The 134,963-nt window shown below is 37.9% G+C and overlaps 9 protein-coding genes and 1 long non-coding RNA gene across 20 annotated transcripts in view; 4 read left to right on the top strand and 6 right to left on the bottom strand.

The window, feature by feature from the left end:
* Positions 1-11,765: 11,765 nt before the first annotated feature.
* On the bottom strand, positions 11,766-19,693 carry LOC127427664 (cystinosin-like). The gene is made up of 10 exons (XM_051675378.1): positions 19,404-19,693; positions 19,236-19,314; positions 18,063-18,150; positions 17,329-17,432; positions 15,896-16,033; positions 15,709-15,808; positions 15,017-15,136; positions 14,694-14,864; positions 14,155-14,272; positions 11,766-14,065 (listed from the first exon to the last, which is right to left on the bottom strand). The coding sequence occupies exons 1-10, from the start codon at positions 19,465-19,467 to the stop codon at positions 13,923-13,925; spliced, it is 1,125 nt and encodes a 374-aa protein (XP_051531338.1). The 5' UTR covers positions 19,468-19,693; the 3' UTR covers positions 11,766-13,922.
* Positions 19,694-28,790: 9,097 nt separating this feature from the next.
* Positions 28,791-30,578, top strand: LOC127427695 (C-C motif chemokine 21-like). The gene is made up of 4 exons (XM_051675437.1): positions 28,791-29,016; positions 29,158-29,247; positions 29,628-29,745; positions 29,983-30,578. The coding sequence occupies exons 2-4, from the start codon at positions 29,163-29,165 to the stop codon at positions 30,077-30,079; spliced, it is 300 nt and encodes a 99-aa protein (XP_051531397.1). The 5' UTR covers positions 28,791-29,016; positions 29,158-29,162; the 3' UTR covers positions 30,080-30,578.
* Positions 30,579-37,609: 7,031 nt separating this feature from the next.
* LOC127427676 (uncharacterized) lies at positions 37,610-45,297 on the top strand. 7 transcript variants are annotated; one of them, XM_051675406.1, is made up of 4 exons: positions 37,610-37,837; positions 43,280-43,336; positions 43,880-44,127; positions 44,215-45,297. In XM_051675406.1, exons 3-4 carry the CDS (start codon positions 44,115-44,117, stop codon positions 44,925-44,927), a joined length of 726 nt encoding a protein of 241 aa, XP_051531366.1. In that variant the 5' UTR covers positions 37,610-37,837; positions 43,280-43,336; positions 43,880-44,114; the 3' UTR covers positions 44,928-45,297. The 7 variants fall into 7 exon arrangements, with proteins under 7 accessions (XP_051531366.1, XP_051531364.1, XP_051531367.1 ...); XM_051675404.1 differs by having other exon boundaries at positions 43,280-44,127; XM_051675407.1 differs by lacking the exon at positions 43,280-43,336 and having other exon boundaries at positions 37,610-38,555.
* Positions 45,298-47,423: 2,126 nt separating this feature from the next.
* LOC127427655 (serine/threonine-protein kinase NIM1-like) lies at positions 47,424-59,509 on the bottom strand. The gene is made up of 4 exons (XM_051675361.1): positions 59,473-59,509; positions 56,293-56,586; positions 53,584-53,852; positions 47,424-51,558 (listed from the first exon to the last, which is right to left on the bottom strand). Exons 1-4 carry the CDS (start codon positions 59,492-59,494, stop codon positions 50,806-50,808), a joined length of 1,338 nt encoding a protein of 445 aa, XP_051531321.1. The 5' UTR covers positions 59,495-59,509; the 3' UTR covers positions 47,424-50,805.
* Positions 59,510-65,660: 6,151 nt separating this feature from the next.
* Positions 65,661-74,874, top strand: LOC127427689 (DNA polymerase epsilon subunit 4-like). 2 transcript variants are annotated; one of them, XM_051675429.1, is made up of 4 exons: positions 65,661-66,053; positions 70,133-70,217; positions 70,320-70,361; positions 74,631-74,874. In XM_051675429.1, the coding sequence occupies exons 1-4, from the start codon at positions 65,811-65,813 to the stop codon at positions 74,642-74,644; spliced, it is 384 nt and encodes a 127-aa protein (XP_051531389.1). In that variant the 5' UTR covers positions 65,661-65,810; the 3' UTR covers positions 74,645-74,874. The 2 variants fall into 2 exon arrangements, with proteins under 2 accessions (XP_051531389.1, XP_051531390.1); XM_051675430.1 differs by lacking the exon at positions 74,631-74,874 and adding an exon at positions 70,484-73,950 and having other exon boundaries at positions 65,807-66,053.
* Positions 74,875-75,073: 199 nt separating this feature from the next.
* On the top strand, positions 75,074-81,477 carry LOC127427692 (C-C motif chemokine 17-like). The gene is made up of 4 exons (XM_051675432.1): positions 75,074-77,426; positions 77,814-77,943; positions 78,253-78,400; positions 81,109-81,477. The coding sequence occupies exons 1-4, from the start codon at positions 77,366-77,368 to the stop codon at positions 81,115-81,117; spliced, it is 348 nt and encodes a 115-aa protein (XP_051531392.1). The 5' UTR covers positions 75,074-77,365; the 3' UTR covers positions 81,118-81,477.
* Positions 81,478-83,909: 2,432 nt separating this feature from the next.
* On the bottom strand, positions 83,910-94,013 carry LOC127427669 (excitatory amino acid transporter 1-like). 2 transcript variants are annotated; one of them, XM_051675385.1, is made up of 10 exons: positions 93,914-94,001; positions 93,350-93,487; positions 91,917-92,124; positions 88,894-88,936; positions 88,731-88,789; positions 88,476-88,682; positions 88,003-88,236; positions 86,493-86,687; positions 85,900-86,034; positions 83,910-84,432 (listed from the first exon to the last, which is right to left on the bottom strand). In XM_051675385.1, the coding sequence occupies exons 1-10, from the start codon at positions 93,996-93,998 to the stop codon at positions 84,234-84,236; spliced, it is 1,503 nt and encodes a 500-aa protein (XP_051531345.1). In that variant the 5' UTR covers positions 93,999-94,001; the 3' UTR covers positions 83,910-84,233. The 2 variants fall into 2 exon arrangements, with proteins under 2 accessions (XP_051531345.1, XP_051531346.1); XM_051675386.1 differs by lacking the exon at positions 85,900-86,034 and having other exon boundaries at positions 88,476-88,789; positions 93,914-94,013.
* An 8,668-nt stretch (positions 94,014-102,681) lies between these two features.
* On the bottom strand, positions 102,682-106,820 carry LOC127427690 (tax1-binding protein 3). The gene is made up of 4 exons (XM_051675431.1): positions 106,666-106,820; positions 105,731-105,850; positions 105,475-105,552; positions 102,682-103,675 (listed from the first exon to the last, which is right to left on the bottom strand). Exons 1-4 carry the CDS (start codon positions 106,702-106,704, stop codon positions 103,535-103,537), a joined length of 378 nt encoding a protein of 125 aa, XP_051531391.1. The 5' UTR covers positions 106,705-106,820; the 3' UTR covers positions 102,682-103,534.
* Positions 106,821-107,768: 948 nt separating this feature from the next.
* Positions 107,769-118,923, bottom strand: LOC127427659 (nuclear receptor subfamily 2 group F member 6-like). 3 transcript variants are annotated; one of them, XM_051675371.1, is made up of 5 exons: positions 118,680-118,923; positions 116,428-116,791; positions 113,516-113,610; positions 112,272-112,847; positions 107,769-109,539 (listed from the first exon to the last, which is right to left on the bottom strand). In XM_051675371.1, exons 2-5 carry the CDS (start codon positions 116,694-116,696, stop codon positions 109,265-109,267), a joined length of 1,215 nt encoding a protein of 404 aa, XP_051531331.1. In that variant the 5' UTR covers positions 116,697-116,791; positions 118,680-118,923; the 3' UTR covers positions 107,769-109,264. The 3 variants fall into 3 exon arrangements, with proteins under 3 accessions (XP_051531331.1, XP_051531332.1, XP_051531333.1); XM_051675372.1 differs by having other exon boundaries at positions 116,428-116,729; XM_051675373.1 differs by having other exon boundaries at positions 116,428-116,716.
* A 13,149-nt stretch (positions 118,924-132,072) lies between these two features.
* Positions 132,073-134,963, bottom strand: part of LOC127427697 (uncharacterized) — a 7,629-nt gene continuing 4,738 nt past the window's right edge. The window contains exons 4-5 of the long non-coding RNA XR_007894969.1: positions 132,801-132,901; positions 132,073-132,168 (exon numbers count right to left, since the gene is read on the bottom strand). This is a non-coding gene — a long non-coding RNA (uncharacterized LOC127427697). The remainder of the gene's footprint in view (positions 132,169-132,800; positions 132,902-134,963) is intronic.

Below are 134,963 nucleotides of genomic sequence, written 5' to 3'. Positions count from 1 at the left end.
TGACACCGTGTAACATCTAAGCTTGTCTAGAAGTGCTGTTTGTTTGCCTTTTTTTTTTTATATATATATATATATATATATATTAAAAAAACCTGGAAGTGCAGTCTATAGACTGATTTATAAGATGCCTAATGTAAGAAATACTATCAAAACAGCAGCATGACATTAAAAAAAACAATCTTCATAAACAACTATTTAAACTGTATACTTGGCAGCACTAAAACAATCTCTGTAGTGTTTTGGAGGAGAATGATAACATAGTGTACAATCATTGCCTGTATCTTAAGTACAAGAAATATTGTGTGATATGACCGTTTCCATCCAGCTCTGAACAGTATGTCCGCCATATCTGAAGTTTGACTTCAGAGGGGTGTAACAAAGATGACTGAGAAGATAAACTGGTTTATCAGCAGCCTCATTAGTTGGGTGTCAATTCCTTCGATCCTGGAAGCTCCATTCCAGAAATATCCAAAAGCTTCTATCATGGATCACAAAGCACTCTCAGTGTGCCTGATGCCGATAAAGCACCTTGACTGACGGCTACAATTAAGAAAATAAACTATTTGTATATTGTTTTAATTATTAACACACTTTCAATGAGCATTCTAATAAATAAGTTAGTGCCAAGCAAGTGTTAGAGACATCAGAGATATCAGTTTCAAATAAATGTGTATGCTACTATATATTACATCCATTCATGGGTGTTTCTTCAACTTTGGGCACTTTTAGCACTGTGGATTTCTAGACAGTAAAGTCTCGTCAAAACATTTTACACTTTCACTAGTGTTGTTTTTTTGTTCTTTAATTTGTCTACTAACAATGTCCAACAGTGTACATACATGCATCAAGAATATTTTTGTCATTTTTTTCCTTGAAGGCATGTAAATTGCCACCACAGTGTTATTTCCACCATATCTCAATTCTGCATTGGGTTTAGTAGAATTCTGTAGTGGAAATGGCCAACTCCTTTGCCTTGCCAAGGCTAATCTCGTAGCTATTTACTATTATAAACTATAAAATATTTACTTATTTAAGGCACAATCAACAATCGCATTCACTCACTCATTTCATTCACTCCTTACAGATATACAGCATTAACTGCCATTCACTATATAGGAAATAGTGAATGAGTGAACGATTTCGGACACAGCATGTCAGTTAGAGTCAGACTGGTGTTGCAAACCAACCTTGTGTCTCTCTGTGAGGATTATTTAAACCTTGTCACATTATTTTGTAGGTGGTTTTAATCGAGATCATCTGCTTTAAGTAACGACATGCCATTTCCCATATTTTGTTTGTGTTTCATGAAGAACACGTGACAAAACCATATGTTTGTATGTTATTGGGGACAATCATTATCGCTTATTATTTCATGAAACATAAACAGAATATGAAAAATAGCATATCGTTACTTACAGCAAGCCCAAACACAGAGTAACTTGATGGCTAAAAACGCTAGTTTCCCAGATAGCAAACGTACATCTCCGAGATAGCTGTTTTAGATCTTTTCATCTGGAAAGCATCATAATCTAATTAACATCTGCTAAACAACTTAAAAAGATCAGATTTATAAACATTCTTAATCATAAATGTCTAAAAGACATTGCTGAATATCTTTGCTGACATCCGAGAGGAAACGTCTTATAGACGTATTGCAGATGTAAACACACACATCAAATAGTCTGGGTGATGTTCGTGTGCTATCAGGGTATATTAATTTCCAGAAAGATATGAAGACGTATAAGACACAGTTATTTTGTCATAACAGCAGCACTTTTGATGAATTTAAAAGAGCCACATTTATTAGGTCGCTATACGTTTCAGCACTGTGTCACGTCCGTAACATTTTTAGAGGTTAAGTTTATATCACTCAAACAATATTCATTCAAATAAGTTTACACTTTCTGTAAAAAGCTAACCTTTGTCGATGTTCAGTATGATGAACAAATTGTCTCCCTTCCTTTCTTTAAACACTCATTATAATGCGTTATGGACGTGACTGTTTTGGACGCTTCATATCAAATCATGTGGATAATCAATGGGTGAATATCTAACCGAGCTCTGACGCACATTTTTTTTTTTACATGGTGTACTCTAAATTCTTGTGCTAATTGAGAGAGAGAGAGAACATCCAGAGCCTGCAATTGGGAAATCAAAGTTTGCTGAGCTCCGGCCATCCCATGTACTCCTGTGTTCAGACACGCCAAGGAATGTGTGCCTTTGCCAGTACCACGAAAATATCAAATTAGTATCATGTGATACCAAGACAAGTATTTCAAAGCACACAGAATTTTATTGAGGCTGTAGTCTGTAGTCCAGACAGACAGGCCTCAGTGCATGTTAAGCCAGTGTGCTGAGTGCAAAAATAATGAGCTCTTGGAAATGCGTACCCTCTGTCACATCCCTGAGGAAGACAAACAAATTAAGGTCACCTGGTATATATGGGAAGCAACAGGAGGGCTGCCATGTAAGGTACAAAAGAATGGCACACTGGGTGATATTTTTCATTTTCTCAAGGCAGCCTCTTCGAAGTTTTAGCAGCACTGTTTCATCCAAAGAAAACAAAGCGCCTCTTTTCAGACAAAAGAAAAATTCCAATCAAAGTTAAACAATGAAACTGTGATTCTGCAAGTTGACTTAAAACTATACAGCTGCCTACGAAGATCAAATCCAATCTGCACACTGGCATCAGAAACGGATCACAATATTTACATCTGTTCTATGGTCTGATGGAGATCCAGAGTTATGCGCCATTGTGAGTGACAGCTTGGAACATGACAACAGGACTGTGGCAACATTCCTCACCAAGATCACACATGTTCAAGAGAAACATCCTGAGATGGGTCAGCTTCACATATTCAGTGATGGTGCTGCTTCTCAATTTAAAAACAAGAAGAGTTGTTCTCAAATTTAAATGTAGCCACAAACCATGGCAAAACTGCTGTAGATGGTGTGGGGGCAACAGTAAAACGGGCAGATAATACAGATGTCTCAGCAGACAGGCAATCCTTGTTACAGCCATAAATAAGAAATAAAACCGATCACATCCATGGACATCACAGATTTCACAGAGCAGCACAAGCTGGATGACAGGTGGGCCAATACCACAGCTGTTTCGGGCACTCAGTCCATCCATCACATTGAGCCAGTCTCCTAGAGAAAAATCTAACACAGAGGCAGAACAGTCCACACATTTCTGCTCTCAGAGGCCACATCTACTGATGCCGCTGAACACCAGTCTCCTGAGTTCCAGTTAACTGCTCTAAAGAAAATAAAAACTGGAGATTGTGTCTTGATGTGGTTCAAGGCAAAAAAAATCATTCCACCAGTTTGCTGGACTTGTACATAACCAAGACCATGAAGCACTTTAAGTACTTTTCTTGAGAAGAAAAGATGACGCTGGATTGGTGTACATCTTGTCTATGGTGGAGGACAAAGCTTGGGGGACACCAGCCAAGTTATTCAGACTTTGAATCCACAAGTAGACAACAGGGGAAGGTATCACTTTGCAGAGAGAGTTCTGGTAGAGTAGAAAAAAAAAAAAAAAAAAAAAAAAAAGATTAGAGAGAAAAAAAGACGTTAAAGGAATCCTGAATGAAATGTCTGTCACTCACTCACATTTGTTCATATTTCTTTAGGTTAATTGATAGTTATTTCCCTTGTTGTATGATTTACATTAACAATAATACTTCAGCGTTTCTGCACTTTTAATAGGTAATATAATAGTTTAATAGGTTCATCACTACAAAGTGTTGGGAATGTTTTATATGAAATGTATAGTTGTTTACAGTTCAAGTGTGTGAATAAGGTTGCTTTTGTCAACTATTACTTTAAATTGTCATTGGTAAAATTATTTCTGAAGCATGTTCAGGTGAAATGAATATGAATACTTAATATGAAATATTTAGATTTGTACATACGTATGTGTGTGTGTGTGTATATATATACACACACACACACACACACACACACACACACACACACACACACACACGTGGCCAAAAGTTTGGAATAATGTACAGATTTCGCTGTTTCGGAAGGAAATTGGTACTTTAATGACATTACTGATGTAAAAACAGCACCATCACTATTTGAAAAAAGTACATTTTGATCAAATCTAGACAGGCCCCATTTCTTTCAGCCATCACTCCAACATCTTATCCTTGAGTAATCATGCTAATTTGCTAATTTGATACTAGAAAATCACTTGCCATTATATCGAACACAGTTGAAAGGCTATTTGGTTTGTTAAATTAAGCTTAACTTTGTGTTTGTTTTTAAATTGTCACAGTATGCAACTGATTGGCATGTCTTAAGATCAATATTAGGTCAGAAATGGCAAAAAAGAAACCGCTTTCTCTAGAAACTCATCAGTCAATCATTGTTTTGAGGAATGACGGCTATACAATGCTTGAAATTGCCAAAAGACTGAAGATTTCATACAAAGGTGTACACTACAGTCTTCAAAGACAAAGGACAACTGGCTCTAACAAGGACAGAAAGAGATGTGGAAGGCCAGATGTACAACTAAACAAGAGGGTAAGTACATCAGAGTCTCTAGTTTGAGAAATAGACACCTCACATGTCCTCAGCTGACAGCTTCATTTAATTCTACCCGCTCAACACCAGTTTCATGTACAACAGTAAAGGGAAGACTCAGGGATGCAGGCCTTATGGGAAGAATTGCAAAGAAAACATGTATTTCTCCTGAGGTTACCTGTGGGTTTTTCTTTGTATCCTGAACAATTCTTCTGGCAGTTGTGGCTGAAATCTTTCTTGGTCTACCTGACCTTGGCTTGGTATCAAGACATCCCTGAATTTTCCATTTCTTAATAAGTGATTGAACAGTACTGACTGGCATTTTCAAGGCTTTGGATATCTTTTTATATCCTTTTCCATCTTTATGAAGTTCCATTTCCTTGTTACGCAGGTCTTTTAAAAGTTCTTTTCTGCTCCCCATGACTCAGTATCTAGCCTGCTCAGTGCAATCACGTGAGAGCTAACAAACTCATTGACTATTTATACACAGACACTAATTGCAATTTAAAAAGCCACAGGTGTGGGAAATTAACCTTTAATTGCCATTTAAACCTGTGTGTGTCACCTTGTATATCTGTAACAAGGCCAAACATTCAAGGGTATGTAAACTTTTGATCAGGGCCATTTGGGTGACTTCTGTTATCATTATGATTTAAAAAGGAGCCAAACAACTATGTGATAATAAATGGCTTCATATGATCACTATCCTTAAATAAAAGACAGTTTTTTTTTGTTTGTTTGTTTGTTGTTTTTTTTTTGCATGATCAGTCATATTTTCAAAATCAATGCCAAAATTTCACAATTTCTGCCAGGGTATGCAAACTTTTGAGCACAACTGTATATACTTCTATTTTCTATTCACTTTTATTTTTATTCTATTTTTTTTATTATTATTATTATTATTATCTCTGTCTTGATGTTGTATTGTTTGTGTACTGAAGCTTCTGTCACCAAGACAAATTCCTTGTATGTGTAAGCATACTTGGCAATAAAGCTCATTCTGATTCTGAAATGTATGCTGACCTTGTCGTTGACATCTTGATGTTATTTCAGATCGTGTTGCTGCATCTTTTTTCCTCTTCTTAGAATCCAAAGTGCCGAAAGTGACATCTTGCAATGCGAGGGATCATGACTGGAATAATTTGGACACAAAAGCATAGTAGGCTAATGCGATCTTTTTGATGCATGATTGCAATTTAAACTTAGATTAAATATAATAGCGTGATCGTTTTGACACAAAACATAGATGTGATTAGGGCTGCAACTAACGACTATTTTGATAATCGATTAATCTTCGATTATTTCTTCGATTAATCGGATAAAAACTGAAATTTTATTTCCTGTAAAATATTAGTTTTCAAAACACTTATATGATAAAGGGCATAAGGATTTGGTTTGATTTACATTACTGAATTCACGATTCTATACTCTCACAAAACTTTGAACAAAGCCTGAATCATGAAAAGTTACGTTTGTATTTTTTATTATTATTAGAAACAGTTCCTTGTAAAACTTAACAAAAAGTGCTCATCATTAAAGAGTAAAATGATCCACCGGGCATGGAATGGGACAAAAAAATCAGCCCAGCAGAGGGCAATAGTGACACGAGAATAGAAATATTAATATTTCTGCCCAGCTGAAAAATACATAATTATGTTAGATACATATGCTTGTACACTGTCACTGATTACATACATTTACGTATTTTAATATTAAAGTTTTTAAAATAGTATTTTCAGTGATTAAATGTTTCTAAACTAAATGTCTTCTTTAAAAAAAAATAAAAAAAATAAAAAAAAATGTGTATGGCTTATCCAGTAAAATAATGTGTGCCATAGTAAATTTACAGTAAATAAATGTACTAGTGAAATCAGACATTAGATGTGGTATTATCAGGAGGACGTTCAAATATCAGCACACATAGCATTATTATACACTATATTCTCAATTATATATAGTTTAATATAGTACAATCATCTGTAAACCCTGTACAAATTCACTCTCAGGCTGAAAAGGCTCATTCATCCAGGTGCTCACTGTATTACATGCGCTTACATGAGCAGGAGAAAACACTTTAAAAACCGGCACACCTTTACTGCTGAGACTTCAGTCTGATATCAATGAAAGCTGCACAAGTGATTACATTTAAATTGAAATCGTGGCATGATGTTGCACGAGTTTAATCAAAATGTTTGCACTCCCTTTCTCTATTGCGATCGGTTTGATTGACGCGGATGCGCGCGCTCGCTTGCTCGCTCATTAAAGTTTAACGGAGACTCGCTTGTGGTAAGAACAAACAGTTTTGCGAAATACGCAGCTGATTTTTAACTCATAACATTTTTACATTATAAAACAGAAAATAGCAGTACAATTTAAGTGATGCGCTGGAGAAACAACTCTCGCGGATCAAACAGCACAATCACTCTGTAAACGCACCTGATGCAGTAACGCTCCACATTAATCTGTATGATTATGATCTTTAAGGTGTTTATAAAATGCTCTCATGCGCTGGACAACTTGGGTCCTATTTTTTCCGCTTCAACTTGTCTCTGCTATTTTTCAAACAAGTTATCATGCAACACATTTTTCACTTGGTTGTGAAGTGACGTCACTGACGGGGCTTCTCCGTGCTTACTGCAAATATACAACTAATCGATAATGAAATTCGTTGTCGATGATTTCCATTATCAGTTTTATCGATTAGTTGTTGCAGCCCTAGATGTGATCATTCCAACGCACTCGCGATTTGTTCTGTAACATTTAACACACATGTAGCTGTTTAGAACAAAGCAAGCATTAGCCTACTATATGCATACCTTTCGTCACAAGCACACGCAAGAATAGCATGAATATCACATTCTCTACATTCAGTATTATATACAGTACGCAGATCCCTATTGCTGACCCCGTTGGCGTGCGTTGCAGTGGCCTCCTCCTTGGCCGACCGCCTAGTTCCCCTATGCCTAGAAACGGCCCTAGTTACACATATCAGAATCAGCTTTATTGCCAAGTATGCTTACACATACAAGGAATTTGTCTTGGTGACAGGAGCTTCCAGTGTACAACAATACAAAAACAGCAGCAAGACATAGATAATACACACACACACACACACACACACACACACACACATACACATGGGTAGTGCAAATCTAATACAATGTTATGTACAGTGCAAATGTTTTTTGTTTTTGTTTTTCTCAGAGGAATGAAATGGCAGAAGAGGTTGGATGTGTTGGATAAATATAAAAAAGACTAAACTGTGTATTGCACATAGTTATTGCTCAATGGGGCAATTTAGCTGTTCATGAGATGGATAGCCTGAGGGAAAAAAACTGTTCCTGTGCCTGACGGTTCTGGTGCTCAGAGCTCTGAAGCGTCGGCCAGAAGGCAACAGTTCGAAAAGATTGAGGGCATGGTGAGTGGGGTCCAGAGTGATTTTTCCAGCCTTTTTCCTCACTCTGGAAGTGTATAGTTCTTGAAGGGGGAGCAGGGGGCAACTAATAATCCTCTCAGCAGTCCGAACTGTCCTTTGTAGTCTTCTGATGTCTGATTTCGTAGCTGAACCAAACCAGACAGTTATTGAAGTGCAGAGGACAGACTCAATGACCGCTGAGTAGAACTGTATCAGCAGCGCCTGTGGCAGGTTGAATTTCCTCAGCTGGCGAAAGAAGTACAACCTCTGCTGGGCCTTTTTCACAATGGAGGCAATGTGGGTCTCCCACTTCAGGTCCTGTGAGATGGTAGTGCCCAGGAACCTGAATGACTCCACTGATGCCACAGTGCTGTTTAGAATGGTTAGAGGGGTCAATGTTGGGGTGTTTCTCCTAAAGTCCACAATGATCTCCACCGTTTTGAGCGTGTTTAGCTCAAGGTTGTTTTGACTGCACCAGACAGCCAGCTGTTCAACCTCCCTCCTGTATGCAGACTCATCGTCATCTCAGATGAGGCCAATGACAGTGGTGTTGTCTGCAAACTTCAGGAGCTTGACAGAGGGGTCATTGGCGATGCAGTCATTGGTGTAGAGGGAGAAGAGTAGTGGGGAGAGCACACATCCTTGGGGGGCACCAGTACTGATTGTACAGGTGCTAGAAGTGAGTTTACCCTGTCTCACAAGCTGCTGCCTGTCCGTCAGAAAGCTGGTAATCCACTGACAGATAGACGTGGGAACAGAGAGTTGGTGTAATTTATTCTGGAGTATAGCTGGGATGATGGTGTTGAAAGCTGAACTGAAGTCCACAAAAAGGATCCTTGCATATGTCCCTGGTCTGATCAGATGTTGCAGGATATGATGCAATCCTATGCTGACTGCATCATCCACAGACCTGTTTGCTCGATAAGCAAATTGAAGGGGATCTAGAAAGGGTCCAGTGATATTCTTCAGGTGAGCCAACACCAGTCTCTCAAATGACTTCAGGAGGTGTTGGTGTTTGTGTGAAATGAAGGTCAGAGTGGGTGTAGGGTGTGAGATTGGGCCTTTCAAATCAGCCAGTTGTTGGTTCCCTACAGGGTTGGGGGTAAGAGTCCTGTAATTTGTGAGTTGTTTCATGCCACTCCACACTGATGCAGGGTCGTTAGCTGAAAACTTTTCAGCTTCTCAGAGTATCTTCTTTTAGCCACTCTGATTTCCCTGTTCAGTGTGTTCCTGGCCTGATTGTACAAGACTTTGTCCCCACCCCTGTAAGCATCCTCTTTGGCCTGATGAAGCTGCCTGAGCTCTGCTGTAAACCACGGTTTGTCATTGTTGAACTTTAAATAAGTCCTAGTAGGAATGCACATATCATCACAGAAACTGATATTTGATGTAACATTATCACAGTATCTGTGAGCTCGTCCAGGTCTGTGGCTGCAGCCTCAAAAACACTCCAATCTGTGCAATCGAAGCAGGCTTGTAGTTCCCGCTCTGCTTCATTGCTCCATCCTTTACAGTCCTTACTACTGGCTTGGTTGATTTTAATTTCTGCCTGTAGGTTGGAAGAAGATGAACCAGACAATGATCAGAGAGTCCCAAAGCTGCTCTAGGGACAGAGCGATATGCATTCTTTATTGTTGTGTAGCAATGATCCAGTATGTTCCTGTCTCTGGTGGGGCATGTAATGTGCTGTTTGTATTTGGGCAGTTCACGTGTGAGATTTGCTTTGTTAAAATCCCCAAGAATAATCCCCAAGAATAATAATAACTGAGTCTGGGTATTGTTGTTCCATGACTGTGATCTGATCAGCCAGCTGTTGCAGCGCTGTGTTCAAACACGCGTTTGTTGCGATATACACACTCACCAGAATAAACGAGGAAAACTCCCGTGGCGAGTAGAAAGGCTAACAGTTAATAAAGAGCGCTTCCAAATTAGGACAGCACATCCTCTTTAACGTTGTTACATCTGTACACCAACTTTCATTGATATAAAAGCATGTTCCACCGCCTCTCGTTTTCCCCATTATCTCCGCGATGCGATCCGCTCTGAACAGCTGGAAGCCCGGCAGATGTAACGCGCTGTCCAGAATGGCTTCACTCAGCCAGGTTTCTGTGAAGCACAAGGCAGCAGAGGTTGAAAAGTCCTTGTTTGTGCAGGTGAGGAGATGTAGTTCGTCCGTTTTGTTAGGAAGAGAGCAGAGATTCGCTAATTGAATACTCAGCAGCGCTGTTCGAAATCCGCGCCGACGGAGTTTGACCAGCGCACCGGCTCGTCTTCCTCGTCTGCGTCTCCTGAAAAACAAAGCCACGCCTCCAACTAAAATGTCTAGCAAAACGTCTGAATATTCAAAAACTGGGAAAAGATTGTCTGGTACATGCTGTCGAATGTTCAGCAGTTCGTTTCTGTTAAAACTGACTGGAAAAAGATTACTAAACACCAGACAAACAAACAAAAACTATAAAAGAACTGAGGAACTCCACACCGAGGCAGCTATCCGTGGCGCCATCACCATATGAGTGCGTGTCACGTGCTTCGCTTAAATTCAAAACAATCTGCGCCATCTTCAATCGTGCAACACTTTTTTTTTTTTTTTAATTGAACATTATTATACAGCCTTAACCCGATGTCTCAGATCTTATAGCTTAAAGACCCAACAGAGTTCACCGTTAAATTTTTCTCAGCAGTTTCCATGTTTCTCATAGTCATGTAGATGCAGCATTCGGAGCGGACACGTCCGTAACGATGGGTTTTCCCCATTTATGTGAAAACGATGACAATAAATATTTCATGTTCCTATTAGTGCCAACCCTTCTACATTATGAGGCTGGTATTATTTCTGGTTTGTTCGTTTTAATTCAGAGTTTTTACAAAGTGTGTGGTCTCCCAAAAACTCATGTCCATTTTAGTCACGTCCGTAACGCACATTCATTTCCCGATCTAAACGGGAAGAAAACTCGTTCAGAATGAAAATTTGCTGATGTCTGGACTTTATCTGAAGAGATTTATGATTATACTTACAAATGGTTCTATATACTGGTACTGTTCAAGTTCACGTTTTCACTGAATCTGTCACATCCGTAATGCTGGATTGTTCATTTGCATGTGGTTACTATCAGTGAGTACACAATGGGATGCTTCAATAAACTGGTGCAGAAGAAATAACTGTTATTGGTGAACTACATGTCGCGCACCCACAATAATCTTACATTTAGCCTATGCACTTTTGAAGCACTCTGTTTACACTTAAGCACATCACTGAGGTCACAATGCTTATATGGCGTTGTGCCCTAGACTGGAATGACTCTACCTCCTATTTGTGTATTTATCAATTTTCTTATTATAGGGCTCCCTTAGCATCCACATATCCCCCAGAAATACATCCACTTAGAAGTTTAGACAATTGTTATATGCTATGCATTTTTTGCATCAGTGCTGTTACATAATAAGGAAATGTGCAAATAATTGTAAAACCGGTTAACCACGATTTTTTTTCTCAAACAGTAATCTAACTGTCAAAACCTCACACCGCAGCATCCCTACATTGAATATACTTTTTTATTTATCTGTGCATTAATTTGAACTGTTATTATGTATCGTGTAATGTGTTATAATGAAACTTAACACTTCCCAAACCAACACCCCCCCCCCACACCCCCATTTGGTCCCCCTCAATGTTCAAACCAAATCTACACCATTGCTTGTAGGATATACATTCTTATTAGTAGACTAAGTGTGTTTCTCAGGAATCTAACCCATGACCTTTGCCAGTGCACATGCTACAGGATATATGAGCAAAAAATTCACACAAATCTGCTTAGTGTTTCATTCAACAATTTATTTATTTAATTTCAAACAGTATCATCTCCTCACTTACAAAAAAATCTAAACTAGCTACAAATTTGCCTCTCATTATAATCACATGTAAATGAGCTTGTTATTCGCTGCAAATGTTTGCCAGAAGTTTGCAGCCCTTCACCGGTAGTGGTACCTCTGGGAAACCTTTGGCAACAATGGACAATTTGCCGCAAGATTACTGCAAAGCTCATTTGCATGTGAAAATTATCTGTGCCGAATTTGTGGCGTTTGCAGCGAACTCTCAATTTTTGTAAGGGCAATTTATTCAGTTGAGACAGTAGCAATTTATGGCAATAAACCATATAAATGTAAAAATATATATATATATTATCTAGACTAATATAAAACTAGATGTGCATTCAAACGATGAAGGTTCTGGTGTAAGATATACAGGTGCATCTCAATAAATTAGAATGTCGTGGAAAAGTTCATTTATTTCAGTAATTCAACTCAAATTGTGAAACTCGTGTATTAAATAAATTCAATGCACACAGACTGAAGTAGTTTAAGTCTTTGGTTCTTTTAATTGTGATGATTTTGGCTCACATTTAACAAAAACCCACCAATTCACTATCTCAAAAAATTAGAATGTGGTGACATGCCAATCAGCTAATCAACTCAAAACACCTGCAAAGGTTTCCTGAGCCTTCAAAATGGTCTCTCAGTTTGGTTCACTAGGCTACACAATCATGGGGAAGACTGCTGATCTGACAGTTGTCCAGAAGACAATCATTGACACCCTTCACAAGGAGGGTAAGCCACAAACATTCATTGCCAAAGAAGCTGGCTGTTCACAGAGTGCTGTATCCAAGCATGTTAACAGAAAGTTGAGTGGAAGGAAAAAGTGTGGAAGAAAAAGATGCACAACCAACCGAGAGAACCGCAGCCTTATGAGGATTGTCAAGCAAAATCGATTCAAGAATTTGGGTGAACTTCACAAGGAATGGACTGAGGCTGGAGTCAAGGCATCAAAAGCCACCACACACAGACGTGTCAAGGAATTTGGCTACAGTTGTTGTATTCCTCTTGTTAAGCCACTCCTGAACCACAGACAACGTCAAAGGGGTCTTACCTGGGCTAAGGAGAAGAACTGGACTGCTGCCCAGTGGTCCAAAGTCCTCTTTTCAGATGAGAGCAAGTTTTGTATTTCATTTGGAAACCAAGGTCCTAGAGTCTGGAGGAAGGGTGGAGAAGCTCATAGCCCAAGTTGCTTGAAGTCCAGTGTTAAGTTTCCACAGTCTGTGATGATTTGGGGTGCAATGTCATCTGCTGGTGTTGGTCCATTGTGTTTTTTGAAAACCAAAGTCACTGCACCCGTTTACCAAGAAACTTTGGAGCACTTCATGCTTCCTTCTGCTGACCAGCTTTTTAAAGATGCTGATTTCATTTTCCAGCAGGATTTGGCACCTGCCCACACTGCCCAAAAGCACCAAAAGTTGGTTAAATGACCATGGTGTTGGTGTGCTTGACTGGCCAGCAAACTCACCAGACCTGAACCCCATAGAGAATCTATGGGGTATTGTCAAGAGGAAAATGAGAAACAAGAGACCAAAAAAATGCAGATGAGCTGAAGGCCACTGTCAAAGAAACCTGGGCTTCCATACCACCTCAGCAGTGCCACAAACTGATCACCTCCATGCCATGCCGAATTGAGGCAGTAATTAAAGCAAAAGGAGCCCCTACCAAGTATTGAGTACATATACAGTAAATGAACATACTTTCCAGAAGGCCAACAATTCACTAAAAATGTTTTTTTTATTGGTCTTATGATGTATTCTAATTTGTTGAGATAGTGAATTGGTGGGTTTTTGTTAAATGTGAGCCAAAATCATCACAATTAAAAGAACCAAAGACTTCAACTACTTCAGTCTGTGTGCACTGAATTTATTTAATACACGAGTTTCACAATTTGAGTTGAATTACTGAAATAAATGAACTTTTCCACGACATTCTAATTTATTGAGATGCACCTGTACACATTTCCCTTTGATTTATGGTTCACACTTTTAGATCCATCAAACCTTTACTGAGACAATACATGTCGAACCAGAATCTCTATTAACATATTCTGTCATGTTTTAAGGCCAGTGGTGAGGTGATCATTCTCTATTTCTGATCATCTGCTGTCATTCAAGTCATGGTATTGTTCTCTGTTTCTATACAGACAATAATGCTGTATGATGAACACAACATCAAAAAAGATGGAACAGACACCCAATCCAAACTTTGTTGGATCCCCAAATATAAACTTCCATTTATCTGGAGAAAAACACAAACAAATTAAAACAGAGCAAGATTTAGAGCAAAAATCAAAGTATATACTTTAAGAGATATTTGTGTGGTCTCACCATTGTTATAGGCCTGAAAGAACATCTGAAGCAAACTAAAACTGCCCCCTGTGAAGTCCAGCAGCACATTTCCAATGCTCCATCCCTCTGTGCTCTGCCTGCGGTAGTTCATATAAGCCTGCAATGTTTTATAAATGAACATTATACAATTTGCTGCAAAAGCATATTTAAAGCACTTCAGTTTTAATTCTATCCTGTACTCTGTCTGACTCATTGGAAGCTCTTGCTCAAACCTTCCGTTACAAGCCACAAGTACAAGTATCAGTACAAATTTGTTACCACAATATGGGAAATGGCAAATCACTATTTTTAGTATTGCATCAAAGTCAACTGCACTGGTCTATGATAAGCTATCATTCTTAAAAGGAGTAGATCACCAAACAATGAAAATTCTATCCTATATTATATCTAGCTGAAAACCGTTTCATACGGAAACATTTCATGTTATAGAAGTTTAATGCGTTGTGAAAGCCGTTTAATGTTGTCTTTAAATGTAAAATAAAATTGTGCTGTTGCGATTGGAGATGGAAGGGATATACCTGAGGAATGTATTTCACAAGTGTGACTCCCAGTTTAATATAAGAGAAGTAGTACAGATACTCCAGCCAGGAGATCTTCCGCGCCACAGCAACAAACAGGGAGACAAACGCAAAGGTCCAGCCAATCACTAATAACCCAATGGCCACTTTTGAAACCTTTTGCCCACCTCTCTAAAAAATAAAATAAACGTAAGTACAACAATACAATTTGCTTATCTACAAAATAGGGGTTTATTTCTCCCTCAAAACAGGATAATCACTCAAGTTTCAATATTTAGAAGATATTGTTCCACATTCCTAAATCATGACATGTTAATGTTTACCTCATAGACGGCACACTGGTAGATATAGACGAGAGTGAGAACTACAGCATGAAGACTGAAGAAGACGTCATTGGCGTCGACAGGAATGACCCCATTTGGATCTTTAGTCAAAAACTCCTCCTGTAGACACACCATTTATATAGATCTATTCAGAAAACTATCGGCAAACAATGGCAAGTCTTCTACTTCAGTACAGTTGGTACTAAATTAGTCTTTAAGCTAGTAATAAATTGCATTAGTCTCAAGTCTCAACAGTTTTTGAGACCTATTTTAGACCAGTATTGGTTTTTATAAATCATATTAAAGAAAAAAAGGAGGATTTTTAACAAGAAAAAAAAGAAGGACAGGGCTTGATTTTATCCATATGGATTTGATTGGATCATGAAAAGTCTCTAAATGACAGGTGTTTGGAGGGCAAGGTTGAAAAATACAGAAAGAGGGCTTAGTGACACCACCCAAAAAGTTAATTCAAAGGCGTCTGGCATCTGGAACATGCATTACAAAAGTAAATAGAGTCAATCCTGATTTCAAGTTAACACTTGAGATTAAGAAATCATTTTGCAAGATCAATCCATGAATGATCATTGTGACATTTAACAATAGTGCATTTCAATTGTCTTGCAAAAGATAATCAACAGATTTACAACAAATTAATGTGACATTAAAACTGCAGCTGTGTCAAGTGTTCTCACCTGTATATAAGGCACCCAGAACAAACCAACATTGAACACACTGTAAGCAATGAATCCAGTCAGGTTGAGAGCGAGGAAGTCAAAGTTGAGGCCCACAACACTGTATGACACGAAACATGCACGTAATTCATCGAATCAGCATTTCATTCACTAAAAGTACTTGCTTCTCAAGGAAAATAAGCTTTACCTGCGTCGTTTCCAGTTCTCAATTGCTTGTGGGTAGAACGACACAGACCAGGCCAGGAAGTAAATCCAGCCAATGATTTGGTTGATGATAAAAAGGACGTTGCTTCTGACAATCAAGAATCTGATTCGAGTTTCAAAGCTGAAAAAAACAACAAAAAGTTTTTCTACAAAAACTCTACATCTACAAATCAAAGACAGAACTGTTGTTACAAAGTGCAAGAATGCTGTTGAAACAGCACTGTGGCAGCAGTGGAGTCATTCAGGTTCCTGGGCACTACCATCTCACAGGACCTGAAGTGGGAGACCCACATTGACTCCATTGTGAAAAAGGCCCAGCAGAGGTTGTACTTCCTTCGCCAGCTGAGGAAATTCAACCTGCCACAGGCGCTGCTGATACAGTTCTTCTCAGCAGTCATTGAGTCTATACTCTGCACTTCAATAACTGTCTGGTTTGGTCCAGCTACGAAATCGGATATCAGAAGGAAAGGACAGTTCGGACTGCTGAGAGGATTACTGGTTGCCCTCTGCCCTCCCTTCAAGGACTATACACTTCCAGAGTGAGGAAAAAGGCTGGAAAAATCACTCTAGACCCCACTCACCCTGCCCACTACCTTCTTGAACTGTTGCCTTCTGGCCGACGCTTCAGAGCTCTGAGCACCAGAACAGTCAGGCACAGGAACAGTTTTTTCCCCTCAGGCTATCCATCTCATGAACAGTTAAAACTGCCCCTTTGAGCAATAATTAATAAAAACACATAAATAATTAAACACAGCTTAGTTTTTTTATATTATCCAACGCATCCAACCTCTTCTGCCATTACATTCCCTTGCACTGTATATAACAGATTTGTATTTAGATTTGCACTATATATGTGTATGTGTGTATGTATGTGTATGTGTATATATATATATATATATATATATATTTGTATATTCTATATACTTATTTTCTTTTAAATATTTTATTTAGTTTTTATTCAATTTTTAATTTTTCTTTAAAGTCTTGTTGCTGATTTGTATTGTTGTACACTGGAAGCTCCTGTCACCAAGACAAATTCCTTGTATGTGTAAGCATACATGTCATACAGTGATGTCCCCTCTAGGTGTTATTTTTAGGACATTGCATTTTTCTCATCTCTTAACACACATGTGAGACTTACAGTTAATTAAGGAAATAAATAAACAGAACTGGTTTTGCAAGATACTAATGCAAATTTCACCATCTCTATCTGTAATCCATTTACACATGTGGCTTCATGCCATAACTGACAACAAAAAATAACAACACGGAAATGTGAAATAGATGCCACATCTTATTTGCAGTATGAAGAATGCCCAACTAATAGAAACCTACAGGAGAACATCACTTATGCAATATTTATCAAATGTTGTTTTCAAATGGTGACAGATTAACAAAATCTGGTTTACAACACACCTTTTTATGCGAGTGTCATTGCTGTAAAGGTAAGCTGTCACCTGACCGACCCCCACTGCATGCACTTCAAAAGAGACAGATGTGTTTTCTGCTGGCACGACAACCTGTGCAGGAGAGAGAACACATGTAGTTGCTTAATCTTTGCCTAAATAGAAAAATATTAATGGGATTATTCATCCCATTTACATGAACATTCAAATCATTGTGTTTCTTTAAGCTAATCCTTCATATCTAAAACCCCTCAAGTTATCCTCTTGTGGGCCAAGATTTCCTCCTTTGGGCTACTAACAGTTAAAGGTCTTTAGTCTGCAGGCTAAGAATTGTATAGGAGGATTCAGATTTTATGGGTGGAGTCAATATAAAGTAACTCATAGCCTATAATAGGTATATTTTAGACAGTATGCCAAAGTAGAACTTGAAAGTTTCTTCATTAAAATAGTTCATTAAAACCAAATATTATTATACTAGTAGTTACTGAATATTTATGATGAAAATTACTTGACGAAAAATGTTTTTTATGTTAAGGCTGATGATAACAGACATGATGGTCAATGTTATCAAGTGCATCCCTAGTGTAATATGGATATTAGTACTTTTTCCAATTGTATTACAAATTATTCCAACAAGTATCCATAAAGGAATAAACTATTACAGCTCAATGCAAAAATTGGAGATATCTGAGACTATAACAATCAGAATACGTTACAGTCATCCCTGGTGATAAATGTACATACCTCATTAGGAAGTTGAATTACTGCAGAGACATTTCTTGATTTATATGTGATGTTGAAATAGACTGTTATGGATGCGTTCAACGGTGTACTGTGAAAGAAAACAAATAAGATGAATCGCTTTTGTTGTATCCTTCCTCATTTTGTAAGTCGCTTTGGATAAAAGCATCAGTCAAATGAATAAATGTAAATAAAAGACCACATAAATGATTTCTCTATACATATGACCATCAATTAGATTTAATATTTACTTGGTAACCGCCTGGTACACTAGACCATGTTTTTTGTTTTTGTTTTGTTTTTTATTTTCTCCCCAACTTGGAATGTCCAATTCCCAATGCCCTCATGGTGGCGTAGTGACTCGCCTCAATCCGGTTGGCAGAGGACGAATCTCGGTTGCCTCCGCGTCTGAGACCGTCAATTCGCGCATCTTATCACGTGGCACGTTGAGCGCGTTACTGCAGAGACTTAGCACGTGTGGAGGCTTCGCGCACAACTCACCACGCGCCCCACCGAGAGCGAGAACCACACATTATAGCGACCACGAAGAGGTTACCCCATGTGACTCTACCCTCCCTAGCAACCGGGCTAATTTGGTTGCTTAGGAGACCTGGCTGGAGTCACTCAGCACACCCTGGATTCAAACTCGCGACTCCAGGGTTGGTAGTCAGTGTCTTTAATCACTGAGCTACCCAGGCCCCATTAGACCAGGTGGTTTTAAACTTTTTGATGCCAAGGACCCCCAAATATGATGATCCCCTTGCGGGGACCTCCTTCCTTACATTTACAGGCAGCTATATATTTTCATGGATAAAGACCCATTTTTACTGTGTGAGAAAAATAGCAACAGTTATATTACATGGTCTTTGCTGAATTAATTATTAATTGCATTATATTTTGTCATTTTATTAAAGCAAACCCATATTAAATTACATTAAAATGTTATATAGAATATTTTATGATTTTTATTACATTGACAGTGCATTTTTTTATAGATTAACTTTTAACATTGTTGGTAAAACTGTATATTTAATTAATATCTTGAGGCACCTTTGATTAAAAATTAAACTAAAAACTAAAATATCCGTTCTTCTTTCAAATTTCATTCGGACTCCTGCTGTGCCCCCTTACCTGCAATAGACTAAATAATACACAAATCTTGATTTATCGGCATACCTCAGTGTAATGGTGATGTTTTGTGAAGATTTTTCCTGTAGATCAACTGTTGCTGGAGCTTTGATGGACACTTCTGCATCTACAAACATTGAATATGCAATAATAATATCCATTCTTCATCCTCAATTTGTGATATCATATTTTTGTATGTAAAAACATTGAACTCACCACCAAACCCTGTGCGCGCGCAGACAAACAGCGTTATGAGAAACAATAAAATAGTTTCCTTCATCTTGAGGTTCTGCTAATAAATTACATAAGTAATCATTAATGTTTACAGTTAAGCATGAGTTAACAGAGCTGTCATAACAAAAAAAAAAAAAAAAAAGAGTGAAGGCACTTTCCAGCGCGGCAATTATTATTGGAAAATGAACGCAGATTAATGACAAATGGGCAACAGTCAGTCGATTAGTAATTAACACATAAAGTGTCAAACGAGGAGTGTCATCATGTCTATCAAATGAGGAAAGTGATGTTTATCAGTCTGCAGTTCCGCATGCGAGGTTTTCGATCACATGGCACAGGTCAGCTGACTTGAGTATGAAGACATTGGTCGAGCAGTAGACCGATCGGCGCCTGCCTTGATATTATAGCGGGGTAAAGTTGAGTTTAAATTCGATATTCCTTGGATATTCACCTACGGCGAATTAGGGACCGTCTGAAAACTCCACACAATAAAAGTCACCAAAATGTTATTTTCACATTCTAAAGGCTGTAATAACTTCCAGAGGATAGACGGACTTAATACAGGTGAGATTATTACAGTATGATCTTATGAAGTATATGAGTACAGTAATCAATTATTTTAGAAAAAAAAAAGAATTTCACTAAAATTCACCAAAATGATAATTTCATATTCTAAAGGTTGTAGTAATTTACCAGAGGATTGACTGACTGAGAGAGAAGTAAGTTTGGAGCAGAAGAAATAGAAATAAACCTTGAGTAAATTGTCAGCTTTACACTAAGCTAAAATGCTATTTCTAGCCATTTTACATGCACATGTTACCAGGCACGATCATATTTTTTTTTATCAAGAAAATTAATGTTGGATCATAATAAATTTTTTCTAGTAAGACCTTTGATATTAGGGCAAAAATCTTATTCTTGATAATAATTTTTGTATTGTTTTCCTGTAAAAATATCTAAAAATCCTTAAAACAAGATCAATTTATCTTTATCAGCTTTTGAAATTCTAATTACAGATTATACTGCCAGTAAAACCAATATATTGTCCTAATTTTACAAGTAATCAGTTATATTGCATCAAAAAAAAAAAAATTCAAAAAAGTTTTTTTTTGCACGAGAGTGTGTATTTATATAACCTGCAGCAGTGCTAAATGTATCATATCATGAACAAGATGAATGATCTATCAATGTATGAATCAATCTCAGTCAGAATGCTCCACGCATCATTTTTATTAGTCTATATCCATGTATGTGGTTACAGACAAATGGTATAGAACAGTGAAATCGCTCAAAGAAACTTTTAAGTTCTCCGTCTTGCCTACACTCAACTCCAGTATCTCACATACTCACAGCAGACGGGTGATGTGAACTCCGCTGTCTTCACTCTCATTGGTAGTCGCTTGCGAATGTTGCTCGCCATTTGCATAAAGTTGAAATTTTCTCAACTTTGTCTTGTCACTCTCCACAGTGATTGCCAACGGTCTGTCGCCAAAGGTCACTGCTTAAACCATTGGACAGATTCATAAAAACAACTGACTTAAAGAGTGATTCATTCACCGAACAGACATCACATTTGATTGTAAACAGCTGACAGAAAATACAGGGCATGTGCATTTGATTGTTGAAAAACTGTCAGGGAAAATAAATGTAACATTGTGCCATGATAGAATAACACGCCGAATTGGCTAGTTGACAGCTTTACCCATAAGGTTGATTTTCACCTGCATCTGGCAGGAGTTAATTTCAAACCCTGATTATAAGTATGAGAAATTGACAGGGTGGCGCATGTGGTGGCCATGCCTCATTTTGGGGTGGCCAGTACCACCCCTGGCTACCTCCTAGCACTGCCACTGAGCAGACAGGGGAAAAACATTTCACGCTGTTAAGAGCCCTAACAAAAAATGAGAAGGATATAGCTGCAGGCAGAGCTCCACAAAGGGATGGTAGCTCCAAACCGCCAACAAAGATATAGAGAGCCCCTAATCTAAACCTTTCCCTAACCTTAACCATATGTGGAAGTGTCACCCCCTTTTGACATTGGCCTAACCCCCTTCTGGAGTAACCCGCCTCTTCTGGAGTAACCACACCCTCCTTTGTAGATTTCGTACCCATTTGGAGATCTCCAGAGTTCGGAGTGTAGTTACAGCATCTACTAGCAGTGGATAACTGTTGAAACTAACCATTGAAACCTTGACCCCTTGGTTGAGTCTATAAATGTTTCCCTTTTAAAGGGTTAGTTCACCCAAAAATGAAAATTATCTCATCATTTACTCACCCTCATGCCATCCAAGATGTGTACGACTTTCCTTCATTTGCTGAACACAAACGAAGATTTTTGGAAGAATTTCTTAGCTCTGTAGGTCCACACAATGTAAGTCAATGGGTGCCAAAATTTATAAGCTCCAAAATCCAAATTAGGGCAACATAAAAGTAATCCAGATGACACTGGTGGTTAAATCCATATTTTCAGAGGCTAAATTATAGGTGTGTGTGAGAAGCAGCTCAATATTTAAGTCTCTTTTTACTATAAATACTCCTCCCTGCTCAGTTAATCGCCACTTCACTTTCACTTTCCCATCTTTCCTCTTCTGTTTTTGGTGATTCACATTCTTTGTGCATATTGCCGCCTACTGGGCAGGGTGAAGAATTTATGATAAAAAATGACTTAATAATTTGATGTGTTTCTCACCCACACCTGTCTTAATAATTGTCTAAAGATATGGATTTAACCACTGGATTCATATGGATTACTTTCATGACACAGAGTCCCTGGTATTAAATTTAATGGAAAGAACTGGAACGCCCAATATGGCGGATGTAGAAAAAGAAGTTCCAACTTACAGGTAAACGAGCTAATTACCTTTTAGATATAGACATTACAAACAACTTGAGAACATGCATGCACTTTAGCTGGACCAGCCTGAAAAAGTGTCTTTCCCTATTCTAGTATATAGGAACTGTACTTTTATACCACTTCTATCCATAGACAATAGCTGCCCAGTAGCGTTCCCAAGATGGCCACAGAGTGGACTGACTTGCCTTGAAAGGGACTTTGATTTACCCCCAGAAGACAACAATGACAAGTTTTTCATGTTTATTCTGACACTTTCAGTTCTGCTAACTTTTTACAATAAACCACTAGGAACATTACTCTCGGACAATGGAGCTCATACGTGCCAAGCCAACACGCCCACTCATTTTAGCCACTGGGGGCAGTGTTTCACATTTCGGTAAGAACAGACCGATTTTAGCTAAAGAAAAGTCAACCTACTGTTTCCGATTTCACTGTGAGATCAGTCTGCCGGCTTGACGGCTGTCTTTTCAAATCCTCCCTCGACTGCAATGGCAAATCTCACCGATCGGTAAGGCAAGGCACAGTTGAACTCAAACCTAAAATATTTTCAATATTGTGGGAATGTAACTGCACACAAAAAAATACATGTAATTACTCTTCTTTCACTTTTTAACACTTTTATATTTAGCGATATAGCTAGACATTTAGACTATTTTTCACTGAATTGAAAAGTCCAGCAATAGGTCAATACTGTACAACATAGCATTAATAATATGGGCCTATGGTAATATAATATTTAATTCTTAAAGAATCCTATATACAAAAAGCATATTGAGGCCAATGAAGGTTCATCACAGTTAAGATATGTGAGCGTGAAGGGATTACAAATGTGAACATTTTAAACAGAAGGTCTCCTTATGTTGTCTGGGCAAAAGAAATGAGAGGTAAAACCAATGCACATAACTATATTTCAGAATATCTCGTATGAAGTGAATTGCTAAGAATGGCTAGTGATAAGTTAAGAACAATTGAACAAGTTGAGTTAATACTAAAAACATGAACATAATTACAAATAAATGTTTACAAAAATTTTAAATGTAATTATTATTTTTTTTATATTTAAATAAATATATATATATATATATATATATATATATATATATATATATATATATATATATATATATATAAACAGAAAAGACTATTTTGGTTACATTTATAAACTGTGAGTAAAGCAGTAGAATAACATTTGTAATTAAAGAGAAATCACTAGTAGGTAATAAATAATATTTAATTGCCTGAGAGACAGCAACAAAAAAGTTACAAAAGATCTGCTTGATTGAGCAAACAAATTCAAGAGTGGTCCATATGGGACCATTCAACATTCCAACCATCAGTGTTTCTGGGAAACGTGAAGTGCTGCTCCCAGAGGCTGAAGTGTCCTCTATAAATTAAGTTTGAGGGCAACATCCTGCATCACATAAGGCAACAGATTCACTTAGTTTTACATAGCTAGTGGTTCCTTGGATTCTTCAACGAAACCTAACAACCACTTTGTTGCCTTCAAGTCTTTCAAGTCTGAACCTGGTAATCACTCCACGTGACCCAGTAGATATAAGTGGCTGGACTAGAGTGTGTGGCAAGCAAAACAGTGTCTAGTTGCAGAATTCCAGGTTGAAAGGACATATAACAAGTGAGCTGCACCAATCCAAGGATTAGATCACCATGGCCTGGCCAGATGTCTGGGTGCAGGAGAATTTGTAAATATGAAATTCCAGTACATGTAGCAGAATGGAGCTGTTGGCACTGTATGAACTGTTGCCAGTCTAATTGGTAAAAAGTAAGGAATGCCTGGCTGAGCATGATGAGAGAGAAGATCGCTGATTGTTATCTGCCTGTCATCCATGACAAGAGCGAAGACATCTACACCTCCCTTTTGAGAAAACGCCAAAATTCTGCAGTTTAGATGAGATTCGGGTTTGTGAAAACCATAACAACCCAGCTCTTAAGGTTACAAAGAGCAAATTCTGGGAATTTGGCATAGTGGCATTATATTAATAGATTTTAACAGTGTATAGTGACCCAACAGCACTGCATTTATTTTGTTTGATAGTTGAAAAAAACTAATATGAACTCACAATTTTCATGTTTTTCTTGAGAAAATAAGTTTGTCTACACTCTAGTCATTATATTTGTATAGCACTTTTCACAATACACAAAGTTTCAAAGCAGCTTTATAGAAAATCATGCCTTGTTGTTTGAAAGCCCCCTGTGAACAAGCTGAAGTGAATATAGCAAGGAAAAAAAACTCCTTTCGATGTTATTTAGTGGTGGAAAAAAAAAAAAAACTTGTGAGGAACCTGACCTCTGGTTTTACGATATATGTACGTAATCCAATATTATTTAGAGGCTTAAGCAAAAATCGCTCAGCACACGTAATGGTTTTTGCCCTCTTCCCCCTGTTTCACTTTGCATGTCAATTTTACCGCCATTATTACTGGCTCATAATATGTGCACAAGTGATGTTCTCAAAGCTGTTTACATTCTGAAGTCAAAAGCAGATAATTATAAGTTTCATGTAATTGTGGGTTTCTCACATTGTCGGTTGTTTGAATAAGCTGTTTTTTGAAAGTTATGACTCATAACTTATGAGCAGTGTTGTGGGTAATGCGATAAATGTAACGCACATTATGTAATCAGATTACTTTTTTTGAGTAACGAGTAAAGTAACGCAATATTTTTTATTTTAGACCATAATATCTGAGTTACTTTTTAAATAAAGTAACGCGTTGCTTTTGTACACCCCTACTGTCCCTGTATTGTGAGAAATCAGGAGTAAAAGTGTGCAAACTTTGCGGGGGAGACGTAGTGCATGATGGGCATTGTAGTTCTATAGAGTGTGAGGCCAGAGACTATTTAGCAAGACGAGTCCCTTATATTTAAATGAATGGGAGAAATTGGAACACCCAACCAAGAAGCTCTAGCACCCAACAGTCAATAGATGTAGAAAGGAAGTCCCGCCTTGTAGGTAAAAGGGCCAATCACCTTTTAGATACAGACATCGCCTGTCAATCAACTCGCTAACGCATATACGCATTTCGTGTTTTAGAGTAATATGAGGTCAACATTCAAAATGCGGTTGATTCATGTGTTAATACACACTGCATTAAAAAATCAGCAAACGCGTTTAGGCAGAGGGATTATAAGACTAGTCTTCCACTGGCTATGACATGATACACAGGGTAAAATACTCACTAAGTTCACTGACTTATGCAGCTGAACTGCTCCGTGTTACAGCTCCCTGTAACTGGGAGAATGGGATGAGAAAAGCTGACTCTGGATCTGTGGCTCCGAGCAAACTTCTACATCGATTGTGTATGCGGAGAAAATGTCTTAGTTTCTAAAAATATTCTACATTTTTGTTTTATAATAAACAAGTAGTTTGATTAATGAAACAAACTGTTTTTTTGACATTTTGTAGCATTAAAAATGATTCCATTCAAGTTGTATCAAAATGCGCCTTTGTTGTGGAATATGTACGCACCGTGGATCAATTCAAAACAAGTGTGCACTGAGATGACTTAAGTGAAAAATATTTATTTATTCATCAGACTTATTCCTTGAACATGTTAGACTGGCATTCCCCACTGAATTTTATCCTGACTTCTGAAGAACATCTTAAGTTGACTCTGACATTATCGATGGGCACAGCACATGATGACATATATGATGCAGATTCAAGTGTTGGACTTTGCTGCTTTAGGTAAGACAGTGGTTATTCTTCATTATTCATATTGGCTGCCATGTTGTTGGAAAAGCAAATCATGCATATTCATGTTATTGATTCTTTATTATAAATATGACAAGAAGACCTACTTTCTAAATATCTGTTTGTTTACTGTTGTTTGACATAAGTGCTGTACAGTAGCTAGTGTGACCTGTAATGTCTCTTGTATGGAATGCATAGCATAGCAGAAGAGAAAGTGGCTGTAAGAAAAAAGTAACAAAAAAGTAACGCAGACATAAAGTAATGCTTTACTTTCCATAAAAATATGTTTTTAATTAATTAAGTTACTTTTTTTTAAGGAGTAATGCAATATTCTAACGAGTTACTTTTAAAAGTTACGTTATCCAACACTGCTTTTGAGCATCTTGCTGTGCATGTTATACTCTGTGTCGGCTAGGAAAGTTTAAACTTACTGCTGCTTTTTCTGCCTCACAAATCCACCGATTTGCGCATAAATAAAACAACATGTTTGATGTACTATAGCACCAGGACATGACACCGTTGTTTGGCAAATTCGACAAGCTGTACCGCTACAGTACAATCTACTAGGTGCAGGGGCGGACTGGCCGACGGGAGCACCGAGTGATTTCCCAGTGGGCAGCTGGGTAATTTGTCCTAATGGCGATATAGGCAGCCGCCCTGAGCTCCAACATGCTCGCGAGGACCCCACTGCAGATTGAATATTCAAAAACTCTGTAAGGTAAAGCCAATATAATGGCTTTTATTTTGAAAAACTGAAATGACTTTTATTTTTAAATTACTTACACATCATAGTGCATTGCCTTATATGCGCAATAACTCCACACCACACGTGGTCCTCATTATTTGACATACAAATCACAATTATAACCAAAGACAACATATTAAGTATAAGATGAGCTCTGAATAATCACAAAATACAAATAACTGCAAGTTACAACAAATACAATAACTGCAGCGTATATAAAATAGGCAAACTGTAATGCTATAAGCAGTACATAGTCATTTGCATAAATTATTCATACCGCATGGAGCTGAACTGAGGCTTGCTGAATAATGCTCACGCCTGATAAACATGCAGACAAAGCCTAACTCATGAAAAATATTACTTTGTGGCTATTTGAGTCTTTGAGGCATACTTTGTTTAAAGGATAGCAGTAACAGTGCTTGTCAAAGCATTGGGCTTTTCACTTTTTCTCAAGAATAATATGAGGAAGGAGTTAAAACATTGCAGATATAAAAATGCAACAAACTCACATAGAGTGAAAATATGAGCAATTAATCTGCAAAATATCTGCAAAGTTCTACACTTATATATATTATACACACTTATATATTTATATTTGTATATTTATATATGTACATATTCTTGCCAAATTTGTTTTCATTGATTTAAAAAAAAAAAAAAAAAAAAACGTTTACACATGGAAGTAATTGACACGAAATTTTAAGCATTGTCATCAATGTCCTGCTGTGTGACACTTTCTTCATCTAACTATTTTAAACAACATTTTATGATCTTGTATAGCTACTGGTGTATATATACATATATATGTAATATATTATTATTATACTTGTTGTTTCCACAACCTCATATTAACTAAGACAAGTTTATTTCACTTCTAGATAAAAGCTGAAAGGTGATTAAGATTTTTAAAAACTTTGAAGAAATGCTGACTTGTCACAGCACCTAAAATACACATTTTCCCTTGTACGTTCATGTACATTTTAACCTAACATCTGTATGTTGGGAAAAAAAATTTCAGACATGTTATTTGTCTGATCTAAAGTTCTTATTTTTAGTGCTTTCTCTAAAAAGTCCACTCATCACATTTACAGTGTTTTTTTATGTTTTAAAGTTAAGAAAATTTTTGCACTGGTGGGGCCCGTTGACATGGCTAGCAGTCAATATAATTATTATTATTTTTTTTTCAACACAAAAATTTGAAATTGAGCCGGAAAATGAAATCAATGAGCCTGTGCGTTATGGTGTGGTGTGTTGCAGGCCGGGTTTGGTGAGCCGCTCTGGGCCAGAAAGTCCAGGGCCATTTAGTCCCAGTCCGCTCCTGACTAGAAGTTTGCCATCTATCTTCCTGCCTATGTCCTGGAAGTGTGTTGCTCTGTTTTCCTATGAGCACTCAGTGCCACCTCTCCAGGGAGGAGACTGTTCCACAGCTCTCAATATTGCGGTGATTGGTTTTAATTACACTATAATGTGTTTGTTTATGTATTGTAAGATACATATGGTATTCTATAGTGAGCGTTGTATCATATGATACAATACAATACGATATATTTTACACCTCTAATTTCTAAGTGTGGCTAATACGTGTGTCCAAAAACGTTTGATGGTCACTGTATGTACTGTATACTGTAACAGATCAGTTTGATGTTTGTGCGACTGAGTTTTAAATTCTGAAATTTCATCTATTCTGAGGCATCCATAAGAGAAGCAGAGATTTCTTATCACAAACAGATAACATGCACCACTGGACAGTTTAAAAGAATGATCAATGAAGAACTGCTTGAGAACTTTACTGCACAATGATTGATTTTTTTTCTTTCCATTTTTATTGGCACACAGAGCCTAAAAAGTACTAATGCAGATGCTTAGAGGGGAAGAGTATCTGGCAAGGATGTTGTATTGTGCAATAAAGGCGGTCAAGCAGGGGTGAGCAGTGGGGGCTGTAAAAGACTCCAGACCCACTGATTCCATCCCCCATGCAAAAACATCTCCCAGCTGACCAAATGTAGTGGTTTGAGACATTATATGCTACTGCAAGCAACCTGTTTATATTTGTAGTGCAGGAACTCTTAGATGCTATGTGTCAAAACATAACAGTACATCCATCAAAAGGATCCACTTTCATTTTAACATCGTCGAGTGATACCTATTGTAAAATCTAGGCGAAATGTGAGGGGGGCGTGGTGAAGTCTCAGGTTTTGTCACTATAAAAAGTGTTAACGGAACAGAGGAAGGGAAAAGAACAGCTTTCACTGTCAAGAAAGCCATTATTCTTCTGAGCACATCTGAGGTAAAGATCAGACCAGCAGTCAAGCCGCTATTCAGCACAGTCACCATAGCCACCTGTTCTTTTAGTTAGTGGAATACAACTTAATGCATATAATTAAATTAAAATTGCTCATGCTAAACATTTCACACTCTTTTAATGCAGGTTAAATGGAAATGCAACATTCAGCCATGAAGTTTCAAATTCTGTTCTTTCTCCTGCTGTTGTCTTTCATGTATCCAAGTGTGGCACAAGGTAAGAATTTGTTTCTTAAGTGGGAACACTCATTTCATCGCATTGAAATATAAATATTTTTATATTTAAAATTGTAAAATTAAAATTTGGTAATATTAAAGCATCGACATAAACATTTCACAGCTGAGGTCATCACTGATCAAATTCTAGAACATCTCAGCATATTTATTATCCGGTCAAAAGCATTACACTGTAAAGCCTGTTAAAGTGTTTGACGAGTAATGTCATAAATTGATAACTGACTGATGCAGCATGCATGCATGGCGCGGTGATTTGATACATCAAATGACCATACGGCACAACAATACTGAGATAGACAGACAGATAGACACCCTAAATAAATATTCAGATGTTATTTAGATTTTTTTTTTTTTCCTCAGGTTCCTATGAAAACTGCTGTTTAAAGTACATTACGGGAGCGAGGAAGTCCGTTCGAAAAAATATTGTGAGTTACAGAGTGCAGGAAACAGATGGAGGATGTAACATTCCTGCTATTGTGTGAGTATTGCTTAATATACATCAAACATTATATTAAAACACATACTGTAAATGCAATTGTTTGGTAAGCTGGAACTGACGTTCCCAATTTTGTCTTATGCTGTTCCGCCATAATTACAAAATACAGCATAATGTTTTAGTAGTCTTGTTATTATTATTACTTCATGCATTCATGGCACACTTTTAATTTCTAATGTTTCTGTAAACTTTTTTTCCTCTCAATGTTTTTCCATTCAGATTCAAGCTGAAGAGATCAAAGACACTCTGTGCTGATCCTAGACAAACCTGGGTACAACATCTGATGCAGAAAATAGATGACAGAAAAACTACATAGGGAGTGCATTTCAGAGACAGCTTTGTCATTGACTCTAATCTAGTTTGTGCAGAGCTAAAGGATCAAGCCAATACAGACTGAACTGTTGTATATTTTATGCAAAAAAACAACAGTGTATAACAGCAAACAGAACTGTAACAGTGATATGTAGCTTATTCCACTATCAATCCTGCTGATTCATAATTTCTACATCAGTCTATGATTACCTTCATGTAGAGGTCCATAATGAACTGTATTATATGGTTCGCTTGTCTTCTGTTCAGTGTATAAGAACAATGTGAATGTACAAACTGTGAATGTCTATTCTAGATGTCTTCATGTCCCACCATGGATGGGCACATGGTCTTTTATTACATTTTCCCTTTTTTTACTTTTCATTTAGCTATAACCTGTGAACCGCATAGCCTACATACATAAAAGTGTGTGTATGTGTGGGTAAGAGTGCTGTACATAAACATTCAATGAATCTGTTTTACTATAATAAAGTGCTGTAATTGTACATTTAAATTGTTACATCTTCTTTTGTGTGATTTGTTATATCTTTCGGGTGTTAAATTCACTTCAATTTTCACGGCACTAAATGAGCATCCAAAATCCATCCCCTAATGAATACATTTAAAAAAAAAATTTTTTTGGTCGACCCAAAAAAGTAAACACTGCAGATATTAATAGATATACACAGATATTAATATATATTAATTGCTTAATGTTTTAGAAAATGAGAAAAACTTCAGCTCAACAATAAGCTCAACTGTGTAATCTTATCTCATCTCAAGCACAGTTGCTCCCTGTCAGGGCCTCAATGCAATGAAAATATCTGTACATTTTTTCCCATTTGGTTCCATGCCATTGAGCACGAGTTTGTTCTTGCTTGAGTTTTTCACGATTGATTGAGGGGATTCTTATCTTTGCATCTTTCACATGCCAGTATTCACTGTGAGGTGCGACAGGAGATGCCTAAACTTGCTGATGGAAGATGAATAACTAAGTTGTGTTTCTATTCCGATTCATGCCAAATAGCTGTGACGAAAGCTCTGTATTCAAACCTGTCATCACATCCATTTAATCTTGCTGTGTGGGTATAAACCTTACTTGATGAGAGAATATCTAAATATGTGTTTCAAGCATTGGAGGTCTGCTTCAATGGTGACTGAAAGTCAGTTCATACCTGACCGTATCACTGTGTGACAATTATAAATAGAGTTGCCACTTTTGAAGTTTTAAAATAAGGGACACTTAAATGGGGGAGGGGATCAGCAATAAATGCGTTAAGAGTTAATATGCGTTATTAATAAAAATTGTATATCCTTTCTTGTATGCTAAAATGAGAACTTTCCTGACCCATGACTTATACAAAAAAATACATCTTTTATATGTTAAATATATATATATATATATATATATATATATATATATATATATATATATATATATATATATATATATATTTTTTTTTTTTTTTTTTTTTTTTTTTTTAATTCTTATTTATGTATACATTTTGGTAGGTTAATACGTTTTTTATTTTTTATAATTTTTATTTAGTTTATTTGTTTTTTTTTTTCCTTCAACTCTACTTGTCTTTATGTGATTGTATTCATACATTGTTTGATCTTATCCAACATTTATATAGAAAAAAACTCCACAGTTTCAGCACCATTTGTGGACTTTTCAGGCAGTCCCTTACCACACCCTCCACAGTATTAGCACGTTTTAGCACAATGTGTGGACTTTTCAGATGGTCCCTTACCCACCATAGGCAAATGTTCCAATTTATATCAGTTAAATTAGCAATCTGGAACGATTTCACCATGGTGCCATCTGACCAGCTTTATTATGGGACAAATCGCATCCTGTATTGATTCGATACGGGACGCATAATTTTATCTTAAAAAAACGGGATGATCCCGTATTTTACGGGACGGGTGGTAACCCTAATTTTAAATTATGTAGATTTGGTCTTTAAAGAAGTAGTTCACCCAAAAATGAAAATTCACTCATCATTTAAGGGCCGTTTACATGACAACATTTTCAAATAAAAACGGAAAACTACTTATGCGTTTTGGCTGTTCGTTTACACGACAACGGCATTTTGGGGCCGCAAAAGTGCACGTTTTGAAAACACAAAAGTGCATATTTTTGAAAAGGATGCCGTTATAGTCTCCGTGTAAACATACAAAAACGTGAATTTGTGGAAACGATGACGTCATGCGCATGCGTATTACGTGTTCAGTCTATAGGCATGCGCGCAAGTACTTCAAAACAACGCACGAGACATTCATAACTACAATGGCAGACTACAGGACTGTGTTTGTGCTGCTCAAGATTTTGAGTTTATTGACGCTTCTCCAGCAAAGTAATTGTAGTAATAAAGCAACCTCATCATCCGTCCAGACAAAATTGCTCGATGCTTTCGCCATCTTCATTGTTCATATTCAACGCTCTGTGGAAGAATGCTTATGTGCGCAGGCGCGTAGTGTTTCTTTACAAAGTGACATCGCCAACTACTGGCCTGGCATGCATAATACAGCCTTTTTAGTAATTTTCGTGGATCCGTGTGAACGGGGATCGTTTTGACAACGTTGTTGTATGTACGCGAAACTTTTCAAAAACGCAAAGGAAAAACGTTTCCATTTTTAGTACATCATAGTCGTGTAAACGTACTCTCACTCACCCTCATCATGTACTTTCAAACCTGTATGACTTTATCATATGTTGATGCTAGCTTTAGCATGTTAGCAAACTTTAGTCCAACACTTATATCTCAAATAACCTACATATTAATACAACGTGTGTGATGATAATGTATTCAACTCACATTTGTAAGGTACTGTCTTTTCCAAAGAAGTCAGCCGTTATGAATTTCTTTTTTCTTTTTTTTACTGTAAAAAAAAAACAAAAAAATAAATGTTGTCAAGGAACCTAAAAAATGTGCATCTAAATCAGCTGGTTTTGATCAGGTCTAATTGTAATTGAATTTAGATCAACCTGACAAATAAACTTACACCAACAAATGAAATTTTTTAAGGAAAAATCCAGTAGAAATAGATCTTTGAGCTACAATTGCAGGTTACACAGGGTTCCCGTGGATCCTTAAAAAGTCTTAAAATGTCTAAAATTAAGTTTTCCAAAATATAAGGTCATAAAAAGTCTTAAATATCTTAAATAATACAACAAAAGTCTTAATTGTTTTTTGTAAAAGGTCTTAAATTTGGGGGCGGAAAGACAGGAATCGTGATATGACTAATGTGATTATCAAACTTCAAAAGAATACGATTTAATTAAATAAATGCATGCGCTGCATCATTCAGAGTGGAAACACGGCACTGTTGTATTTCTCCAAGCATGTGGGGGCTTGTGAGTGTTTTCAGCTGTTACAGAGCAGTTCACAATCAAGAAGCCATGTGGAAAATTACAAGCAATTACTAAAGATCAACTGTTGATGATGATGATGATGATATAGTGGTGATGAAATATGACAATGTTTACTTTTAATTGTTTATATTATAATACACAGTAGGTAGGGCTGGGCATTTCGTTTCAGATTTTTTCAGATTAATTCGGATTTACATTTGGACAAAATGTTTATTTTATTTTTTAAATCGAGAACTCGAGATTTTGCAAAAAGATATTGCAAACGCTATAGTTAGATATGTTGTAAATCCACCAAAGGCTGAATAAGGAAAAGAGAAAAAGAATTCACAGCGCTTGTCTTGATGCCACTCCCGATCTGATCAGCTGCACGTGTGTGGTGCACTCCAAATGAATGTGACAGGTTAACAACATGGAGACTGATATCCACCTTATTTTTCAGCAGAACCAAGGCACCACCATTAACATCAATTAATGTGGACCACTTCCGTTATAAGCCACTTCCAGCTATTTTAGCTATGCAAAAATACTTCATTATGCTGCTTTATCTTACAGGCTGGCAATAAATGTCGACATATTATTATAATTAATTACGATTTTCATTTAACTAATTGGTTTTGAACGGATATAGTTTTACCGTTTATCGCATTTTGCCATAGTTTAATCACACATTGTTGCAGGGCCTGGAGAGCTAAGCGAGTATTGATGCTGACTACCAAACCTGGAGTTGCGAGTTCAAATCCAGTGCATGCTGAGTGACTCCAGCCAGGTTTCCTAAGCAACCAAATTGGCCCGGTTTCTAGGGAGGGTAGAGTCACATGGGTAACCTTCTTGTGGTCGCGATTAGTGGTTCTTGCTCTCAATGGGGCATGTGGTAATTTGTGCGTGGATCACGGAGAGTAGCATGAGTCTCCACATGCTGTAAGTCTCCATGGTGTCATGCACAACGAGCCATGTGATAAGATGCGTCTCAGAAGCGGAGGCAACTGAGACTTGTCCTCCGCCACCCGGATTGAGGTAACCGTGCCACCATGAGGACCTACTAAGGGAACTGGGCATTCCTAATTGTGAGAAAAAGAGGATAAAAAAAAAAAACCCGAAATCACACACTGTTGCACAGGCAGAATGAATTAAATCAGGCGCTGACATGGACAGTCCTCTGCGCCATCTGACACGCCTCCACAAATTTTACACAACCAGCAGAGAGAAGAAAGATGCCGGGAAAATGCTGCTTTAACTTTCTTTACACCAAAGCTGTATCTTGTTTCATCTTGGCAAAATAATAAATGCATTTTACTCTCCATTCTTGTCAGAGAGCATTCTCTCTTTCTTAGCAGTGTATAGGAAACAGACACGCAGATCTCGCATTCAGCATGGCTTATGAAACATCACCTTTGGAAATAAACAAAGGCATCATTGAACGTTATGCAGGTACATATAAATGGAAGTTTACATGGAGACAAGAAAGACTGCATCGTCACAATCTCGGTAAAGTAAGAAGCAGATTTTATTACTGTCTCTTCAATTCAACACACAGCAACAAATGAATGATTTACTTGCTCTTTAACTATTAATGCTGACATTAGAAAATTATCCGACATTGGAACATAATTCTGCTGTACATCCTGTGGTTGTGTTATAGTTTATAAGCCTAGATCACTAACTCTGGTATTATAACCTTCTAGTTATTTACACTGCAGTCAATGCCAGATGAACTTTATCACATTCGCCGGAAATGCAGCCAGTGCTTACTTCCGCATTGCAAGATAAGGTGGATAAAAGAGCGTTAATATTACCAGTATGATTGTACACAGTGTAATTGTAGCTCAGCTTCGTCCATCATTCAGGTATACACCGACTTAAGACCATAACTGGCCTCGGCGTGCGCATGTTGATGAACTTTTCTTTTTACCCATAAAAAAGCGTTAGTTACGTGACAGTTACGGGCGCTTCATTTCAAATCATATGAGAGAATCAAACATCCGCCGCTCATTTTGCCATGATGATTCAGATAGATTGCTAATTATTTCTTTGTTCTGTGACGTGTTTCAAGTGTACTGCATCTATAGCCAACATTTGGCAAGCGATCATTTTGACAAACTTTGCTAGTTGAATTGTAATGATAAATTATTTCATATTGGTGCGCTTCTCAGCATAAACCGCTAGAGGGCGCGCCTCTATCTGCAGGGGTTTATGAATATACACACAATTTGTTTGATATACAGTGATACTTTCTAGATAAACTTGATAATTTATAGATATTGATTTCTAGATAACTTTCTAGATAGACTTGGTTTGGATAAAATGAATACCTACACTGGCTAATAATTATTTTGCTTATTTTTTCTTATTCTGTTATTTCTGAACATCTGGGTTTATTAGATTTTTATTTGTTTTACATTTACACTCTGTTGACAACTTCCCCATTTGGTGCATTTGTACATTGTTCTTGCACACCTTTGTTTCCTATAATGAAAAGAACTTAGATTTCTCTAACCAGGTTGCCTTGCATTCTAATAAAGAACATACAATTTTAATCATATTGGAGTACATTTAAAAGTTGAAAAAATTTAATTGTGAATCATCCATAAGTTTGATAGAAATCGAGATTACATTTTATTGCCATATCGTCCAGCCCTAGTTGTTGATTATTGTAAGAGTGCATGTTTTATACTCATTATTTGTTTGAATGAGCAGCTGGAAGCAGTGAAGTGCAAGCCCTGGTGTATTTCAAAGTTAAAGTGCCTTTTAAAGTTAAAAGTTCCATGCTATGAATCAAATAACTGACTTACATGAAATAAAAACATTACCGGGAGACTCTGAGAAGTGGTGGTATGCAAGAAAAACTGCTGATTCTCTGTTGACTAAATTAGAGAAGTGCAGGTACTGCATACCGGTGAGTACCTGCCCACTTCGAGCACTGAGTACAATCCTATATCGGTCAACCTCTAATTTGTATCAATTTATATAATGGCACATAAACCAATTTCAGTGTGATATATATATATGGAAAACATGTCTTGAGTATTTTAAACTTGCATATAGCCTACCCTGTTTTACTGATAAGTAATGTTAAGGCCATGTTGAATGTGTGTCCCTGCCTGTTTAAGTAAGAGTCTGTGATACATTATTTATTTTGAGATTGTGTTGGTTTGTTTTGGTGTGGGGATACGATATTAATTGTATTTATTCAGGTCTTGAAAAGTCTTAAATTTTGTCTTAAAAGTCGTTGAACTTTTTGGAGCTTGAAATTCCCTGGTCATGTTTTTTATTTTATTTTATTTTTTTTATTTTATTTTATTTTATTTTTTTTTTGTGGAAAAGAGCAGCATGAACTTTAAAATATCTCCTTTTGTGTTTCACAGAAGAAAGAAAGTCATTTGGGTTTGGATTGACATGAGAAATTTATGGCAAAATATTTCTTTTTGGTGATCAAATCCTGTAGGCCTGATGGGGTTTGTATACTTTTGTTTATTATGAAGTAATTCTGTGATCAAGTAGTGTTTGTCACTAAATTACAAGCGCTGGGACTCAGGTTAGAAAGTGCCTCTCTCACACTCTCATTCAGGACAGCTGCAAGTTTTCAGAACAATATGTCATCAGCAAACTTGTCCTTTGCTTCCTCCTTCATGACTGACTTAAACAATAAAGAACATCTTGTTGGACTGCAGCCATGAGAAACACTCTGTGCTCGGAAATGAATTTTTAATAGATTCAGACAGTTACATCGACTATTTTTTTTGCTTTTTATCTATCTGTTATTCAGATAACAATTGGCTCTGTTATTGCTCAAGTACACTGAAGCATTAATTTTGTTTTATAAGTCTGATCTGTGTTTCATTAGAACAAGCTAACTTTGGCCGTTGCACTTGTAAATTCTTTTGTATACACAGAAGGGAGTTGCACTAAAAACACTCCACCAGCAAGTAACACACACACTGGTGGTGTATTCTGCATCCTTAGTGATTAAGTGGTCTGTGTCACGATTTCGACATTTGTGTCGGCTCATACTGTTGTTTGTTTTTCTCTCTCCCTCGTGTCACACAGGTGGAGCCGGCACGCGTGATCAGCATTTCCATGGGAATGATGAACATTATTGGGGAGGCGCTGATCATGGCAATGATTTACTCGCCCATTCCACCTGATCTGTGTTTCATTAGAACAAGCTAGCTTTGGCCATTGCACTTATAAATTCCTTCAGTAGTTCGTATGTTAATGTAATCTTGTGTTGAAGCAGTAAACGTATTTGGCTTGCTGTCCATATACTGGAGGGCTCGGAGCTCAAGACACGACTCGAGTCCTGATTACCCCCCAGACTTTACTTATTTAGATAATGAATCTAGAGTATAGGTGGAGGTGGGATGTCAGGAGAGTTGTCACAGGAAACAGGTAAGCAGCGGCTTATATACTCCTGCTCGTGGGCTGTGATTTGTCAGATTGAAATTAACATGCTTCTCCCGAACCACTGTTAATTAACTCCATTTCAGTAGTTTGTATATTAATGTAATCTTGTGTTGAAGCAGTAAACGTATTTGGCTTGCTGTCCGTATACTGGAGGGCTCGGAGCTCGAGACTCGACTCGAGTCCTGATTACCCCCAAAAAGGCGTTAAGATGAAAGAACAGTACTATGACTATGGCAGGAAGTATTTAGGACAGCAAGCCAGCAACAATTCTATTTGGTAAATTGGCTTGGCGGATGCTTCTGAATTGTTCTTCCCCCCAAAATCTGTATAGAGGGAGTGCTTTAAGCATTTGAAGGTGCGTTCTTGTTCGATTGGTTGGTCGAGAGGGCTATGCTGCGATTCGAACAAGAGACCACCACTCGATGTAGAAGTGGGTGGGCTCACGGTATGCGAACAGGGAAGGTGAAAATGAGAGTTGGCTCATGCTGCGTTCGAAAGGGAGGGCTCACACTGCGATTCAAACGGGAGACTGCTCTATAGAGAGAGAGCACTCATGGCATTCAAACGGGTAATCCAGCAAGCAGTCAAGTGAGGAGAATGAGAACGAGAGTTGGCTCACTCTGTGTTCGAAAGGGAGGGCTCACACTGCGATTCGAACGGGAGACTGCTCTAGAGAGAGAGAGAGCTCATGGCATTCGAACGGGTAAGTCCAGCAAGCAATCGAACAGGGAAAGTGAGCACTAGTTGGTCGTGCTGCATTCGAAAGGGAGGGCTCACACTGCGATTAAAATGGGAGACTGCTCTATAGAGAGAGAGCACTCACAGCATTCGAACGGGTAAGCCCAGCAAGCAGTCGAACGGGGAGAATGAGGATGAGAGTTGGTCACGCTGTGTTCGAAAGGGAGGGCTCACACTGCAATTTGAAAGGGAGACTGCTCTATAAAGAGAGAGAGCTCACAGCATTCGAACAAGTAAGCCCAGCAAGCAATCGAACTGGGAAAATAAGAGCTAGAGTTGGCTCGTACTGTGTTTGAAAGGGAGGGCTCACACTGCGATTTGAACAGGAGACTGCTCTATAGAGAGAGAGCACTCACGGCATTCGAACGGGTAAGCCCAGCAAGCAATCGAACTGGGAAAATAAGAGCTAGAGTTGGCTTGTACTGTGTTTGAAAGGGAGGGCTCACGCTGCGATTTGAAGAGGAGACTGCTCTATAGAGAGAGCGCTCACGGCATTTGAATGGGAAAGCCCTGCAAGCAATCGAACTGGGAGAATGAGAACGAGAGGAACAGAGCTTGTTTGCAGAGGTAGCCTCACTCAATAGACTACCCATAGATAGGGAAATATGGTGCTTTGAGAAGAGGAGGTGGTGACCGCTATCTCCTGTAATGCTAGCTGCAGCTGCTGAGACGCTGCTGCGGCAGTAGATTAAAGTGGGCCTCCTGTGGGAGCAGAATTAAGGCAGTGCTGTGGCAGTGGAGTAAAGGAGATGGAATGGTAAAAAAAAAGGGGGGGCACAGTGCGTGGGCAGGCACTGCAGCACATTATCTGGTGGGGCACAGTAGCTGCAGTATCAAATAAGGCACACATGGTTTATCACATTTAGGCACACCTTATTGTGTGTCGGGCTCATTTCGACCATGAGCAAAGGAGTAAAGAACCTTGCTGAATTGTTGTTTGTGATGGGTATATATTTATGAGCTGTGCCCCTAGAGTTTTAATAAGAGGAAACATAAGAGGAAACGGGAAACATGATTGCGGTGTTGTGGGAGATTTAGTGGCACGGCCTGAAAGTTTCCGCAGTTGCGGCACCTGGAAAACACATTTGCGGTGTGGTGGGAGTTTGTCGTATGGTCCAAAGGAAACCGCAGTTGCGGCACCTGTACAGCACATTTGCGCTGCTTTGCTGTGTGATGGGAGTTTGTCGCATGCTTCAAAGGACACCGCAGTTGTGGCACCTGTACAGCACGTTTGCGCTGCTTTGCAGTGTGGTGGGAATTTGTCACATGGTCCGAAGGACACCACAGTTGTGGCACCTGTACAGCATGTTTGCGCTGCTTTGCGGTGTGGTGGGAATTTGTCGCATGGTCCAAAGGACACCGCAGTTGTGGCACCTGTACAGCATGTTTGCGCTGCTTTGTGGTGTCGTGGGAGTTTGTTGCATGACCCAAAAGACACCACAGTTGTGGCACGTGGACAGAACATTTGTGCTGCTTAGGGATGTTTTGAGCCGAAGGCAGAAGCACCACAGTTGTGCTTTCTTAACTAAAATGGTTGCCATCTTTGGCTCCTCGGTAGGTAATGGTGAAGTCTTGGAAAGACACCTAGATAGAGAAAGTGAGAGGTAAACCTACATACAATCCAGTGACAGGAATTTACCAGCTGGAAGTAATATTGGTGAGACCTTGTGGAAGGCACAATTTCATGCGTTGCTGTAGAAAAGACAAAATAATCATATTTAGGTGAAACTTTAGAAAAAATGTGCTAGGGAATACAGTACATCTTCATAAACAATGTGGAAAAAATAGCATAAAATGATCTGAGAAAAAAGAGCTTTGACTCTGTAATGCATACAGATATGGATGGACTTGCAATCATCATTGAAGGATTCACTTTAGGCCATTCGCTCCTTAGGAGTATAACTGTCACCTGTAGTACAATATACATCTTGCATAGGAAATGCATCACATAGCAATAGGTGTTAATTATCTAGAAATGCGTTGAGTTGCAGCTCTGCACTGCATACAGAAATGCAGGAGAAATGTTGGGAAATACAGTACCTCTTAATAAACAATGTGAAAAACAGCATCAAATTATCTGAGAAATAAGAGCTTTGGCTCTGTACTGCATGCAGATATGCAGGAGAAATGGACTTGCAGTCATTACTGAAAGATACACTTGTTGTCATCCGCTCCTTAGGAGTATGACTGCCCCCTGCTGTACAATATATACATCAATAATGGTGAGAGCAAGCGAGACGCGTTGCGGGATGTTTATGAATGAGTTGGGACGCGGCGCATGAGCCGAAATCGGCTTGGACAGAGGCCGTGTATAACTGTAGTGTGCTGTGTAATGGTCAGAGCGAGTGGTACGTGGCAGCAAGCTTGCATTAAAATGTCTGCTTTGGTTTGAAAATAATTTGTCATTAGATTATCGGTCGATTGAAGGGAGTTCAGGGTTGCATGATGCCCCTTTGTTCAGAATGAAATAAATCACGCTCCAAAGGGCACTTTGGAGGGAGAAACAATCGTGATATTCTTGTTAGAAGATGAGGAACAATCGCTGAATAAAGCACGCCCCCTAAACAAGCTGCAGCGAAGTAATGAGGCTGACGGGCATCACCTGTGTGGCAGAACCTGATTAAAAATGCTGGGGGTTTAAATGGTGATTGGATTGAATAGTTAATCTTCGTTTATCTCGCTTTCAAAAAATTGAATTCTAATGGCATGAAGCCAGAACGGTGCTCGTTCGCGGAAGCAGCTGGCACTGCTCTCCGGGTGGAAAGTTTAGAGAAGAGAACTTATGAGCAGTGGTAGAGAGCTGTTTCACTTTTTTAAAGTGCAGGAGCAGCAAGTTTGTGGCAGCAACTTCACACTATAAACTGCTTCGTCGAATGGAGCATAGAAAAACAGACAGGGTAAAAAAAAAGAAAAAAAAAAAGAAAAGAAATTATATATATATATATATATATATATATATATATATATATATATATATATATATACACTATATTGCCAAAAGTATTCGCTCACCCATCCAAATAATTGAATTCAGGTGTTCCAATCACTTCCATGGCCACAGGTGTATAAAATGAAGCACCTAGGCATGCAGACTGCTTCTACAAACATTTGTGAAAGAATGGGCCGCTCTCAGGAGCTCAGTGAATTCCAGCGTGGTACTGTGATAGGATGCCACCTGTGCAACAAGTCCAGTCGTGAAATTTCCTCGCTACTAAATATTCCACAGTCAATTGTCAGTGGTATTATAACAAAGTGGAAGCAATCGGGAATGACAGCAACTCGTAAGGCCACGTAAAATGACAGAGCGGGGTCAGCGGCTGCTGAGGCGCATAGTGCGCAGAGGTCGCCAACTTTCTGCAGAGTCAATCGCTACAGACCTCCAAAGTTCATGTGGCCTTCAGATTAGCTCAAGAACAGTGCGTAGAGAGCTTCATGGAATGGGTTTCCATGGCCGAGCAGCTGCATCCAAGCCATACATTACCAAGTGCAATGCAAAGCGTCGGATGCAGTGGTGTAAAGCACGCCGCCACTGGACTCTAGAGCAGTGGAGACACGTTCTCTGGAGTGACGAATCACGCTTCTCCATCGGGCAATCTGATGGACGAGTCTGGGTTTGGCGGTTGCCAGGAGAACGGTACTTGTCTGACTGCATTGTGCCAACTGTGAAGTTTGGTGGAGGGGGGATTATGGTGTGGGGTTGTTTTTCAGGAGCTGGGCTTGGCCCCTTAGTTCCAGTGAAAGGAGATTTTGGACAATTCCATGCTCCCAACTTTGTGGGAACAGTTTGGGGATGGCCCCTTCCTGTTCCAACATGACTGCGCACCAGTGCACAAAGCAAGGTCCATAAAGACATGGATGAGCGAGTTTGGTGTGGAAGAACTTGACTGGCCTGCACAGAGTCCTGACCTCAACCCGATAGAGCACCTTTGGGATGAATTAGAGCGAAGACTGCGAGCCAGGCCTTCTCGTCCAACATCAGTTTCTGACCTCACAAGTGCGCTTCTGGAAGAATGGTCAAAAATTCCCATAAACACACTCCTAAACCTTGTGGAAAGCCTTCCCAGAAGAGTTGAAGCTGTTATAGCTGCAAAGGGTGGGCCGACGTCATATTAAACCCTATGGATTAAGAATGGGATGTCACTTAAGTTCATATGCGTCTAAAGGCAGATGAGCGAATACTTTTGGCAATATAGTGTATATATAACACTTAACGTGGTAGCCGTCAATACTGCTAAAAACAAAGAGCTGCTGTGGCAGCTTCTGTTGAATAACGAGACTGTTTGGATGGAAGAGCTGTTCTGGTGGAGCCGAATGCTTTGCAGGGAAGTTGCATCCTATGATCCGTCTGCCTGGGTCTGTTTGTGGGGAAATGTGTGGGGCCGAATGCCGGAAAGATTCTCATGTCAGGAGAGTTGTCACAGGAAGCAGGTAAGCAGCAGCTTATATACTCCTGCTTGTGGGCTGTGATTTGTCAGATTAAAATAAACATGCTCCTCCCGAACCCCTGTTAATTAACTCCATTTTGTATGCACAGAAGGGAGTTCCACTAAAAAACACTCCACCAGCAAGTAAAGCACACACTGGTGGTATATTTTGCATCCTTAGTGATTAAGTGGTCTGTGTTACGGTTCCGACATTTGTGCCGGCTCATACTGTTGTTTGTTTCTCTCTCTCCCTCGTGTCTCACAGGTGGAGCCGGCGTGCGTGATCAGCGTTTCCATGGGAACGCTGAACGTTATCAGGGAGGTATTGATCACGGCAATGATTTACTCACCCGTTCCACCTGCTTCACACTGATTGCACTCCATACTTATTCCTTGTGTTTCCCCTCTTTCTTTGCCAGTTTATTTTTTGCTGTCCAGTGTTAACCATGCTCTCTTGTTTAGTTGGAGATTGCTCGTGTGTCTGTTGATTGCCTGTCTCTAGAGGCTGTTACCTTTCTGTTCACCACCGCCTTCGCCTTTATTGTCACCCAGTTCCCTTGGAGGAGTATTCCTCAGTCTTTGCCCATGTGTTGGGGGAGAAACTCACATGGGCTTTGCTTCGCATCACACCAGCTTCAACAGATTCTCTTTGGCTCCTGACTTCCACAATGCACGCACTCCTCATACGAACACACTCTTGCCTTAGCCTTCTGAGCAGCTATTGCATCGACTCCTCTCACCACTGCAGCCGGTGCTGGGTGCATCTGATATTATTTGCAGAAATCCTTTGTTATTAATAAATCCTTTTGAACTGTTCACCCACCTCTGTGTTTGGGTCCTTTTGTCTCCCCTCACCCTCTGACAGAATAAACTGACCACCATGGACCCAGCAGAGGAGACAACTCTTCGCTCTGCCCTTTCGTAACATGGAGCTCTGCTTAGATGACACCAAGATCAATCTCTGCCTCTAACCATGCTCTGGAAATGATAGCTTTGCAGCTCACGGAACTCACTGAGATGGTCCAGCAGATCCGCCCTCCTCTTGATCCTAGTCCCGCACAGGACACACCCCCATCTCCTTTGGCAGCTCCTCACACCCCATGGTGACCAGAGGTGCACATCCTTCTTCCAGCTCTGTTCTCAGGTGAGGGTTCTATTAGAATTTTTCTCTCACAATTCTCACTATTCTTCTCCTTGCAGCCTTCCACGTTTTCCTCAGACACAATGAAGATAGCGTGTGTAATCACGCTCCTCTCCGGGAGGGCTGGAGAATGGGGAACGGTGGGATAACCGACATCCCTCGATTCGATGGACCTCCCCCTCGATTCCACGATTTGGTGTACCTGGCCATCCGAGTCGATCAACATCTGACTCAGTGTTGTGATCAGCGTCTGCGCTGCTCTCTGCCCTCTCGGGCAGCTGACCTTCACCCACAACGCGCTCCTTTTACCAGATTGTTTGACTCTCACCCCGACACTGAGCCCATGCAGGTGGGTAGACTTCCAGTGTCACATAAGAAAATGCAGCAGCCTCTTGCGGCCGATCGGGCCACCTCACTGCTTTATGCCCATTTTAAAAGACAACATTCATCAGTAGTTAGGGGGTTACTGGCGAGCGTGACACCTTTGGACAAGGCCCCCGGACATCACACACTTCTCCCGGCCCGGCTACAGAATGGAACGGACAGTCATGTGATTTCGGCTTTGGTGGATTTCGGTGCCAAAGGGATTTCATTGACACAGACTTGGCTTCCAAATGGCGGCTACCCAGGGTCTGATTGGATGAGCCCACCACTGCCCACACGCTTAGTGGCATGCCCTGTCAGTCATCACCCATTTCACGAAACCAGTCACCTTTGTCAAAAAGCCTTTGTTATTGTTAAATTAATTTCAACTGTTCTCCTCTGCGTTTGAGTCCCTTTGTCTCCCCTCACCCTCTGACAGTCTGAGACTGATTAAATGAATTTGTCATTCAAGAGATGTTAATTCTGAAATGAGGGGTATTTCATCACATTTTTAAAACTTGGCCATCCATGTGATACTAAACTGATGATAACATTTTCTTTCATTAAAACCTGAAACAAACCATATCTTCAGTACAATGTCAAAAGCTCAATTTCAGACTTACATGGTACATTGAAAATAATATTTCTGTGTGATCTTTCCATTGTTGGATGTAATGTGAATACATTGTAATTAGTTACTGTCATCACATTACTTTTTAACTTAAAAGTAAATTAAAGAGATAGTTCACCCAAATTTTTTTAATTCTCTCATAATTTACTCAACCGCATGCCATCCTAGATGTGTATGACTTTTTTCTTTTGCAGAACACATATGAAGATTTTTAGAAGAATATGTCAGCTCTGTAGGTCCATACAATGGAAGTGAATGGGTCCCAAAATATTGAAGCTCCAAAATCCACATAAAGGGAGCATAAAAGTAATCCATAAGACTCCAGTGGTTAAATCCAAATGTTCAGAAGCATTATAATAGGTGTAGGTGAGAAACAGATCAATATTTAAGTCATTTTTTGTCATAAATTCTGCTCCCTGCCCAGTAGGGGGTAATATGCATGAAGAATGTGAATCACCAAAAATAGGAGGAGAAAATGAAAGTGAAGGAAAAAGGACATAAATATTTATCTGTTTCTCACCCACACCTATCATATCGCTTCAGAAAATTTGGATTTAATCACCAGAGTCGTCTGGAGTACTTTTATGTTGCCCTTATGTGGATTTTGGAGATTAAAAATTTTGGCACACATTTACTTGCATTGTATGGACCTAAAGCTAAGATATTCTTCTAAAATATTCATTTGTGCTCAGCAGATGAAAGAAAGTCATACACATCTGGGATGGCATGAGAGTGAGTAAATTATGAGAGAATATACATTTTTGGGTGAACTAACCCTTTAATGAGTAGCGTATACACTGAAAAAAAAAAGTTACCTAAAAACTGTGGTAACATCTATATTAACTAGTTTTATTTGAGTCAAAAAAAATATTTAACACCACTGAATCAACTTGGGTACATCAACAAAACTAATTTTGAGGGTTAGATCAGGTAAAGTAATTAGTAATCTGTAGTGGTTTACTTTTTTGAGTAATTCACCCAACACTGGATGTTTCAGTCAACAAGTATGGAATAGAGTAGGCTATTGCCAAATCTATACCTCCTTCAAACTGACAATCACACTGGAAACACCATGAATGCTGCAAGCACAAACTAGTAGCACACAGGAAGAGCACAAGTGTTGTGAAATTGTGGTAAAAGGAAATATTCTCGTGGGTAAGAAAAAAAACTGTGTGTTCTGAGGACAGTAAATCTCTGCCATGCTATGCGCATCTGTGGCGGTGAGGGCGTGGTCGAGCGTTCGTCCGGAGAGAGAGAAAGCGGTAAGGGTTCACACACCTATATATATATATATATATATATATATATGCCGTATGCCTGTAAATCCTCTTGCGATTTGCAATGTCAGTATATTGGTTGGCTTGAAAAGCACAGGACAGTTCATCCCATCTTACAGTCCAGTATTGTTTGTATTGGAAATCCTGTCCAAATTGTACTGATGAATTCTTAGCCTCCAGTAAATAAATAAAAAATTCAAAATACCTCCTTAAATTTGTTATATGGATATTTGGATTGTCCCTTTTATATATATTACTATTTCTATCCAATTTTTTCGTCATTAAAAAGTTTTACTCTTAAAGAAATGAATAGTAATTTTGAAACATATGTATAAAATCATGACCTTTGTGCACCTTTAAACCATTAAGTGCATTAGTGTTTTGCCAAATATAATTACCACCTCGGAGCTTAAGCGACCTGGCATGTATGTCTATCACAAACGGATATACAAAATGGTCAGATAATGTAACCTTTTTAAAGAATTTTCAAAACAGTTTGAAAATAATAGAATAGAACATATTATGATGCTTTATTTTTCATTTGTAAAAGAGATTATGCAATGTATGATAGCACAGGATTCATTACTTCCACGCATGTTATGAAATGCAACTGGCTGTCAAACACAATTGAGCTACACTGTAAGTTACATATATGTATTTTCTCAGGCACTTATTGAGTCTAAATAGACGTGCAACTTACAGCATCTCAACAGAACAGCCATGTCATACTAATCATGTGTTGTACTTGCTATAGTTCATTTCCATGTTGTTTCTTCGTCAAATAGCAATGTCAAATGTAAAACAAGTCAATCACTGAAACAGCAATTGCATGTATAATATGTATGTGTTCACCATGTATATGCAGTGGCGGATTACAAAAAATCTTTATTTTTTTTTTAAGTAAGACACAATTTCTTTGTTTTTCTTTTGCGGTGAAATATGACCCGGTTATTCATGGTAGGTTTCATAACATTCACCCTCAAATGGTCCCTTTCTATTATCGAATTTTCATGCAGCACCTGTGATTTGTGTATGATGGTGTTCCATCAAATATTACATCAACACACAACACAAAACATATGAACAAAACACAATTTATTGTACATGATGTACAAATGTACAAATGTACTTGAGCTTCAACAACAAAGCTGTGATGCTGCTTTGTGGTTAATCATTAACGAAATCTAATGCACCATATAATGCAGTAACATTTAGAGGATAACAGCAATTTGACATCTTCTATGACATGACATTTCTAAGAGAAAGGTTAAACAATAAGAAATGTATCTCTAATTTTTATTTTTTAAGGTTAAAGGCATATGGGTAACATTTTATTTTACAGTGTCCTTATTACACATCTTAAATATTGACTATAGTACTAATAGTCAGTTATGCATAATTACAAGCAACTAACCCTAAACCAAACCCTTACCTTAAACCAATAGTAAGTACATGTTGTTAATCAGTAATAATCAGTAATTATTAGTGTAATTACACTGTAACAAGGACACTGTAAAATAAAGTGTAACTGGCATATGTGTCTACTACTAACCACTATTATGCCTGTAATAAACACAAGTGTCTTGGCAGCTCTTCTCCATTCCCAATATCAACATGCGAAGCTTGTTTTTGAGGTCAAGGAAAATTAAGATGATTACTTTCATAAAATGCGATGTAATCACTGATACCACAAGCTTTTTGTAAAGCTCCGCACTAATTAGGATTAACAGCTAATCACCCATTAATCCTTTGCGTCATACATTCACTGTAAACTCTCTGTCCAAGATTAGAAAATAATCACTAAGTAGCCATTCAGCTAATTTAATGGAGACAGATGGCAGCTCTGTCCATCAAATAATCAACAGACTCAAAGAGATTCAAATGAAGGACATGCAGAGAGATAAGCATCAAATCTTTAGGGCCTTTGAAAAACATGCAGACTTTGTTACATGAGGCAAGAACAGCCAGTAACCAAAGCCTGTTTATAATTACATGATAAATATTCACTGTGCATTTGACAATCAGCCCAACACAAAGCTGTTGCTCAAACTAAACCAAGCATTACTAAACAAACAACATTTTCAAACATTCAACATATCAGTGATACAAAAATGTATCAAATGTTTGCCTAACCATTAAATATTGGCCACAATTCGATTTTCATTGGCAAAAGTGAATGACCACTTAAGGATCGACTGCAAAATAATGTTTCGGTACAAACAGAAACACTCTCCGTTAGAATCACACTGTGATTTCCATGCACCAAAACCAAGCGTGCATGGTAGGTATGTGTATAATACAGGTTGTTAAATGTTATATAAAGCAAATGTACCAATACAGTGGGGTCCAATGGGGCATTTTTATTTAAATAATAATAAAAAGTTTTAAACTTTTAGGATTTTGAAAACAAAGAAATGTTATTGAAAATGTATTGTGGTCTCTGCGTATTAAACAGGGATAGGAGAAAGAAGTTTTAACAAAAACAAAGCCTTGTCTGAAAGTTTAAACTAGTTTTAAAAGTTTAATGTTTGACGGTTATACAGACATTACAGTAAGACAAACCACCAGCTTGCTTGATAGTCAGATAAACTGTCACATATATAGATAGCTGAGAGAGAGAGAGAGAGAGAGAGAGAGAGAGAGAGAGAGAGAGAGAGAGAGAGAGAGAGAGAGACTGCAGAGAAGAGGCATTTTGTGGGTTTGTTTATATTTAAAAATGTAAAGTTGAAGTTTGAATTAACGAGCATTCTATTGGCCGGTTTAAACATTCCATCAATGAGTCTATGGGATTTTTTCAAATTTTTGATCGTCCACTGTGTAAAACTGTACTGTAAGTCTCATCAGTTAGAAAAGACCTAGCACAACATACCAAAATGGTCTGAACGTCTGTGCCGGGTTTGGTGGATATAACTTGAAAGCTCTAGGAGAAGTTAGTGTGAGAAATTTTGTTAGTGTAAGGGATTTAAAAAAAAAAAAAAAAAGCCTGAACCAAGTTTGAAGAATTACACGCTTCACCTTAAAATAAGAAAATAATGCAAAATAGTGGTCTAAAATTCACTAGAGGTCTCAGACATTTGGATCCCCACTGTATATGTATAAATGTTCTCAGTTTGTGAGCTGTCATTTAAATTAATTTGTAAGTCTGATATAAATTGTGTCCACTAATTTTACTTAATTTAAGTGCTTTGTAAACAGAATAAAAAGCCATGCAATACAACTCCTTATTTTGTCAGCAAATAGCACATTTTCATTCATGTAAATTCATTTCTTCTTGATACAGCATTATAGGTAATAATAACCTATGGAATGGGCCACGTATGAACCATTGATAGATGATCACACTAGTCCAGTGGTTCCCGCACTGCGAGGGGGGTGGGATTGGAGGAGAGGGTCCTCGTCGCAGACAGTAGCACGATGACGTAGTGGATCTAATCCTCTGCATAGTGGATTTTGGTGACATAGTGGATGTTTTGGTTTTTATGCGTTACACTGAGTACTTTATTACTTAGTATTAAAGTAATACACTGAGACATTTGTTTAATATAGCTTAGCTTTTAAAAATGGTCATAACCATGGATTCGTAAATTACTTTTCCTTGTTTTTCCTCTTCACCCACAGTAAACAAATATCTAAATTAAGCAATATACTCCTCACAATAATGTGCTCCTCATTTTAACATCTCCTCCGCTGTACATAAATGCCATGGGGTGAATTATTTGTATTTGTATATTAACATGTAGTGGTCAAACATACTTGGGAGTATGCAAAGGTGAAATTAAAGTGAATCTGGAGCGCTTTAAAAATTACGTGCTCAGCACATGGAACCGAATTTAGCACATTTGTTACTCTGAGCACGAGAAGGAGTTGTGGAGCACTGAACCGCTCTGAATACACTGAAATAATGCTTATACACAATACAGACAGGACAGATTAGCGAACATAGACTTTGAACCGAACAGCTTGATTTATCTATTAATTTAATTAAATCATCGTAGCCATAATTGCACAATGTCATACCGCAATATTATTTTAATTAATTGTGCAGCCCTTATATATAAATGTGTGTGTGTGTGTGTGTGTGTTATATGAATATATACTGTATTGATAACCATTAAGTACGCTACATTAATAAAACTAAATATTAAAATGTGAATACACATGCACATAAAAACATCCACTATGTCACTAAATCCCAATACACATGGGATTAGATCCACTACGTCATCGCGCTACAGTCTGCAGTGAAGAGGGGAGAGGAGGAGAAGTCCATTAAAAAACTAGCTATTATTATTATTATTATTATTATTAATATAATATACATTTTTCAATTAGTAAAGCGGGGCTTGACTGAATACGTTTGGGATCCACTGCACTAGTCTTTATAGCACATTGCAGACTGCAGATGGGTTATGTTTGGCCATTGCATTGTTGGCACAGTATTTCTTACTTCCAAAATCCTCCGGGTAGAGGGCGGAGTATCCAATCGCCTCCACAGATCTTCTCTTCTGTATACGGTGCAGCAGAATACGATAAGTTCCTGTAACTGGACTGCGTGAGTCTGTGCAGGTATTGTTCTGCAGATGTGTGGCACTGATTCCAAGCTCACACAGGGCTGATTTGACCTCCTGTTCCTCCAAACACAGATTCCTCACTGGGTCAGCAAGGTGATTGGGCATTGCGTTGAGAGCAGGGTACGGTTTGGGGTACTCAATGCCCCTTTGCCAAGAACAGACCATCAGTTGCAATACTGTGGTGCGGTCCACAGGTACAGGTCGTAGCATGCCTTTGATGGCCAGTTGGCAGGGTTCAGGGACGTAGGTCGGGATACTGTACGCTCCTTGCAGGATGCAGCGTTTTAGTCGCCCAAGGTTGTTGGCATGGAAAGGCATGGTGGCAGTCACCATGAAGTATAGTAAGACGCCCAGTGCCCAGATGTCCACATAACATCCCACGTAGCTTTTCTCTCTGAAAAGCTCAGGTGCTGCATATGGCGGGGAGCCACAAAACGTTGTCAGAGTTTCAGTTGGTTCACTAACAGTGCTGAAACCAAAGTCGCCCACTTTGATACAGTAGCATGTGGTGTAAAATATGTTTTCTGCTTTCAAGTCACGATGGACGATGTTGTTTTCATGCTGAAAATACATAATTAAATGAATCAGTTACATTGTACCATAAACAAACTTGTGTAATGGAACATGTTCCACTCTAAACGCCAAGTCCACATTAATCCATTTAGGTTTTAAACCTATGGAGAGTGTATTCTAAATTCTCCACTCTAGGTGGAGGAAAATGCTGTTCTATTGAGGATGGGATGTGTAAACATAGCAAAATCAATACGTTTTTAAACAAAAAATATTAGTGTGCCCGTGATCTCAGCCTGTATTAGCACTTACACTTATCATTCTTTGCATAACCAATCATTCTCATTAGGAATGTGAAAATGTATTGATGCATCGATGCATCACAAAATGAAAATTCATTGCATTGTTTATAGAATTTAACAATCAATTATCATAATAATGATAACCAATGAATTGCATGATCTTATCCAAAAATACTTCTTGACCAATTTTCAGTAGCAAAAATCCACCAAACCCAGATCTACCTAGATCTTCAAAGAGTGCTGAAATTCAGTATGACAGCACTGGGATGCTTTCCTGTATTTAGCTCTATGCTTGCCTGTGTTCGTGCCATTCTAGACCATATGTGAAAGCAGTGCAGAGTGGATGCAGAGCGAGGGGCATTTTTCTCTTGCAAGTGGACATAGAACAGAGAGTGGACTTATGTGATTTTGCCTGCAGCTGGGAGCAGTTTTTTGCTAGAGTATCAGTTTTTGCAGGGTTTCAGAAAAGGATGTCTGGGTTTCTTTCACCAGTCTGAATGGAGCAGGACATAGAAAACCCAAACGTGGAAGTTAACTATAGCAAGTATAACATATGAACGATATGGCTATTGCCATTTGGGTGTAGGTGTACTAAATTCAAAAAGTTGTACGCCTATTTAGACTCAGTAAATGCCTGAGAAAATGCATCTACAGGTATATCTGTTGCTCCATTCCACTCACCTACCCAGTTCCAGACCCGCTTTTAGTTTGGCTTGGTGACATGCTTGAGACTTTGCCTTCTTTTGAAACGATTTTCATTGGCGAGGAAAAAATACTGGCCAATTTTTTTGTCACTCAATATTATTTACTTTTTTACTTTATTTTTTTATGTTTTTATGTACTCAGTTTATAGAACTGTACACTTCCGCACTATTTTGTGGAATCTTGGACACTTCATAGACTCAGTGCTTATGACTTGCCGTACATAGCTGAAGGGTGGAGTTATCTGGCTGCATTGCTTGTTGGCCTGACATAACAATTGTAAATAGTGGAGAATGTAGCAACTACCGAAACTTAAGTGAAGACAGCACGCTGTGTGAATATGTATGTCGTTTGAGATACAAGTGTTGAACTCAGGTTGGCTAATGTGCTAAAGCTAGCGGTAACACATCAAATGCATTTGAAACGTCACTTCTGTCAGCTGTTAAATGGTAAACTTTTCTGTGTAGTAAAAAAGCATACCACAGCTGGCCAGAAGCTAGTAAAAAAAGTTTTAAATATTAATCTATTTTGTACACACAAGAAGACATTAATTAATCCACTTGAGTTGTATAGATTACTTTTATGATGGGTATATGTGCTATTTGGAACTTCAAAATTTTGGCACCCATTCACTTGCAGTGTATTGACCTACAGAGCTGAAATATTCTTCCAAAAAATCTTCGTTCATGTTCTGCTTTTGAAAGAAAGTCATACACATCTGGGATGGCATGAGGGTGAGTAAATGTTGATAGAATTTACATTTTTGGATGAACTATTCCTTTAAGTGTTCGATTTGGGACGATACTATGAAAATTCATACACTACATGGAGTGCATAATGTATAGTGTACATGCAAAGTGTGCAGTGCATCATTTGAGACAAAGGCAAAGCTAATATCATACACACAATTGTATTGTTGGTCTGAATATCAGCAGACCTGTGATTACATGTGACAATCAGTAATAATGATAGTGAATAGTAAAAGTGATGTTTGCTGTTGCAAAGGCCATTAATAAAACAGAAGTGCTTTCATGTCTGCAGTGAGGTCTACTGTAGGCCCTGCATTTCTCACCATGTGTTTGACAGCTGAGATAATTTGGGCAAAGATGAGCTTGCTTTCCTGGTCTGACAGGCGCCCCCTGGTAGTGATGCGTGAGAACAGATCTCCTCCACTTCCATACTCCATAGCAAGGTACAAATGCTTACTGGTCTCAAGCACCTCATAGAGACGTACAATGTTTGGATGGGAGAGTCTTTCCATACAGGCAATCTCTGAGGCAAATAAAGTCTGTGACTTCTTGTCGAGACGCATCTTATTAAGTATCTTAACAGCAACACGCTCTGTAGAGAGAGATTAAGTGTGTCAAATGATGGGTTATTATTTGAACAAATGAACATGCTTTACAAACTTGGTGTGTGGCCCTTTTATCTTATTAAATTGCTTAACCCTTGTATGACCTTTGGGACATTTTTGTCTTTTTCATTTTTTTTTATCGATAATTTTGGCTAACAGCATAAATTTTGCCAAAGGTGTGTATTTTGGGGGAATTTTGATATTTCGACCCCATTTCCTAAAATATATCTATAATACACTGTGTACACAAAATAGTTACATTCAGGACCTTCAGGACACAAATGTCCCCATTGAAATCCATTAAAACCGCAATATTTGATCCCAGTCTCATTAAAGCATAAAATCATGAATTCTATGGCCATTCCGGATCCCTGGCTTAATATTTTTAATTTTTTAATATTTTCCACCATATGGTGCCATTTTTCTCATGTTTAGCCTATGGAGCAAATACATGCTTTTTTCCTATTTTCTGTTTGCTCTATTATAGAGCACTGCAGGCCAATTGAATAAATTAAAATTGTGTGGGTGTGTTGGTGTGGATGTCAGTGTGTGTTTTGTATGTGTGTATTGAGAAATGTGTGTGTATGTGTGTGTGTGTGTGTGTGTGTGTGGGCAGGTTTAAATGGTTTACGAGGACATTTTTTTAGGTTACAAACTGGTAATTACAAGGGTAATATGCTATAAATATGGTTTATGAGGACATTTCTAGTGTCCCCATAATTCAAATCGCTTAAAAATCATACTAAACATTGTCAAACTCATTGAAAGTGGAAAATAATATGAATATATAATATTATTATGGCAGTTTTTTGACGTGGACATTTTTGTCCTTGAAGGACCTCTGAGTAACTTTTTTTATTGGCGCACTAGGGTTAAAACAAATGTTCCAAAATGCTTGAGAGATCTCTCTGTTCTGCTGTTTTTCTAGTGGCATCTCAACCACACAACTAAAACTACTCAGATTCACAGAGGAGGGTGCTGTAAACCTCACTGACATGTACAGCTACAGATAAACTGTGCCGCCTGCTGTCAGGGGCTGTGTAATGCAAATCTGACTGTGTAGCACAGCAATCCACTGAACTTGAAATGTATGCGGACTCAAACTGTTTTACATTTGGACACCTAGATGGTAAGATAATGGTACTTTGATATATACCATATTATTGAATGATTTCCATAGTCATATACCATGGTGCTCCAAATTACTTCAAATAATTTAAACAACATGGTATTTCCATCACTATAAAAATGTTAGTAATGTTAATAAACAGAAAAAGAGTGCAAAAATGCCACAGTAAAAACCTGTTAATTAGTGAACTGTAAGTTACCAAACCATATACATAAAATATTGTTTTGTTTTTTTTAAGTAAAAAGTATTAATTATTTCATATTTTACAGTTAAAAACAGTAAAAGGAAATTCTTAGAAGTCCCTGTGTGGCACATGAAATTTGATTATATTTTATGTAAATAGTTATGCTTTTTCTGTCATTTTCCATTATATTTATATGCATTATGGTATTTTGTTACATTTTATTTTGTTACTGTTTATTGCATTATTTTACAGTCATGTGTGTTACCTTGATGGTGTTTTGTCCTTGTGGCAACATTGTGCATTGTTGTCTATTTAAGGGAGAGTTCACCCCAAAATGTTCTCTCATCATTTACCATCCCAGATGTCTATGACTTTCTATTTTCTGCAGAACGCAAACGAAGATTTTTAGAAGAATATCTCAGGTCCATACATTGCAAGTGAATAGTGACCAGAACTCAGAAGGTCCAAAAAGGACATAAAGGCAGCATAAAAGTAATCCAGATGACCCCAGTGTTCAAATCCATATCTTTTGAAGTGATATGATAGGTGTGGGTGAGAAATAGGTCAATAGTTATGTCCTTTTTTTACAATCAATCTCCACCTTTGACCAGCCCCAACCATAGACGGTTGAATGTGAGTGTAGTTTAAGTAAAAAAAAAATTTTTTAAAAATGACTTAAATATTGATCTGTTTCTCACCCCACACCTATCATATCGCTTCTGAAGAGTTGGATTTAACCACTGGTGTCTTATGTATTTTATGCCCCTTTTGGACTTTCAAAGTTCTAGTCATTTGTATTGTGAGGACCAACAGAGCTTTTAAAAATCTTTGTTTTTGATTTGCAGAAGATAGAAAGTCATACATATCTGGGATGGAATAAAGGTGAGTAAATGATCAGAGAATTTTAATTTTTGGGTGAACTATCCAAGATAGTGAAAATTTTATGAATGATAAATCATAATTTGTCTCTTCTATGAGATCTGATCTGTACCTATGCAGACACAGAAAAAGGGAGTCCTTCAGTGTCTTCTTATACCTAATTAACTGACTTAAATTGTTGACTGAATTGTGCAACCTACGTAAATTTCATGAGATCAGGCTAGAATTGTCTCACCTTTAGTCAATGCGTGAACAGCAAGTTTAACCTGGGAGAAATTTCCAGTCCCTATTTCTCCTCTGAGTTCATAGAATGCAATCCTGCGACCCAGCATTATGTCATTAATGACGTGGTCATTGTGGGACATGTCATAGACTACCCTCTCAAAGGCAGTCTGCTTCGCCCATTGTTCAGGTGTTAATGCTGGCACTTTCCATGTTTGTTGTTCTGTCTGGGCAGGTTGGAGCGCTGGCTCATTCTTTCCTTTTTTCATTTCTTGTCGTTTTGTCCAGCCATTTAGTGTTTTGGTACCTTAGAAGGGACAAAAAAGAAATAAGAAAAAGAAATGAGAGACAGGCTGAAAATTCCAACCCCCCCCAAAAAAAAAAAAACTAACTTTGGAGGATAAAAACATCCTCAGATGCAAACCTTGTGAACATTTACACTCTATAATAAGAGTGGAGAAGACTTTTTAGGGTCATCCGTCATCAGATTGAATGTTTATGTAAATTTGACACTGATCATAAAGTCATTCACTGCAACAGGATCTACAAGACTTAATTTGATTGGCAGATCTTCACCTCCACACTGCAATCATATTGTAATGCGCTGATCTCTCTATACCAAAGTCTGAACTCCTAAGAGGTAATTCAATTAAGGCCAGAGTGTAACCAATGTGCCAACCAATATACAGTATCAAACAATCACATTCAGTGATTCAGTATTTGCACACTCAAGCAAGATTGAAATATAATTTCAATGTGTAATTGCATTAGATAACAAAATGTGGCACTGGCATTTATTGGAAAGAAAAGTTTCAAGCAAATCATTTAAAAAAGAGAGGCTTGGGTGTTTGCATTCAAAGGACTCCCAGAACCAGGGAGGCAAGAGAGAAAATGTATGATCTCTGAGAAAATCAGCATAGAAACTTTCTCGCAAAGATACCATCTCACACCCAACTGAGCAAGAATTGCCACATTGTTGTCTGTTAAGTGAAATAAATAATTTCACTAAAAGCCCATTGACACCAGTTGGTTAAAAGTCATGTCAAAAAGTCAAAAATAGCTCATAAAAGTTAGTTCTAGCATCATCTATTTGCAGACAACATTTGGTTTGATACTGTGTTATCTGATGCAATGTCATGAAATTGAAAGTGTGGCTTTAGAGTCCAGATACTTTTTGGGGCCACTTTAAGCTTAAATATCACCATCAACATTATCACAATCAGAATTCTATTATTGTGCATTTGTGAGGTATAAATATATGGAATATAAAAGCAATGTTTGTGTCAATGCCCAGAGAACACTTCCTGTCGGTGACCTTCTTTGCTAAAGGAGAGGTTAACAAGGGCTTAACCTTTCAAAGACTGGGTGTACAGGGATCATGACACTGATGTAGGAAATCTGTATGTAATAGTCTGGAGAATCGAACAACGAGGACAGTATGACACAACTATTCTGTGTCATCCGAAAATATTAATTTATTATTAGCTGCACAATTCCCAGTCTCAGTCTATTCCTTAAAACTTCTTTGACAATACAACATTTTTTTATAGAAATCCATTTTTTTGCATTTCTTAAATCTAAGTTTATATATTCAAAAATGTTTATAGCACATATATATATAAGCATGATCCCTTAATCTATTAGCACCAGCATATTGAAATAATTTCTGAGTTTTGGATTGTGTAGAATAGCCTTTGCGATTATCACAGAAAAGAAATGTTATCTTTGCAGAGAAAATTGTTTTTATTACAAATTTATTTATTTTTTTGGATTTTCTCCCCTATTTGAAATGCCCAATTCCCAATGCGCTCTAAGTCCTGGTGGTGGTGTAATGACTCGCCTCAATCTGGGTGGTGGAGGACGAATCTCAGTTGTGTCCATGTCTGAGACCGTCAATCCATGCATTTTATCATGTGGCTTGTTGAGTGTGTCTCCGCAGCATCCACGCACAACTCACCATGCACCCCACCGAGAGCGAGAACCACATTATAGTGACCATGAGGAGGTTAACCCAACGTGACTCTACCTACCCTAGCAACCGGGCCAGTTGTTTGCTTAGGAAGCCTGACTGGAGTCACTCAGCATGCCCTGGATTTGAACTTGTGACTCCAGGTGTGGTAGTCAGCGTCTTTACTTGCCGAGCTACCCAGGCCCCCCTCTGATTACAGATTTAATTTGATTGTCACATTCAGAGTTGCATTTGTGGGGATGTTTTTTTTTTTAATATATATACTTTTATACTTATACGGAGCCATGACTGTACAACCTTACTATTTTAGTCTAAATATACAGTGTCTTGGATTGAAGGCAAGATCAGTCTTGTAAGTCTAAATAGGAAAGGCTTTAAGCAGGTTGGATTAGAAGCGTATTTAAGACCATGCATCACAGGTTGCAGACTCAACACACTTCTAAAAATACATCACAGGATACCCAATGTACTTCTTTCAGTATCAGTAACACAAAAGTTACCGGTCTCAGTCTTGAATGAATACATACTAACTGAATTATATTTGTTTGTTTTTACTTAATTGCAGGGCATTTGCTGTGTTTAACACAGAAATAGTTCACAGTAATAACAAATAACTTAACATTAGCGTTATAAATGCCACTTAAAACTCTACAAACACAATTTCCTTTCTCTGATTCTGTAACCGTTTTCAACCAAATGCAATATTGCATTATTTATTGCACTCATGTGTACAATCACTTGTACTCACTTTGTTTTGAAATGTAAAACAATCTTTAAAAAAATAAAAATAAAAAAATAAATAAAAACAATGTCTGTATGTAACATTGGCATAACAGCAAACATTAAAAATTCAAATGTAGGTTTTCACACTTAACATTACAGATCACTGAATCATTGATAGGCTAAAATTTTAACTTTAAGCTAACTATGTTAATTTCTCTTCTTTCAGAAATCTTTCAGTATCTTTTCTCAGTTGTTAAAATGTTTACACTGTATTCTATGCAAACTGAGAGGTACGCTACTATACATTAACGATACCAAATCCACACAAGTGAATGCAGAGTATTATAAAAATATCACTGAACAATGTTAGACTTTCAAAAAGAAAATTTAAAAAACTCAGTTCACGTATAAGATCCCATATTTGCATTCCCTTGATGTCTGAAAGAGTGTGGATTCCCTTGTGATCTGTGGTATCAGTTTACTCTGTAAAGTAAGCTTTACCTGGTAGCTGAGGATCCTTCATGCTGGTGTCTGTATGAATGAGTGCTGACCGAACAGACGGAAAGCCTCTCGCTTTACAGTCTTTAAACCGTACCAATCACCAACACCTAATCCAATTAGCAGCATCTAATAATATTCAAACTGTGACACACCACAAAAGCTGTGGAAATGCTGTGTAAACCGAATCGTCCCCTTCAAAAATTTACTATGGTGGGACAATGGTGAATTTCACTTTTTAAGGGAATTGTTTTCACATACATTTTGCTTAAAAACTTAATAGGCTGTGAAACATATCAGTAGACATTTCAGAAATGTTCTATAGCTTTAAGGTGTGTGTCTATACAGAAATTGACTTTCAAAAATAAACTAACTCTGAGAGTTTTTCACTGAAGTAATAAGTGTGACATAGGCCGAGTCTCCCCTATACTATGGTACTGAATGATAACCATTTCTGTGTAACATGGTATTTAAATGGTATTCCAGGGTACTTCAAGAATACAATGGTATTAACATGGTACAAGTCCAAAATCCATGGCATTGTTTTTGCTAGTGGAGATGCAGTTTCTCTGTTGAGTCTGCTAACAAATGAAGAACAATGATGAAGGATCAGTGAAGTGAAGGGCATGGAAATAGATTTCAGTGTTAAAATTTGGTCAGTGATATAAGATAATAATTAGTTTATAACCCCCCTCATCAAATCCTCCTTTTACTAACCACGAACAGAGATGAATATATGAAGTTCTAAACTACAGGTCAGGTGACATATGGACTGCCTCTGTGATGAAGTTCATCTCTTACAAATAATCTCTCTCTCTCTCTCTCTCTTGCATGCAGGGAATGAGCGTGGTGCATGAGAGCTGTGTGTGGGAGAGCGTTTGCTGAGCTGTTTTTCAAGATGTTTTTCTTTGATTCTTTGTTTTGTTTTGTTTTATCTACGTTTCCTCTTTTTTTTGTGAGTACTTATAAGGTCTTTTTTAGCTGAGGACTTGATGATAGTTGTTTTTTGGTTTTTGTATGGCGTGTGTTTGTGAGGTAGAATGACGTCTACCCCTTCGGGGGGAGCGTCGCCTCTCTCCCTCCGAAATGGTTTCAGGTGCATGCCGGAGTTAGGCACGACAATTGAGGATGTGCTCCTAGCAGTTGCGGAGCAGGTTGGTCACGAAAACATAAATTCTGCCTCTAAAATGAATAAGGCAGTCATGGTGTTCTTAAAAAGTGAAAAACTAGTAAAGACACTGACTGAAAGCGGAATTTGGGTCAAGGAAACATACATTCATCACAAAAGTTACCGTCTCAAATATACCACCGTTCATTGGTAATGATGTAATTATAAAAGAGCTGACTAGATTCTGTAAAATTGTGGGTGGGGTGAAAACGATTCTGCTTGGATGTAAAAATGCCTCACTCAAACATGTGATGTCTTTTAGAAGACAAGTTTACATGTTTTTGACATCTCCCAACAAAATGCTTGATGTATCTTTTCATGTGTTTCACGGAGAGAGTACATATATGGTGTATGCAAGCACGGAAAGTTTGCGTTGTTTTGAGTGTGGAGACATTGGACATAAATGTTTTATCTGTCCGCACAAAGAGCACACTACTGAGAATCAAGGCTCGTTAGTGGTTGTGGAGAATCATACAGAGCCGGAGGATAATTCGCAAATAGAGACGGTCCATTCTATGGAAGAACCTGATGTGGCAATGATTCAGAAATATATCAACACTGATGTTAGACAAACATTTTCTGTTGTTAATGATAATGAAAAGCCTAGTGGGAGTGGTGTTGGATGTGTTCAGCAGAACATTGATGGTCCGGTTTGTGAAGTACATCTGGATAAGAGAAACGATAAGTAGTGTAGTGATGATGAAATGGACAGGATGTCAGAGGTTACTGTGGGTAGTACAGGAGATGATGAATCATGTTCTGACAGTGATGTAGGTAAGGCCTGTGAAGGTGAGCTTTATACAGTTGAGCAGATCAATGCTTTCTTAGATGAAACAAAAGGAAGGAGTGTTTAACTTTGGCAGTTTTTCCCGGATCTGAATAAATTGATAGAATCAGCGATGAAAATATGTAGAGAGTGTAGTATTGAAGTGCTGTCTCAGCAGAAGAGATTTAGGTTAAAGAAATATATAACAGCAATCAAGCAAGGCTCAAAAACTCTTCGGACTAAAGGTCAGACTACAAGAGGCAAATCTAAATAAGAGCACATGGGTGTTTAACTTGTGTTTCTTTTAACAACACTGGTTTCATTTAATCTCTCACCTTATTTTTTTGTGGATGTCCTAAGATTAGGGTTCTTAAATATAAATGGGGCTTGAGAAAGGAATAAATTGGCTCTGTTAAAAGAATGTATTGATCCTAAAGAAATTAATGTCATGTTTCTGCAACAAACTCATAGTGATGAAAGAAATGAAGTAGACTGGGGTTTGTGGTGGGATGGGGAGTTTATTCTAAGCCATGGCAGTAATTTAAGTGCAGGGGTGGCAATACTCTTCTCATCAAAGACTAAAATTTATATTTTATCTAAATGTGAAGTAGACAAAGGACATCTCCTGGTATTAAGAGCTAAGATAAAGAATAAGGTTTTTGTTTTTATAAATGTTTATTCTCCTACTATAGTGACAGAATAAGACTTTTTCAGAAAATTAAAGATTTTATTTGCACTTGTGCTCATGATGATTTTTTAATTGTGGGAGGGATTTGGAACTGCACTATAGATTTTATTAGTGACAGAAATGGGAAAGAACCCCATCCCTTATCTGCTGCTTGCTTAAAAGCTTTTTTAACACAGTCTGAACTTATTGATATTTGGAGGGAGAAGAATGAAGGACAGAGCAATATACTTGGACAGAGAACAGGATTAGTGCTGCATGCTTAGACAGATTGTATCTGAAGAAAATTATGTGTTATTGGTTAGTGAGAACACAAATAGTTTCAAATGCAATTTCAGATCATCACCTTATTACTGTGCACATATTAGTGTCTCAAACAACTCCCCAGTTGTATTATTGGAAGCTTAACATCAAGCTCCTTCAAGATCATGATTTTTATGATCATTTAAAAAAATTTGGAACTATTGGACTGATCAGAAAGGTGACAATGAAAATCTTCTTCAGTGGTGGGAATTGGGGAAAGTTCAGATTAAACTTTCTTGTCAACAGTTTTTAATGCACACACAAAGTGAATTTAAGCATGCTTTATCTGTTTTAGAACAAAACATTTGTGAAATTCAGTGTAATTTGTTGAATCAAAATGATTCTTGCTTACAAGAAAAATTGATTACTAAAAAACAAGAATTAAGTGAAATGTTACAAAAAAAGGTTAAAGCTGCTTTGGTTAGAGCACAGTTTATGTCTGTGTAAGATATGGATGCTCCCACAATATTTTTCTTTAATTTGGAAAAGAAATGTACTTATCCTAATTTTATCTATTGTCTTAGTAAATTTGATGGGACAATTACCTCAGACCCTCAAGAGATGAGAAGACTTGCGGTGGATTTTTATTCTAATCTATTTGCAAAAGAGAACTCTTATCATCTTTCAAATTATAATGAACTTTTTGTTGACCTGCCAGTGCTGGACAAGCGAGATGAGCAATCTTTAGAATCCGATCTTTCGCTTGAAGAAGTGACTGAAGCTGTAAATCAGCTTTGCTTAAGAAGAGCACCAGGCATTGATGGTCTACTGGCAGAGTTTATAAAGCTTTTTGGGGAGTAATTGGACAAGATTTTTTTCAGTGTTTTAAAAGAAATTATAAATTGAAGATACTCCCTAAAAGATGGCAGCGAGCTGTTCTTTCTTTTATTCCAAAAAAAGGAGATTTATGTATGGTTAAGAACTGGAGGCCTGTGGCTGTTCTTACCGCTGACTATAAGATACTCTCTAAGTGCATTGCTAATAGGCTTAAAAAAGTTTTAGAGAATTTAATGTTTGAAGACCAATCTTACTGTATACCCAAAAGATCTATTTATGACAACTTGTTTTTAATAAGAGATATTTTAAACTATTCAGAAGTGTTCACTGTTGATTTTGGCCTTTTTTCTCAAGATCAAGAGAAAGCTTTTGATCATGTTGATCACTTGTTTTTATTGAGAGGTATTTTAAACTATTCAGAAGTGTTCAGTGTTGATTTTGGCCTTTTTTCTCTAGATCAAGAGAAAGCTTTTGATCATGTTTATCACCAATATCTGTATCATGTTCTTAAGTGTTTTGGTTTTGGAATTATTATTTTTTTTGTCATGGATAAAAATGTTGTATCAAGGTGCTTCATGTTTGATTAAAGTGGGAGGTGGGTTGTCACAGTAAAAATGGGAAAAGGAATTAGGCAAGTTTGCCCAATGTCAGGACAACTTTATAGTTTGGTAATTTAACCATTATTTTGTTTGCTGCAGAAAAAACTGAAGGGTATATTTATAGCTGGAAGTGTGTATGAAAAGGCTTCTTCAGCTAAACTTAACTGGGGAATAACAGAAGCATTATGGTATGGATCTAAGATGAATAATGGTACTAACTCTTTGCCTAAACTTCCTATGAATGTGCAGGGGAACAGAATAGGCTTTAACTATTTAGGGATATATCTAGGTCGAGATGATTTTAAAAAGAAAAATTGGGAGGGGTTAGTGGCGACAGTCCGTGCTAAGTTGTCTAGATGGAAATGGTTGCTACCCTAGTTGTCATATAGGGGAAGAGCACTGATTACCAACAATTTGGCAATTGGCTTGACAATTGTTTGCAATGAAAATGAAAGGAACATTACTTGGTGGTCTTGCACCATTCTACATTGGAATTTTTGAAATATGGCAAATGTTTTCTCTCTTTAGAGAGTAGGAGAGTCCTGATATGTGGACTTTTGAAGAACCCTTATTTTTTAATTATCTTTTTTTCCACTGTGAATATACGCTCTGGCATCAGATCTGCTCTGGTTTTGCTGGAGCATCTAGAATATGTGATCTTAGAAGAGGGTGTACGTGGCTAGAAGCAAAAGAATTGACAGAGAGAGTGGGCTTCAGGTCTGTGCGTATCGCTCAACCATTGCTAGAAGGCTTAGAGGCTGCACTCCCAGTATCAGTGAGAGACTTCCTAAATGCTACTGCTGTTAAACCCTGCACAGAGTTATATTCTTTCCCTGAGCTTAAAATTTGTTTAAAGAAAGAAGATTGGGAGGAAGTTTCTGGGAATTTGCTGTCAATGAATATTCCAGAGTTGGGGTTTCAGTGCTTTAACCAAGAAGGTCCTTTACAGAATATGAGTAAAAAATGTCAGTTATCAGTGTCTTAAGAATTTTAAAGAAAGTAAATGGACTTTAGTGTTGGGGTCAGGCTCTTCCCCGAAAGGAAGCTGGCAGTCCCTGTACAAAAGACCCATTGAGAGACGAGTAAGAGATCTCCAGTGGAGAATTGTACATGGGATATTAGCTACAAACAGACAAATAGCAAGGCTAGATCCTATGGTAGGGGAGGGATGCCCTTTCTGTGGTGAAATTGAGACTATTTTTCATGTATTTATGCAATGTTCTCGTCTAAGAAATATTTTGGAGTTGGTAAAATGTTGGAGTTTGAAGCTAATGGGTCCTTTTCGTCTCAATTTGTTTATTTATGGTCAAAGTATTCAGTTAATAAAAAACAGAAAGTGTTAATTTTACATTATCTGTATGGTATGACTAAATTAGCAATTTGGTGTACTAGAAAAAACAGAGTGGAAGGAAGGGGAGAGGGAATAGACCCTGTCTTAATGGTTAAATGACTTGTAAAGAAAAGACTAACTTTGGAATATGCTTATTATAGCCTTACAAATAATGTGATGTTTTTGTTTTTATTATTATCTTTGGGGAGTTGATGAGTTGAACCTGACGAATTTGGAGGATTCAAAGTAAAAAAAAAAAAAAAAGAAAGAAAAAAAAGAAAACTTGTAAATTATGTGTATTGTACTGGGTTTATTTTTTTATTTTATTTATTTATTTATTTTATTTTATTTTTTTTGTAATCTATTAATTGTTTGTAAAGGTATGTTTTATTGTATAAATAAAGGGCTTTAAATCTCTCTCTCTCTCTCTGTGTGTGTGTGTGTGTGTGTATACAACTCTCAAGTAACGTAGTCTGTTTCCACTTAAAATAAAACATGCAGGGTGTTTATTCTGTCAGTGCCGCGCTCTAATCTGGTGTCCCTTATATGACGTCACACTGTGACGTCTGTTCCGCCATCCCCAGTCTCGAGGTTGTGTTTACGGTCATATTTGGCGGGAGAAGACTTGACGAGCCGCTTTCGGTTTAGAGTACGAGCTGAGCTACTCTACTCTACTCAGAGAGCCGCGCATACAGTAGCACCCGCGTGCGTCAATGGCGGCGGCTGTGCCTGCAGCTCCCGTGGAATCTGTTCCGGACCGAAGCGGAGCTGAAGACGAGCCAAAAGTCACCGAGCCAGACGAGGAGGCAGGGAATGCGCAGGCTGGGCCCACAGCGGGCGCGCAACAGCACCGACTCGCCAAGTTACCGCTGTCCCGCATTAAGGCCCTGATGAAAGCTGATCCGGATGTGAGTCTGGCGAGTCAGGAGTCCGTGTTCATAATAGCCAAAGCTACGGTGAGGTGACACACAAACGCTGAATTCAGTTCCAGCCGCACTGCATAGTGCTCTCTCTCTCTCTCTCTCTCTCTCTCTCTCTCTCTCTCTCTCTCTCTCTCTCTCTCTCTCTCTCTCATTTAGTCTCCAATTATCTATCTGACTGAATAACTAATGACAGTTGCATACCTATTTGTCTGAAGTGATGTATCTATCTCTCTTTCTATTCAAGGCCATAACCATTTTCTTTGTGCTATCTCAAAGAATAGACGAATATAATTAGAATTTCGTTTCATCACTGATATATCTTTCAAATGAGATGAATGTGTCAGCTGGCTTGAAAAAAGAAAGTACCTTAAATTATTTACTGCCCTCAAGTTGTACCTCATTGTGTTTCCCCCCCAAAGTAGAATATTAACACAATATTTCTTCAAGAATCCTAACTGCTCTTTTCCATGCAAAAACAGTTCATATTGACCACTGCTGTCAAGGTCCAAAGAGAAGGAAAAAAGTCATTATTGAAATATCAAAAAGTAGTCCATACAACACATAGCTGATGTTTGGCCCCAGAATGCTTGAATAAAGTGCATATACTGTCATACTGTTGTGTCTTTATACTGAAACTTTACTAGTGCTTTATAGTATTTGTCCTTTTTTAATATTCACAGCTCCTATTTGCTATAAAATGTTATTCTATGGAATAGAGCTGCTTAAAATATATATTTTTAATTTTCAAGAAATAGTAACAGCATATGGGTTTTGAACAACATTAGGGTGATTTGAATGAGTGAGTAAGGGTGTGTTCACACTTGGCAGGTTTGGTTCGATTAAAACAAAATCTGGTGCGATTGCTCTGTTAGTGCGGTTCATTTGAACAAGTGTTAACACTGCCATCCGAACCTTGGTGCGCACCAAACAAGCGGACCAAGACCATCTGAATAGTGGGTCTCGGTCCGCTTCCAAACGAACTCTGGTGCGGTTCGATTGATATATGAACGCAACATGGACCAAAGATGTCTAAATGGACCAAAAACAGGAAGTAATTTGCCTAATACTGACCTCAAGCATACCTGGTTCTTCTCATCATAGGAGCTATGTTGCCCATTACAGTTCGGTACAGGCGTTGTAACCACCGTCAGCCGTCCTTGCAGCATATCTTCGTTTGTGTGTACAACGGAGTAATTCCTGGCACTGTTTTGACTCCTTTACACATTTTATTAGCTCTTCGTTTGTTCTCAGCTGGTAAAAATACCAACATATATACATATATAAATATAACGAGCGCATTTAGCCCAGCAGCCAGCATTGTTTTGGATGATCGGCAAGTTCCGTAAAAAAAATATACGTCATAAAAGCTGTCCAATCAGGTTGTGACTTTTTCCTGATGCCTTTGGTTTTGTATCGTTAGGTTCGGTGTTAAAAATGCCAGTGTGAACGCTAAGCAAACCAGGACTAAATGTATCATTGTCTTTTTTGGTCCGGACCAAGAGAACCGAACTACAAGTGTGAACACACCCTAAAAGTAAATTTTCCATTTTTAGGTGAACTACTCTTTTAACTGCTGGCTAGTTTTTTTGAGCACAGACTTGATAAGGACATACTCAAAATAAGATCTCTTTTAAAGAAGACTCTTAGGAGATGCTGTACAACATTTTTAATTAATTAAAGACATAAAGAAATGATTTGGTACATCTAAAATTTATTGTAAATTATTACCTAATATTTGTATTTTAAAAATATATGACGTTGTCTTTGCCACAATCTAAAAACTAATTTGAAGCCACAAATCACAGGTGTAATGTTCTGGTTCTAATCTGAGGGTGATAATGCTCTAATTTGTGTTTTATGAATCAGTTTCTTAGACAAGGTCAAGTAAATTTTTTAAAAAGCCATCCCGATCTCATGAAACTTTGTACATATTTTACAAGTTGGCTGTTTCATATGATTTCGTTTGTATAAATTCGTACGATTTCTTCACGTGCAAATGCTCGGATGTGTAATATGGAAGTCAGAGTGGGTTCTGTACATGAGGCATTAAGAACATGCTTATTAATATTATGCCCTTACTCAAATCCCTTATCTAAACCTAACCGATGAAGTAGAGTGTGTAAACATGATAGGAAACTGTTGTGTGTGACAGAAGTAACTGTCGCGTATTAGATGGAAACGATGTCCAGTGACGTCATTGGCTGTTGTGAAAGTTGTATGAATTCATAAGAGTGCAGTCGTACAATATCATGCGAATTAGCCAAATTTAGAAAAGTTGTACGAATCCTTACGATTTTGCTGTGAGAGTGTGTTGAAAAAGCTACTTCAAAAGCTTGCCAGATAGCCACATTCATTCAATTCCTTTATAATATACACACATTTGTGCTCTGTCTTAAGCCTGATTCGCAGAAAACTGCTCCAGTCATGTTTTCACATTGACAATTATGAATGACATAAAAATCACGTAGCCTACTGTGCATGACATATTTTCAATTTGAAACGGTGAATTCTACCAAATTGCAAATAAATGACTGTTGGTCGTTACAACATTTCAATCATAAAACAGTGGTCAAATTTTGCATGTTTAGTTAGATACTTACATCTTACATGACACTAACACACTAACCCTGCGTTCCAAACGAGATAAATCCGCCACCGAAGGGCACTTCGAAGGGGGAACGATCGTGGCCACCATGTTGAAGGGTCGTTCCAAACTGAAGGGCTCATACAGTAAATAGCTGCTTCGAAGGGCACTTCAAAATGGGCGTTTCCGTAGGGTACAACTGATGGACACTTCGCTCCCAAGCAGACCAGAACCGGACCATACGTCATAAATCTACAGGTTTGTTGTAAATTAAACCAGCTGCACCTCTAAACACTGTGGTTTATAAAGGCGTTTAATTATTATAATGAACTTTTTAAAACATTTAACACCCTGGCTTTCTGTTTGAAACTGGCTTTTGCTTGTGTTATTTTCCTGTAAATTCGCTTGATATGTTATTCTAATAAAGGAGTTGAAATAAAAGGAATATTTAATAATTGAACATACTGTATAGGCTACTGTACATTTGTATACTGGCTCTTTTTTTTTTTGGTTCATATTTGTAAATAAAACAAATATATAAACATGAATCTTAAATTTCTTCATAAAGTTTAAAAGTTTTAAAACATTTTGTTTCGGTTTGCATTCTGAAAATAGTTAATAGTATGGAAAAATCATGTATAAAGATTTCTGATTAGTTGCAGGTGATGGTCATTAGCATCAGCCTTTGTGCAACGGTAGCGGCTCCTTTGGCTTGGATAGATGACGCTGAAGAGCGTTCCAAATGACTGATAGTTTTGACCCCTACACCCTTCAACTCTCCACAGCTCTCACTCTGGAGCATAAACCCTCTGAAGAGATTGGGAGATAGGGATGAGCCCTTTGGAATGGAATGCCCCTTAAAATGAACTGCTTGCTGATGCGTGGCGCTGGTATAATCCACAAGGTTCCCGCTTGGCTTCTTAAACTTGAGTCCAGAGACTCCAGCCTTCATCGATTTGATTGGCTATCTCAAAATACATTGACGAGTAGCGTTAGACTACTGAGCACGCTAAAAATGATACTTTTTTTTAAACCTTATGTTATTCCTGCAACAACTTAATGACAGTTAGACAGCGGTGCATAATGGAATGCAGCAGAACACCAACAAGGATATCAATAACTGGGGGGGACAATTTGGCCATATCTGATTATTGGGGGTACTTGTCGCCCTCAATGTATATTGTGGTTACGGCCCTGTGTCTGTCTATTATTGTCATTCTGTCTGATGAATAGATTTATATCTCCACTCCAGTCCTTTTTATAATGTTAAAGGATATATATATAGATATATAGATATATATATTGCATGCATAATTATGTTAAAGAATGTTTTGATTTTTGAATTTCTGTATTTTCAATATTAGTGTTTAAGAAGTTATGCTTCAGCGTACCTGATGTAATGTTTGTCTGGAAATTCTGGGTACAAACTAGGGTGTAGCTTTTGATTTCTAAATATCGATAGGGCTGTTTGTGACCATCCACTATATCTCGGTTCACAAGACAACATTCATTCTTTTTCTGCCCGCAGGAGCTTTTTGTAGAAATGATTGCAAAGGATGCTCTTGTTTATGCACAACAAGGAAAGAGAAAAACCCTACAACGAAAAGACTTGGGTGAGTTGAAATATGAATTTCGAAAATAGTTCAAATAGAGTTTTAGCTAGAAACATCAGTGGAATTGATGCAGTTATGATTTGTTATTTTTCTCTCTGGCAGACAATGCTATTGAAGCAATAGATGAATTTGCGTTTTTGGAAGGTAAGCGAGCCATAATTTAATGATATTTCCTTCTGGCAATAGAGTAAAGGAGAGAGTTTTATTGATCTTTCTGATTGCCTTCATTTCTTTCCTTTGTTTCTATTCTAACCTCATCTTCTTAGAATGGAGAAAACTAATCCCAAAGCCCCTTGACTCCTGCCATAGTTAAATGAACACCCAGACCTTTACTTTGTATTTTGTTACCTCATGAAATATATTTTATTTTGAATACAACCAACAGGACATTTACAAGCTCAGACATCATATTTCCCTGAAAGTCCTTTTCTCTCTGGAAGCGAACTGCACAGAGACTAACAGTTGGTAAAAACATGGACAGAAATGATCCTTTAAAGAATGGCAAACATCCATCCAACATACAATGGGATTTTTTTTTTTTTTGCTCTAATTTTTCCAATTTAAATACAGTACTTTCTCCTTTCCCAACTTATAGGGATAGTTCACCCCATAAATGCAAATTCTTTCATTATTTAGTCACACTCATGTTGTTCCAAATTCACATGACATTGTCTCATCTGTGGAACATTAAAGAAGATGTTGGGTATTGTCAGCCACCTTTTTCCATACAATGAAAGTCAAAAGTGACTGAGGCTGTCATTCTGCATAAAATCTGTTCTGTTTAATGCAATAGTTCTCAAATTTTTTGGTCATGACCCCCTTTGAAATGAGAAAAACATTTGTTTTGGGAACCCCCAACCCCCTTCCCATTACTCTGATCAAAAAGATTAACTGCTTTTTCTTTCATCCTCATGTCACAGGGAAAACATTTTCTTTTAAAAAAAACAATGAAAACTGTCACTAGGAATACATTATGCTTTTATTTTTTTATATATATAGTTTCTGTGTTACATAAATATATAAATAACTGTAATTAAAGGTCCAGTATGTAAGATTCAGAAACCCTTGTTATTAATGACATCTGTGGCCGTTAATTGAACTGCAGCCTGTTGCTCGTGATCGCGCGTACACACTCCATATTGACTGAACATGATTCACCGGCATCATGATGACAGATAAGGTAGCATAATTAAAATTACACAGTTATGATTGTTTTACTACAAACTTTGAGACTGTATATTATATTTGACTCTCCAGTGCTGAAACAGGGCTAAAACAAAGTGTGGATATAGGTATGACTATGTGAGACTGTAGTTTGAAGTAATCACTTTTCTTTGCATGATACATAGGCTATCGTATAAATGCAGTCAATATCGGCGATAGCTAGCTAGCCAGCTTTATCAATAGCTGTTAGCTAAATTTGTTGGGTGATGACAGTAGCTGTTTATAAAATAGACTGTACATTATAAATATGTTGACACAATTCAGTATTGATATGATTCCATCACAACTGTCATTTTGATATCGATGCACTATTGTTTTATAATAATAGAATGTATATATTTTCTGTATAACCAAGTTATGTTACACTAAAGAATGGGTCTTTTTGCATTATCTTGAACATTGTCTAGCATTCATTTCATGTGCTATTGTAGTTTACCTTGCTGAATAATTACAGATTAACATTTTGTCAGTTACTGTGAATCAGCATACCTGACTTTTATTATAAAGAGAAGATCGTTGAAATGATTTATAGGTAGCTTGCAATTCGTCAGCGTTAGCAGGCAAGATCAAGTTAGCTAAAATTACACAGATCAATCCTTATGGCACTATATTTCACATGCTTTGCAGTTATGTAAGCTTACCTGTCCAATAAGAAGAATGCCAATTCAGGGTTGGTTTTGATCCCCAAAACCAAACGAAGTTTTCGCTCGACCACGATCACGTTCCCGCTTAGCCAGATGGGATTCAGTAAATGTTTTTTTTTTTTTTTTTTTTTTTTTTTTTTTTGGCTTACTCTTGAGTTTGTGTAGGAGTCAGTGTTGTACTGGGAGCCGGACGTTTGCTGGATTCCATCTCTAATATAACGTTACCTAGTGTTGCAGACTGTCTGTTGACACTGTTAAATAGCGGAAGCACTGAGGCAAGGCTCTCGGAAGCGCGCATAAACGTCACATCCTTTGGATTTTCCTGGCAAAAGCGACCCGCTCCCTTCACATGAAAATCAGTCTACAGGCTTTAATAGGCAACATAGGAAGTCCGGGAAGGGCTCATTTTTTAAGTTGCGTTACAAGCCGTTCACACATTGGCAAAAAAAAAAGGCGAATATTACATGAAAAATGTTACATATTGCACCTTTAAGCTTAAAACATAAAAAGGAATAAATAAGAACTGATATCTGCAAGGATTCAAACCTGTGAATGGAAGTCTGCCTCAGCAGGATAAATAAAAGCGTTTTTATAATTCTCATCCAGTAAAAATAAATGACTGTTAATGGCCCATCTTGGCCTGTGCTAAGAAAAGTAACAGGTACCACATGACAGCGTCGTCTATGCACTGTTTCGGGAGCGGTCCGGAACTTTGGACGATAATTTGCACTTGATTAATGATACTGAAAAACATAACCACAAAAAATAAAAACGGATTTAAGACCATTTAAAAAATACTGTTGCGTGGCCTATATGTTTAATCCGGTCCTGTTTAGGAGCAGTATTAATTTATAATAGCTCACCTAACAATTAAAATTTCTGCCATCATTTACTGACCCTCGTTGTTAGTTTGACTTTCATCGTTGAAACGCAAGATTGAGGAATGAGAGGATTGTGATTTTGGCTGTCCAAGCTCCTAAAGCACATAAAAGCACTATAAAAGTTGCCCATAACACTCATGCCTTTATATTTCAATTCTTTTGAAGCCAGACAATAGTGTTGTGTGAGGAACAGACCGAAATGTATGTGTTAATTAATTTTTTTTAGCTGAAACTGCCACAAATGAGAACGTCTTTGGGTATGTATACTCTTCGAGCGCACCTGACAACACGTGCACGTGTTGGGCTGTTGAGAGCTGCATGTGCAGGACGCTGTGAGGTGCCAGGCAAAAGCTTAAACAAGGCAGGAGAAAAGGCAGAGGAAAAGAAATTGTGACTCTTGTCACTATTTTTGTTAATTGTGTGAAAAAGTTAACTAGATTTGAGAATGGGCAGTCTTACCCCCCCCCACTTACTATACCTCTTGGACACACCCCCACACTTTGAGAACCACTGGTTTAATGGAAGAAAGAACATTTTAAGGATTTGGAACAGCATTAATGTAAGTAAATGATTATAGAATTTTTATTTTTGGGTGAACTATCCGACGACTATTAGTAAACCATTTGTAGATTTCCCTGGAATGTGTAAACAATTTGGATCTGTGTTGCTTTCAAAACTGCTTTTATTTTAGCGTCCAGAGCAGCCCAACAAAGCAACATTGACTTCACCAATGGTGTGACATTGGGGCAGGACTGTCTGTGTGTATCAGCCACTATCAGACAGGGCATGTTAAAGGGTTAGTTCACCCAAAAAGGAAAATTCTCTCATGATTTACTTACCTTTAAGCCATCCCAGATGTGTATGACTTTCCTTCTTCAGCAGAACCAAAATGAAGATTTTTATAAGCAGATCTCAGCTCTTTTTGTCCATATAATTCAAGTAAACAGGTGCCATCAGACTGCTGGCTGTTTGACGGTCCAAAAGGCATATTTAGGCAGCATAAAAGTAATCCACACGACTCCAGTCGATCAATTAATGTCTTCTGTAGCAAACCGATAGGTTGGTGTAAGAAACAAATAGATAATTAACGTTTTTAACTTTAAATCGTTGCTTCCAGCCAGCGCTTGGATGTGAAATGTACCAACTCCTGTGTGATGTTCATTCCTCTGTTGTGTACAAAGCGCGCGCTTCGGACTTCTCGCGTGAACACGCCATTGCGCTTACATCACTGATGCATTGACTGCTGGCAGGAAGCGCCCTTTTTTTTTTTTTTTTTTTTTTGGTTAAAGTTTTAATTTTTTTCTTTTTTACACAAACCTATCAATTTGCTTCAGAAGACATTAATTGATCAACTGGAGTCGTGTGATTTACTTTTATGCTGCCTAAATATGCCTATTGGACCGTCAAACAGCCACTAGCCTGATGGCATCCGTTTATTAGCATTTTATGGACAAACTGAGCTGACATCTTATAAAAATCTTCACTTCGGTTCTGCTGACGAAGGAAATGGGATGGCTTAAAGGTAATATTAATTTTTTGGTGAACTAACCCTTTAAGGAAAACCTTTTTGAAAGCATTATTATTATTTGGTACTGATTGTACGGAAATTAAACACTTCAGCTTTAAATGTATCTGCTTGTTTTCTCTTTGTCACTCTCATATAGGTACTCTGGATTGAACAGACAAGCTCAGATAAAGACTGTTAGCAAGTTCTGAAGGTCCATTATTTTCCTCATCAGTCTGTTTGTGGAAAACAAACAGACAAACATGTTGGTTTCATTGTGATGTTAGACTGTTTGGAAGTTGTGCGGTTGTTATAGTTGCAAAGTGCCAATTGTATTTTTTCAATATTATAAGATTCATATAACTGTGTAATGTTTAAATAAAGTGAGGCTCTTGTATACTTTCCTCAGTTATATTTTCATTTGTCTTGCTGAGCCAAATGTTTTACCATCTGCATATTTGTAGCTTATTTTGGCCAAGAACCACCCATCTAGACATGAAGACACCATCTAACTGACATGTAAAGCGACTAATAAAAGTTTGTTTGTCAGGTAAATCTAATACCCATCATATTATAATAGACTGTGTGGAAAAAGAAACTTATTCAAATAATAGCAACCCAATCTTGTGTGAATGATTGCAGAGAAAACTACAGAAAAGCATGTAGACTTTGTGTAGAATGTATGTCCATTTTAAAAGTAATAAGTAATGATTATTTCAATACAGAAAACAAAGTACAATTATACAGTTCTGCTAGATCTAGTTTACTGGCTAAATGTCTCAAACTGAATATGTGTGAGAGAGTTGAATCCAGTAACCTGGCAAACTTGGGGTCTTTTAAACACAATGTTGGTTTACCGCTGAGCTGATAAAAACCTGTACAGCCTGACTCCTGGTATTTGCGTAGCAGTTGCATCTGATTGGAGATTCCGTAAACAGACTATCGGTCTTCCTCCATGTCCATGGAAGTAGGCATATCTTCACTGTTTACCACTAAATATTGAGGACTTTGTCTTCAGGCAGGGGACTAAAAGACAAAATATAACATGCCATCCTATCCATGGATATCTGTGAATCAACAGGCCACAAAGAATTCAGCAGAAATTCCATGATCATAACAGCATAGCTTATGTCTTTCCTGAGATTTAACTAAAGCGTGTCCCCAGGGAAATCAGTCTTCCCTGAATGGACAGTCCTGGTGGTCTCTCAGTGTGAGAGATGCTGTCGATCCAGCAGAAATAAAAGCGTTGCCAAAAAATTTAAACCAATATTTTGTTTTCGTTATGTTGGTTTTATGTCCTGATCCTGGACATAAAATTCATTAATTCGAGATTAAGCCAAGCAAGTATGTCAGTCATTGCATGGGCAATTTAAGACCATGATAAAAACTGTAGTATGTCATGCTGAAAATTCTTTGCATGGATGGACTTTTATAACATGCTATTTAGGATTAGGGAACCCCTAAGTATTCAACTTTGGTGCATAGCTTATCCTGCACCAAATCATGTGGCTTGTTGAGGAGAGGAAAGAGAGACCCAAGCCATATCTAGGGACCCAAATATCTCTCTGACTTGCATTGGGCTCTTTTGACTTTGGTCAGTAAGTAACCACCCAGCTTCTGCCAAGCACTGCCCTGGCAACACAAGCAGTGCCAGTTGGATTTGTTTCCACCACTTTAATGTTCCATAGAATGCCACCATGTTATGTTACAGGGACAACCCCCTTAAAGAGAACCAGGGTTAAGTGCCTTGTTTATGGATTGCCCCTTGATGGTTGAAATTGTACAGTTATGAGCCCAGATCTTAAACCTCTTGGCCACGCCACTTCAATTCTAGTGAATATCTGCATATACATATGTCTCAGTGTAGTGCCAATAATCTAGGAGCTCTTAAGCAAACAAAACAAACCCCAATTTAAGCCATTGAAGTGTTTTTTTTTTGTTTGTTTGTTTGTTTTTTTGTAAATAATTTGTAAAAGCTGTTCAATTGTCAATAGCCCATGAAGCTGTTCTTCATTCACAAAATGAACAGTGGTTTCTTTGAGCAGCGATTGGCAGGTTTCGTTTGGCATGCTGTGCAGTGCCAAAGAAATATGCTGGAAATACGATTGGCTTGTGCACATGGTGAGGTATGTTTTTGCAGCTGAACCTTTGCATGCCTTTCACACATGCCCTGGGACATGCAGATGGCATATTTTCGATCTAATGATCTCAGGTATGCCAAAACCTTAAAAGTCCCAACAGTCCCTCCACATGACTCAAGAACTTGACATTAGGATGGGCTCTAAATGTCCGCACATGAGTACCCATATTGATTCCTGATGTGTGTTGGTTCAGATGTTTTTCTCACACTCCTCCCTTTGCAAAACAGACCTCAGGACTGCATTTAATCCATTTCCAAAATTTTTGCACTGAAATATAAATCACAAGTTTCCCCAAAAGTTTGTCATTTTAATGTAAGTTGTTGCCTTTCATTCAACTTCAGGCCCATATTTCATTTCAGACTACTGTTGTAAATCATCATTTTTTAAATATTTGCAGAAATTTTCCATAGCTTTCATTTTATTAGTATTATTAATTTATTGCAGTTGTAAATTTGCTTGCATACAACAGTGATGGTCACTAAACTGCAATAATTGTGCCATGCATCGCACCTTCAATTGAATATCTTAACGTGCTAATTGGGGAGAGTTCTGCGTTTCTCAACAGAGAGGGGAGATGCTATGACTGTGAAAACAGCACACGAGGGTGGGAGCGAGGGAGAATGTGGGTGTGTTAGTGCGTGAGAGAATAAGAAAGCGTACTGTATAGGGAAAGGGAGGGAGAGAGGAGAGAAATAAAAACAGCACAAGAGGACAGCAGGCAGCACAGAGGATAAAATCCCTCTGAGGTTCCACCATGTTCCTGCAGACGTTCTCCATCCTCTTCCTCTCTGCCTTGCTCTTCAGCTGCCTGGAAGGTAAGATGAAACTCTCCCCTACATCTGATAATGATGTTGGAATGTGACGGCAGGAACCAGATCTCAGTGGGAGACAGAATCCTATGATGGCTAGACTGGTTTAGAAGCTTGCATGCTGGAGTTTTCATGCATGTTTGAGGATAGAGGTATTTTACAGCTAGATGGGAGGCTCTACGAAGTAACTACAACACTGAAATTCCTAAATAGGATGAAAAGAATCGAAATCGGATTATGGTACCCGATTGCCTCCACAAACTGTTGAACGTGCCAGCCAAATGTATAATTTCATCAGTTACGATGCTTAACTTTGAGGTTTGAACAGGATTTGGGGGCCAAGTGAGAATCTGTGTTGAATTCTGGTGCTGGATTGTGATCTTTTCCCACCAGGGAAGGGTGTGCAAATGCAGCGAGATGTCCAGTGTTGCATGCAGTACTCTCATGGCAAATTCCGGACCAAAGATGTCCTGAGGTTTGAGGTGCAGACGGAGGGGCCAGACTGCAGCATAAAAGCCATCATGCAAGTATTCTAGGCATCCTGAAGCAATCACAGACATGGAAAAAAATGCCCTGTTAAAGCTCACAGACGTTGCTGTCTAAGCAGGTCATATTTTTATTACTGAGAGTGGTAATTGTCAGGCAAGTAGAGCAAAAGAATGCACACAGGCTGGGCTGTCAATGCCCAAACTGTTTCTTCACCAAGACCAATTTGGCCTGCGCTGATTTGAAGCAGAGCAATTAAGAGATTTGGGATTTGCTGAATGTAAAAACAATTGAGTTTTTGAAGGGAGGTTGGTGCTGATGTTCTTGCCTGTTTGAATCATGGCAGATTGTACACCAAAAATGTGGTGAAGTGTGCCGATCCAAGGGACAGGAAGGTGAAGAGGTTACTTCGGAAACTGGTCCAAAGGCAGGGAGCCAAAGACCACAGGACCATGTGGCTACAACCACATATGAATCTGCCTGTGATGTCAGAGGTAAGATACCCACATATTCGTCGAAGTTGTTTTGGTGTCCTAATAAACTTTTTGCCCTGTGGTCCAGAAATTGGATGTCTTGAAGTTTAAGATGCTGTTGTTAATTCCCAAAAGATGAACAAGGTAAATAAGATTTAAATTATGCCTTTTTAATAGTGCTCAAAAGAAGGGTTCCAAAAGTAAAAATCCCATGAATTTTCTCTATGGAGAAATATATTTTATAGGGATAATGTGTGAACCTTTCAAGACAGACATACAGTACCGTGAGCTCAGAGATTAAGTGATGGTATATGCTTCTGTAGAAGCCACAAATCAGTTATCACAACTTTTTTTTTCTTCTAAGTGTTTTTGCCTAATTTCCCAGTGAAGTACTACACTACCCTAAAATCTGAAGGGATATCCACCAATTAGAGAAGTTAACATGAAAATGCGAACCATGGAAAAAGAGATCAGAAGTGACTGCCCCCTACCATAAAGCATTTTGAATGATGTAATCAAGTCAGTCTCACTACACTTTTAAACCACATATTATTGTGTATATTTCAATATTTTGCAATGAACTTCAAGTATATGCTATTTTATACTAACAATCAATGACTAGTAGTCAATAGTTTTATATTGCACTGTTGATTCTGATTACATCATTTGCAAAGCTTCATGGTATGAGAAATTAAAGGGGTCATGAAATGCTATTTTTTATAATTTTATTATCTTCCCTGAGGTCCACCAATAATGTCAGTTAAGTTTTTGCACTGTCATAGTTTAGTAATAAATGATCCTCTGACTGAAATGCTCCTTTGGGCCTCAGCGTCTCCTTTGAACTTCTCGGTTTTGGCCTCAGCATCTCCTTTAAACTTCAATGTAAACGGCCAATGTTCTGATTGGCTAACATCATGTAGCTCCTCAAATTCAACCATATTTGAAACTCAATTGGAAGAGAATAGACAAGCTCTCCACAACGTTATTAAAGTACAGTTCAGGGTTTACACATAATGCACATTCAACACATTGCATCCGAATATTTTAAACTGTTCACTCAAGCACATCAGCATCATAAACTATCAAACAGTCATGACATATGAAATATTATATATGAAACTGTTTACTCATGGTTTTGCTGTCAAGTCCAAGTGTTTTTAACTGGCCCCATCCTTCAATAACAGTTCCTTTGAAAAGCTTGAATCGTATTATGACTGGTTCACAAGCTGTCCACGCTGATATTAGCCACACATACACAGTTCCTAGCATGATGAAACATGACGCACATACATAGGTACACGGAGGCACAGATCGCCAGAAACACATCCAAACGGTCAAAGACGTCCAGCTAGTGCTTGTTTGCATACACCAACAATCAAAAATAGCGCAGATGGGCGCAAGAACAGCAAGATGCAGAGCAGCTGAATGAAGCCGAATGGCATCTCCTTTTCTGAGTTGTAAATGACACTGCATCTTTTAAAAGCAGAGCGATAAACATGACAACGGTCAAAGATGTCTGTCCAATGCATGTTATATGCACAAAAAAACTTGATGGGTCCCTTTTTGGTGTTCAAAAATAGTTGGTCACACTAGGCCTTGTCTCTCTCCCTTTCTGTTTACGATATGAACTGAACAGCAGTGGGTGGGGCCAAGAGTGCGATGAAGCATGTTATGTATGGGGCATGTAAATACAACATCTCATGACGTCACTAACACACAGTTTACAAAACGAGACGTTTCAAAGAGGTGGCAATTGTAAATGTTATTTTTAGACTGGGGAGGAAGTTTTGAGTTCTGAAATCTACATTATGTTAAGTTTTAATAGTACAGTTACCTCTTATACTGTATGTCTAAATATGAAGGAAAACTTGATTTTTCATTTCATGACCACTTTAGCTCCCTAATAAATAAAACAAATGGTCTTGCACCTTTTTTTTTATTTTCAAATACAAATTTGTTTCAAATAAAATGTTGTAATTCATCTCAGAGCTTGATGGTTTGGTTTCAGGCTTAGATTTGTTTATTAAAATATTATTTTTGTAACACTTTACAGCAGTAGTGGTTCTAGCTTGTATGGCGCCCTGGGCGAAACCCGCTTCGACACGCCCCCAAAGTTGTTGACTCATGCTGCCCCCCCGCATGATGCCGCCCTGGGCAACTGCCCATGTTGCACATGCCTAAATCCACCACTGCTTTACAGTAAGGTTCCATTTGTTAACATTAGTTAATAAATTAGGTATCATGAACTAACAATGAACAACATATTTTTGACAGCATTTGTTAATCTTTGTTAATGTTATTTAATAAAAATACAATTGTTCAGTGTTAGTTAATCATAGTTCATAATGCATTAACTAATGTTAACTAATACTTTTAATTTTTAAAATGTATTAGTATATGTTGAAATTAGCATTAACCGAGATTAATAAATGCTGTAAAAGTACTGTTCATTGTTAGTTTATGTTAACTAATGTAGTTAACTAATGCTAACAAATGGAACCTTATTATAAAGTGTTACCATTACTTTAAATGCATGTAGAGAAAATGAATGGGGGAAAATGTAAGAAACCTAGGAACCTAAAAAAGTGGCCAGAGGCTGTTGCGCTCTCTTTTGGTATTATACTTTTTTTTTTTTTTTAATCAGTCAACACTCTGAAGATCTTTAGACCTTAAGTTTTGTTCATTTCTGCATACACTGAAGTGATCCCACTTTTTTTTTTTCCTTTTAGACCAAGTGAAAGGTGAGAGAGGAAAGTTGATTGATGAATCTCCAGCCTTCTTGTGTGTCACTGTTTTCTTATATGTATAAGAAAATGTACGTAGACTCATAACATTCACTACCAAACAGTATGTTATCCAGATATATTGTGTTATTTAGATGTCCTCTCAAATGACTGTTAATCTATATGCCAAAGTATTCTCTGAGACTTGTAAAAGGTTGTTCATAATCTCTGCAGCTATGTATAGTCTCTATAACTCATACAAGCTCTTCTATAGAGTTAAGTAAGCTGGTATGACTGTTCTCAGCCAATTTATAGTGCAATTACAGATTCTTGTGTATGTTAAAACAAAACTGATTTTTATATATAAAAAGATCTAAAAAATTGTCCAAATTGTCTTGTTTTTATTGCAACAGTTAAGGACTCTCTCCCCATCTCTCAGTGGATGACACTTAAGCAGAAGAATTTCCAATAGAACAGATGAGATTGAATTACACTTCATTGCCAAGTGAAGCGTGATTCAATTTATTTATTAATTTCTTCTCTTTTTCTTTTCTTTTTTTTCATTCCAAGTATACTGGTGAACTTCAAGAAAACACATTTCCCATCTCATGACAGCATGTCCCTCCCAATATTCAGACTGGTGGTCAAAATAACCGAGTTCATTCTTATACCATTACTCACCAATAGCTTTTGTGTTTTATGTTATACTGTAAAGTGATAGTTGTTGCTCACTGATAGTGTACTGTGAGTTGTAAGTTGTGGTTTGTTTGGACAAGAGAAACACTGGAAAATAAGTTTAATTCCTGAGACATGTATTCATCTTTACACTTTCCAGACTTTAAAATACCAAGTTATTCGAGCCAAAACATATTTTCACAATACCATAAGAAAACACTCAAGTACAATAAAACTAAAATCTAACATAAATGCTTGTATAAATGCTTTTAAATAATAAATAGTAAACAGTATAATGGCATTTCTACATAGTTTTCATTTAAAAGTAACAATCTCCATGTGATTTATACACTGTCTAGAATATCATCCATTTATACCAGCACTGACAGAAGACTTAACTGGTATGGGACAGTCGGAGACTGGGGTCGAGTGCTTTACCCAGGCACACTGGCTAGATGGGCAGCACAAACATTTATAGAGCTGGCTGATAGATTAGTCTGAAGAACAATAACACAACTAACAATGTAGCTTTACACAAATTGGCTGGCGAAGCAGAACCAGATAACCGGGGTAATCATTTCTAGATTCCATCACAAAATAAAACTGATTCTTCATAAAAAAATGAATCACTTCACAAACTTCTAGCTATTAAAACTGTCTTTACTGGTGCCATTCTACATTTCATCCTGCTGATATGTACTATCAAAAACCAACCAGAGCAAATCATTTCACTAAAAGCTATTTTTAGGGGAGGAATTATACTTTACATACTTCACAGTCACATGGGAAAAAGTAAAAGCACAGAACAGTGAAGGGAAATGCAAAGATCAAAGAATATAATTCAACATCAAATAAACATCTAAAAACTTGACATCTTTACGTCTTAAGTTAAATAATTAAGACGTTGATGACGGCAAACAAAAACCAGAACATAATCATCAAAGTAACTGAAAAAGGTCCCCTTTGTCTCTACATGTGATGTCATCAGTGAGTTTGGTTTTGCGTGTTTGATGCAAGAGGTCATTGTGTAATTATGCTGGTAATAAAATGAATTTCAAAACACTCTTTTATACTTGTTTATCCTTTAAACAATTAGAAAGACCGGTAACACTTTCTATGAAGCCTGTATTTATAATGCATTATAAGGGTATTCTTAATGCATTATAATATATGCATAATGCCTTATAATAAACCTTATATGTTGTATTGTCTCATAAATAATTGTAACAACAGTTCTAATATGATATAATACTTAGCTATTTATGGTTATAACTTGTAAGAGTATACTGCATTATAACACAGTCAACAACACATTTTATCCACATTTATTTTAAGTTATAATGCATTATTGGTCTCATATTATAAGTTTCATAATTTGACATTGTTTATTTAAGATCAAAACATGCACAATATCTTCCTACAACTTATGAGTGGTCTTTTACCAATTTAAGTCAAATGACAAATGCAATGTCTTCTTGTAAACATCCAAAAGGATTTATAATGTGGTCATAATCATTTATAAGTGGTCTTTGTCTGCTTTAAATAAAGTAATAAAAGCTACAGTAGGTATTCTTTTAAACAGCCATAAGATATTATGAAGTGGTTATAAGACACATTTGCTTTGAACATTTTTATAGTAATACTTAGAAAATAAAATATTTAATAAAATCAACAAACCACAACATTATTTCAGATGTAAAAGTGTTATCAGCTTAAACTTGCTTACATTAAAATGAACATTGGCCTCAGAGGAAACACCCAAAAATGAACAAAGTAACAGCTCTAAGTACAGTTACAATATTCAAAGTACTAAAGGCTAGGCACTGGCACTGTAAATTATGGATATTTACTCATTTGCATTCTGAGAATGTACGAAGTCACAAGAACATTTATTATAAGGCATTATGCATACATTATAATGCATTAAGAATACCCTTATAATGCATTATAAATACAGGCTTCATCGTGTGTTATAATGCATCGTAATCTTAAAAGTTATAACCACAAAGAGGTAATTATAATATCATATTATAACTGTTGTTACAATTATTTATGAGACAATACAACATATTATAAGGTTTATTTTAAGGCATTTTGCATGCATTGTAATGCGTTAAGAATCCCTTTAAAATGCATTATAAATACAGGCTTCATAGAAAATGTTACCAAAAGACCTTTTTGTTTAATGTTCATCAGTCCCAAAAAGGCAATTATAAACCTAACATTGTGTTATTTTAATAGGGTGCTACTTTGCCTTTGATGTAATTTCCTTTATACTTACAGATAATAGCACAAACAATACATTTGCATTGGGGTCTCTTTTAGTTACTGTACATTCTGATATGTCTGTTCTCTTTGCAACATTCCATTGAGCATATTTAGATTTTTTGAAAAATGTTCTATTGAACAGTGGTTAAGGTACACTATATTACCAGGTTTGTTTAATACCATGGCTGTTACATGGTGGTTTCACTGTTGCAGAGATTGAAAGGATCATTATCCTGACAGATGAGCTGGTAGTGCTTTTCATTCTCCTCGATAACAGAGTTGATTATTTCTACATCTTGGTTCTGAAGTTCCTGACGTGAAAGATGTTCAACAATTCCAGCGCCAAACGAATCTCCCAAAACGTTGGTGGTGGTCCTAAGTCGATCCCTGAAGAATCACAGAGATAAAATCAAACAAAATCACACTGATTCCACATATCCAGCAAAAATATGTATAAAATATAAAATGCAATATTTTTCAGCTAAATCTTCTTCTTGGATTGGCATATACAGTATATTTTTCAAGCAAGGTTTTTCATTGTCCATGTTTCTTTAGCATGTCGCTATGTGGTTGCTGAGGGTTGCTTACTGGCTCAAGCCAAAAGAGCCAACCTCCAAGTCTATGATGTTCTGGTCCCTAGATATTTTTCAGGTCCCTCCTTTCAATGTAAGTGGAATTTTTGCCTGCTTTATTGTCTAGCAGGTGAAAATCGTAAATCTGATCACCTAGAAAGGTAAAATCTCTCCTCGACCAGTTGAGAACTTTTGAGAACATCGGCCCGTTCTAGGTCTTTTGAGACCAGTTGAGAACATGTCCGCAGCACACAAGATGTGTGACAACTTATGTGCTGCAGTTTTTAGTTCCTTAAAGGAAATGTTCACCCACAAATGAAAATTCTCTCACCTCAATAATACTATTTACTCACCCTCATGCCATCCCAGATGTGTATGACTTTCTTTCTTCTGCTGAACATTTTTAGAAAAATATTTCAGCTCTGTTGGTCCATTCAATGCATGTGAATGGTGGTCAGAACTTTGAAACTCAAAAAAGCACATAAAGGCAGCATAAAGTAATCAATAAGAATCCATGGTTACATCCTTGTCTTCAGAGGCGATATGATAGGTGTGGGTGAGAGACAGATCAATATTTAAGTCCTTTTTTACTATAAATGTCCACTTTTACTTCCACATTCTTCTACTTTTGTTTTTGGTGATTCGCATTCTTTGTGCATATCGTCACCTACTGGACAGGAAGGAGAATATATAGTAAAAAAGGACTTAAATATTGATATATGCTTTTTTGACCTTCAAACTTTTGGTCACCATTCACTTGCATTGTGTAGACCTACAGAGCTGAGATATTTTTCTAAAAATCTTCATTTGTGTTCAGCAGAAGAAAGAAATGTATACATATCTGGGATGGCATGAGGATGAGTGAATGATGAGAGAATTTTCAATTTTGGGTGAACTATCCCTTTAAGTACGATCACTTATAATAGTGATGCCTGCCTTAGCCAGCACCACTTATTACAAATATCGACTATAATTGAAGCCTTAAAGAGCAATATTCTTTTGCAAAGGTTGAACATATACAGTACAAGTGTGGCAGAATAATTTTTCACATAATCTGTTTGAACAAAAATTATGGCACACAACCTTGAGCCAGCCACTCAAGAGGAGTATTCTATGTTTTTTATTCAAAGGTTGGTATTATGGAAGCACAATATGAAAGCAGAATGTGTTAACAGTGCCAAGAGAGCTTCAGATAGCAGCCTGCATTATGTATCAATAACCTTTGGGAGAGTGCTCTCTACTGGAGCCGCATGCTTCAACATGACATTTGAGAAAGACTCACAGGAACCAGTCCACTGCAATGATCAGTGTAATGTCCTCTGTGGGCAGTCCCACCGATGTCAATACTATCACCATGGTAACCAGCCCAGCCTGAGGGATGCCTGCTGCTCCAATGCTGGCAGCAGTCGCCGTGATGCTAAAGGAAAAACGGAGGCTTTTTAATATGGCAAAACTCTGAGTTTAAGGCAAAATAGCCCATTGGCAGTGTAGGGTAGTAATGGACTACATGTAATCCAGATTATGTAATACACGTAAAATGAATACTCTTAAAATTACATTTTCATCAAAACATGCAATAAGTAAACCAAACTTATTTAGATTCGATTCTTAAAAATTGTAATCTAAAAGATTGTGTTACTGAATACAATTTCTTTTTTTCTTTTTTTTCTTTTCTTTTACAATTTTAGTGTTATTTGTAATCAGTACCAGATCACATTTCAGAAGTTGTCTACCCAACACTGCCCATTGGGATATGATTTATAACAAGGGGATAAGTGTGAAATAACGTTTTGAACATGTTTTGAGAAAACTTGTATAGTAGGGGAAGATGGGGGAAAACCCCATCTTACCCTACTTGCGTTTATCATAACCAACCTGATGGTGAGGATTTGCCCAAAATTTAGGTCCATGTCATTGACTTGGGCAATAAAAATGGCTGCCACTGCCTCGTACAGAGCTGTTCCATCCATGTTAATTGTAGCTCCGACTGGCAGCACAAATCGCGTCACTGTTTTGTCCACATGGTTGTTTTCCTCAAGACAACGGAAGGTGATGGGCAGGGTAGCAGAACTGAGGAGCAGAAATACATGAGTGAGTCATAGAATTACAGTGCTGTAGAAACACATTGAGTATAGTTGGTGGAAAAGATCTGAAGCTGTTAGCATTTTTCTAGGCCATTGAGAATGGCAGAGCCCCTTACAGAACAGGGCTGGAATTTTTTTTTTTCTGAAATAGTTTTGCATGCCCTTGCAATAGTTTTGTGGTCCCTCAAAATAAATTTAACAAGGTTTTACTACAGTAGCCATACTTTAACCATGATATTTGTGGTGAAACCATAAAAATAATACAGGAAAACGAAAACTATTGTAATAAAAATCATAATTTCGTGGTTACTATATTTTTACCACAAATATTTGTAGTAAAATCATAGTAAGCACAATATTAACCATGGTTAATCTATGGTAAATCCATGGTTACCGTAAGAATACAATATACTGTATTAAAAACATGGTTTCTGTCAACAAAAACATGGTTACTTTTCATGGTTGTTACAATATTACTATGGTAAAAGGATGGTTTTTGCCAATAAAAAACACAATTAGCCAACTACAATTATGATTACTACAATATTACAGAAGTAAAACCATGATTTCAATCAAAAACTTTGGTAACAACAGTCTACAAAATTACCATAGTTAAACCATAGTTTCTGTCAAAAAACATTGTTACTATAATCATGGTTACTACAGTATTACTATAGTAAAACCATGGTTTGCAACAAAAAACATGGTTACTACATTATTACTATAGTTAAACCATAATAAATTTATTGCAAGGGAATGCAAAACAATTGTGAGGGATAGCAATCTTTTGCAAAAGGGCATGCAAAACTTATTACGAGAGCATGCAAAACTATTTCAGTTAAAAAAATATTTGCCCTGTCCTTCAAGGGGCTCCGTACTTAACCCAAAATTGCTCCAGGGGTGCTGCACATCGTTTTTGGATAATAAATGTCTGTATGATATTTAAGTAACCAACTAACCACAAAAATGCACTATACAGAATGAAGTATGAGCTCATTCTAGAGAAACCTGAATTTGAACCTGAACATTTACCTGTAGTACTTGGGTTCTTCCCAATATTCAGTGGTCAAAAAATACCCAATATGAAATGGGTAATCCTCTTTTGGGGTTTTATGTTACAGGGTTGAAGATCAGTGCAAAAATGTAACAGCCTTATGCCGGCATCACACTAGCAGACACAAAACAGCTCGATTTTTTGCTTTGATAAGAAACGGTTTTCCAAAACATAAAAGTAAAGTAAGCATAAAGTTGTAATGGTGAGTGTCCAATAGGGGGCTCTGTACTGCACCCACTGTGGTTACCTGGACGAGGTGCCGAAAGCAGTGATCAGAGCCTGCAGCAGCCCAGCAGTGAAGGTGTACGGATTCTTCTTGGTCACCACAAAGAAGAGCAGAGGTAGAACAAACAGGCCGTGGATGAGCAACCCGACAATGACAGACACCGTGTACATCCCTAACTGTCCTCCCACCTGCGCAAGATCCTTCATCTCCACAATCTTCCCTGCAATCAGGAAGAGGATGCCCACCGGAGCATACCTGACCGACAAGGTAGAGATGTGACAAGAGGAAGCTATTTTACAGAAAAGATGCTGCCATAATGAAAATTGAGGCATTTGGACAACAGTCATTTTTAACATATAGCCTTTAATATATTGATTTTATATTTGAACATAAGCTTAGCATCATTTAAAGTCAGGAATTTGTGTATCTGTATTCATGATTTTGTAAACATCTGCAGGAGGGTTATTATCAGATTAACATAATCAAACACTAACCAGATAATGATAGCCACCAAGCGCATTATGGCCTCATTCAGACAGTCAAAGAAGTCCCGCAGAGCCTGGCCCTGCTGTTTCATGTTTCCAATCACTAAACCAAAGCACATGGAAAAGACCACCAGCCCCAGGGCATTCACCCCATTAGAAGAACCTGAAACAGGGACAACTTCTTCCAGTGTCTTCTGGACGGTCTGCAAGATTGTGCTGAAATTAGACATCTGGCCAATATCTGTAGAGTTGATGCTGTCTGACGCATTGACCATGATGCTGACATTTTCGATCAGCACAGTCGTCTTGTATAGTGTTTTATACTGAAAGAAAAGATGGATGAATGGTTATTTCTGTTACTTATCCTTGATGAGCGATTGTGGTGCATTGTTCAGATAAATCTGGCTGTCGGATAGGATTTACAAACCTGTTTGAAGCAGGCCTCAACTAAATTTGGTGGAAACATATTTCTGTAAGAGCAATGAGAAAAGTCAGACCCCAAAACATCTAAAATATAAACACTGATTGCATGAGCAAACGTCTCAGGTTACACATGTAACCTCGGTGCCCTGAGATGAAGGGAACGAGACATTGCTGTAAGCACAATGGGGAGTGTCCTTCTACATGACTTTGTTGAAACAGATTCAGGGAGCCAGAATCTGAAAGGAAGGACTTTGAATTGATACACAGTTCCCTCGAACACAAATCTCAAAAACTGCATGTGACGTGGTGCAATTGGTACATGAAATTACGCGTCCTTCAGATTTATTGACGCAAACCAGTACTGAGGATGGAGGTGCGATAAGATCTCTTTCTGTGTGTGATGAGGAGGAGGGCGTGGCTGGGCCGTGACGATGGACGCCTGGCACTGAGTTGCCCCAATCAGCGGAGACACAGCTCTCAAACTGGTGTCCCCGCTGCTCCTTATCTCTCTCCCGCTGATTGGGGCAACTAAGCACCAGGCGTCCATCATCACGGCCTGGCCACGCCCTCCTCCTCATCACACTGAGTTAACATTTTGAATGGGTGCTTCACAAGAGCGCGATTCAAGCATCTCAGATCTAGAACGGGCCGAAGCTCGCTGTCTTTCGCAGTCTGGGATAGTCTCTATCGCGTTTTTTGCGAGGAGAATGAATCTGTGTGCGCAACACCGGCGCATCCTGTGGTCGGACCACAGATTACAAAACGCTGGTGAAGCGAGGTGGCCGGCGTACAAACTGAATCGTATAACTGTGCTTGATTGTTTTTAATACCCAGTCTGACATGCCCGTGAGGGCTTGCTGTGCGTTCGCGCAGAAGAGGAAATGGCCCTTTTTCTGAGAATGTGTGAGTGTCCCATGTTTGTACAATGGCCGCTTTTTTCTCTTTTGTGAAAGCAATATTTGTTTGAGTAATACACACAGAAGCAACATTTTTAACAATGTCCCATTCCCGATGAAAAGTATTGGGGAAGAGGCGAGAAATACTGTGTGCCTTGAATTGAACCTTCTTCGGCTCGGGCCCGTGAATAACGGCGAGCTCTTCACGAGGCTGGGCATGTCAGGAACGTTTCTGCTGCCCGGCCGGGGTTTTCCATCGGCGTGCTGGGAAAGGGGAAGTGCTACTTCTCTTTGGCAGAAAGTGTTTTATCGCTTGAGACTGCTTTTGCGCTGCGATGAATCACTCTGAAAAGTCTTTCAAGGTGTTGCCAAAGAGACCGTCGGGCGACACCGGGGTGTCGAGGAGGGCGGCTTTCTCTGCGCCACGCCAAATTTGCCAGTCCAGAACCACAAGGTTGCTCATTGCTTTGCAGATGGCCTGAGCGGTAGATTTTGTGGCTTGCAGCACCAAATCTGTAGTGTTGCGAAGCTCTTTGAAAAGCTCTGGATCAGGGCCTTGCTCATCCATTTGTTTAAGGAGCTTAGCTTGAAAAATCTGGAGTACTGACATGCTGTGGAGTGCTGAACCAGCTTGGCCCGCTGCTGTATAAGCTCTTCCAGCCAGTGCGAACGTCAGTCGACATGGCTTGAAGGGGTGGGTGGGACGGGATTTCCATCCATGGCATTATGATGGCAGAGGTGAGCTGCAACTGCCTGTTCCACCGGGGGAAATTTGAGTAGACTTTTTCCTCATCGTGGTCCACTTTAGTGAGGACGGCAGCACCTCCGACCTGAATGTGCGAAGAGTAAGGTGCATGCTAGATATTTGTGAGCTCTGCGTGGACCTCAGGGAAGAATGGTGCACTCCTCCGGACTGCGGGTCTGTTGCCGACGGCCGGTTTGCAAAAACCATTCATCCAGGTGAGACCTTTCTGGCTCTTGTGGAGGGGACCACTAAAGACCGAGCTCTTCAACCGCTCTCGCAAGGACGTTTAGAACCTCCTTGTCTATGGCGTGTGCACATTCTTCACCCTTGCTGGGGGAAGGGGCGGCAACATCCTCCGGAGACCACTCGCCTGAAGCTGCCAGTGACACAGCATCATCCCCAACGTCAGTGCCGCCAAACATAATGAGGCCGTGCGCTCCAATAGAGGGCTGGAGATCATCACGTGCATAATGCACAGGCAAGGACGTTAGATCGTAAGTTTGGGGGGCTCGCAGGGCTTGCGCAGACACGAGATCCTCCTCTGATTCTTTCAACTCAACCTCACTGCCCTACCGTGCCTCCTCATGTGGTCCCTCAGGACTTAACACAGAAGAGGCAGGTGGGAGGGCATGAGAGGCTGGAACTTCCCTCAGAACGAGGTCGATCCTAGAGCGCAACATCCAGAGATTCATGCCCAGTGCGCAGTGAGAGCTGCTTGTGTGTGGGAGCAGCTCAGGCAGTGAACACAGCTCTCGTGCTCATCAGGTGGCGGGATGTGCCATTCGCATAGGCACTTGCGGAATGACGTCTTCAAAAAGACACGCATCACGCAAGCAGCTCTTAAGTTAATACTGTATGTATATATATATATATATATATATATATATATATATATATATATATATATAAAGGATAGAGTAACTCCAGCCGGAGTGCTGAGGGAAGCAAGTAGGACATACACTGAAGCACCGCGTTGATCAACGGCGAGCGTCTGAAGCGAAGAACCCATTCACTGAGAACACACAGGGGAGCGGAAAGCCTCTCAATGCAGGCACTGAGCACAGGCAATGAGTTGTCCTGTTCGCGTCTTGCTGAGAAGTTCTGTCCGCTGAAAGTGTATATCAACGATGAAGCAGAAAGGGTTCCAAGACAAAGACGAAGTTCGCAGCCTTGAAGGAAGAAAATTCCAAAGAAATTGTGACTTTGTGCCCGCTTATATAGGCCGACTGCTTACCTACAGTGGCAGAGCTTAGACACTATTGCCAATCAGAGGATTGGCGTGATTATATAAGGGTTTCAACAAGGTCGTGTAGAAGGATACTCCCCATAGTGCTTGCAGCAATGTTGAGTGAACTGAATCGAAAGGGAACTAAACTTTCCCCCCACCTTATCAGGTCCAGAAAGGCATCAGCAGCCTGCACTGGCTCAATGCTGCCACTAGAGGTCATCGGACTGTCCCTGCTCCCTTTCCCTGGCCTGATAAGAATCACAATGACAATACCGATGAAAACAGCTATAAACGTTGTCACCATGTAGTAGATGATGGCCCGAATTCCCATCTTCCCAGATGCCTTGCTGTCTAAGGACGAGATTCCTGCAAAGACAAGCAGCAAAGTCTTGCACCTAGAGACCAAAAGACTATGACTGGAAGTTAAAGAGATAGTTCACCCAAAAATGAATTTACTCACCCTTCAGGCATCCCGGATGCGTATGACTTTCTTTCTTCTGCAGAACACAAATTAAGTTTTTTAGAAGAATATCTCAGCTCTGTAGGTCATCACAATGCATTTGAATGGGTGGGTGCCAAAATGTTGAAGCTCCAAAATCCACATAAAGGGAGCATAAAAGTAATCCATATGACTCCAGTGGTTAAATCCATGTGTTCAGACACGATATGACAGGTGTGTGTTTTGTTTTTGTTTTTTGTTTTTTTTATCATAAATTCTCCTCCCTGCCCAGTAGGGCACAATATGCAGGAAGAATGTGAATCACCAAAAACACAAGAAGAAGACTGTGAAACTAAAGTGGAGATTGACTGAGCAAGGAGACAAATTTGTAGTAAAAAAGGACATAAATATTGATCTGTTTCTCACCCACACCTATCATATCGCTTCAGAAGATATGGATTTAACTACCAGTCATCTGGAGTATTTTTATGTTGCCCTTATTTGGATTTTGGAGCTTCAAAATTTTGGCACCCATTCACTTTCATTGTATGGACCTACAGAGCTATGAAATTCTTCTAAAAATCTTTGTTTGCGTTCAGCAGATGAAAGAAAGTCAGACACATCTGGGATGGTATGAGGGTGAGTAAACGATGAGAGAATTTTAATTTTTGGGTGAACTAACGCTTTAAAGCAATAGTTCACACAGAAATGAAAATTCTATCATCATTTACAAAAGAAGAATTTTTGAAGAATGCCTGGGCTGCTCTTTTCCATATAATGAAAGCAAGTTCCAGTAAGCAGAGACTGTATGGAACCATATAGGTACCATAAAATTAGTCTATAAAACTCATTTGCTGTATTCCAATACTTTTATATACATATATGGTGCTTTTTTTCAGTTTTTGGAGCTTGACAGCCCCTAGTCTCTATATGCTTACACTGTATGGAAAAGAGCTGCAAGAACATTCTTCAAAACATCTCCTTATGAGTTGCATGGATAAAAGGCAATCATACCGGTAGGAACAACATGAGCAAATTATGTTGTAAATATAAATAATAACTGAATTTCATTTTTGGGTGAATTATTTCTTTATGGTGCTTCTTCATGTTGCTTCTGAAGGTGCTATATAGAATAATGTTTTGCTGATATACCTGTGACAAGACTGGAGACGATGAGTGGTAGAACAAGCATCTGAAGCATTCTCATGAGCAGCTCTCCAGGGAAAGAAAAATACTTCACCTCCCTGATGGACAGGTTATGAGGCCTGAGAGCAAAACCCAGCAGCACCCCTGAACAATGCAGTCAAACGAAGTTAACATGAGACTATGTAATAAAATCCCCTAACATTGTCTGTGCTAGATATATCCAAAAAGGAAGTTTTCCACAACCAATGTACATTAAAGCTTTTGGACAACAACATCAATAGATGGCTACAAATGCACAAATAAAATTATATATATATATATATATATATATATTGTAAAATATAGATATTCCATAATATTATAATATATTATATTAGACAGTATTATATTATGTTATATTATATTATAAATAAGATATAAAATAATTTAAATATGCAAGTTTAGTTTGCTAGTTTATTGGTTTGTTTGGTTTTTAAACTTCCCATAACCTTCCCTACTTCTGTCATGATCATAAAAACAACTTTCTCACTACAACTATGTGTATTCCTCCTGGCTGGTAAATTGCTTTACCTAAAGCCACTGCAGCCACAGTGAAGATTACAAATGTGTTCTTCCAAAGGAAGGTCTTGACACTGTCTCGCGTGATGCCGCCCATCTTTCGCCTGCCTCCTGACATCTGCTTCTGTAGAGCTCTGCAGAGACGCTGGAGCCCCTCCTCAGCACGCTGTGGCTTCTAAGAGTCTTCACTCAGAATCAGGCTGGTGTTGTTAGGAGGCTTCTCAATCATAATCAGCTCTAATACATGATCCAGCAGGGTTTCATGGGAAACTGAGGCAGAAAATGGAGAATGTTAGCAGAACTATCGGCCATTGCAGGGTTTGAACCCACAGCGTTTCAGGTACCGGCCCTTGTTATTAACTGCTAACCCACCACTCCCCAGTTGTAAACTATAAGTGAGGGTGATAGCATACAAACATACCCATGCTATTTCTGCAGTTTACTTTGCATAGTACAGGTATGTTAATTTTCTGTATGCATGATATACCAAGATGACCTAATACATTTGCCAATATGTGCATTATATCAGTGATTCCCAACCATGGCAATTGGGAATTTTCAATTGAAAATGTATTAGTTTGGACATGGCGTCAGACTGCTCTAGTTTGAGTGGAAGCTCTAGTTTTAGGCTAGTTTAAATGTGAATAAATGCAGTAATGGCTATTTTAATCATATTAATATTTAATAACATGCAGGATACTATATGTAGGAAAAAGTTTCTGGTTTGAGGCAAAATTGGATTACAAATGCAAAATAATTTTTTATTTAAAGAGATAACTAAATAAAACTTGCTTAATTAAACATCCAACTGAGCACATGTGACAACAAGGTAGCATTCTATTAGTAATTAAAACATTCATCGCAGCATTATGCATTCTGTTTCTCATGCTATTTTTTCAAATAGTAGGCGCTATAAAGTGTGCAGAATGCAGTGTGCTAGTATTGCATTCTGAACATAGTCCAGCCAATTCTTAAAACACCACACAGCTTCATTTTTTTGTTTGTTCTGTACTATATCCCATCAAACTTAATTTGACTGTGCATTAAAGGGACAGTTCACCCAAAAATGAAAATACTCTCATTATTTACTCACCCCCATGATATCCCAGGTATGTATGACTTTCTATCTTCACCAGAGCACATTTTAAGAAAAATAGAAAAATATCTTAGCTCAGTAGGTCCTTAAAATGCAAGTGAATGGAGATTTTTACAAGTGAGAAGGAGGAACGCTGTATAGTAGCTTGGTTGGTTTTGGTTTAGATCTGTATTTATTTGTTTCTTTACACACAATGGGGCATTTGTGTGCATATCCTGGATGTCTCAACCGAGTGGAGAACGTGAGATTACGTCGGTATCATGAAAACGTAAATACGTCACACGAGAGACCGCTTGGACTCCACCCTCTCGCGAAACTTACCCTCACGTTGGATCATAGTTAAGAAGTACTAAAATATTTAGCTTTTTCACACCAAAAGTGATTGTATCGCTTTAGAAGACATTAACTTAACCACTGGAGTTGTATCGATGACGTTTATGCTGACTGTCTGTGATTTTTGGAGCTTCAAAAGAGAAATCTCTATTCACTTGCTAATATATTTTCTATATTTCTTCAAATGTGTTCTGGTGAAGAAAGAAAGTCATACACACCTGGGACATCATATGGGTGAGTAAATAATGAGAGAATTTACTTTTTTGGGTGAACTATCCCTTTAAGAGTATAAATAACTGTTCCTGTAGGGGGCATGGATGACCTGTTAGTACACTTTTGTTTCGGCATCATTAGTGGGTAACTCCTTTAATGACATGCTGACACAAGTAGAAGAAGCTAATGTTATGACATACTCTAATTTATTATGAAAACTGTAAATGCAAAATAAATGTCATAATGAGAAGCTTATCCTCAAGACAACAAACAAATATCACGTGACTTTCAGATAAGCAGTACACAGTGTGTCCATGACGGTCATTGTATATTCTGTTTCAGATGCACAACAGGATGGAATTAAAAGTGTGTAAGCTCACGCCTGTTCTGGAGACAGCTGTGAGTGTGGTGTACTTGCTGAGAGCATAGGCTCACACACCACAGCTGACTGGAGCTCATGAGGGGAGGTGTAATATTATTTTTATAAATTATCATTTAGAAACGTATACATTTTGCCTGGCATCCAACCACACAGTACGCCTTAGCAACCGCATAGCAACACCCTGTCAACTAAACACTAACATGCTAGCAAGTACCACTCACTTCTTCAGAAAATCTAAAAATGTAGTTTTGGATAATAGGCTAATGCATCTTTTATTGCATACACTGCCGAAATGTATTAATCCATTAAATGCATTACCAATATTCCATGAACAATATACTATAAATTATTAACTGTCCAGTAAAAGTTAGATATGCAGAACACTAAAAATGCTCTTAATATTCATCATTTTGCAATGTCAGAACACATCTTAAAAACACACTTACCATGAAGAATAACATTACAACACAGTGCAGGCTTACTAATTTGTTCTGAATAAATAAACTCCTTGTTATCACCGTTCCACATCTCTATGCACATAACTTACATTGTTTAAATAAAGCCTTCATATGGGTCTCAGTTCACTCACCACTCATGCTTACACAGCGCTAAGGTGGGTCTCTTATTGGAGGTCTGTGGGACTCTTCACTCCTGCACTGATTGCTTATCTGGTCGCAGGTAAATCTCAGCTCGTGTGCCAAACATGAAACGGTTTGTCATCTGGCCAGACCTTCAGACCTTCTCTCACCAACAAGTGACCACATACCGTGCAACACTAGTGTCCTTGCTGGCTGATCTAGGGCCAGTCTCCCCTCCACTGATCCCTATTTGATGAACCCGTGACTGATCTCAAAGCAGCGTAAATACTCTAAAATCTACTAACACCCCAGGTGAAAACTGCAAAGATGACACAGACCATAATCTTGCCCCCATCCTTTCCACTTTCCAAAAGTCAACAAATCCCCAAAAGAGCTGCACTTGATCTCACCTGAACCAGAACATCACACACTCATGAGAAAACACTGAGAGGAATAACATTATATTTTTGAATTGAGCAAGTTGTTTTCTAACTATAGCTTTTAAGATAGAGAGTTAACATTTGATCAATGCTCTCTGTGCTCTGTGTTGTAAAAATAATAAGCCCACATTACTGCCTATTTGATGCCTTAATCAGGGTGCAGATGAATATTATAATAGAATAAAAAGTTTTAAAATTAGAGTATAGGTTAAGTAGAGAGAGAGAGAGAGAGAGAGAGAGAGAGAGAGAGAGAGAGAGAGAGAGAGAGAGAGAGAGAGAAAGAAAGAGAGACTTTGCATTTTTGTTAACAACAATATAAGACTGACTCACTAGTAACATGTATTGTAGTGAATCCCTCCTGTGCGTTATGGTAACAGAGCGCGCAGCTGTGGAGCGACTGAAGCGTTATCACAGGATGCTTCCTGTGTAAAGAAAAAGCGACCTCACGTCCGACAGCGCAAAGAATCAACACGTTAATAAAGTCTCATCATTGGAGGAGGCGTTTAAAACTGAGTGGATGCAGTGACAACACCCGTTCTGCGTTTACACTGATAAATTCATTCCTGACTGTTCAATAACAGTATTAAAAGTTATTATATGTGATATATAAATATGCATGTATATATGTGATATAGGCTACATATTATATCGTCTTCATTAAATAATGAATAAAATGGCATGCATGGTGCAAACGCTTTGTTGCACGAGATCAAGAGTCAAATGTCCTGCTTATCTCATTGGCATGACAACGCGCCTGCTTGCACTTGTTGGGGTCCAGTTTTTTGCTCTGTAGTATGTGGGGGATAATGACCTTCTACTCCGATCCACCCACTCGCCCACCTACACAGTGTCTTAGGCCTGTTGTACTGTACAAACTCCTCTCACTCTTTCACTGCAACTTTCCCCTAGGAATCTCTAAGGAACCTGTAAATCCATGCAGGGGTTAAAGGTTTAACTTTGGACATGCATTGTGTTTTTATGTTCATGGATTTTCATGATGATGTGGAACAAAATTTGTTCAGGAACATCAATAATCATGTTACCATTGTGAGAACAAAGAACAATTCACATGCACAATGAGATGAGGATATGTGTTTTTTTTATTATTATTATTATTACTACTGATAGCAATTTACTTTTGAATCAGAGCACAGCAACACAATACGATTTACAAGAAGTTGGACGTGTTTCTTGAAAAACATTGCTGTGTGTTATACCAGCCATTTTAATGCCTCCAGTTCCCCTAGTGGACAATTAAAGGCCTTTTTACTATTTTACACCAAATTAACAAGAAAATAAATAATATAATATAACATCACATCACATAACATAACGTAATATTATATATCACAAAAGTTTGCACACTATTTAACTTAAAGGAATATTCAAGGCTCAATACAAGTTAAAGGGATAGTTCACCCCAAAATGAAAATTCTCTCATCATTTACTCACCCTCATGCCATCCCACATGCGTAAGACTTTCTTTCTTCTGCAGAACACATATGAAGATTTTTAGAAGAATATCCTAGCTCTGTAGGTCCATTTAGTGCAAGTGAATGGGTGCCAAAATTTTGAAGCTCCAAAATCCACATAAGGGCAACATAAAAGTACTCCAGACAACTCTAGTGGATAAATCCATGTCTTCTGAAGTGATACGATAGGTGTGGGTGAGAAACAGATCAATATTTCAGTCATTTTCCTTTCACTTTCACCTTCTGTTTTTGGTGATTCACATTCTAAGTGCATATCGCCCCCTACTGGACAAGGAGGAGAATTTATGACAAAAAATAAAAAATAAAAAATGACTTAAATATTGATCTGTTTCTCCCCTACACCTATCATATCGTACCTGATCACACGGATTTAAGGAGTAGTATGGATTACTTTTATGCTCCCTTTATGTGAATTTTGGAGCTTCGAAATTTTGGCCCCCCATTCACTTGCATTGTGAGGACCTACAGAGCTGAGATGTTCTTCTAAAAATCTTAATTTATGTTCTGCAGAAGAAAGAAAGTCATACACATCTGGGATGCCAGGAGGGTGAGTAAATCATGAGAGAATTTTAATTTATGGGTGAACTATCCCTTTAAGCTCAATCGACAGCATTTGTGGCATAACATTGATTACCAAACATAAAAAAAAGCAAAATTCTGGGTTACTGGGGAACTTACAATGAAAGTTAATGCAACCAATTTTTGGAGGGTTTAAAGGCAGAAATGTGAAGCTTTTAATTTGATAAAATCACTTATATTAATTCTTCTGTTAAAACTCATGTATTATTTGAGCTGTAAAGTTGTTTAAACTGTAATTTTACAGTCATTTTTGGGGTTTAGGGTTTGTTGACATTACATCGCCATGGCAACAATGCTGTAAAATTGGTATAAAATTGTTGTAAAAATCATTTTACACAGAAAAGGTTAGTAATGATTTTATCACACTAAAATCATGTTAACATGCATATTGTTTATGTCTTGTGGCTAAACTTTTGAAACAGTTAGCATTTTAACATTCAAAAATTGGCCCCCATTCACTTACATTGTAAGTGCGTCACTGGAACCAAGATTTTTGATTTTTTTTTTTTTTTTAAGAAAAGAAGGGGCAAGTCAAAATACATTTTTGTGGTAATCAATATTATGCCACAAATGCTGTTGATTGAGCTTAACTTGAATTGAACCTGGAATATTCATATAAAAGAGAAAAGCCTGTTGATTTCAGAGAGAAGCGTCATATAACAGAACTATGTAAAACAATTGTGTTTTTGTGAAATGTGTGTGCGTATCAGTTTTCAGGGGTTTATTAAAAATGGCTTTAATATAAAAACATGGCACAAACATTGCTTTAACATAAAAGAGCGTATTTCACATTTTTGAAAGGTGACAGTAACAGACTGCATCACTATGGAAACACAATGGGTCTGCCAGAGTGTGGGTGGCATGTTGCATACATGTTTTACATTTAGCTACTGTCATTACACTTTCAGCTGCTGAGAAACAGGTATGAAACGCAATGAACTATAAGTGAATTAGACTGCAATTGATGAAATTATAAAAGTTATACTTACTGTAACATACACTGTAAGTGTTCTCTTCATAAATTATCTGCTTAGCAGTGACAAATGCCATGTCATGCAATACATTTATTCTGTTCAAAAACTAAAATCCTAACCTGATAGTAGATACTTGCACTGGCCTTAGAATATTTGTGGTCAGTTATTTTATTCATGTACAGGTGCATCTCAATAAATTAGAATGTCGTGGAAAAGTTCATTTATTTCAGTAATTCAACTCAAATTGTGAAACTCGTGTATTAAATAAATTCAGTGCACACAGACTGAAGTAGTTGAAGTCTTTGGTTCTTTTAATTGTGATGATTTTGGCTCACATTTAACAAAAACCCACCAATTCACTATCTCAAAAAATTAGAATACATCATAAGACCAATAAAAAAAACATTTTTAGTGAATTGTTGGCCTTCTGGAAAGTATGCTCATTTACTGTATATGTACTCAATACTTGGTAGGGGCTCCTTTTGCTTTAATTACTGCCTCAATTCGGCGTGGCATGGAGGTGATCAGTTTGTGGCACTGCTGAGGTGGTATGGAAGCCCAGGTTTCTTTGACAGTGGCCTTCAGCTCATCTGCATTTTTTGGTCTCTTGTTTCTCATTTTCCTCTTGACAATACCCCATAGATTCTCTATGGGGTTCAGGTCTGGTGAGTTTGCTGGCCAGTCAAGCACACCAACACCATGGTCATTTAACCAACTTTTGGTGCTTTTGGCAGTGTGGGCAGGTGCCAAATCCTGCTGGAAAATGAAATCAGCATCTTTAAAAAGCTGGTCAGCAGAAGGAAGCATGAAGTGCTCCAAAGTTTCTTGGTAAACGGGTGCAGTGACTTTGGTTTTCAAAAAACACAATGGACCAACACCAGCAGATGACATTGCACCTCAAATCATCACAGACTGTGGAAACTTAACACTGGACTTCAAGCAACTTGGGCTATGAGCTTCTCCACCCTTCCTTCAGACTCTAGGACCTTGGTTTCCAAATGAAATACAAAACTTGCTCTCATCTGAAAAGAGGACTTTGGAACACTGGGCATCATCACAATTAAAAGAACCAAAGACTTAAACTACTTCAGTCTGTGTGCATTGAATTTATTTAATACACGAGTTTCACAATTTGAGCTGAGTTACTGAAATAAATGAACTTTTCCACGACATTCTAATTTATTGAGATGCACCTGTATATATTTGGAATGTGATGGATATTTTATATTCAGTTTGATGCTGTTCAGATGCAAAACACCAAAAAGAGGATCTACCGTTAGCTCAGACTTGCTGCAAAAATTGTAATGCCATTCTCGTCTTGTATTTTATACAAGATAAGCACACACAGAGATAAATGATTATACATTGTACATGTTAAACTCAAAGAAAGTAATAAAGTTACTATATATATATATATATATATATATATATATATATATATATATATATATAAACAGAGTTTTACTCATTCAGATTGCTTGCTTAAACATTCTGTCTTCCACTGCATTTAAATGCAGTTGAGGACTCATTTGCACTCCAAAATACAACATTCATTCTGTTTAACCTAACACTATTCTTCCTTTGCCAAAATGCTTAACTTCTCTGCTGTTTAATTAATCAATTAATTTAATGTTGTTTGTTAATGTTAAAATGCCCAAATGTTTAACGGTCTCATCTGACCACTGAATTAATTTTCTTAAGAATCAGTCAGTGTAGAGAAAATGACAGTGGAATAACAGAGGCCCAGTTCATAAGAAATCTTTTTCTAACCCTTCCCACTTCCCCCAAATTATGTTCTGCAGTTGAGAATTATGTTACTGAGCAGCTATTGCTGCCTTACTAAGAAAAACTGTAGTGCAGCTTTTAGAGCACTTTGTCATTTTAGAAGCCACTTGCTTGTATGCTGACCTTTGACTGATAGCATTAAAGGAATATTCCAGGCTCAGTACAAGTTAAGCTCAGTTGAAGCATTTGTGGCATAATATTGATAACCACAAAAATAAAATTTCGACATTTCTTTAAAAAACGCAAAAATCAAGGTTACAGTGAGACACTTACAATGGAAGTGAATGGGGGCCAATTTTTGGAGGGTTTAATCAGAAATGTTAAGCTTATTTTATAAAAGCACCTGCATTAATTCTTCTGTTAAAACTTGTATATTATTTGATCTGTAAAGTTGTTTAAATTGTAATTAATCATTTTAGGGTTTGTTGACATTACATCATCATGGTAATGCAATGGTAAAATTGGCTATAACTTTATACAGAAAAGGTTTGTAATTGATTTTATCATACTAAAATCATGTTTGCACACGTCCTTTATGTCTTATGGCTATACTTTTGAAACAGTGAGTATTTTAATGTTCAAAAATTGGACCCCATTCACTTCTATTGTAAGTGCTTCACTGTAAAACATATATATTTTTAAGAAAAGTAGGGACGAGTCGATATTCATTTTTGTGGTAATCAACATTATGCCACAAACGCTGTCAATTGAGCTTAACTTGTACTGAAACCGGAACATTCCTTAAAAGAGATGAAAGTATCTTATAGTCCAAAACTGCCTGACCAAAAGACAAAAAGGTCATAGATTTAATGCTTTGAAATGTCACCTCACTACTTTAAGCTAAATGAGACATCAGACCTGAGACAGTAAGCTGTTCTTAACTCTGCTACTACTACTAAAACTCAAATCAAGTGGTAGAAGATTTTTATTCATTAAAAAATTCATAATACAATCAAATGCCAAAAAAAGTTTGTATCAAAGAAAAAAAAAATCTGAATACAAAATAGCAGTTTTATACAGGAGCCAAATACAGATGAGACTGCTTATCTTCCAAATTCTGATGATCATGCAATGTTTTGCTAGCATCATTAGGCTAATGTTGTTTAAACACACACACACAACATTTTAAAAGAGTTACTAAAAATTCCCACAAAATAGCTAAATTAGTGGTCATATAAGAACAGCTGTGTATTTTGACAGTCATAAACTTACTATTGTTAATCACACTTTTAACAGTTACACAGGCGTACACGTTGGTTTAGGTGTTAGTGAACTGACACATAAGGCAATTATAAATAAGGTGAACACAGATATCTCACTGTAGCCATTGAGATCTGTAAATGAAATGATATGAAGTTTACGCAGTCCACAGTACATTAAGGAGTAGGCTATATATAGTACAGCTCAGAAGTATTCTTATTTGGCATATCGTGTCACTAAATTAACCCGCGGTTTATAAAGCAATGCTTAAAACACCATAGATGAAAATTAGCAATGTCAATTATGGAATGCAAACAACAATCTTTACATTGTCTTATTAAAGTGTTCTCATTCATTAGTCAGTTCAATACATTAAAATGATCTTTAACACAGGTGATTAATGAAGAAGTCCTTGTTAATCTACAATGACTGGTTTCTTGGCATCACTCTTTGGCTGAGGGAGGCTGGTTGTTTATAATTAGTTTAAAAACATGCTTTGAACATGTGATTAACCAATAATGACATGCAATGAGCTCCAATTAGTGTGTTTTAGACCGGCATTAGTGTTGCATCATGGACTGTCTAACTACTTCCTCCAGGGATTTTCTAGTGACGAGAAGTCTGACCACGTCTTCATTCTTCTTGGTGAGTCTTTTTCGTGCCTGATCATGTGTCACCATGGTCATGTCCCAGCCATTTACCTGTCATCAACATTGAGATCACCCGACGGGTATTATAAAATTATCTATATGTACATACAAAGACATCTTGTGTCAATGAATAATCTTTGACACAGTCATGATATGTTAAAGGAACAGTTCACCCTAAAATGATCCCTTATGAACTCATATGCTGTTTCAAACTCACATGACTTTCTTTTGTGGAATGCAAATGTAGATATTTCGATGGAGATATGTGAAACAGGCCAAAATGGAAGCCCTTTGTCACTATAAATCTTTCTATCTGCAGTCTGCTTGGCGCAATCATGACTTAAAGCTTGATTACACTTCCTCACGCTTGACGCATGCGCGAGATTTTTAGTGACAAAGGAGTTACATTTTGGTCTGTTTCTCACCTAAAACCGACTGCATCGCTTCAGAAGACATGGATTAAACCACTGGAATTATATGGATTACATTTTTGCTGTCTTTATGTCTTTTTGCATCTTGAAAGTGTTGGACCCCATTGACTTGCATTGTATGGAGAAATACACTTAATATATACATCAAAATATCTTTGTTTGTGTCCTGCAGAAGAAAGTCATATGAGTTTGAGACGGCATAAATGTGAGCAAATAATGAGAACTCATTTTTGGGTGAACTACTCCTTTAAGAGCAGTTCCTGCAGGTCAGGTGTAGCTGTATTAGTGAAACCGAATCTAGTCTTACAAGAATTAACGTAATGTTCTGGATTTGAAACAAGTTTAACTCTAAAAAAAAAAAAAATAATAATAATAATAACAATAATAATAATATCTCACTCAAGCTGTCGATTATGACAGCATACATATAGAAAAAAAAAATGAATTTCAAATAATGCACTTTCAATGGAAGTCTATTGGGCAAGACATTCTAGAGGGTTCAAAAGCAGAAATGTGCAGCTCATATTTGTATTCTTTTGTATAATTTTATATAGGTACTTTTATTGATTCCTTTTAGCGATTTTACAGAGTTTCTCCCATTTTTCCACCCCACCCTCCTCCCGATTTACAATGTCTCCCGATAAACTCACGATTTTCCGCATCCACACTTTATGAGAATGTATTAGATCTCCAGGTAGTGTTGCCACGGGATCGTCCCGTTTTTAAATATGAAATGATGTGTCCGACATGAATCAATAGCCTACGGGACATGATTTGTCCCATAAGCTGGTCAGATGGCATCACGGCGAAGTCGTTTCAGATTGTTAATTTAACACTGATACCAGTTGGAATTTCTTCATATGGTGAGTAAGGGGCTGTCTGAAATGTCCACACACTGTGCTGAAACGTGCTATTTCTATGGAGGACGTGGTAAGGGACTGCCTAAAAAGTCCACAAATTGTGCTAAATAAAAATGTTTTTATTGAAGAACAGAAGGTTCAATAAAGGTTCAATAAGATGTTCAAAATTACACAGATCCAACAGTATGACTCTAGGTTGTTAAGCGATTTTAGCACACTAGTCTCATGTTAACATACATAATGTCTTAAGTCTTGAGACTGTACTTCCGAAACAGGTGTATTTTAACATGTATTTTAATTTTAATCACAGACTTCCATTAGAATTGTATTACTGTTACACATTTTTGTTTGTTTTTAGAAACTGAGTCGAAATAATATCACAGATGCTGTCTGCAGAGCTTTACTTGTATTGCACCCAGAACTTCCTGTAAGCAAGAATGCAGAATAAATAAAGCTCAATCAATCAATCAAGAGCTTTGTTTTTCAACCTGGACCTAATTCTCCATCACTAAGAGCAATCACAGTTTATACCATTTAACAACATAATTAGATCTCTCACCTGCATAATTTGGTCTCCCATTCTGAGACCAGCCACCTCTGCAGGTCCACCTTTAGACACACGTGTGACATAGATTCCCTGAGACATAAATAAAAGTTAGAGGGTCATCTCTAAAATACACTGAACTCAGCAGCAGTTTATGCCCCAGTTGTTGTGATAATTAACAGCAAAATGTCTGGCTCTAAATTTAAATGAAGTTCGCTAAACAAGATCTTTCATGCTATTGCATGAAGAGGTAAAATCTAATGTGCTTCACCTTGTCTGACTTATCTTCGGAGAATGGATTCTGGCTTGGATCTTGGTCAATTCCCCCTCCAATGCTGAATCCTAATATTAAGTTATCACCATCCCGTAGTTTTTGAATTTCAATTCGTTGCTGAAATACAGAGAAAAGTCATCTTATATCTCTTTTGTCCGTCAGGCAGGCACACCATCTAAAAACGTCATGAGCTCCCTACCTAGACATACCTAGATATCTAGGCATCATGCCAAAAAAAATGTTGTCTAGGTAGGCAGCTTACCAGAGTTTGAAACGGCCTATGGCACAGCTATTTATGACCATAAATGGCAGCCCTACCTGTGCAGAACACACATAAGCCACGCCTGCTTATAATCACACCTTAGTGACATTACATTAGTTGAAATACAGGATAATATGGACTCATACCTCAGTTAAATTCATCATTAGGCATTATTTTGCTCCCAAAATAACATTGTTTGAACTCTGAAGAATCTCAGAGCTGATAAGTTTAAAAGTCCCTATATATACACTCACTTATCTGGTACTCTAGTTTGTTTATTAACCATATGGTGCTCTATACTGTGTCACATATCAATTATATATCAGTCTAAAAACGAACTGAATAAATATATCAGAAAAATAACAAGGCTAACGTTAGCCTAGCGTGCTAACTCTTTTCATTACAACAATTGTTAGCTTCAACTCAAACAAACTTAATGAAACAGTCCTGTCATCTCATAAATTAGTACCGAAAGTATGAATTGTGCTTAACTTAAAACAATAAATAAAAATAAAAACCACTGACAATGGGTCAATCAAACAAGAAAAAATATCAAATGTCCGTGTTAAAAGTGACACTGAACACAAAGCTGCTTGAACTCGTGTTAGTGGAGCTTCGCATGCTAAAAAAAAAAAAAAAAAAAAACTTTGTGAGACTGATGCAAACTCACCACAACAGCTGTTATAGGCTGACCGGGTATGTAGGACATTTTCACTATCAAAATGCTAGTGTTTTATTCCTTGTTCAGGCTAGGCTTTGTTCCCCACTCCTCAGAGATTACGGATAATGTGATTGTGTAATAGGTCCTCCCATTTGTGAGTGTGTCATGTTTGGGCTGGGCAGCGCAACACACCCTGCCCTCTGTCTCTGTCACACTACATTCGTAATATTCAGCCTATTTGTTCATTCATTTAATCCGTTATATAATCTGAGAATTTATCAATGGTAAGGTATCATATTTAGGGACATATGTGCGAATTAGACAGAGGATCACTGTGATTTCACTGCCATTTAGACAAGCATCAGCACGACCTACCAGCAGAGGACGCAATGTAACCAAGATTCATCTTTGACTGTCAATATCAGCAAGGCAAAAGTAGTATTAATTAAGGACTTTCTTCTACTATGATAAACATGCAGGCAGAACGGGTGTGTGTGGGGTAAGTGGCATTTGCCTTTTGTACTGTTTATTCTGTACCATCTAAGATTTTGTATACAGCTCATCTTACATCTGAAGTGAGGAAAGCGGTGGATGCACACAAAAAATATACCTCACAACACTAATGGGTCAGATGCATGTTTTAATCTAGATTTCATTTTTCATTCTTATTTGTCATTGACCATAATGCAAATTAATACTAAAAACTAAAACAGATTCAAAAATATATTTTATTAAACAATAAAAACAGATTAATCCCCGGTTTATACTTTGAAAGTGTGAGTTCTTATCAAACAGGGGCGTAGTTTCCAGGGGGGATGGGGGAGGTAACCCACATCCCCCCTAATCAAAACAAGCAAGTACCCCATGTAGATACTTTACGCTGCAACCCCCCTCCCCAAATCTACGCCCTTGTTATCAAACGTCCAGTATGCTGTGACTGAGAAAATACAGTGCACAGATATGCCTATAGCTTTGGGCACTTGGAAATCATGGAAGTACAGTTATTAGGGAATCCTGATGAAAAGTTAGAACAATACTTTTCTCTTGTTTGCAGTTTGTTTATTTGACTGTAAAGCAAAGGTTTTTTCTCCACAAAGTCATACACAAAATCCTTTTTATTTATCATTGAATTTTATTTTTAATATGCAAAAATATTTTATACTTTCCACAGTCAGTAATGTGAAACGCTCTACCATTCGTTTCCTCCAATAACAGAGTGTATAGATCTATTTAAAGGAACAGTTCAATCTCCACCTTTGACCAGCAACGACCAGTATGTGGCGATCTGCACGCAGAATGCAAATCACCAAAAAAACAAAAGAAGAAGAATGTGGAAGTGAAAGTGGAGTTTTATAGTAAAAAAAAAAAAAGAAAAAAAAAGACAAATATTGATCTCTCACCCACACCTGTTATATCGCTTTAGAAGACGTGGTTTAAACCACTGGATTAGTATGGATTACTTTTGCTGCCTTTATATGCTTTTTGGAGCTTCAAAGTTCTGGCCACCATTCACTTGCATTGTATGGACCTACAGAGTGGAGATATTCTTCTGAAAATCTTTGTTTATGGTCTGCAGAAGAAAAAGTCATACACATCTGGGATGGCCTGAGGGATAGTAAATGATAAGAGGATTTTCATTCTTGGGTGAACTATCCCTTTAAACAACATAATCCAAAACAAGGGCTATGTTCAGAACAGTATGCTACCATACTACTTGTACTATATCTGCAATATATATAATGTATACTATGCAGAGAATGCAAATATTACCTGGATTATCTTTGACATTTGCATCTACACAATGCAATGCACTCGACCTGACCGTCCATCTCCAGTGTGAATTAACCAGAATAGCAGCCTCAATAGCCTATAAACTGCAGAATAACTGTTTCATTTGATATAACTGTTATTTTTGATATTATAACTGGACACCACCTGCAGAATCAAACATGTAACGTAGGTCAAGTTACAACAATGTAGCACACTACTGGCTGAAACAATTAAGGTTGCATCTTGTATAGTTTCACATACTTTGAAAAAAAAAAAAAACATTATATTATGTGCAGTACACAATAAGTAATATTCTAGTATTCCATTCCGAATATAGCCATATACAGTTCACCACTGATCTTTCAAGTATATGGTATATATCCCAACTTTTTGGACTCAAAATTACATTCCTTTATAAAAATTCTTAATGTACATCTACACTACTTTTAAAATAGTTCACTATGCTCTCTCAATAAGAAGGTATCATTAACTCTTCTTAAAAGTTTTGGATGAGTGTCTCGTATTAGCACACTGAGATATTCCTGTTTACACCTTAATAATCAGTCTTTAGTATATCATCCCTCAAGACAAATGTGTTTCACATATGCCATCGAACTTCTGCATGAGTCCTTAAGTAATTATTGAAACTTGAGGTATCCTGTATCAGGGTGGCTCAAATAAACTGCATAGGGACGTGCATCATCTTTTTAGTTATGCGATATATATACATGATCAATAAGCACCAAAACACAAGACCAACATCTATCCACACATGTATTGTGGAATCATGTGAAAAGGCCTGAGATGGGACATAAGAACAAGTCTTCTGATTGTTCATCTACTGTCCGGGCACATACGGCCAGCTGATGGAGCTTCCTGAGAGCTGCATGTCTCGGATAAGCGTCTCAATGGGCGTCTTGCCAACCAGCCGCATAAAGAAGAGCTGAGAGATGAGGTTAGCAGGCACAGCTCTCAGGGCGGGCAGTCGGAGCAGGAGTCGGCCGAAGCGCTGGGGCTGACCCGGGTATTGCATGCGCTCGTACTCGGTGAGGGCCACCTGAGCTTTCTCCTGCAGGCTCTCAATGTGTGCTGGGTCTGACAGCCCACACGCATCTGCAAGAAATACAATTGAATTTTCAACGCAGCTGGAAAAGATAATCATTACAGCAAATGCAATAGATGTTTGAGATAGATTTTTCCTCTTTTATAAAGACAGGTTTCAAAAAAGCAACACTATGTTTGAAATAAACATTATATACTGCATAACAACTACTACTGTTTAAGACTGTAGGCATAAATCTACAATAAATGTTTTGCACGAATACGCTGACAACTACCAAAAATCACCATCAGCTTATATAAAAATCTGTCAACACAAGAAAATCCAGTTTTAAATCATCAGGTTATTTTCTGCTTTTGATGTCAAAACGTAATCAGGCATGTGCATAACACACTGGATCAGCCGGTAAGAGAGTCAGTTAAAGGGATAATTCACCCAAAAATGAAAATTCTCTCATTATTTACTCACACTCATGCTATCCCAGGTGTGTATGACTTTCTTTCTTCACCAGAACACATTTGAAGAAAAATATCTCAGCTCAGTAGGTCCTTAAAATGCAAGTGAATGGAGATTTCTCTTTTGAAGCTCTCAAAATCACAGACAGTCAGCATAAACGTCATCCATACAACACCAGTGGTTAAATTAATGTCTTCTAAATTGACACGATTGTTTTTGGTGCGAAAATATAAATATCTAAGTACGTTTTTTAACTCTAAATCATGCTTCTGTTCAGGAGCGGTATGCGCATGTGACGTAATCGTATTGGCATTTGAAACACGTGAGAACTGACGTACGTGTGTCACAGCCGGAAGAGCAGCGCTGTTTACAAGTGAGGAGGAATGCTGTACAGTAGCTTGGTTGATTTTGGTTTAGATCTGTTATTATCGGTTTCTTTACTCACAATGGTGCATTTGTGTGCTCATCCTGGATGTCTCAACCGAGTGGAGAACGTGAGATTACGTCAGTATCATGGCAAAGCGAATACGTCACACGAGAGACCACTTGGACTCCACCCTCTTGTGCAGCTTACCCTCATGTTGGATTATAGTTAAAAAGTACTTAAATATTGATATTTTACACCAAAAGTGATTGTATCCCTTTAGAAGACATTAATTTAACTGCTGAAGTTGTATAGATGACGTTTATGCTGACTGTCTGTGATTTTTGGAGCTTCAAAAGAGAAATCTCCATTCACTTGCATTTTAAGGACCTACTGAGCTAAGATATTTTTCTATATTTCTTCAAATGTGTTCTGCTGAAGAAAGTCATACACACCAGGGATACCATGAGGGTGAGTAAATAATAAGAGAATATGAGAGACGCTAATGTGTGGTTCGTCTTCCTTCGCCTGGCCGTCAATTATGTTAATGAAGCTCACACCTGAAAATCATTGGAAAAATTGTCTGCCATGGCGCCAGTTTAAGGCACTTACAATGGAAATTTTTGTAGGGTTTAAAGGCAGAATTGTGAAGCTTATAATTTTATAAGAGCACTCACGTGAATTGTGAAAACTTCTGCATTATCGTGCTGTAACATTGTTTAAATTAAAAATTAAAATTTTTCTGGGTTTAAGGTGTTACGTCATCATAGCAATAAAGTTGTAAAATTGGAAATAACTTTACACAGAAAAGGTTAGTATGCAATTTTATCAGACTAAAATCATGTTAACACGCATTGTTTAAGTCTTGTGGCTGGCTATTCAATTGAAACTGAATATTTGAATGTTGATTGGCCCCATTCACTTCCATTTTAAGTGCCATCCAGTTATCATCTTGGGATAAAAAAGGTTCCTTTGCATTTTAATGTAATTTTGTGTTAAAAATGTCTAAGGATTTGACAGTCCAGTCAAACAACTTTTACAAATCTGGAAGCAACTTGCCAGAGAAATTATATTTGTAGGTATGGTATGGAAATTATTCTAGAATTTTGCATTTACTGAAGAAAATGTGAGTAGTGCAAAACTCGCCATCACCAAGGTGTTGTTGCTGGTTGCCAGGGAGTTGCCATGCAGTTGCTATGGTGTTCTTAGTGGTTTTTAGTCCATTGCTAATCAGTTAGGGTGTTCTGGGTGGCTGCTGAGTTGTTGCTTAGTCAAAAAAGCCCTCTCCAAATTATATTCTGGTTGATAGATATGGCTTGGGTCTGTCATTATCAATCAATGGGATTTTTTTTACCCTTTTTGTCATCCGCCGGGTGATCATTTATGTCTGATCATTTAGAAAAGTAATATCTTTGCAGAAGTATCAGTGACTTTCTTTAAAAAACGGGTATACAGTAAATGTCATCATTCATTCAGATGGTTATCAGCACATATTATAGCCATGTATAAAGTGCTAGCATTTGCATTAGTCCTAGAATGAAGAATGGTAAATATGACAACTTACACACTATCTAGGCCACTAAATATATAATACTTTAAATCATCATCGAGTGGTTAAAACAGCTTCTTTTACTGATTTCATGTGGATTCTATTCATAGAATGTTTTGCATATAGCCTGCTGACAGGACCTTGTGCATCTCATATTTAAATGCTGTGTTGGTAGCACATCCTGATAGGTAGCATATATTTTCAAGACATCGGCTCCAGTGGCATGGGGGGTGTCCTAATGTTCACAAACAGAATAGTACAGTATTCAGCCTTCACCCTGAGCAAATCAGTTTGTGTAAATCTCTAACCTTAATTATGAGCAATAGTAAAAGTGATGCCTGCTAATTATTTGGAGAGAATTCAACAGGATGGTACTTTGGAATATATTTTCAGCATACACAGGGTTCATCACTCACCTGGTGAGAAGAGGGCGATGGCTTTCAGACAGCTGTATTCGGCAGAATCCACCTGCAGTCTTGTCAGTTTGTCCACCTGGTCCTGGAACACCCGCACCTGGTCCATGAAGGACACAACACGATCAGCGGCCATGGGGGAGGAGTGAAAGCCAGCAGCTGCTAACAGGGGGGCAGTATGAAGGGGCAGAGCAGACTGAGCTGCATTCAGTATGAACAGTTCGCTCCAGCTGAGCCTCAGAAGGGCCACCTGCTCCGACACAGGCAGGTCAGGGAAGTACGGAATGTTCCTGGCCCACTCTATAGTACTGAAGAGCAGCCGGGCTGCCAGCTCACAGATGTTGTCGATGCCCATGACGGAGCTGTTGGCCGCTGGGAGCTGCTGGCCGCACTGGGCCCCATAGCGGCTGCTGGGGTAGGGGTCTGCTCTTAGGAGCTGAGAGATCAGTTCAGAAACAGGCTGACCATTATAGAAATCAGCACTCATGCCTGGAGCTCCAACACCCTCCCCAACCGCTCCAACCATGGAGGCAGGAATGATGCCTGTATTGGAGGGAGGGATACGTCCACGTTGGACTGCTGGAGACAACAGAGAAAGAGAAAACATCAATATACAGACACAAATATTATATTATATTATATTATAACACTGGGGTTCAAAAGTCTAAGTCCATGTTGAAAACATTATAATGTACAATATAAAAAGCAATTAAGACTCTGCTCCATATCTAGATCACCATCAGATAAGTAAGTTTGTGTCACTGGCCATGTTAACATCTGTACCAAATTTAGATTTGACTTTACATCTATTGAACAACTTTCCCAAATCATCATGAGACAGCTCACTTCACTTCGAGTGCATGCTGTCATAAAAGCAAAAGGGAAACATACCAAATACTAAGAAAGTCACATACTGTAACTGTTAACATTTCTCTTACATTTTTATGCTGATAAATTTGTAGTAAAAAAGAAAAAAAGAAAAGTGCGGATTGTGCCTGTTAAAATAGATTGCGGGTGGTTAGTGAATAAAACGCAGGTTTTTGCGCTGAAATACCATGCGCAAAAGTGGTGAATCTGCCCCTCAGACTTTTGTATCCCATTGTGCATGTACTGTTTAATATAAACATAGATTTCTGCTGATTCTGATTCTACTACTGGTTTCAGGTCTTTTTTCTTTTTTCTTTCTAGTAAATCTATTGATCTGTTGACAGTGGAATTTATAAAATGAGTCCTGTTGTTGCGCTGACCTTCTTTCCTCATACCGACCCTGAAGCACTTCTTCAGACGACAGTATTGACACTGGTTACGATGGTGCTGGTCGATCTGACACTCACGGTTTGATCTGTGAAGAGAGTTTAGTTATCTGATAATAATATAAGATATTATAAAAGATAATAAATATGACAAACAATATTTAAGATATCTAATTCGGTATAAAGATGGATAATAAGCATTTAAATCAACAGCTCTACACTGAAACAAGGAGTTAATGTCACTCTTGCCTTTTTAAGTTGCCATGATACATGCTTTACTAATGCATAATATTAAAATTGATTGTTATAATAGCACTAAATATTATTTATATTAAAGCACAAGACTGCTGTTTAAGTACGGCGTGAAAAAGAAGGCAGTTCATTGAAAAAGTGTGAAGAATTTCCATGTTTCCATTAATCATGGTATACATATGGTGGTGGGGGGGGGGGGGGGGGGGGTTGTACTTGCTTGTAATTGCTTGTTTTGATTATTGGGGGGGTTATCTCTTTCTTCTGCAGTACACAAATGAAGATTTTTAGAAGAATATTTCAGCTCTGTAGGTCCATATAATGCAAGTGAATGGTGATCAGACCTTTGTAGCTCCAAAAATCACATAAAGGAAACAGAGAAGTAATCCATAAGACTCCAGTGGTTAAATCCATATCTTTAGAAGAGATATAATAGGTGTGGGTGAGAAACATATCAAAATTTGAGTCCTTTTTTAACTCATAACCAACAAAGGTCTGATCACCATTCACTTGCATTGTAAGAACCTACAGAGTTGAAATATTCTTCTAAAAATCTTTGTTTTGTTCTGCTGAAGAAAGAAAGTCATACACATCTGGGATGGCATGAGGGTGAGTAAATGATTAGAGAATTTTCATTTTTGGGAGAACTATCCCTTTAAGTATGTTCAGTGGATCATGCGATTGCAATGTGTTGGCCATTCATATCTGTGTACTTGTGTTATAAATGTTTCTGTCTTAATTTGTCTGTCTGCACTGTACGTGAAAATGCATTGTGATACAATATAATCAGAACCAATCAACCAATCAGAACATATCTGATATCTAATATACAGTTATGTGTTTTTTGTGGACGGGGCCAGCAAAATACCACAGAAAAACCAAGCGACTGACAAAATGTCATGTCACTTGTCGTGACTGGTCAAGAAGACAAACAAAGAAGACAGATTTGCATAGAAGAGATCTCAGTGGCGACAAGCTTTTATTGCAGGTCACTTTATTGTGCCACGCCTTGTTAGGACACAGTGTTATACAGCTTTAAAAGTGCACTCAGTCATTTTTTATGCATATTGTCTTGGGCTTACGCTGACACTTTGGGGCATGGATGCAGCATCATTCAAACACAATCGTTTTCAGTTACTGATGCCATTGTAAAAATTCACCATTCACAGTCAACCATGATTCATTTAATTCCTGACTGAAAGTGTCCAATATCAGAGCAGTTACTTTAAGCGATTAAGGGACTAACATTCTGCTAGTAATGTGATCCTAATATGGCGGCCCCCATGAGGGAACCCTCTACATGCAGGATAAAAGAGCTTTTATAAGGTTGCCGATATGAGTGGTCTTTATCTCATGGGAGTGGTCATGATTTTATACATATGTTTCGAAATTACAGTTAATTTCTTAAGAAGTAATAGTTTTTTAATGAGGAAAAATTACTGATTGGTGCAATGATTAATGATTAAGATTTTAGTGATTTACAAGTCATCGGATTGATTAACATTACTGTTATCTCCTCTATTACAGGCTCTGACTCATGAGTATGTAAATGTTCACTATGTGAAATACACTCTAATTTGAATGTCAGTAAGAGGTTAGCAGAGTTCACGGAACGTTCATCCAAATTCCTTTGCTGTGCTGTATCTGATTAGAGGCTATTTAAAGGCTCAGTCACATTTACCCTTGCAAGGCAAAATTACATGAGTGAAATGCAGTCAACTTCACACGATCAAGAATTTCACCTGAATTTCCATGCAATCAGGAATGGCGTTGGTAAAGAAATTTCCCTACACAAATTTTGAATGGGGTTCAAATTTGGTGAAATTTGACACGTTAATTTGCAGTGTTGACCAATAGGAAATTGCTTGGTTTGGCAGAGAAATCTTTGTGGGCAGTGCTACGTAAACTGAATGGATGAGGAAATAATTTTAGTGGTACATTCACCAACATCTTCTTCGGCTACGGAATTTCACTGTGCAAAGATAAATGTGTTCACTTCCAGAAAAGTGTAAACACTGTAGGGCAAATTCACTAAACGGTTGCGGCACTTTTCCGCGTGGTTATTTCAGTGCAAAAACCTACATTTTTTCACTAATCACCCTCCATCAATTGCACAATAGCGCTGCATTTTGAGTATTTAAATGAAGTCAATCTCATTCCATGCAAACATGCCTCCTTTCTATGTAAATAAGGCATATATCCAGATGCACTGTTTTGTCAATTGCACTTTTGGTATGTTAAAGCGATGCTATGGGTGTCTGGATCACAGTAGTGGAGTTATGCTGTTCAGTTCCACCAGAGTGTGTCAGATCACGGTGACCTGATGCATCCTTCGCGATATAGCACCTAGAAGCAGCCCACAAGATTGGAATTGTGCGTGCAAATTGCATTTGGCACAGAGTTTGTAGGCGCATTTGCACCGTTGCCTGATCTTTTAGTGAATTGTGTGCTAAACTGGCGCAGACATCATGTGTAAATAACTGCAGCTTTTACTGGCCGCAGTTCGTTCTTAATGATTGTGGATATAACAACTTGCTGTTTGTTTGAGTGGTCAAACATGTTCTTCTTGCTTAACTAATGATGTGACTTTGGGGCAGGACTAACTGTTCAGCGAACAATTGCTGACGGTGTGATTTGTGTAATGTGTGTTTTCTCACCTGCATGTGTAGTTAAGATTACGCCTGATGCTCCTTTTAAAGAAACTCTTACACCCTTCGCAGGTGAAAACGCCATAGTGTTTCCCACTAGATTTGTCCCCACACACAACACAGTCAACCACACAGGCTTTTTCCTCCTCGCCACCTTCCACGTCACTGTTCCCTGCCCGGGGCGAGCTGCCATCCTCCTCCCCCCGCAGGTAACCCTTCTCACTGTGTCCATTAGTGCTGCCGTTGGGGTTGGCCCATCCCCCGCTCACCATAGCCATCTCTGTGTACTGTGTAAGAGCTGTGGGAGAAACCTTCCCGTGAAGAGAATTCAGAGTTGCCCCAGAGTGAATCAGTTTAAGCTGCAGACAGTAAGCTGAACAAGGACAAACAAGTTTAACAGTACTCTGAAGGCCCATAAGTCCAAGTGTCATATCAAAAACCCTTAAGGAAGTCAAGTGCTCATCCCTGTTATTTTTCTTCCCTTGTTGATTGTCCTCTAACTCATAAAACCTTCCAAAGATCTCTTTAATTCAATGAGAAGTTCAGAGTTCATCATTAAATAACTTTATAACAATAAATGACACATAAATACACCCAGACTTGGAGAAAGAAGATGTGCAACTCCACGTGCTGCACAACTTCGAGACATGGATAAAAACTCCCTCTCAAGTAGCAGGCATTGGAAACTGTGACATTACAGCAGGAAAGCATACAATACATGACCCCTAGTAACCAACAAGTCAAACCAGTTATTTCTGTGTGGAGAAACACACTGATGAGTTGCAGTACAAACTGGATCGGTTTAGAAAAGTTGGGGGTATTTCAGGTCAAACAGATTTGACTCAGCCTGACACTGTATTTCTTGTTAACTTGTTTTCATTTTGTTAAATCCTAAATTGGATCACTTAAAAATCTCTTTAAGATTGTTTCTCCTAGACATTAATGAGATTAAATGGAGTGCAAGAGTTTTACTGCAGTTCTTGAATTTTCTCTTGGGAAAAAGACTCCATGTGGTAATTCCACATTTGCCTCCTCTTGAGTTTCAGAAGATATCCCAACATTGTAGATGTTGAGAGTTATGCTACCTACATTTATTTTAGAGTTATATGTTAACAATTGTCTTACTTTAATGTCTTATAGGTTTCTACTACACAGCAATGAGATTAAATAGGCTGCAAATGGAGATGTTTGTTTACATCTCCTGCTTCTCATGATTTTTCTCCTTAGACAAAGAATCCAGTAATATTACATGTGTCTCCTCTAGGCTTTCAGAAGAGATCTCAACAATGTAACATACTGTGACACCAGTCAGATCTCTTAAGCAACCAAATTGGCCCGGTTGCTAGGGAGGGTAGAGTCACATGGGGTAACCTCCTCGTGGTCACGATTAGTGGTTCTCGCTCTCAATGGGGCACGTGATAAGTTGTATGTGGATCGCGGAGAGTAGCGTGAGCCTCCACATGCGGAGCCTCCACAGTGTCATGCACAACAAGCCACGTGATAAAATGCGCAGATTGACGGTCTCAGAAGCGGAGGCAGCTGAGACTTGATTGAGGTAACTACGCCACCACGAGGACCTACTAAGTAGTGGGAATTGGGAGAAAAGGGGATAAAAAAATAAAAACAAAAAACAATGTAACATATTGTGCCCAGGTTTGTCAGGATCCCAAGATATATAAAATGATGCCTAGATTTGCAAAGATATCAAAATCTACCATCAAATGTCAAGAGATCTCAATATGAACATATTTATATACAGCTCTGAGTCTGTACCCTTACTTACAGTCTGTCAACAAAATAATTTCATTTGTTTCTGTCTTCATTTCCCCTAAGGAATTTTAAGAGAAACATCTGAAACAAAGTTAATATTTCAGTGAAACAACTAAGATGTCACCTGAGCGACCTATGAGCAATACAATGTTCATGTGAGAGATCTCAACACTGTACGTTGAAGCAGATATGTTGAAGTCCAAAGAAACTTTATATAAACTGCTAGTAAAGTCCTGCTTTCTGAACAGAAGCCAACCCAAAGCCAAATACACAGAGAACAAACTGGGTAATGATAAACAGAGCTCAGCCCCCACCCTCCTACTCAAGGATCAAAGTTCAAAGGAAGTTCCTTGGTTTCTCTCCCTCTTTTTTTTGTTGTAAACCAACACATATTCACACCTTGACATTTCAACTTAGGTAAATAAAGTAGCAGTAAAGCAGGAAGCACCTATAGTGCATGTTTATGGACATCTCAGTAAGTCCTTCCGTACCTTGATTCTTCAGTGCTGGTTTGTCCAGCTGTGTGGTCTCTGGGGCTTCAGCATATCCAGGAACGGACTTGAAGGTCTTTTAGATGTCCACTACTTCAAATCCCCTGCCTTTCTCCATTCATCAGTAAATCATGAGACCCGACGGTCAGGAGATACAGCTGACCTGAGAGTGTCCGTGACTTGCCAACAAGCCTTGCTCTGTTCTCTTGTCTCTCTCCCTCTCTCTCTCTCTCTCTGACTGGTGGAGAGTGAGCAAGCGTGTGTCTGTGTGTTTAGGGATTTGACACTGCTATTCAAGCCCTCTGGTTGCCATGGTGCCGCCTGCCTTATAAGGGTAACAGAGTCAAAGAGCAGTGAGTGGGCTGTAGCTGCTCAACACAAACAACCAGGAATGCATTACCACACACGGTTAACCCCTCAAGGGATGACCATAGGTACACGTAGCATGTATCTAAGAAAGGTCTAGATTAGTTTACACAAAAATGAAAATTCTGTCATTATTTAATTACCCTTATGTTTTTTCAAATCTTTATGACTTTCTTTATTCCATGGAACACAAAAGGAGATATTTTGAAGAATGTACTGGACTGGTTACACTTTCCATGCAATTACATTGAATGGGGACTGATGCTTTCAAGCTTCAAAAAGGATGCAAAAGCACCATAAAAGTACAATAGAAGTGGTCCATATGACTCATGCATTATATTTCAAATCTTCTGAAGTCATACAATAGCTTTGTGAGAGGGACAGTCCAAAACTGAAGTGATCAGCCCTAGCTCTCCTCTACACAATAATGAGAGATCATGAGATAAAATCACTCTTTTGACTTGGATCATTTCAATGATTTGGTTGATCTGGTTCACAAAACCGACAAATCTGGTTCTTCTCACTGACTCAATGATCTGACCACAACAGTTAACTTATTTCCAAGATAAAGATCTCAATGTCAGAAGGCTTCAAAACATCATCATGGGATAGGATAGGAGGATATAACAGCAAATTCTGAAACGAAATGACATGCTTCATAACATGTTTTGCTGCAGTTTCCCAGTGAAATGTCCACCGGGGGGTGCCAAAAGCAAGTGAAACTGTTTCATAGTCAGACAAAGAGTAAAACGTACCACCCTTAACTAAAATTTTAACCTAAACCTAACCGATAATGTCGTAAATGAGAGGTGAACAAAACAGACATCCTTACCCTAAACATACACCTAAACCTTATTGATTGTGTCCTAAAAGCAAGTGTGACATGAAAAGCACATTTTCTGAAGCAGCCACATCATTTCGTGTTGCTTCAATGACATTTTTTGTCCCATGTCAGCTTGTCTGCTTGTCTTGGCTCATACCTCAGTCTTCCAAGTCCAAAGTCCAATATGGGCAGCTGTGGCTCAGGTGGTAGAGCAGGTTGTCCACTAATCACAGGGTTAGCGGTTTGATTCCTGGTCCACATGACTCCACATGCCAAAGTGTCCTTGGGCAAGACATTGAAACCCAAGTTGCTCCCAAAGGTAGGCTAGCGCCTTGCATGGCAGCTCTGCTGTCATTGGTGTGAGTGTGTGTGTGAATAGGTGAATGAGACACAGTGTAAAGCGCTTTGTAGATCTGCTAAGGTTAAAAATGCAGACCGTTTACCATTTATTCAATCAGGTGAGCTACCATGGAAGCTAATCACATTGGAATAAATGTAAAGAGTCTGTTATACAAGCATTGAAATGTGTAGTTTTTTAAATGATATGTTAAAGTACTTTGAAATCATAATATAGCAGTGCAAAAAATGGAGCAAAAAATAAGTGTTTATAAAGTCAGCCTTTGTACTAGTGATTTTTGTAAAAGTGAATAAAACACACAGTTCTTGTAGCGCCTCGTATTCATTTCAACATGAAACTGCGGTGAAATGCAGAAGGCAGCTCGTAAAACTCAGTTTGCAAAAATTTTGATATAGTAACATTCATTCTATGAGACTTAGTTGCGATATGATAATACTTTATTTATCCCCTGGGGGAAATTCTGGAAATTTCTTGTCAATAAATATATGGCCAAAGATTTTATTTGCATGGTCCATCTCATGTTTAACTTGTGTTGTGATACTTGCTACTTCAATGCAGTTCCTCGCCAAACCAAACACACAACCAGTCCCAGCAACTATTATTTCTCCAATCTCTAATAATCACTCAAAGCTATTAAAAATACTGTATCTTTATTGATTTAATCTGGGTGTCACAGGGTTCTTAATGGGCAAGGAGGAGGCGGGAACTGGCAGAACAGTCAACATAATTTTAATGACATAAATGAACTTAAAGAAGCATAAACACACAGACACACACACACAGCAGCCACGTGTGTCTCTCTCTCTCTCTCGAACTGGCGTCTCCGGCTCGTCTTAATCCCCCTCACGGCTGATTAGGACAATTCAGTGCTAGGCATGCGTCCTCGCAGCCTGGCCTGGCCCGACCATGCCCTCCTCCTCGTCACACACCTCCATTGCCCAATTCAGGCCGGGGAAACCTACGGCATGACGTACTCCCCTCTCCTGCCTTCCTGGAGGGGAGGTGTTGCCCTTCCAGCTGTCCTGCTTCTGGCAGGTCTTCCCCGCCTCTCTGGAGCCCTGGGAGAGATGAGGTGAGGGAGAGGGGAGATGGAAAGAGTGAGGGGGAGAGACAGAAAGAGAGAGAGAGGAGATGGAAAAACTTGCTCGCCGGTCCCCGGACACACCGTCGCCTCCGCCCTCTGGTGGACGACATTCGCTTCTCCCCTGGTGGACAGCAGCGAGTCCTCTGACCCCTGGCAGACAGTAACGGCTCCTCCGCTTCCTGGCAGCGGGCAGCGACTCCTCCGTCCCCTGATGGACGGCCGCGGCTCCTCCACTTCCCGGCAGACAGTAGCGGCGAGGATTCCTATCCTTATGATATAAGGCTGTCCTTATGAGGACTCTCCATAGACATAATGATTTTTATACTGTACAAACTATAGATTCTATCCCCTAACCCTACCCCTAAACCTAACCCTCACAAAAAACTTTCTGCATTTTAACATTTTCATTAAAACTTCATTTAGTATGTTTTTTTTTAAGCGATTTGAATTATGGGGACACTAGAAATGTCCTCATAAACCATATTTATAGCATAATACCCTTGTAATTACCAGTGTGTAACCTAAAAAAAGTAATTGTAAACCTGAATTTGTAATAATGTTGGTTGACTGTACATTTTCCTATTTATTACATGTCTACTTACCAAATAAGTAAATAAATGGACATTATCGGAAATATTTTATTATGTAAGAAGAAAGAGACCGCAGAGACATATGAGAGACATGAACTGTTTTAGTCCTTTAAAGATTTTCATTCTTTTAATTTTGTTATCTGCAACAAATTTTTCTCTTTTGGCATCTTTTTCCTAATAGACTCCTTATTTAGGAATTTCAAATATGATAAATGTTGTTGCTTTTTAATTTTCAGTAGAAAGTATTTGGTGGCTTTAGCCATTTGGTGTCCGCATTGGTTCAGGTGTTAGGAATGTGGTGGGTTTAAACTTTAACCATTTCATAGGTGTAAAACCATTTGCTTGAGCAACATGCACCAAACTCAGCTTCCATTAGCATTGTTGTGCTCTCTGACCCGTATGAGTGGTCTGTCTCCTGACGTAGTGGGACATTTGACCTTCACAAAGAGATTGAGCGTCAGACACCGACCAGCACAACGCAGCAGGCCCTGCACAAACATCTGCTGGGTCCACAGCGGAGCACGACAGGGCCAGAAATCAACATCCTCTAGCCTGAGAAAAACACAGCAAACTGCCCTCATTTGGTGGGAAAGTCACACTTGAGCAATTGTTATGCAAATGAGTTGACCTCTGTATTGATTACGAGCTTTTTAAAGATGTCGCTCGCCAACTAAATATTTAGTCAAGTGTACCTCTTAACAAAGGTGGAATTGTTAAAATAATTCTTGATAAATTCCACAATATCAGCTAAACATATTTCTTCCACATGCACTTAACCAATCCAGGGTACTTCCTATCACCATTTAAAATAAATTTTGTACACAGATTTTGTATTCTGGTGTTCTCTTGAAATTTGGTATCGTGGCACTGCTAATGTTGTTAGTTTATTTATCATAACTTGTATTAGATAAATTTGTAGGTCACTTTGCATAAAGGCATCTGCTAATTGAATAAATTAAATGTAAAGATATTTATTTGAATTTTACAGAAAATGACTCCCTAATTTTGCTGTTGCAATATTAAAATCTACCTGTAGCCCTAGTGATTTGCACAGGTGAATGGGTAGTTGATACATGACCCTGAAAAAAATTAAAAAATGTATGTTAATATTTATATGAATGTAAATATTATACTTTTTAAATGGCCCTTTAGGTGTGAAAAATAAAAAAAAAATATTTCAATGCAGTCTCTCAATTAATATGAGGTCATAAAAGCTGCATGCAAAATAATTATAAAAAGAAAATAGCAAAATGCTGTTTAAAATAGTTTTAGATGTGATACTGCAGGACACGTCAACTTCCTGAAAGCATTTCATGTCAACTATCAAAGTACCTCCCACTTAAAATATAACACGTCTATTTTGTAAAAGGGAAAACAAGGGACAGAGAAAGAGAGAGAGAGAGGCAAACATTAAATGAGGTCACCTGGGGTTATCCATGGGGTTCTAATACGTTCAATGAAGGCATCTTATTGGGTAAAGGGATTACAAGCCTGCTCCCTTCACAAGCCACATGCTGCCTGCTTTCACTTTTAAGATTCTTACTCCATTAATCCGTCATTCATTGGAAAAGAGTTGGGGTTTTACATAAGGTCAGTGTGTGTGTTTGTGTGTGTGTGTGTGTGTGTGTGAGAGAGAGAGAGAGAGAGAGAGAGAGAGAGGATTGTTGTTTTTTGGGTCAGGGCTGTGCACAGAGACTCCAATGCATCCAGTGTTATCCATTGATGTTTTATTTAAAGGAATAGTGAATGAATGAAAAAAGAGATAAACTCTGTAATTATTTAATCACCCTCATGTCATTCCAAACAAAAGTGTAAGGTGATTAATACTGTCAAATTCCATAAAGGCATTATAAAAAAAAAAGCATTATAAAAACAGCACAATAAAAGTGTCCTAAAAGTACCATATTCTATATGACTCGCACTACATTCTGAGTCCAAAATGTAAGTCATTATTCAACAAAAATCTTTTTCTCCACATAGCTTTCTCATAGCTCAGTCCCATTAGGATTTTGCTGCAGTTTTTTCTGATTTTTGCAGCCCAAAATGACTCTTTTTTTTTTGTCAATTGTGATGCAGTTTGCCTCATTTTTTGTGTTGCTTTGCAGTACTTGTGTAATTTGTAAAAATGACAATTGAAGTGCAATTACCTGTATTGTAGTGCATAATAACTGAACATGCAGTAAGCAAGCAAATATAATAAATACACAACAATATTGCATACAGTAGGCTGCATTTAAGACATGACACCCATGATATGGCTAATATGAGTTAAGTGGAAGGCCCTTTATTATTTTTATATTTATTTATGTATTTTTCAGCCTCAGCTAACATTGCAAGTAAATTCTGGTAAAGTTAAAATAGTATGATGCAAAATTATCCAGCAGACGAATTGATTTGGACACAATTAATAGTATAAGGAATAACAAAACTTTAATTTGTGAAACTTAAATAAATTGAATAAATAAAAATAAATAAATACATTGAATAAATGCAAGAATAAATGTTAAATACATTTAGTAAATATGTACATATAGTTATACCCAAACAACTGAATCTTAAACTAAAACTAACACTGGTCTTGTCTAATAGATGAAGTCAAGAAAAAAAGAAGTGAACCTGAGATCACAGTAGGTATAGAGAGAGAGCTGGCAGCAGAGAGAATAGTCTGCCTCTGAGAAATTTGTCTAGGTTTATTTTTAATGTGTGTGCGTGCAAAAAGCACTTCCTTAAGGGTATCAGCATTCTGTATGATGACAGTTCTAGCTTAAAGTAAGAAATAACTTGTAAGGTAACTTAAAGATGTCAAATTAGGTCGCTCTGACCTATTGAGGTGCAAAAATTGTGGTTAAGTCTAAAGGTCCAAAAACAGACCCACTTGCGTATTTGTGTTAGCTAGGTATAGTAAATTACTGATCTCAGCATTGATTGAGAGCAATTGTCTCGATTGCACAAAATTTAGACAACAAAGCATAAAACCAGACACTAAAGACTCTCGCCCTGACTCTGAGGCCTCTGGAGATCATAGAGTTTACACAAACACTCATACAACATCATACAAAGAGAATTACTTAATATTACAGCATACATCTTGAGTATTATCGAGTACATTGATAATATGAATGACTACAATGAGTACATACAGTAAGTGTAGGTACTGTAGGTACATGAATACAGGAAAAGGATTACATGACATTAATACAGAAGTGGTTATTATGTCATTATATTTCATAGATAGAATATATATGGAAAAATAAACAAAGTATATAAAAGAAAATAAAATAGTCTGTTCAAATACACTATAGTAGATCTATAGTAAAACTAAAAACATAAAGAATGAAGATTCAGTAATGATGGGGATACTATACATTTAATTAAACATGAAAATAACAGCAAACAAGAGAGGAAGACAGAAATAGAGTATAAGAGGAGAAAGAGAATATTGACATCTGTGAGAAAAAAAAGAGCATCGGTCAGCCACGATCCGCTCACACTTTTCGGGGGTTGCGTATTTAAATGTGACATGATGTTTGAATTAAATGAGCTGACCTTAACCCCGTGGGTCAGAACCCACTGTGTGTGCGTGTGTTTTTTAGAAGCGGGGGGGGCGGGGCCCTAATAACCCATCCCCCATACTATGATTGACAGCTCCTGTTTTTGCGAGTTTTTTCTCAGGGATTTGAGCATCCCTAACTTTAGACAACACCCAACCAGCAGTATTTGTTTAAAATCCTCTACTTTAACATTTTCCTTCACTTTTCATTTCTTACAAAATCATAATTCATTTTCCTGCTTTGACCTCTTTGTATGACAACTGTATTTCTGTGAAGAATTTAGTTATGTTATTTAGTTTAAGAAATGTTAGTTACTTATAAAAACAGTCATGGCTTAAATTCTGTTGTAAAAAATTGCCTTAATGTTAATGTTCTCTAACAGCTAGATTAGGGGTGGATCTTGGGGGGGGTGTGGCCTCCCCCGGACAGAAGACTGGCCACCCTATTGGCCACCCCACTCACAGCCGCACCTCTCCATCCCGGGAGTCACTATATCCCTTCCCTTCCGCTTTTGTATGCATGCGCCTCCGACAATGATGCAATGATTTTTTACATTTTTTTGGTGGTTTTAAGCACATTTCTGTGATGTTGTTCTGAGTGGTTGCTTCCAAGCTCAAGTCAAAAGAGCCCATCCCTACATTCATTTTAAGTCTATGGGATTTCTTGAACATTTTATACTTGACCAGGTGAAAATTTTAAGTCAGATAACTAAGAAAAGTAATTGCACACCTCAGCGCAACAAGCTGCATGGTTTCAAATATCATTCATGTTGGTAATACAGATGGTGGAGGGCATGCCCTAGTTGAATATTTGGGGCCCTATTTTAAGAGTGCTAGCGCTAAGCACAGCGCTATGCAATATGTCATACATGCAAAGTCAGTGGGCATGGCCATGCAAGCATGCACTATGGGCGGAATTGGGATTGGCAAAATTGTGCGCTCAAAGCGCTAATGGGCTGGGTCAAGTGCAATTTAATTCTGAGGTTCTTCTCCAGTTATTCCTCTGCATGCTATTATATAGTCCATTCACTGTCAAGCACCAGAGATATAAACAAAGATAGCACATTCATAAGAAATTGATAGTGTAAATGGGCTGTATGCAATAAATTATATGGACTTACATTCTTTTGTTCATTAACTGCGTGCTTGTTGATTGTCTGTCATATTTCTATGACAGTGAAACACTCCTTTTATACGCATTGAAAATGTGGTTTCGTCAGGATGTGGGCTCTATTAAATTATAGAGAATGTAAGTATCATTAATCATTTTGATCAACTGACACACAAATCATGTCTAGTATTAACAGTGATTGTATCAACCTTTCAGGTTAGGCCGTGAATTTTTGCAAGCACTTCAGTTCTACTGGTCAATTTTGCATAAAAAATTAAATTATTTTTTTTGCAACACAAACAAATTAAATAAACCAAAAATATTTCTAAATTCAAATTACACTTCAAAAAAAAATAAAAAAATAAAAATAAATATATAATCAAAATATGTATATAATCAAAATTATATATATATATATATATATAATCCAAAGTGGTCAAAAAATCCTATATAACCACCTCCCGTAAAATCCAAACATTTTACTCTCTCCAGCTTCTTCCACCAGCCTCTTTTGCAGTGACTTAAAAATCACTCTACGACAACAGGTGGAAAAATATTAATACAAATTAGATCATAAATACAATTGTAAATATAAATATAATAATAATAATAATAATAATAATAATAATAATTGAAAAACAAACCACGACCTCTAGAGTGTTTTACACAAATCTAATAAAGTTTTGATTCATAAAATGGCTATAACATTGATTGTCAGATTTTGGACATTAATTGGGCTTTATTACCACCTGCTGGTGGAATCTTCAAACTGCAAATGCACAAACTGATTTTGTGCTGAGATTAGACATTCTTTTGAAACATCTTAGTGTAAAGAACTTTTTCTCAGGAAATTAGCTAATAGCGCATTGCACCACTTCATTAAAAAACAATACATGCACAGTTTGTGCGCATACACCCACAAAAAGCACAAACAAACACCCATGGCTGCTTGTGCATGAAAATTCTGCTTAGAATTAGTGCTTTCACAAAAATTAGATAAGACGTTGCACAGGATCATTGCGTGTAATGCGTCACATTCATATCCTAGCATGGTCACAAAAATAGAGCCCTTAGGGTTTGCCCTAAGTATGAGCAATAATAATAGTGATGCTTAGCAATAATCTGTCATTTCTTATTGATTGAGGAAAGAAAAGAATGATTATTTCAGAAAAAGAATATCAAGCTTTTCAGAAAGATTTGTCAAAATAAACAAGAACTATGTGCCAGGTTTATTCAGCAGAGCTATTGATGATTGGAGACGTAATCATTATCTTCATCCACACTGATCACTAAAACTCGAATCTGCCCCAGCAGGGGTGTTCAGGATAGAGTCTGTGTTTAACATGACCCCCTGACCCCTTTTATTCACCCACTCCTGAAAAAGAGAGCAAATCCTTTAACCTCGGGGGTGTGACACCCAACCTTTGCCACAGCTGCAGTCAGCTGGCCCGGGCAGCAATGAAAGACATGGATCAGTGAAAGAGAAGACAAACGTGTGAGTCAGGCTCCACTGACCTCTCGCTCTATTGTGTGTTCCTCCCTTCCCCCCGTTTCTACTGTGAGAGAGATGGAGTGGCGGTCCGTGCTGGGAAAGACGCACGACCTCCGGCACACACTGACCCATTTTCTGTGATCTCAGTTTTTCTGCCACTCTTAAGGAAAATACTTTTAAGTGAAAATTATTATGTAGCTGCTTTGATCATAGAAGTAGAGCAGTTTTGGGTGTGTGGGGGGCATTCTGTTAGCTGGACAAGACTGACATGGTGTTGTTAGCTTGTGCACGCACCTAATGTTTATGTTGTAGCCTAGTTTTATACAACGAACTACCAGTTCACAGTAGCTTCTGAATTACATCAATAAAACGTACAACTTTGAAACTCTTTATATTTCAATTATTTTTACTTACAGTATTATTTAGAAAAACATATAATGTTTGAACAAAAAAGCATTTACTCCAAGTAATTTTTCACCAAACCAAAGTTTTACACCTACAGAAAGAAATAGTGCTTTTGGAAAATATGTTTAATATCAAGTACACTCACATGTGATGAAGAATCCAGTCATAATAGGCCTAGAAAAAGCTGTTTTATTCTACATAAGCTTAACCAATAGTGATTTTGTATGAATGGACCTCGTAAGGAAACTGGTCTAAGAATAGTTTGAAAGGAATATTATTTTCATTCTATCTCCGTATACAGCCTCCGAAGGGAGCATTTTCCAGGTTTCAGACACAGCCGTCGTGTCAGAACTACCATAAAGCGTAAACAAGTCATTTTACCATTTATTTTCCATAGGGATTTTATGAAGTACTTCATAAAAGAGTTCTAAGCCATGCAACTCAACCATCTTTCTCTTCAGGATTCACAGGTAGTGTAGTTCTTCACCAGGAATTCCGCTAATAAATGAAGTTGAAATAACAAGGAATGGACCTACAGAGCTGAGAAATTCTTCTAAAAATCTTTGTTTTTGTTTAGCAGATGAAAGAAAGTCTGGGATGGCATGAGTAAATGATGAGAGAATTTTCATTTTTGGATGAACTATTCCTTTACAGAGCCCATATTATGCTAATTTACAGGTTCATAATTTTATTTTGGGGGTCTACTAGAATAGGTTTACATGCTTTAATGTTCAAAAAACACATTATTTTTCTCAAACTGTACATCTCTTTTCCCCTCTCTTCTTCCTCATGCTCAAACGCTCTGATTTAACTCCTGTCTCTTTAAAGCCTCCCTTTCTGAAAAGCCCAGTCTGCTTTGATTGGTCAGCTGGCCTAGTCTGTTGTGATTGGTCAACTGTGTAGAGCTTATGTCGGAAATGTAACGGCCTTTACCATAACTGAGTTTCAGCTCCAGAGTCTTCGTGAGCAGCTGTAAACACTACTGTAACTATGGTAACAGTGCCATCAGTTTTTCCCGTACCAGCTCTAGCCCGAGTCCGATAATGAATGAAATAATGAAAGTTTGGAAGAACAGGCTGATCGACCCGAACCACCTTCACAAGCACGACTTGAGCAGGACGTTTTACAGTGATAAGTTTTAATTTTGTAGCTTTCTTACAAGTACACTCTTGATTATTGTGAACCTATCAAAGCTTCAAGTAAAAGACACGTAGTGCAACTAAGTTAGTCATCATTTGCTGGAATGGATGTAGCCGAATCTTTTTCGCTCGAGATGTGAACAGAGAACAGAGGCTTACTCCCGGTTGGACATTACCAGGGATATTAGAGAGTTAGTGAGCAAGTTAGCCGTGGACAACCGATAGCGGCCGAAACATTACAGCTTGTAATTATATAATTATATAAGACTCTTGAGATCGACCATTTTGTTACACAGTTTTAGGTAAAAGCCAGCCCACAGCTGAATAGTAAACCCTTACCAAAACAATAACATTAAATAGCAAGTTAGCCGAGCACTACTGTGGATTGTAGACGTAAAATTACCGTTTGTAAAAATAAATCCATCTCCACACTTGATCAATATTCATGATAGTCAGAACGACAAACAATCTGCATATTTCTACACAATTGTAGGTAAAAGTGGCCCGCAGCTGATTAGCAAAACTATTTCAACACAACATTAGCTAGCAGGTTAGCCAAGGCCTACAGCTGTGCACTAGGTGTACACCGTAGCTACAACACAAAACTCCACATTTGAAATCTTGGTAGTACATAAATCCACAAATAATCAAGCATACTTACAGGTTGTGATCCTGAAGCGCCAGACTGTCCCAACAAAGTGGGAACTGCACCATCTTTCAGGAGTAACCGACTTGAAAATCTGGCATTGGTTGTGTTTGTACTGCTGAGGAATTGTGGTAAAAATAAATTTGAACCACTGATTCTTCTGCCTTTGGAAGTCCAAACAAAGAGGTTTTGCTTTTGCAGTGAAGAAAACAGCGTCTTCTCGACATAGCGACAACACTAACCCAACTCATCCTGGCCTTGGCTATAACTACGTTTGTTCGAAGGCAGGCTAAAGTAGCCCTTAGGCGGGCATTATGCAAATGTGTTACATAGTGACGTAGATACTTTACGGAATAAATGGCTGGACTACAAACAACCCGTTTCTTGTAGTTCTTGAGCAGTGTTGTCTGTGGGAGAGAATAAATCCCTTTTGCATTGACTGTGCTTTGTAACTTTGCAGACCTTTTACATGCACAAAGAGCTATGTTATACACTAAAGGAAAGGTAAAATCCCAAAAAGCATATTAGGGCCTTTTTTAACAACCTCAGAGCTCATGTAGACCTGTCTTTAAAGGTTTATAAGTTATCATTAAAAACAATTCCTCTGGAAAAAATCAATGTGATTTTTACTTCTGGAACCAGACTGTTGTGCTCTTTTACAAGATTACAGATTTGAGATTCTACTCTGAGCTGTTCACATCCTCTGTCTACCAAATTATCAATTTCTATACCAATGCTCATAATCGCAAAATTGGATTCATGTGCACCTTTGTCATTAATGACAGCAAAATACTTCATCACTATATTGATGGGGCACTCTGTAATTTTTTCCTCATTAAAAGAGTTTTACTTCTAAAGAAATAAATTGTATTTTTGAAACGTATAAAATCATGACCACTCACTTGAGGTGAAGACCTCATGTTAGGATCACATGACCAACCGAATACTACTCCCTTAATCTCTGTAACCGCTCTGTTATTTGATACTTTTACTCATTAATTAACTGAATAATGGCCGACTAGTGAATTTCTACAAAGGCACTGGTAACTGAAAAATATTGTGTATTATTGATGCTGCATTCATGCCCCTAGGTGTCGATATCCAAATGTCCAAAATGGCATTTTCAAAAAAAAATCTGAGTGCACCTTTAATTCACCTCTTTATTATTTTGAAACATCTTGAAGAGCAAAAAAAGTTCACCAGATAACAGCAGGTAACTACCTTCAACCATTGTGGTTCTAAAACAAGATATCACAATGGTGGTGTGAGAAATCTGAGCTTTCATAAAATTAGTTTGACAAGGACATGAACGATTTTAACAAGTCAGAAACACATAATAACAGAAATTCTGACATGAATTCATCACCTCTCACTTTATACTGATATCACTCGTGAGTGACAAATATGCCTGCAAATAGGGTATTTCTGTAATGACATTCGGCAACTGAAAGCCTTTGCTTTTAAATTAGTCTGCAGCTACACCGATAGGTATCAATATAAAGTCCAAGACCACTGTTGACCAATGAAACATAAACAAAAAAAATTATCTTTCAATGGCGAAATGGCTCATCCTCTGCAGCAGATGTAGTCATTTTCTCAGGATGTCAGTGGACAACGTGCTCAGTGATTCTAAGCCAATAGTTACCTAGTGTCTAACTCAAATTCCAATTTTTCAGATTAACCTAATAATTCTCCATGTTTTTGTTTTATATTTGTCTGTAAAATGTTGCTGAAATTAACCGTTTGTCTGGAGAATGTTCTAGAGTGCAGTTTCCTCTCTCTTCCACTCCATAGCCTCCAGTGTAGCGCTAAGCTCGGCTTCTTGGCTAGCGTGACGTTCACTCATGACTGCAATTTGCTTCTCCAGTCGCCACAGCTGCTCCTGGTACTTTTTACGAGAACTTCTGTAGGTGCGTGAGACTTTACTGTAGAGAGAAATGTCTGTGATTGACCTAGCCATTTATATACATTTGTGTTAAAGCTGAAGTGTGTAATTTCACCAAACAAAATTGCAAACATAATAAATGTTTCATGACAGGTTTCCAGAACACTCCCCCAATCTGCTATTGGTCTGCTATAACAGTCACGCCCCAAACTCACACCATTGAATGAGCTGATGCTGCTTTGTCAGACTGGTCAGGAAACTGCTAGAACCAATCTGTTTACATTTTTTGGGGAAACCAACCTATGAATGGCTTACTTTAATATGTTTATACTGTAAACAGTTCTTGTCATCCATTACCATAGCCTGACCCTGAAATTGATGTTTACCAGTATGATTGTGTTATATGCTAATGAAAATTATGATAGCTGATGCAATGTTAATATTTTGTAGATGTATTATTGAATGCAATGACTTTTTATCTTCAATGCGATGATCATGTGATTGTTAATTGGATGGTCATGATGATCAGTTGCTAAAATGACATGTGATATTCATATATTCACACATTCATGTGATTTCTGAAAGTAATTATTGTAATGTTTGTGGATAGTGAACCGCCATGGCCTCTGACTCCTGCAAGCGTGCCATTGTCAGGACTGATCTTGCCCTCACCCATCTCGCCCTGCTGTGGGATACACAGAGCAGCCCTGTCCTGCTACAGCCAAGAGATCCTCTGCAGAATAACACCTGCCTTGTCCTCAAACTGGAGTAAGCTAGAGAATAAAGAAAGACTTTAGAGGCTTTTCAAATCCAAGATGACGTCTGTTTTATTATTACAAGTAAATAATTGGACTAAATAATTTGGGAAGGTTATGGCATGTTAAGCCATCTTAATTAATCTAATTTGCCACTGAAAATTGGATCAAAGGTTTGTCAGGATACTTGCACTCAGATTTAGGCTGCATCCCAATTTTTGTTACAAATAGATTGTAAATGGCACCTGTGCGATTTCTGGTGGATTTTCGAAATGTGTATCTATGCATGCTTTTTGGACTAATATTTCCTACACCCCCTTGTGCTTTGGAAGTAGAGGGGTTTTATGATGTTTCTTTTTTAGGTTTTTCTGTTTAAGAAATATGGGGAATGGTGTGGAATGTGAGGCAGAAGCTGTCACAGCAGTTCATCTAAAAGTAATAATGAATTTTAAGGTTATGAATTTATCTAGATGAAAATGCACATAGTATGGGAGTCTGTTATTTCACGCCATAATGTCATGATGTGGTACTATAATATGTCCTTATACTTACTGTAAAAATTCGTAACCTGTAATTGTTACTCTAAGGAGCTGACCTAACCCTTAAAAATAGTTTTGTTGGTGTAACCTTAAGTCTTCAGATTAAATATTTAAATTTTTTAATGAATGTATTTTTCAGTGTACTGTCTAACTCAGAAGTATGTACTTGCCCACCACCACTTTTAGTGTGTAGTAGAATTAAATTGGGATTGCACTCTGTGATTTGGGATGCACTATTTCTAATCTTGCATTCTATATGGGATGGGCAGAATTTGAATTGGGATTGGCCTCGTATACCCCTGTCTGACTAGACCTGCGTCCAAATTCGCATAGTATCCAACCGTAAAGGTGCACTCAGACATCTAGCGATGTAGATTCAGCATCATGTAAAAGCAAAAAGTCTCAGTTACAGAGGCCATTATTGAGATAAGGCGATTAATATTCATCTGTTTGTACAATCTCAACATGGCAGCACTCATTAATGTGCACCCAACACCATGAAGAATAAAGCAGCTTTTATATGTGATGCGAATTTACTTCATTTTAAACATATTTTTCAAAAATACTATTGTTTTTATATGTTTTGACAGGAATTTAAGTTTATGTTACCAAAAAAAAAAAAAAATAAAATCTTAAAAAACTTGTATGTGTGTGATGACAATTAGTGTGTCCTATATCCAGGGTTGGGGAGTAATGGAATACATGTAACGTGATTACGTATTTAAAATACAAAATATAAGTAACTGTATTCCACTACAGTTACAATTTAAATAATTGGTAATTAGAATACAGTTACATTCAAAAAGTATTTTGATTACTGTATAGATTACTTTGCATTTTATTGTCATTTGTTTCATTTAATATTTAGTCCTTTCAGATGGGAAACATTTATACATATAAATGATGCGATCCAAAGTGCATTTGAACAGCGGTGAAACAATTTCTTATGATGTGTTACATTCATACGAGCAGACAGAGAAGTAAGTTTGAAGCAAGTTTGGAGCAGAAGAAATAGAAATAACCCTTGTGTAAATTGTCAGCTTTACACTAAGCTAAAATGCTATTTCTAACCATTTTACATGCACACGTTACCAAGCACGATCATGTATTTTTTTTTCAAGAAAATTCACATTGGATCATAATTGTTTTTTTTTTCTAGTAAGACCTTTGATATTAGGGCAAAAATCATATTCTTGATAATAATTTTTGTGTTGTTTTCCTGTAAAAATATCTAAAAATCCTTAAAACAAGATCAATTTGATTGATCTTGTTTTAGATATTTGCATAAGATATTTAGGTTTTTCAGAGAATGTATTTTTAACATGTGTATTTTGTCTTACTGTACTGGCAGAGTTTTTATAGTCAAAACAAGTGAAAAAATCTACCAGTGCTGAAGAAGTAATCCAAAGTATTTAGAATACGTTACTGAACTTGAGTAATCTAACGGAATACATTACAAATTACATTTTACAACATGTATTCTGTAATCTGTAGTGGAATACATTTCAAAAGTAACCCTCCCAACCCTGCCTATATCATAG

Source organism: Myxocyprinus asiaticus, chromosome 37, assembly GCF_019703515.2.
Source record: "Myxocyprinus asiaticus isolate MX2 ecotype Aquarium Trade chromosome 37, UBuf_Myxa_2, whole genome shotgun sequence".
In the NCBI taxonomy this organism is placed as follows: Eukaryota; Metazoa; Chordata; class Actinopteri; order Cypriniformes; family Catostomidae; genus Myxocyprinus; species Myxocyprinus asiaticus.
Note: the sequence above shows the minus strand (reverse complement) of the source record. Positions and strands in the feature narration are given on the sequence as shown.

What these genes read in the sequence shown, in the direction of transcription:
- LOC127427659 (XM_051675371.1), bottom strand. Translation starts at nt 116,696, where the DNA reads ATGGCTATGGTGAGCGGGGGATGGGCCAACCCCAACGGCAGCACTAAT. An exon ending in AATCTTAACTACACATGCAG is followed by an intron (nt 113,611 to 116,427) that starts GTGAGAAAACAC and finishes CTCTCTTCACAG; the next exon opens with ATCAAACCGTGAGTGTCAGA. An exon ending in CATCGCCCTCTTCTCACCAG is followed by an intron (nt 109,540 to 112,271) that starts GTGAGTGATGAA and finishes TATTTCTTGCAG; the next exon opens with ATGCGTGTGGGCTGTCAGAC.
- LOC127427664 (XM_051675378.1), bottom strand. Translation starts at nt 19,467, where the DNA reads ATGAAGGAAACTATTTTATTGTTTCTCATAACGCTGTTTGTCTGCGCG. An exon ending in CGCGCGCACAGGGTTTGGTG is followed by an intron (nt 19,315 to 19,403) that starts GTGAGTTCAATG and finishes CAATGTTTGTAG; the next exon opens with ATGCAGAAGTGTCCATCAAA. An exon ending in AACATCACCATTACACTGAG is followed by an intron (nt 18,151 to 19,235) that starts GTATGCCGATAA and finishes TTTCTTTCACAG; the next exon opens with TACACCGTTGAACGCATCCA.
- LOC127427690 (XM_051675431.1), bottom strand. Translation starts at nt 106,704, where the DNA reads ATGTCCTACATACCCGGTCAGCCTATAACAGCTGTTGTG. An exon ending in AGCCTATAACAGCTGTTGTG is followed by an intron (nt 105,851 to 106,665) that starts GTGAGTTTGCAT and finishes TCTGTATTTCAG; the next exon opens with CAACGAATTGAAATTCAAAA. An exon ending in TGGGAGACCAAATTATGCAG is followed by an intron (nt 103,676 to 105,474) that starts GTGAGAGATCTA and finishes TGTTGATGACAG; the next exon opens with GTAAATGGCTGGGACATGAC.
- LOC127427655 (XM_051675361.1), bottom strand. Translation starts at nt 59,494, where the DNA reads ATGAAGGATCCTCAGCTACCAG. An exon ending in GAAGGATCCTCAGCTACCAG is followed by an intron (nt 56,587 to 59,472) that starts GTAAAGCTTACT and finishes GTCCCTTCTAAG; the next exon opens with GTACCAAAACACTAAATGGC. An exon ending in TGTTCACGCATTGACTAAAG is followed by an intron (nt 53,853 to 56,292) that starts GTGAGACAATTC and finishes CTCTCTCTACAG; the next exon opens with AGCGTGTTGCTGTTAAGATA.
- LOC127427689 (XM_051675430.1), top strand. Translation starts at nt 65,811, where the DNA reads ATGGCGGCGGCTGTGCCTGCAGCTCCCGTGGAATCTGTTCCGGACCGA. An exon ending in CCTACAACGAAAAGACTTGG is followed by an intron (nt 70,218 to 70,319) that starts GTGAGTTGAAAT and finishes TCTCTCTGGCAG; the next exon opens with ACAATGCTATTGAAGCAATA. An exon ending in TGAATTTGCGTTTTTGGAAG is followed by an intron (nt 70,362 to 70,483) that starts GTAAGCGAGCCA and finishes TCATCTTCTTAG; the next exon opens with AATGGAGAAAACTAATCCCA.
- LOC127427692 (XM_051675432.1), top strand. Translation starts at nt 77,366, where the DNA reads ATGTTCCTGCAGACGTTCTCCATCCTCTTCCTCTCTGCCTTGCTCTTC. An exon ending in GCTCTTCAGCTGCCTGGAAG is followed by an intron (nt 77,427 to 77,813) that starts GTAAGATGAAAC and finishes TTTTCCCACCAG; the next exon opens with GGAAGGGTGTGCAAATGCAG. An exon ending in TGCAGCATAAAAGCCATCAT is followed by an intron (nt 77,944 to 78,252) that starts GCAAGTATTCTA and finishes GAATCATGGCAG; the next exon opens with ATTGTACACCAAAAATGTGG.
- LOC127427695 (XM_051675437.1), top strand. Translation starts at nt 29,163, where the DNA reads ATGGAAATGCAACATTCAGCCATGAAGTTTCAAATTCTGTTCTTTCTC. An exon ending in GTATCCAAGTGTGGCACAAG is followed by an intron (nt 29,248 to 29,627) that starts GTAAGAATTTGT and finishes TTTTTTCCTCAG; the next exon opens with GTTCCTATGAAAACTGCTGT. An exon ending in TGTAACATTCCTGCTATTGT is followed by an intron (nt 29,746 to 29,982) that starts GTGAGTATTGCT and finishes TTTTCCATTCAG; the next exon opens with ATTCAAGCTGAAGAGATCAA.
- LOC127427669 (XM_051675385.1), bottom strand. Translation starts at nt 93,998, where the DNA reads ATGGGCGGCATCACGCGAGACAGTGTCAAGACCTTCCTTTGGAAGAAC. An exon ending in TTGGTGGCTATCATTATCTG is followed by an intron (nt 88,237 to 88,475) that starts GTTAGTGTTTGA and finishes CTTGTCGGTCAG; the next exon opens with GTATGCTCCGGTGGGCATCC. An exon ending in GCTTTCGGCACCTCGTCCAG is followed by an intron (nt 86,688 to 88,002) that starts GTAACCACAGTG and finishes TCTGCTCCTCAG; the next exon opens with TTCTGCTACCCTGCCCATCA.